The sequence below is a fragment of the Hordeum vulgare genome, chromosome 2H (genome assembly GCF_904849725.1).
Source record: "Hordeum vulgare subsp. vulgare chromosome 2H, MorexV3_pseudomolecules_assembly, whole genome shotgun sequence".
Taxonomy (NCBI): domain Eukaryota; kingdom Viridiplantae; phylum Streptophyta; class Magnoliopsida; order Poales; family Poaceae; genus Hordeum; species Hordeum vulgare.
The window spans coordinates 282,146,644-282,290,822 of NC_058519.1; positions in this window are offsets into that span (position 1 = coordinate 282,146,644).

The window sequence follows — 144,179 nt, forward strand, 5'->3', positions numbered from 1 at the left end:
CCACCGGACCTCTTCCGTCGATTCGCTCCCTCCGGCGCACCCCCGAGCCCTACAACAACACCATCGGAACCGCCGTGAGCTCGTCATCATTTCCCCTCTCACCCCACGCTCTTCTGCGCACCGTAGCCCCGTTCCCCACCAAGGCCGAGAGCTCCTCGCCGCCGGTCATGTCGTCGACGTCGCTGTGGTGTCTCTTCCACGCGCTCGAGCTAGGGATCGAGCTCCTGGAGCCGCCAGGAATGTGATGAGCCCATCAGCTGCCCTCCCCGTGCCCTGGAGCCATCACCCGTGGAAGGCCGAGCTTCGGCCGCCGCTTCGGCTCGTCGCCGGCGCCTCTCCCGGCGACCCTAGCTTCTCCTGATGCCCCTGCCAGATCGGCTGCTTCGCCAGCGTCCCGTAGCTACAAACCGCGCTCGATTTGGTGCCGTGTAGCGCCGTTTAGGTCGTCTCCGGTGAGCCCTCCGCCGCGGGCTTGGTCGCCGGCGACCACCCTCCGGTGGGCGTCGACGTGGCCGACCATTAGGGCGTAATTATCCTTCCCTCAGTCACTGCCAGAGGGCCCCATGCCTGGTCAAACCCCAATTAGGGGCTGGTCAGCGCGGGGTTAGCCCCTGCGTCACTGACCAGTGGACCCCACTGGTCAGATTTGACCTGGCCCAGGCGCAGTTGACCTGCTGACGTCAGTAGTGATGCAATATTAGTATTTCTGTTTATAAAATAAATCCAGGAAATTGCTAAAACTTAAAAAAATCATAGAAATTAATCTGTAACTCCAATGAAAATAATTTATATATGAAAAAGTATCAGAAAAATTCAAGGAATCTGAATATGCTATTTTCAATCATGTTTGAAAAAGTTACAGAACCCAAACATGTAGATTAATGAATAAGTCAATTCTTATAATTACTTTATAAATGGAATTTGGAAAATATTCAAATTTCATTATGAATGACATGATCACACACTGTCCTAATTACAAATCAGTACCTTAACATGACATCTCATGCATGTTAACATCAAGTTGATCTGAGCATCAAGTCGAATCAATTAAATCGGTATCCGAGAATACCTCGTTTGAATTGATATTTGAGTGTGATTCAAATCAATTACAAACCTAATACATTTTGATTATATTAGTTAACACCTTGCATTCTCATGCCATGCCCATGCATCATATTGTGTGCATATGATTGTTATTGATTGTTGCCATTCTTTTCGGTAGGCTCCGCACCCCCGGATTCCACCGAATATCCGTCTGATGGATATTGTCCCTCCTCTGAGCAACAAGGCAAGCAACCATTTTGATCATCCCGATAAATCCTATATTCCTGCTCCTGCACTTATTTATTGCATTAGGATCAAATGCTTCAACTGCTTTTGCCACGTTAGTTGAACCCACTTCCTTTGCATGACCTATCCTTGTCACAGTAAATAGCCGAACCTTGCAACCTAGCATACCTGGTAGTTGCTTGAGCCATGATGTGCCTTATCCTGCTATGCATGCTATGCTTAGAGTTGTGTATGGTCTGTCATCTGGGAGATGAACAGAATGTGAGAATGCGTTCGGTAAGCAAAGGTTGTGTGTTGAGTCTGATTTGGTAAAGGTACCGGTGAAAGGCCGTGTAGGAGTACATGGCGGGTTGTTTCATTGGAACCGTCCTTAGGAACTGAGTTCCGTGTATGTAATCCAAGACTAGTTACTACCACATGCTGGGCCCTGAAATATGACCCCGCTCGGCCTATTAATCGCTTAGTACTCGGTCCAGGAGTTGCAAGTAGTTTCTGGTGTTTATAGTCATGCTGGAGGCCGTGCATGGTGCTGACCTGAGAGGTGGGCCGTGATGCGGTAGGCAGTGGCACGGTGTACCAAGTGGCACCCGGATGGTGGGCTTGGGAACCCTGCGCACATCGTTTGAGGCCGTGGCGGAAACCTCGGCCGGACTTCCGTACGGGTTACTCTCAGATAGGCGATAAACCTGGACTAGGTACTAGTGTGGTTAACGGTCGTGGCCGACTCCCCCGCTGGGCTTCCGCTTGAAGGTTGCCGAGGTGCATGACGTGCACATGGCGATAAGTGGCGAGAGCGTGTGTGACGAAGTACACCCCTGCAGGGTTATGATCTATTCGAATAGCCGCGTCTGCGGATATGGACTACTTGGAGACGTATGTTGTTCATAGATAACTTCAATGGCTACTCATAAAATTATCAAGATAAGCGTGAGTGTCGTGGACGGCATTTCCATATGGAGACGGAATGATTCCACGATAGTGTATTGTTGTGGTGTTAGTGGACTCGTGTGCGAGAAATCAAGTTGTCAAAATTATTTAAAAATGCAAGTTGTCTAGCCACGAGTCAAATGCTGGCTTTCCGCATGAAACCCCACAATACCCTTTTGATACCTTGCATGTGTAGTTAGTTATCCTAAAGTCTTGCTGAGTACCTTCGTACTCATGTTTGCTTAATAAATGTTGCAGAGGTTGCTAATGACCCTAATGGAGGGTTCTTCGTAGACATCGACGACGACGAGTAGCTGGTGTCCCAGCTACGATCTGGCCCTACGTTGGATCTATAGTATAGTCAGGCCATGTGCCTTCTAGTTGCCGTGTCTGTACTCAGTCAGTTTAAACTCTTCCGCTGGCTTGTAACTGAATGACTGCTATTATGGGTCGTGAGACCCTTAATGTGTAATATTATGTGTGTGGCTCTTCTGAGCCTACTAAATAAAGCTTGTATGTTTATGGTTATGTTGTGATGCCATCGATGTATCTATACATATCGGTATGCCATGCGTACGTGTGTCGTACCTGATATGTATGGGGTTCGATTACCTAGTCGTGAACTTTAGTAGCACTCCTTACAAGGAAATGCCCCTTTGTGATCCAACGAGCCTTGGTAGTTCGCTACTGCTCCGGACACATTGGTTGACCGGCATGTGTCCTTCTTAGCTGCTGTGTCTGTCCCCTTTGGGGAAATGTCACGCGATGTAATGGAGTCCTTGTAGCTTGCTACGACTCGTCTACATTCGCTGTTGACCGACACCGGCTTTGTTGGGTCATGTATGCGTGTCCTTGTGCGGTACTGCCACTTTGGTTTATGACTAGACATGTCGATCCGGGTTCTTTGACATTGGAATGCTAGTGACACTATTGCATACGTGAGTCAAAAGACGCAAACGGTCCCGGCTAAGGTAAGCCTGTAGTCGTGGAGTTAACCGTGCGTGAGACCGCAAAGGGATGCGATGTGTTACGGGCTGGATTCCTATGGCTTAGGATCGGGGTCCCGACAAAAAGTTCCTCTATGAAGGACCTAGGAGAAGCTGCTTACATTCTAGGCATTAAGATCTATAGGGATAGATCAAAACGCGTGATAGGACTTTCACAAAGCACATACCTTGATAAAGTTTTGAAGAAGTTCAAAATGGATCAGTCCAAGAAAGGGTTCTTGCCAGTATTGCAAGGTATAAAATTGAGTAAGACTCAGTGCCCAGCAACTGCGGAAGATAGAGAACAAATGAATTCCGTCCCCTACGCTTCAGCCGTAGGTTCTATCATTTATGCAATGTTGTGCACTAGACCAGATGTCAGCTTGGCCATAAGTATGGTAGGCAGGTTTCAGAGTAATCCAGGAGTGGATCACTGGACGGCGGTCAAGAATATTCTGAAGTACCTGAAAAGGACTAAGGAAATGTTTCTCGTGTATGGAGGTGACAAAGAGCTCGCTGTAAAAGGTTACGTCGACGCAAGTTTTGACACCGATCCGGATGACTCTAAGTCACAAACCGGATACATATTTATTCTTAATGGGGGTGTGGTAAGCTGGTGTAGTTCCAAGCAGAGCGTCGTAGCAGATTCTACATGTGAAGCGGAGTCATGGTTGCCTCGGAGGCCGCAAAGGAGGGTGTCTGGATGAAGCAGTTCATGACATATCTTGGAGTTGTGCCAAGCGCACTAGATCCATTGACTCTATTATGTGACAACACTGGTGCCATTGCCTTAGCAAAGGAACCAAGGTTTCACAAGAAGATCAGACACATCAAACGATGCTTCAACCTCATCCGCGACTACGTCGAAGGAGAGGACGTGAATATTTGCAAAGTGCACACAAATCTGAATGTAGCAGACCCGCTGACTAAACCTCTTCCACGGGCAAAACATGATCAACACCAGAACTGTATGAGTGTTCGATTTATTACAATGTAAATCGCATGATGATGTGAGGACTAGATTATTGACTTTAGTGCAAGTGGGAGACTTTTGGAAATATGCCCTAGAGGCAATGATAAATAGTTATTATTATATTTCCTATTTAAAGATAATCGTTTATTATTCATGCTATAATTGTATTGAATGAAAACATAAATACATGTGTGGATACATAGACAAAACAATGCCCCTAGCAAGCCTCTAGTTGGCTAGCCAGTTGATCAAGGATAGTCAAGGTTTTCTGGCTATGTGCAAAGTGTTGTTGCTTGATAACTGGATCCCATCATTAGGAGAATCATGTGATGGACTAGACCCAAACTATGAACATAGCATATTGATCATGTCGTTTTATTGCTATAGTTTTCTGCGTGTCAAGTATTTGTTCCTATGACCATGAGATCATATAACTCACTGGCACCAGAGGAATGCCTTGTGTGTATCAAACGTCACAACGTAACTGGGTGACTATAAAGGTGCTCTACAGGTATCTCCGAAGGTGTCCTTTGAGTTAGTATGGATCAAGACTGGGATTTGTCACTCCGTGTGACGGAGAGGTATCTCGGGGCCCACTCGGTAATACAACGTCACACACAAGCCTTGCAAGCAATCTCACTAAGTGTAATTAATGGGATCTTGTATTACAGAATGAGTAAAGAGACTTGCCGATAACGAGATTGAAATAGGTATGCGGATACCGACGATCGTATCTCGGGCAAGTAACATACCGAAGGACAAAGGGAATGACATACGGGATTATATGAATCCTTGACACTGAGGTTCAACCGATAAGATCTTCGAAGAATTTGTAGGGTCCAATATGGGCATCCAGGTCCCGCTATTGGATATTGACCGAGGAGTACCTCGGGGCATGTCTACATAGTTCTCGAACCCGCAGGGTCTACACACTTAAGGTTCGGCGATGTTTTAGTATAGTTGAGTTATATGTGTGGTTACCGAATGTTGTTCGGAGTCCCGGATGAGATCACAGATGTCACGAGGGTTTCCGGAATGGTCCGGAGACGAAGATTGATATATAGGATGACTTCATTTTGTTACCGGAAAGTGTTTTCGGGCATTACCGGGAATGTACCGGGAGTGACGAATGGGTTCCGGAAGTTCACCGGGAGGGGGGTAACCCTCCCGGGGGAAGCCCAAAGGACTTATGGGTGGCGCACCATCCCTTAGTGGGCTGGTGGGACAGCCCAATAAGGCCTATGCGCCATAAGAGAAGAACCAAAAAAAAGGTGGGAAGGAAGAGAAGGACTACACTTTCCAATCCTAGTTGGACTAGGATTGGAGTAGGACTCCTCCTCCTCCTCTTGGCCGGCGCACCTTGGGGGCTTGGCCCTCAAGGAAAGTCCCCTCCCCCTCCGTCCTATATATAGTGGTGATTTAGGGCTAATTTGAGACAACTTTGCCACGTGCAACTGAGATCTAGACACCATAGTTTTACCTCTAGATCGTATTCTGCGGAGCTCGGGCGGAGCCCTGCAAGAGTAGATCCTTCACCACCACCGGAGCGCGGTCATGCTGCCGGATAATTCATCTACTTCTCCGTCTTGCTTGCTGGATCAAGAAGGCCGAGATCATCGTCGAGCTGTACGTGTGCTGAACGCGGAGGTGTCGTCCGTTCGGCACTAGATCGAAGCGGATCGTGGGACGGATCGCGGGACGGTTCGCGGGGCAGATCGAGGGACGTGAGGATGTTCCACTACATCAACCACATTTCTTAACGCTTCCTGCTGTGCGATCTACAAGGGTACGTAGATCCAAATCTCCTCTCGTAGATGGACATCACCATGATAGGTCTTCGTGCGCGTAGGAATTTTTTTGTTTCCCATGCGACGTTCTCCAACACAAGGATGGCAGAGGAGGTTATAACTTTATAGGTAGGCAATGCGGAGGGCAACTGTGTACAAGATCGTGGCGTATTCAATTTCTACCATATATTCTTGTATGGGGGATCTTTTCCCTTTTCCAACAATTTCACACCTCTTAATAAATTAGATCCTTGTATGGTGTGGATTTTTTTTCTTTTTCCATCGATTGCACACCTGTTAATAAATTAGAAAGATGTCAAAAATCTGAACATACTATAGTACTAAATTTTCATAATTAAATAAGGAACTTCTCATTAATTACATACATACTAACATATATCTACTACTAAAGTAGTAACGGTGAAATATTTCATAATTTTTCTGTCCAGTTATTTCTCACTAATAATTAATACCCTCGTTAACATATCCAGTTATTTCTCTCTGCATTTTTTCCTGCTTATCTCTTCTTGTATGCTTTCACCTAATTGTATAAATGGATAATGAAGTCAGTTATGTCCAACATGTTATACCCTTCTATTTATTTTATCTGGATGTTACAATCTAAAATGAGATGGTTGAGTGTCATAACTCCCTCTTGTTGTATAGTAATACACTGCTGATTTAGAATCAAAATATTTTGCATTCCAGTTTTAGGAGCTCAGTGAATCATGCTTAGCCGTTCTAGGTCAACAAAATATCAGTACCCCTTGTAATAGTCAACCCAGGTCTTGATTACATTACACTTACACACCGATGTTTAGGCAATTTTTCTGTTATTCCTTCGGTGGCAGTAACATCTTACTGAGCAATGTGCATTCTGGGATTCATTTACAAGGACATCTTCCAGAGGTCACAGTTGAAAACCTTCTCAGCAATCCTTCATTTGGTGCGTGATCCCTTGCATTTGAGCACTCCACATCTCCTATTTTTCATCATAGGTTTACAACCACCTCCATTCGCATGATTTCTGACTTGTTGTTACATGGGCAGCGACTTCATGTGCACCTACTTATCACAGTAACTCTTTCAGGCAACTTCATGATGATGTCGTCAAGATTCGATGAAGCTGATTAGGCATTATCGGAGGTTGCTAGTGGTTTGTTGCCTAATCTCATGGTGAGCTGCAAAATATTGAGAAAACTGCTTATATATATTTATCTGTGTGCTGCAGTCGTAATGATGCATTTGTGTGGTTCTTTCTGCAGTATTTGGCATATATTTTTTCAATGGTATAAATTGGGTGGAAGATGAAAATGCTATGGACAATGTCGTTGTTTCAGGTAATTGTATGTTACAACGAGCAATTTTTATGATGTGGTCTATTATTAAATAAAATGTATTAGTTACATCAAGCAAGGTGTGCTCTAATTCAATTTCTACGATGTGGTGTACTGTTTTAAATAATCCTAAGTTGAGATGTACCCTATTCTTTTAAAATGCTGCCATCGCTTGGAGGCAGCTTCTCGCTTGGCTTACTTTTGTTTAAATTACCAGTATTTTCTTTCTCCTTTGCTGCCATTAATGAATATTTCTTTTCAATACAAGTGTGGACATTTCTAAAACATCTCAGTAACTATAATTAACTTACATGAAAATTACTAAAAGAAGTGATTTTAAAAAAAAATATGTCTCCGACATACTTTGTAGATTGTATGATTTTTGCAGTATGTGCATGTATTAACACGGTTTGTAAATATATGACCATGTTCCAATTTCATGTGCACCTACTTATCACATTAACTCTTTCAAGCAACTTCATGATGATGTCGTCAAGATTCGATGAAGTTGATCAGGCATTATCGGAGGTCGCTACTGGTTTGTTGCCTAATCTCATGGTGAGCTGCAAAATATTGAGAAAACTGCTTATATATAACTATCTGTGTGCTGCAGCCGTAATGATGCATTTGTGTGGTTCTTTCTGCAGTATTTGGCATATATTTTTTCAATGGTATAAATTGTCTCGAAGATGAAAATGCTATGGACAACGTCGTTGTTTCAGGTAATTGTATGTTACAACGAGCAAATTTTAGGGTGTGGTCTATTATTAAATAAAATGTATTAGTTACATCAAGCAAGTTGTGCTCTAATTCAATTTCTACGACGTGGTCTACTGTTTTAAATAATCCTAAGTTGAGATGTACCCTATTCTTTTAAAATGCTGCCATCGCTTGGAGGCAGCTTCTCGCTTGGCTTACTTTTGTTTAAATTACTAGTATTTTCTTTCTCATTTGCTGCCATTAATGAATATTTCTTTTCAATACATGTGTGGACATTTATAAAACATCTCAGTAACTAGAATTAACTTACGTGAAAATTACTAAAAGAAGTGATTTTTTTAAATAAGTCTCCGACATACTTTGTAGATTGTATGACTTTTGAAGTATGTGCATGTATTAACACGATTTGTAAATATATGACCATGTTCCAATTGCATGAATTTTTTTCAAGCATGGACACTTTTCAAAATTAAACATTAAAGCTTGAATATCAGGTCAACTTTATGTAGTCAAGAATAAAACACATTTTCACTTAATTTTGTTGTTCCATTCATGTCAACGTAATAGTGGATCATCACGTAGTAGGGAATATCAGGATCATGATAGACAATTTGGATCATGTGCAAACTTCTGAAGATACTTGAAGATTAAAGGCCATGGAAGGTACATGACTTATGACCATCATAACTTTAAGTTAAATATTCCCTAGCTTGTATGCGGTGATTACCGACAAAGTAAACCTTGTATCATGTACCAGGTTGTGTACGGATGGAGTTATATGATACGAGGAAGTATAGGATGCGAGCCACGATACGAGTGTGTGTACACCGACAACTGACTGCACTTGTAGAATCATGTGAACCTGAAATGTTCAACTACAAAATTAATCCGGTTCACCTGTACTACCAAACAAGTCTCGTATACACAAAGCTAACACAAAGCTTATAGATAACACAAAGCTAGTGGATGCAAATACCAATAATTTATAAAATAACATACATAGACCAAGACTTGATATTTAGAGTTCTAAATATATTATTTAAACCAAATAAATAGATACTCAAATATATAATCTAATTATTCGTATTGCCGAATAGATAATTCTGAAGTAGACACCTAAAAAAGGTGTATTAGCAATTTATTTGCGACATCTTTATATGCACCAGTCCATATTCAGTCGGTTATGACCCTCAAGGCTGCTCTAATTTCATCTGGGATGTTTCCAGATCCTTCATTATGTTTGATCGTCAGCATCTGGACCATGAGTTGCTTCTTGAGCTGTATTGAATCCTATAAAAGATGCAAAAAACAACATGTAATAAATGGCTCGAAAATAAATTGCACACTAAACATAGTTATTATGTACTTAGGTTTGTTTTACACCTCATCGACGACGCTGTACCAGTCTGGTGGGCCATCTCTTGTAGCACTTGAAAAGCGGAGTCTTTGCTGTTACATGAAAACAACATATATTAAAAGCTGTATAATTGTGCTTATATACTGCAAGTGATCAATTTAGTATATTACCGCCTGGCGGTACAAGATATTGTTGGGGAACGTCGCATGGGAAACAAAAAATTTCCTACGCGCACGAAGACCTATCATGGTGATGTCCATCTACGAGAGGGGATGAGTGATCTACGTACCCTTGTAGACCGTACAGCAGAAGCGTTAGAGAACGCGGTTGATGTAGTGGAACGTCCTCACGTCCCTCGATCCGCCCCGCGAACAATCCCGCGATCAGTCCCACGATCTAGTACCGAACGGACGACACCTCCGCGTTCAGCACACGTACAGCTCGACGATGATCTCGGCCTTCTTGATCCAGCAAGAGAGACGGAGAGGTAGAAGAGTTCTCCGGCAGCGTGACGGCGCTCCGGAGGTTGGTGATGACCTTGTCTCAGCAGGGCTCCGCCCGAGCTCCGCAGAAACGCGATCTAGAGGAAAAACCGTGGAGGTATGTGGTCGGGCTCCCGTGGAAAAGTCGTCTCAAATCAGCCCTAAAACCTCCATATATATAGGTGGGAGGGAGGGGGCCTTGCCTTGGGGTCCAAGGACCCTCAAGGGGGTCGGCCGAGCCAAGGGGGAGGACTCTCCCCCCCCCCCAAACCGAGTTGGACAAGGTTTGGTGGGAGGGAGTCCCCCTCCCTTCCCACCTCCTCCCTTTTTTTTTATTTCTCTCTTGATTTTCTTCTCCTTGGAGCATAGGGCACTTGTGGGCTGTCCCACCAGCCCACTAAGGGCTGGTGTGTCTCCCCCAAGGCCTATGGGCTTCCCCGGGGTGGGTTGCCCCCCCGGTGAACTCCCGGAACCCATTCGTCATTCCCGGTACATTCCCGGTAACTCCGAAAACCTTCCGGTAATCAAATGAGGTCATCCTATATATCAATCTTCGTTTCCGGACCATTCCGGAAACCCTCGTGACGTCCGTGATCTCATCCGGGACTCCGAACAACATTCGGTAACCAACCATATAACTCAAATACACATAAAACAACGTCGAACCTTAAGTGTGCAGACCCTGCGGGTTCGAGAACTATGTAGACATGACCCGAGAGACTCCTCGGTCAATATCCAATAGCGGGACCTGGATGCCCATATTGGATCCTACATATTCTACGAAGATCTTATCGTTTGAACCTTAGTGCCAAGGATTCGTATAATCCCGTATGTCATTCCCTTTGTCCTTCGGTATGTTACTTGCCCGAGATTCGATCGTCAGTATCCGCATACCTATTTCAATCTCGTTTACCGGCAAGTCTCTTTACTCGCTCCGTAATACAAGATCCCGCAACTTACACTAAGTTACATTGCTTGCAAGGCTTGTGTGTGATGTTGTATTACCGAGTGGGCCCCGAGATACCTCTCCGTCACACGGAGTGACAAATCCCAGTCTTGATCCATACTAACTCAACTAACACCTTCGGAGATACCTGTAGAGCATCTTTATAGTCACCCAGTTACGTTGCGATGTTTGATACACACAAAGCATTCCTCCGGTGTCAGTGAGTTGTATGATCTCATGGTCATAGGAATAAATACTTGACACGCAGAAAACAGTAGCAACAAAATGACACGATCAACATGCTACGTCTATTAGTTTGGGTCTAGTCCATCACGTGATTCTCCTAATGACGTGATCCAGTTATCAAGCAACAACACCTTGTTCATAATCAGAAGACACTGACTATCTTTGATCAACTGGCTAGCCAACTAGAGGCTTGCTAGGGATGGTGTTTTGTCTATGTATCCACACATGTAAATGAGTCTTCATTCAATACAATTATAGCATGGATAATAAACTATTATCTTGATACAGGAATTATAATAATAACTATATTTATTATTGCCTCTAGGGCATAATTCCAACAGTCTCCCACTTGCACTAGAGTCAATAATCTAGCCCTCACATCACCATGTGAAGTACATTGTCACAAATCTAACACCCATACAGTTCTGGTGTCGATCATGTTTTGGCCGTGGAAGAGGTTTAGTCAGCGGGTCTGCTACATTCAGATCCGTGTGCACTTTGCATATATTTACGTCCTCTTCCTCGATGTAGTCGCGGATGAGGTTGAAGCGTCGTTTGATGTGTCTGGTCTGCTTGTGAAACCGTGGTTCCTTTGCTAAGGCAATGGCACCCGTGTTGTCACAGAACAAGGTTATTGGATCCAGTGCACTTGGCACCACTCCAAGATCCGTCATGAACTGCTTCATCCAGACACCCTCCTTAGCCGCCTCCGAGGCAGCCATGTACTCCGCTTCACATGTAGAATCTGCTACGACGCTTTGCTTGGAACTGCACCAGCTTACTGCACCCCCATTAAGAATGAATACGTATCCGGTTTGCGACTTAGAGTCGTCCGGATCTGTGTCAAAGCTTGCATCGACGTAACCTTTTACGGCGAGCTCTTCGTCACCTCCATATACGAGAAACATCTTCTTAGTCCTTTTCAGGTACTTCAGGATATTCTTGACCGCTGTCCAGTGATCCACTCCTGGATTACTCTGGAACCTACCTGCCATACTTATGGCCAGGCTAACATCCGGTCTAGTGCACAACATCGCATACATGATAGAACCTATGGCTGAAGCATAGGGGACGGAGCGCATATGCTCTCTATCTTCATCAGTTGCTGGGCACTGAGTCTTACTCAATCTCGTACCTTGTAAAAGTGGCAAGAACCCTTTCTTGGACTGTTCCATTTTGAACCTCTTCAAAACTTTATCAAGTTATGTGCTTTGTGAAAGTCCTATCAGGCGTTTTGATCTATCCCTATAGATCTTAATGCCTAGAATGTAAGCAGCTTCTCCTAGGTCCTTCATAGAGAAACTTTTATTCAAGTAACCTTTTATGCTCTCCAAAAACTCTACGTTGTTTCCAATCAGTAATATGTCATCCACATATAATATTAGAAACGCCACAGAGCTCCCACTCACTTTCTTGTAAATACAAGATTCTCCAACCACTTGTATAAACCCAAATGCCTTGATCACCTCATCAAAGCGTTTGTTCCAACTCCGAGATGCTTGCACCAGTCCATAAATGGATCGCTGGAGCTTGCACACCTTGTTAGCATTCTTAGGATCGACAAAACCTTCGGGTTGCATAATATACAACTCTTCCTTAAGGAAACCGTTAAGGAACGCCGTTTTGACATCCATCTGCCAGATTTCATAATCGAAAAATGCAGCTATTGCTAACATGATTCTGACAGACTTAAGCATCGCCACGGGTGAGAAAGTCTCATCGTAGTCAATTCCTGGAACTTGTGAAAAACCCTTTGCCACAAGTCGAGCTTTATAAACGGTCACATTACCGTCAGCGTCCGTCTTCTTCTTAAAGATCCATTTGTTCTGAATAGCCTTGCGGCCCTCAGGTAGTATCTCCAAAGTCCACACTTTGTTCTCATACATGGATCCTATCTCAGATTTCATGGCTTCTAGCCATTTGTTGGAATCTGGGCCCACCATTGCTTCTTCATAACTTGCAGGTTCATTGTTGTCTAACAACATGATTGATAAGACGGGATTACCGTACCACTCTGGAGCAGCACGTGATCTCGTCGACCTGCGTGGTTCAACAGAAACTTGAACTGGAGTTTCATGATCATCATCATTAACTTCCTCCTCAACCGGCGTCGCAACGACAGAGGTTTCCCCTTGCCCTGCGCCACCATCCAGAGGGATGAGAGGTTCGACAACCTCGTCAAGTTCTATCTTCCTCCCACTCAATTCTCTCGAGAGAAACTCCTTCTCGAGAAAAGCTCCGTTCTTAGCAACAAACACTTTGCCCTCGGATTTGAGATAGAAGGTGTACCCAACTGTCTCTTTTGGGTAACCTATGAAGACGCACTTTTCCGCTTTGGGTTCCAGCTTTTCAGGCTGAAGCTTTTTGACATAAGCATCACATCCCCAAACTTTAAGAAACGACAACTTTGGCCTCTTGCCATACCATAGTTCGTATGGTGTCGTCTCAACGGATTTTGATGGTGCCCTATTTAAAGTGAATGCAGCTGTTTCTAATGCATAACCCCAAAATGATAACGGCAAATTAGTAAGAGACATCATAGATCGCACCATTTCTAACAAAGTATGATTACGACATTCGGACACACCATTACGCTGTGGTGTTCCAGGCGGTGTTAACTGCGAAACAATTCCACATTGTCTTAAGTGAGCACCAAACTCGAAACTCAGATATTCACCCCCACGATCAGACCGTAGGAACTTGATCTTCTTGTTACGATGATTTTCCACTTCACTCTGAAATTGCTTGAACTTTTCAAATGTTTCAGACTTGTGCTTCATCAAGTAGACATAACCATATCTACTTAAATCGTCAGTGAAGGTGAGAAAATAACGATATCTGCCGCGTGCCTCCACGCTCATTGGACCACACACATCGGTATGTATGATTTCCAATAAGTCACTTGCACGCTCCATTGTTCCGGAGAACGGAGTCTTAGTCATCTTGCCCATGAGGCATGGTTCGCACGTGTCAAGTGAATCAAAGTCAAGTGACTCCAAAAGTCCATCAGCATGGAGTTTCTTCATGCGCTTTACACCAATATGACCCAAGCGGCAGTGCCACAAAAATATGGCGCTATCATTGTTTACTCTAACTCTTTTGGTCTCAATGTTATGTATATGCATATCGCTATCAAGATTCAATATGAACAATCCTCTCACATTCGGTGCATGACCATAAAAGATGTTACTCATAGAAATAGAACAACAATTATTCTCAGACTTAAAAGAGTAATCGTCTCGCAATAAACAAGATCCAGATATAATGTTCATGCTCAACACAGGCACTAAATAACAATGATTTAAGTTCATCACTAATCCCGATGGTAGCTGAAGTGACACTGTGCCGACGGCGATTGCATCAACCTTGGAACCATTTCCTACGCGCATCGTCACTTCATCTTTCGCCAGCCTTCGTCTATTCCGCAGTTCCTGTTTTGAGTTGCAAATATGAGCAACAGAACCGGTATCGAATACCCAGGCACTACTACGAGAGCCGGTTAAGTACACATCAATAACATGTATATCAAATATACCTGATTTTTCTTTGCCCGCCTTCTTATCTGCCAGATACTTGGGGCAATTGCGCTTCCAGTGACCCATACCCTTGCAATAGAAGCACTTCGTTTCAGGCTTAGGTCCAGCCTTGGGTTTCTTCGGCGGATTGGCAACAGGCTTGCCGCTCTTCTTCGAATTGCCCTTCTTGCCTTTTCCGTTTCTCTTGAAACTAGTGGTCTTATTAACCATCAACACTTGATGCTCTTTACGGAGTTCAGACTCTGCGACTTTCAACATCGCAAACAACTCGCCGGGAGACTTGTTCATCCCTTGCATGTTGTAGTTCAACACAAAGCCTTTGTAGCTTGGCGGCAGTGATTGAAGGATTCTGTCAGTGATAGCTTCTTGCGGGAGTTCAATCCCCAGCTCAGCTAGACGGTTTGAGTACCCAGACATTTTGAGCACATGTTCACTGACAGACGAGTTTTCCTCCATCTTGCAAGCATAGAATTTATCGGAGGTCTCATACCTCTCGATCCGGGCGTTCTTCTGAAAGATAAACTCCAACTCCTGGAACATCTCAAATGCTCCATGATGCTCAAAGCGACGTTGAAGTCCCGGTTCTAAGCCATACAAGACTGCACATTGAACTATTGAGTAGTCCTCCTTACGTGCTAACCAAGCGTTCTTAACATCCTGATCAGCCGTAGCGGGTGGTTCATCTCCTAGCGCAGCATTAAGGACATAATCCTTCTTCCCAGCTTGTAAGATTAGCTTAAGATTACGAGCCCAGTCTACAAAGTTGCTTCCATCATCTTTCAACTTAGCTTTCTCTAGGAACGTATTAAAATTCAGGATGACTGTCGCGTGAGCCATGATGTACAACACAAATATATTCAAAGTGGACTTAGACTATGTTCAAGATAATTAGAGTTCAACTTAATCAAATTATTTGCTAAACTCCCACTCAAAAAGTACATCTCTCTAGTCATTTGAGTGGTTCATGATCCACTTACACTATCCCAAGTCCGATCATCACGTGAGTTGAGTATAGTTTCAGTGGTAAGCATCCCTATGCTAATCATATCAACTATATGATTCATGATCGACCTTTCGGTCTCATGTGTTCCGAGGCCATGTCTGCACATGCTAGGCTCGTCAAGCTTAACCCGAGTGTTCCGCGTGCGCAACTGTTTTGCACCCGTTGTATGTGAACGTTGAGTCTATCACACCCGATCATCACGTGGTGTCTCGAAACGACGAACTGTAGCAACGGTGCATAGTCGGGAGAACACAATTTCGTCTTGAAATTTTAGTGAGAGATCACCTCATAATGCTACCGTCGTTCTAAGCAAAATAAGGTGCATAAAAGGATTAACATCACATGCAATTCATAAGTGACACGATATGGCCATCATCACGTGCTTCTTGATCTCCATCACCAAAGCACCGGCACGATCTTCTTGTCACCGGCGCCACACCATGATCATCCATCAACGTGTCGCCATCGGGGTTGTCGTGCTACTTATGCTATTACTACTAAAGCTACATCCTAGCAAAATAGTAAACGCATCTGCAAGCACAAACGTTAGTATAAAGACAACCCTATGGCTCCTGCCGGTTGCCGTACCATCGACGTGCAAGTCGATATTTCTATTACAACATGATCATCTCATACATCCAATATATCACATCACATCGTTGGCCATATCACATCACAATCATACCCTGCAAAAACAAGTTAGACGTCCTCTAATTTTGTTGTTGCATGTTTTACGTGGTGACCAAGGGTATCTAGTAGGATCGCATCTTACTTACACAAACACCACAACGGAGATATATGAGTTGCTATTTTAACCTCATCCAAGGACCTCCTCGGTCAAATCCGATTCAACTAAAGTTGGAGAAACCGACACTTGCCAGTCATCTTTGAGCAAAGGGGGGGTACTCGTAACGATGAAACCAGTCTCTCGTAAGCGTACGAGTAATGTCGGTCCAAGCCGCTTCAATCCAACAATACCGCGGAATCAAGAAAAGACTAAGGAGGGCAGCAAAACGCACATCACCGCCCACAAAAACTTTTGTGTTCTACTCGAGAAGACATCTACGCATGAACCTAGCTCATGATGCCACTGTTGGGGAACGTCGCATGGGAAACAAAAATTTTCCTACGCGCACGAAGACCTATCATGGTGATGTCCATCTACGAGAGGGGATGAGTGATCTACGTACCCTTGTAGACCGTACAGCAGAAGCGTTAGAGAACGTGGTTGATGTAGTGGAACGTCCTCACGTCCCTCGATCCGCCCCGCGAACAATCCCGCGATCAGTCCCACGATCTAGTACCGAACGGACGGCACCTCCGCGTTCAGCACACGTACAGCTCGACGATGATCTCGGCCTTCTTGATCCAGCAAGAGAGACGGAGAGGTAGAAGAGTTCTCCGGCAGCGTGACGTCGCTCCGGAGGTTGGTGATGACCTTGTCTCAGCAGGGCTCCGCCCGAGCTCCGCAGAAACGCGATCTAGAGGAAAAACCGTGGAGGTATGTGGTCGGGCTCCCGTGGAAAAGTCGTCTCAAATCAGCCCTAAAACCTCCATATATATAGGTGGGAGGGAGGGGGCCTTGCCTTGGGGTCCAAGGACCCTCAAGGGGGTCGGCCGAGCCAAAGGGGAGGACTCTCCCCCCCCCCCAAACCGAGTTGGACTAGGTTTGGTGGGAGGGAGTCCCCCTCCCTTCCCACCTCCTCCCTTTTTTTTCTTTCTCTCTTGATTTTCTTCTCCTTGGCGCATAGGGCACTTGTGGGCTGTCCCACCAGCCCACTAAGGGCTGGTGTGTCTCCCCCAAGGCCTATGGGCTTCCCCGGGGTGGGTTGCCCCCCCGGTGAACTCCCGGAACCCATTCGTCATTCCTGGTACATTCCCGGTAACTCCGAAAACCTTCCGGTAATCAAATGAGGTCATCCTATATATCAATCTTCGTTTCCGGACCATTCTGGAAACCCTCGTGACGTCCGTGATCTCATCCGGGACTCCGAACAACATTCGGTAACCAACCATATAACTCAAATACACATAAAACAACGTCGAACCTTAAGTGTGCAGACCATGCGGGTTCGAGAACTATGTAGACATGACCCGAGAGACTCCTCGGTCAATATCCAATAGCGGGACCTGGATGCCCATATTGGATCCTACATATTCTACGAAGATCTTATCGTTTGAACCTCAGTGCCAAGGATTCGTATAATCCCGTATGTCATTCCCTTTGTCCTTCGGTATGTTACTTGCCCGAGATTCGATCGTCAGTATCCGCATACCTATTTCAATCTCGTTTACTGGCAAGTCTCTTTACTCGTTCCGTAATACAAGATCCCGCAACTTACACTAAGTTACATTGCTTGCAAGGCTTGTGTGTGATGTTGTATTACCGAGTGGGCCCCGAGATACCTCTCCGTCACACGGAGTGACAAATCCCAGTCTTGATCCATACTAACTCAACTAACACCTTCGGAGATACCTGTAGAGCATCTTTATAGTCACCCAGTTACGTTGCGACGTTTGATACACACAAAGCATTCCTCCGGTGTCAGTGAGTTATATGATCTTATGGTCATAGGAATAAATACTTGACACGCAGAAAACAGTAGCAACAAAATGACACGATCAACATGCTACCTCTATTAGTTTGGGTCTAGTCCATCACGTGATTCTCCTAATGACGTGATCCAGTTATCAAGCAACAACACCTTGTTCATAATCAGAAGACACTGACTATCTTTGATCAACTGGCTAGCCAACTAGAGGCTTGCTAGGTTTGGTGTTTTGTCTATGTATCCACACATGTAAATGAGCCTTCATTCAATACAATTATAGCATGGATAATAAACTATTATCTTGATACAGGAATTATAATAATAACTATATTTATTATTGCCTCTAGGGCATAATTCCAACAGATATGCCGTCAGCAGGCCATTCCATGAGTTGGGTATTCCAATCAGGAATCCTCAAATGGAACACATTGTTGAATTCTTCCTTCAATATTGTGATTTCCTTCATCAACTCATTGTTATGAAAATTAATTCCACCACTATAGATGTCGATGGCTGGATCAAAATGGACAAACCTCCCACACTCCATATTGACTACAAGTAGTGCGTAGGAGGAATCCACACAAGTAAATTGTAGTAGGTACTGCGGAAGATGCAGAAGATAGACACATGTTAACTACTAGTATAATAATAAAATTAAATTTTAAGCTAGGAATTACCAACAGTCTCTTACAATTGTAGAGTTGAACACATCATATTTAGGTAATGGCTCCACAACAACATTGTCAATCAGAACCGTTGTGCGGGGTCCTTGCTCCGTCGAAGAGTGTCTCACGGCCCGTGCATGATAATGGAACCGCAAGTCCAAAAAATGTTTCTTTCCAAACATTCTGGTGCCTGTAGTGGTCTCCACTTGAGCGCTCGCGAGTTTACGAACTCCGAGATTGAAGCAATCAGGATGAATTTGTCCAGAAAGACAAATTGTTTCCTTGATCACACGTAGGCTGATCTCGATAGGGTATGGACGTGCGCTTCTTATCCATATTATGCTACCAAAAATAAGCAGAACAACTATCAGTAAAAAAACATCCACATATCTCTGTATAACCAATAGGGGATTGTAACAAGCTTGTTTTGAAAATATAGCTTTATCCAAACAATATGACAATAGTGAAGAAATAAAGACAATTGATTAAAACGCAAAGATAAGTGAACAAGTTACTTTCATTGAAAATCTGCTAAATAATGTGTGATAATCTGGTAGCTGTTTTTTTAATGTAACAATCTATTAGCTGTCTAAAAATAACATGGCCACATGTATCACAAATAAAAAAGTGTACAGTTCTATATTAGGATACCCAACTAAATTCAAACAATGTTAGCCAATCTGAGAAAATAAACATTAGGAAATAATTTGGTGGTCAAACAAACATTACACTGTTTTATGCCATAGTTAGCTTAATGATAATAACCTGGAAATCGAAAATTTCTATGTTTGTAATGCCAAAGTTAGCTTAATGATAATAACATGAAAATACCAGAATTATATATTGGCAACACAAAAACAGTTAGTTGGACACATCTAATGATAATAAATGGCTTTTTTAAAGTTAATTCTTTTATCTGGTTGTTACACACATAAGCACATACTTATGGGTAAGAGCTGTGAGCTGGACACATCTAAAATATCGTGGTTCAATAAAACAATTGAAAGATTAAACTGACAAATCATCACGTATATTTGGTGTGTTGTGTACGAGAGTAATACAGCATGGTCTACAACAAAACGCGGAGAAAAGACAACTTACTCTAATGCCTCATCTTCTTGGGCGACTGTGATCCATTGAAATATGTAGTCGACGGCATCTTCTATGGCATGCAAGTTGTGTGCAACCGCTAGAAATAAAGGCACTGCCTCGTGTGGGTGGAGCATAACATCCATTGGTGCATGGACAGCCTCCTGGGGTGCCGGCATACCCTCCATTGGTGATTGGATATTTGTGAGTGTAGAGATGGGTGTTGAAATATGATCCGAACGGAGTTTATATGAAGGGTTGTGATCCCGATTGACACCTATTTTTTCGACATTTATTTGCCTTCCAAATAATAGACCAACTATTGATTGACAAGATTTTCAATTCTAGAGGCATTAAGTATGTGTACGGTAATTTATATTCTTCCTGATATAGATGTTGGGCCAACAATTAATGAAATACCATGCAAGTTTTCTTTCCTTTTAATCATCAATCAACTTGATAAAATGGCTATTGCGATAATGCTTTGGTAGTTTTGGAAGTTAGTATTGTCTTCCAAATAATGAATGCGTTATAACTAAAAATAAAGTTTGATTCCTAGTATAAAAGATTTTCAACAACGGGCGGATTGGATAATAATCTAATTAATTAATCTTCCACCTGGTTTATATATAACCGCTAATTAAATAATATATGCATTTTATGGTTGCCCAGAATTTTGTGTATCATGCATTGATATAGTATGTGTATCAGGCATTCATATATACTCCCAAAAGGGTTTTACGGAAAGTTGATTGAGAAGATTGCATACCCAGAACACCTACCACAGACATATTTATTTTATTGAATATCAGACATTTATATTGCATAAGATAAGACATGCCGACACTTGGCAACGAGTGTTGCACACACAATTTTGATCCACTTTTTACATCAAACATGAAACATGGTAGTGAGTAAACGAAGATGATTCTAGCGTCCATTGTTCCTAGCCATGACAATATTTTTGACGTAGGCACGTGTTTCGTCAAGTGTCAAGAGACTTGCTTCATGGATATCTACGAATATAAACAGGTGTCAGTGATAATGACATAGTATTGTACAAGAAAACATAAAGCCAAAAAATTCAAAAATAGTACGCAACACCTGCCTTGTAGATGATGATCCTCATAAAAAATGTTAGGAGAATATATGAACGTACTCTCCCGCATAGTTTGCAAGCATTGACGCCTCCGATTAAATTGTATGTAAGTAATAGCAAATTTTTCGAACTGATTTTCGGTGTGTCGCAAATGGTAAAGCTGACGACCAACGTGCTCATCATATATGCGTAGGAAAATTATCTGACGTCTATAGACAAAAAATATTAGTTTATTATTGCAACAATAAACTCAAATAAACATATGTAAATCTCAAATTATAAACGACGCTCACCGATAGTTCATGAGGCCTATTTCGAGGAAAGGGACATGTCGGTAGTATATTGGATCCCATAGAGTTTGTATCTTACCAACATAGGCAACAATAGAAATCACATTTGCGAAGAGTTAATAAGTATGAGACCCTAATTTGTATACAAAAATATGCAAGAACAAAGCTAAAAATAATGCACCAGTTATGCGCTTGTGTTGTAGTGAGTAGATGGCACCAAATTGTGGAAAACACGATGGACAAATTGTAGTTGATATCCTGTGCGCCGACATCATAACCTCAGTCCTACTATCTAGTGTCATGATAAACTCCATGGCTAGATACGAGAAATGTCCATCAGCCATTTCCGTGGGGTTGAATCCTACATGGGTGAATTCATAACACATGCCGGTTTGAAGAATGGTGTTGAAGCGGACTACTTGGTTGTTGTACGCAATGGATTTCATTTTTGTACCCTAACATTTTTTATGAATCATCAACATAATCAGGAAATAAAACCGTTTATCAGATGTGTACAACATAATAGATGCTACGAAATAGTGATGAGTAATGCCTTACGTCCTGATCTAGTAGTATGCATTGAAGGTATATGTTTTCCATGGAATTCTCTTTGATTGGGGACATCCATTGAACCCTAGAATGAATGGTCTAACAATGTCACATCCCTGGATCCCTAACTAGGTTAAGCATTGTGCTCATGTTTACATTCATTGCATTCAAGAACTTGATACAATTTCAAAGCAAGTGGTGAAACAAAACCCGAAAAACCCGAACCACTTCTAATTCAAGGAAAATTCAAATCTAGTTAAAATCAATGAACCCAAAATGGCCTCAAGAAAAGTTCAACTTTTCTAATAATTCTTGAAAACAAATTATCAGGGAAGAAAACTATTTTCTAAACACATTTTGCATTTTATTTAAATTCAAAAAGCTACTGAATTCAAGTTTAAATTTGAATTCAAATAATTTCAAGTTTCAAAAATGTCGCAAACCTTAGGAGTAGTTGGGAATATTCCAACTATCACTCAGGGCTTTTCAAACTAATTTTTCAATAGCTTTTTGAAGCCAAAACAAATAGCAAATAAAACCAGCAAGTAAATTAGTAAACAGAAATAGCAGGAAATAAAAAAAATCCTAAGCTACGCTCACCTGTGAGGCCCAGCCCACCAGGGGCACGGGCGTCTTCTTCCTCCTGCCTTCTGGCAGAGGAGTGAACGCCCACGGCGGCTTCTCCACCTCCTGTTTCGCCGTGGCACGCTCCAGTGCCCCCAGGACAGCGCGACAACGGGGATGACTACCCCGAGCACGTCCCTATCCATCCCCGCTATCCATTCCTCCCCCTCCTCTCGGTTCCTTCCCTCTCCTCCTGCCGCCATAGACAGAAGCTCGAGCTCGAGCTGTCCGAGCCTCTGGCCACAGGATAGTCCCTCCGAGTGCTCCTTTCTCTCCGCCTTGTCGAGCTAGCCGTGTACGCCGAAGCATTCAACCTCCCAGAGCTCTACTGCACCACATCGCCGTCGTCTTCAACCTCCGGCCGCCGGCAAGCTTCTGTTGATTCGACGTCCACAGCACCTCCCCGAGCCGTCTGAGCTTCCCATCGCCTCCACCATGAGTTTGCGCGTGTTTCCCCTCTTCTTCCCCTCTTTTTCCTGCACGCTAGCTAGTAGACCGATGAGCCCGAGCTCCGGCTGCCACCTCAGCTCGTCACCGACATGCTCCGGCCACCCTCAGCCCCTCCTAATGCCCGTAGAGGATGAGGCCGAGCCTGGGGATCCTCCCAGTGCTCTCGACACTCGATCCCGAGCACCACAGCAATCTCTGGCGTCTCTCCGGCGAGGATCCACCGCGGATCTGGTCGCGGCCGGTCAGTCTCCGGCAGGGGATGACCTGGCCGCACTAATCCACAAGTTTAAGCGATAAGCACACGCTCACAGTGGACCCCAGTCTCGAGTCAAACTCTCTTAGAGGCTGGTCAGCGCGGGATTAGCCCTGTGACGCTGACCAGTGGCCCCCACCTGTCAGGTTTGACCTGACCAGGTCGGCCGACAGCTGACGCCATGCTCACGTGGGCCTGACGCAATAAATAGCTTTTCTGATTTAAAAGAATTCCAGAAAATGCCCAAAACTTCTAAAAATCATAGAAAATAATCTGTAACTCCAATGGAAATAATTTATATATGAAAAAGTATCAGAAAAATCCAAGGAATCTGATTTTGATATTTTCAAATATGTTTGAAAATGTTAACATCACCAAACAGATTAAATAATGAGTAAGATAACCATATTAAGTGATATAGATTTGGAAATTTGAAATCCATTTGAATTCCATTTCAAACACTATGAGCAAACAATGATCAAGAACAATCAGCACCTCAAAATACCATCATCATGCATGCTAATACAAGATTACCTGAGCATCAGGTCGAATCAATTAAATGGGAATCTAAAAAATACCTTGTTAGAAGTGATATTTGAATCTTGATTCAAATCAGCTTCAAACTTAATAAATGATAGCTACATTAGCCTATCACCCTTCATCTCCATGCCATGATCATGCATCATCTTGTTGCATATGATTGATACTGATTGATGTCAGTTTTACCGGTAGGCCCCGCTCCTTCGGATTCCACCGAATATCCGAGTGACGGATATTGTCCATCTGCTGAGCAACAAGGCAAGCAACCATTTTGATCATCCCGATAAATCCCATGTTCTCGCTCCTGCATTTACTTGTTGCATTAGGATCAAATGCTTCAAATGCTTTTGCCATGTCAGTTGAACCCACTTCCTTTGCATGACCTGTCTTTGTCACAGTAAATAGCTGAACCTTGCAACCTAGCATACCTGGTAGATGCTTGAGCCATGATGTGCCTTATCCTGCTATGCATGCTATGCTTAGAGTTGTGTATGGTCTGTCATCTGAGTGATGAACAGAATTGTGAGAATGTGTTCAGTAAGTAAAGGTTGTGTGTTGAACCTGATTTGGTAAAGGTACCAGTGAAAGGCTATGTAGGAGTACATGGCAGGTTGTTTCATTGGAACCATCCTTAGGAACTGAGTTCCGTGTATGTAATCCAAGACTAGATACTACCACACGTTGGGATACTTAATTGACCCTCTCGACTTATTAATCGCTTAGTACTCAGTCCAGGAGTTACAAGTAGTTTCTGGTGTTTATACTCATGCTGGAGGCCGTGCATAGTGCTGACCTGAGAGGTGGGCTGTGATGCGGTAGGCAGTGGCACGGTGTACCAAGTGGCACCCGGATGGTGGGCTTGGGAACCCTGCGCACATCGTTTGGGGCCGTGGCGGAAACCTCGGCCGGACTTCCGTGCGGGTTACCCTCAGATAGGCGATGGACCTGGACTAAGTATTAGCGTGGTTAACGGTCGTGGCCGACTCCCTCGCTGGGCTTCCGCCTGAAGGTTGCCGAGGTGCATGACGTGCACATGGCGATAAGTGGCGAGAGCGTGTGTGAAGAAGTACACCCCTGCAGGGTTATGATCGATTCGAATAGCCGCGTCCGCGGATATGGACTACGTGGAGGCATATGTTGTTCATAGATAACTTTTATGGCTACTCATAAAATTGTCAAGATAAGCGTGAGTGTCGTGGATGGCATTTCCGTATGGAGATGGAATGATCCCACGATGGAGTATTGTTGTGGTGTTAGTGGACTCGTGTGCGAGAAATCAAGTTGTCAAAATTATTTAAAAACGCAAGTTGTCTAGCCACGAGTCAAATGCTGGCTTTCCGCATGAAACCCCACAACTCCTTATTGATACATTGCATGAGTAGATAGTTATCCTAAAGTCTTGCTGAGTACCTCTGTACTCACGTTTGCTTAATAATTTGTTGTAGAGGTTGTTAATGACCCTAATGGAGGGTTCTACCTAGACATCGACGACGACGAGTAGCTGGTATCCCAGCTATGATTTGGCCCTAGGGTGGGTCTGTAGATAGTCAGGCCATGTGCCTTTGTCTTTCCATCTGTCTGTACTCAGACAACTTTACTCTTCCGCTGGCTTGTAAGAATTGTGTGTATGACTTGTGATGATGGGTCATGAGACCCCTACTTGTAATATTATGTGTGTGGCTCTTCCGAGCCTTCTAAATAAAGTTTGTATGTTTATGGTTATGTTGTGATGCCATCGATGTATCTATACATATCGGTATGCCATGCGTACGTGTGTTGTACTTGATATGTATGGGGTTCGATTACCTAGCCGTAGACTTTAGCAGCATTCCTTACAGGGAAATGCCCCTTTGTGATCCAACGAGCCATGGTAGTTCGCTACTGCTCCGGACACATTGGTTGACCGGCATGTGTCCTTCTTAGCTGCTGTGTCTGTCCCGTTGGGGAAACGTCACGCGATGTAATGGAGTCCTTGTAGCTTGCTACGACTCGTCTACATTCGCTGGTGACCGACACCTGCTTTGCTGGGTCATGTATGCGTGTCCCTGTGCGGAACTGCCGCTTTGGTTTATGACTAGACATGTCGATCCGGGTTCTTTGTCATTGGATTGCTAGCGACTCAATTGCATACGCGAGTCAAAAGGCGCAAACGGTCCCGGCTAAGGTAAGGCTGCAGCCGTGGGGATAACCGTGTGTGAGACCGCAAAGAGATGCGATGTGTTACAGGCTGGATTCCTATGGCTTAGGATCGGGGTCCCGACAAACAATTCTGGTATATATGCTCCATCTGGATGCGACAAAATGTCAAGTTTCTGTGTATGGAATAAAAATCATAAATGAGAAAAAAAATTACAGCGGTGATAGCAAACTGCCATACAAGCTGATTCATTTTATAACGCGTGTCAATTGGAGGGATGACAGGAAACGGTGACGACGCCATCACTCTCTTTGAGGTCGTCAACCTATATGAGATTACCATAATTATGGAGGGGAGGGTGTGAAAGAGGAGATGATCCTGTATACAAAGATGGAGACTTATATATACAGTGGTGATGTGCATTTTTGGAAGCTAACATGGTTGCGGGAAAAATATGAATAGATGGAAGTAGCAGATTGTATGAATCAAAATACTAATGCATGCGTTGATTTGTTATAGGACTTTCTAGTTGTACATCAATGAATGATTTGAATATATGGAAGCAACAGATTGTATCATTAAGTAAATGATTTAATTAATATCATTTCCTAATCTCATGATAAAATATCTCTGGGCCATCCAGAATAACATGTGGTAAATATTCAACAGAATGTATCACTTATTGCTTGTTTTATATTGAATACAATATATATCTTTCCTACTGTAGAAGATCTGTGTTTTATGGTAAATGACAATAAAAAACTTATAAGGTAACAGACAATAAAAAACTTATAAATAGTTATAGCAGACACTTAAAATTTAAAAACAATTAAATATTTATTTATATTCACCTAGAGTTTGTGTTTTATGGTGTTGAAGCAGACAATCGAACAACTAAATATTTATAAATAGTTATATCATACACTTAAAAACTGTAGGACCACCTCAGCTGGCAGGAACCAGCCAACCATAACACGAGAACGAGAGAATTTCGGCATGCTCCTTCCTAGATGTGAGATAGCCTGGGAGTCCAAAACTGAGTAGTTTGCTCCATGTTCACATTCAGTAATAGCACCAAAACATGATGCACGCGCACGGAGTTTGCTGCCTATTTCTGTCATGGCATCCAACAGGAATGTACAAACTGAACAACCATAACTTACATACCAACTACAGGTGAATATATTCACATCTAGGGAAGAGGGGAATCTCGCTCACCACATTAGCAAAGATGTGGGATGTTGGCCTGCTCCTCCACCTCCTATCCTCTGGCAGCTCTAACTCCACCTACAGAGACAAGGGCAGGGGGTATAGACTTTGAACTAAATATAGGGAAGTTGTGCTTTCCTTTGTCTGTCTGGTATAGAAATAACAACATTGACCTGACCAAGATTCATGTGGTTTTAGAAAACAAAAAGCTGTAATATTATATTATAACAACCACTAAAACCATGAGAAAATCCGATTAAGGATGAATTAGTACCCATTACCTAAGTTACAAACAGAACATATCTAGGAAGTAGATGTAGCAAATGGATCGATAACCATGCTGCATAATGGTCAAGATTCTACAAACATAAACGTTTTGCAATTAACTATTGTGATATTTTTAGAAAAGGAACTATTGTGATATATGAACAAGATTATGTGTTTGGTTCAAAATCGATAGCACATTATGAATAGTATGCACTCGTAACTGAAGTTGTTCAATTGGAAACTATTTCATAGAAGCAAATACCAAGACCATCTATTAAATTCATTGAAAGTTGCTACAACCAAAGTACATCAGGGCCAAACCGAGGTAATGTGAGGAAACAATAAGAGACAATTGATAAATGAGCCAAAGAAAATCATATCAAAAATGTTATTTTATGTTAGCACCTGACCTTGACTACATGTCTGTGTTGGTTTCGAAGTTCGGGTCTCTGGGATGAATCTGCATATGCACTTTTCATTGTGCGGGTGTGCACTGGCATGGCAACAAAGAAAGAACAAAACACATCAACCTATCCATCCATACAACAGGAACCAAAGGCACCCTAAACACTGATGTTGAAGGCAACTACCATGCACGGAGGGAGAGGAAGAGAAGAGGGTTAGTTGCAGTACTGACCATGTTTGGATGTAGCACGTCCATGAAGAGGGAGATCTCATAGATGGATGAAAAAATGAAGTTTTTTTACTACAGATATAAGGATGGAAAACTGAAGTTTTTTACTAAATAAAATATGAATCAGATTACGGAGATACTGAAATAATACTTCAGTATGACATTTGATATATACTCCCTTCATCAACGACACAACACGGTGCAAGATCATTTTGATGTGCATGCTTGGGTTCGTTACATGATGTCCATTAACGGAAAATTGACATATACGCAGCCTAAGTTATTAGTTTTTTGTGAGAATTTTTCTATAAGAAAATAACAAATAGTGTTGGCTCTATTTGACAGGTCCTCCCCTTGGATTCATTACAGAGAAGACATTTACGGGTGAACGTATATGCATGGATTCTATATTGATGTTACTATTCCACACAGGTCTCTCCTTCTCCCTCTCCCTAGTACATTGGCGCTGTTCCGCTTTGTCTGGAGCATTTTTTGAATTATATGCTTAACAAAAACTATTTTATCACATTTGATAACTTCTTAGTCATGAAAGTTAGTGCAGCAGCATATGCATTAAATAATTACTGAAATAATTTTTCGTGAAGTCTAAATGCAACGACTTCCTGGTGAAAATAAATAGGAAAGTAGAAATAAAGAAATATCACACAAAGATTAAACATTCAGAAATGTTACCGGGTGGGTTGATGTAATGTCAGCATTTTCTCAGTAGAGTAACAACATTTCTATCAGTTTCAGGTAGTATTATTGTACAAGACATCAACAAAGTGGTCTTTCTAATTATATGGCATGCAATACAGTGTTTACATACAAACGCATCATCAAAACAAATTAGTACACGTTAGTTTAAGAGCATCATAAAGGGAATATTATATAAGTGAGGTGGGAATGTTAGTGAGAATTGCACATATGTGAAATGTCAAAAATTATATAACATATAAATGCACACAATATCCCCCAACTAATGTGACAAATGCCACAATATTATTCAGCAACACTATGAATGCATGAATGTAAATTCCAGAATATGTTTCACAACGACTAAAAACATGATAAACACTTTCATATGATGATACCCAAGCAATATACTTAAGTTCGATAAGTGAAGACTTCAGCTTGTAAGGACTTCCTTGTAGACGATGTTCTTCATCGACCTTAGTAAGGATTGCGTGGGTCTTTTTCGCTTCTTTGATTTATTGGTCTGTTTCTTGCCCTTCTCCTTCTCCTTCTCCTTTTCAATTAAAATCTTTATGTTTTTCTTCGCGGTGGCTCGAGACAACGTGACATAGAGTTGACCATGCGAGAACACCGGATTAGGTAGGTACACGCCGACAATCGGGATGGTCTGTCCTTGAGCCTTGTTATTTGTCATAGCAAAGCTAAGCCTTAAAGGAAATTGCTTCCTCTTGAACTTGAATGGAAACATGTCGTTGTCACACGGGCATAGGGGTATCCGAGGAAGGAATACTCTCCTACCCGCATGTTGTCCAATCACGATTTCTGCGTCAATGGCATTCCTCTCGAAACCTCAAACAACAAGCCTCGTGCCATTACATAGTCCATTAGCCGGATCAATGTTCCTCAAAAGTATGACGGGGCAGTTCAACTTCAGTTTGAGTGCACGCGGAGGCAGACCGTTGGGTGTCATTCCGTTTAGGAACTCGGGAGCATAGTAGCCATATGGGCCGTCCTCTGCGCTATCAAAGCTATGGTATATTACTTCTTCTCCCTTAAATCGCTCTATCATGCATATGTTTATCTTGTCAACATTGTCGTTTGTGGTGGAGAGGATTGCACGAGAAGTCATGTAATTGGGATCAGACATGTTGTCCTCTAGACCAGGAAACACATGGTCAATCAACTGCTCAATGTCATTCATCTTGCCTCTAGAGGGCACACATATTTCTTCGGGGAGTTGTATATTGACTTGATCGTTAGATTCCTCGGTGCCATTGCCTACCCTAAGCAAATAATCCGCAAACCATGTGTCATTATGAGCCCTCATGTTGGTAACGAGCCTTAGCTGGCGCATAACCTTCCAGAGATGAGAACTTCGAAGGGTTGCATCGATTATCTGACTGTGTGACCCCCTCCTGACGACACGCAACACCTTCCTAAAGTCCCCACCGAAAACAATTGTCTTTCCTTCAAAGGGTCGGTCACGTCTTCCCATGATGTCGCGCAGGCTGTTGTCAAGTGCCTCAACCGCCTGTCGCTTAGTCATGGTGGCCTCATCCCACAGTATCAACGAGGCCATCCTTAGTAGCTTTGCAGTCCCACTCTGCTTGGCAAAGCTGCATGAGGCACCATCATCACAGCTCAATGGGATCTTGAACCTCGAGCGGGCAGTCCTTCCTCCAGGCATGATAGAAGCGGCGACGCCACACGTCGCGGTAGCGATGGCAATGTTTTCCTCGCTCCGAACCTTGGCGAGTAGCACCCTGTACAGAAAGGTCTTACTTGTACCTCTTGGGCCATCAACAAAAAATACACCTCCACCACTGCGGTCAACTGCTGCTAGTATCTCGTCGTATGCAACCCTCTGCTCCAAGTTTAGTGACGAAGCTAATTTTGTGTCGTTCATGTCAAACTCGAGAGTGGACTCCTCAATCACCTCTCTTGCCTCTCCCCCGATCGGGTAAAAATCATCGTCGATGCACGGAAGAGCGAAATGTATAATGTCTTTCCCCATGGACTGCAACATACCCCTAATGTCAAGCAACACCATCTGCTCCACCTCATTCATAGACTTGTGTGATCGATGATAGTCATCAGGCATAGGCTCAAGGTGCCTATCCCATAGACCGCGCACATCGCCTGGCTCACAATGCACCAAGATTGTTGCAAAAGGCCTCCTGAGCGAACATGGCATTGCCCACTACTCCGCCTCAGTAAGACAATCGTCAAGCGTGTTGTGTGCCTCACTGAGTCCCAACCTCTCTACAGCCTCTCAAAAGCTACCACATATACTGCCATCCACAGTGAGCATGTCTTCGAAAGATGTCTTGCCCGCGACATGGTTTAGTAGTACACGCATATGGTATCGCTCACCCTCGGCCGGATTGACAGACACAATCCGGCCTATTTGAGAACGTTCCACCCGTGGCTTCCAATACTTTGTTCTCTGCCATGTGAAGCTCCCAAGCAAATCCTTGTATAATATATGCCTAGCCCACGGGTGGTCTTGGTTAGCCTTGAAATACTCCGTCAACATGGATTTTGAAGCATTCTCGGATGCGACGACATTGGTCAAATCAGCTTGCTCATTGAATGCCACCCTATGCATATTCGGTAGATGAAGATGCAACTGTAGGACAGACGGGGAGTTCCCCCACAAGGGAAAGCCAAATATTCTCCACATGGCCTCCGGAGGAGTAACCCACCTCGCGTCGACGTATCTTTTGATCTCACCAATATTTCCATCGGGGTCGGGCTAGTCCATGCTGAAAGAAGCCCTATCATGGCCCTTGTATATGTACTTGTAAAGGTATTTGACGGCCTTTATGCTCAAGCAGACCTCAACGTTGATGTGGAAATTGAACATCCTGAAAAGGTAAGGGTTATAAGGCACAATCCACCTGTTGTCCAACATTTTACCCCGGACCTTAGCACTTTGACCGTCGTCTCTACGCCGATAAATTGGGTATGAGTCCTTGCCCTGTGCCGTGTTTTCATTGAACGCCCGAGGGTATCTGCACTTGCACTCGTTCTGTTGCATGCACACGTTATTGGGGTTGAGAGCACCACATGGACCATGCATCATATGTTTGACAACCAAGGCATAGAGTTCTGGATACTTATGCTTGTCCGGAAGCTCAGCAGAAATGACTCGGTCGTACTGCTCCGGAACGACAAGCTTATATGATGAATCCATGATCAACAAAAAATGTGCATGGGGGAGGCCTCTCTTTTGGAACTCGACTACGTATATGTACGCAAAAACAACACCCATAATATGTTTCTTGAACATCAACTCTTTCATAGCCTCTAGCTTGCCATAAAACACGCGAGCCACAATGTTAGGTCGATCTTTTGCTGTTTGACCAGGAAGCAGCTCGTTCGATATCTCTTCCCAGTTAGGGTTGCATGTCATGGTCAAGAAGATGTCAGGCTTCCCGTATGTATGGAAAATTGACATGGCATCCATATGCCTCCGTTTCATGTCATGGTCGCTACCAGGGTACGTTCCAGGAAGCACTATCGTTACTCCAACAAGGCTTGATTGTGTCTCACGAGAAGTGATAGCATCAACAACTCCTTTATAAAGGTCGGCAGGATCTTCGTTTGGTTCTTTCTGTACCATCTCAACCTACAACTCTCTATCTTGATGTACATGTCGACCCCCCATTGCTGGAGCAATCATGCTCCACAAAGTATGGGATTGAATATAGTTGATCGTGTCTGTAGCGTGTAATAGTAGTAGTCTCTCACAGACACGCATAATCTGCGATTCCCCTCTGAAACAAGGAATGTAGCAACTGTACTTAGTATCCATATGAGCCTTATATTAATTTGAGAATGACATAATAAAGAAAAGGTCTACATGCATCCTCCTCATCATCATGCCCCCTTCTTGGTTGTTGTACAAACTACCAAGGGACATTACGTTTAAGCAGTTTTGGATGCTAGCCGAGCTCCCCCTAGGGTAGAATAGAGGATAAGACAACGGGTCATACGAGCCATCAGTCACACTTATACTGTGCCTCTGATTGTCATTAGCGCAAAGTGTAATCCTACGATCAAACCTTTTCTCTAGGTCGGCGCGCTCGACCCAGATTGCAGCTACCTCTGATGATACTGGTCTATTATATCTCCGTTTGTCAAGCCTCTGGTCGGTGTTGAGGTCTATCCTGTAATCATCAAGGTGATCCTTGTGTGCACCCAAACTCCTAAACTGTTGGGAGGACGGGTTTCCACAGAGTATGTCCACTAACTCCTTGATGACATTCTGGTCCAATTGCTTGGTGGCAGCCTTGCGATGGGTCAGGTTTGGGTCGTTGTCATAGAAGTACAACTGGAGATGTTCTGGACGTGAACTTGGCCCGAAGGAATGCACATTGTGGTAGATGGTGCCGTGCGCCCGGAAAGTGTAAACACCAGACTTCATGTTTGTGTAGTTATCATCGAGGCTAACGCCAAGGGTTGTGAATGCTAAGTGTCCGTTAAAAAATCGTATGTTCTCCCGAAAGTGTCTAGAGTCCGCGTCCTTGCTGGACCAAAGCCTCATCAGCTCGGGGATGGGATCCGGTTCCTTGAGCACGATCTGCCCATCGCGACAACAGAAGCCGTCGGTCTCGGACTCAAACTTCATGGCCTTGCAGTGGTCGCATTTCGCGGCATGCTTCAGGATGTGTGTGCTATCTGGGAGGTTTGAGTAGACAAAGTCGAACGGATCAATGTCGATACACTCAGCACTAGACATGTTTGTGGCTTCATCTCCATCCATGCTATCAACTTCGGATCCTGCTTGCATTTATTCGAACACGACATTCAGAAAATCATAAACAACTACTCCAAATAATTCAATAGTCAAACAATCTCGTAATTCACCATTGACCATACCTTGCCGGCCAAATAGATAATACTCATCATCCATGAAGGCGGGTGTTATTGGAGCATCATTCACGATGCCGCTTAGGAATGCCCCCGTATCTTTTGCGACATCGTACATACATTAAGAAAAAGAGTATAAAACACTTATTTTTTCCAAAGATTGTGACAATAACCAGTTATTACCATCGGTTTCGACGGTGCAAGCCGGCATGGTCATTGAAGGAGCGCAAACAGCTCCAGCCAGAAGATCTGGCCGCATCATCGCAATAGATTCTATGGAAGGGGTGTTTTTCCTGATATGATAATTTCCCTTTCTCTTTGCACTTGACTCCAACTTCTCTTCAGCAGACATACTTTTTTTGTGATGCATGCGTGTCTCTCGTTGCTTTCGAGCTTGCTGTTCAATATTGATTGTGTCCTCTTCCTGTTTCTTCTGTTTAGCAGCTCGGCTCCTTGCGTTATTCTGCTCCTTTTGCTCGACTGTTACTTTAGAATTGCGATCTTTATCGTAATTCCTCTTGGCTAGGGCTTTGTCATGAATGCCGTCATTTAGGGTTTTTGAAGGAGTCAAAGGTTGATCATTTGGCGACAATGATGCAATGCTGGAGCTAGTGTGGTTTGCTGATTCAACATCATAGGTGTTATTCAATACATGCTCTGGTGTAATGGGGGAATGATGAATATGTCTAGCTAGATCTTTCTCGTGAATGACATCAGATGTGAGTGTGTTTGAAGGACGTAATGTTGCATCATGAACTGATAAGGATGTATAGCTGGAGCTGGTTGGGTTTGCTGGTTCAACAAATAGTTGGTCATCAATCTTCGAAATTTCATTTTACAAAAATAATGAAGACAATAAAATTTAGTAAAACTACGCTAAACAAATTCTCATGAAACATGTAGCATGGTATAACATTAACTGATATCGTAAGGGGTGTCAGGTTTTCAAAATTAAGTAGTGTAGTTGAAGAAGGTGATGCTTCATCATAAAGTTAGATGACACATTCATCAATTAATTACTTAACATAACTGGAGCGAGTGCCATTTAACAAAAAAATTGGGACGGAGGAAGTAAAATACATGTTAGCAGCGTATATATGTAAGATAGAACAAACTTACTTGATATCGCAAGGGGAGTAAGTTTTTCCTCTAGGATAAGCATTTCTCTTTTATTCCGATAAGAAGCCCGTCTCTTTGCGTTTATGTGCTCCCTTTGTTCGTCAGTCAATTTTTTTTGCGTCCAATTGGAGGATTTTGCTTTGTTTCTTTGGTGTTATTGAAGACAACTCCTCGTGTCATGTTAGTTGGGTTGGCTATGTCATCAAGATAATATTCCATCATACTCAAACGATGAAACGACAGTGTCCACATACAATGCTAACTCATTATGATGAATCATGAAATTAGATAACAACGATACCTAATATCATTAGGGGATCCACATTTTCATCATGATTTAGTGACATTGATGAAGACATGTTTGCATCATAAGAAGCTTGCATCTTTGCGTTTAGAAGCTTCTTTTTTTGTTACTCAATATCTCGTTGCATCGAATTGGAAGTGTCTGCCTTGTTTGTTTGGTGTTATTCATGTCAGGTCCTGTTGTCATGGTAAAACAGAACGCAGGTAGTACTATCGTAAATATGAAACATAAAATTTGTTTGTCAAACATAAGAAAACACAAAGCTTGTTTCCAATAAATGTACATCATATCGCATTGCAAGGTTGACGAACATTTGTGATATCATCGAGAGGGTGCTGTGTATGCTTAAACATATCATGCTCCCGTTCAACTTTATCGTCAGGTTTAACAAAAGATAGTTTGTTGTCATTAAAAAGACCTGTTACACGAGAGTTAGCATCAACAGTTGGATTTTCATCTGTTATAAGCAAATATCTCTTTTTCCGATAAGGAGGCCGCCTTTTTACGATATTCCGAATCTTATCACAAACTTACTTGTCTCATATGGGCGGTCGGTTTTTCATTTGGGATAAGCATATCTCTTTTCTTCCGATAAGAAGCCCGCCTCCTTGCATTTATTTGCTCCCTTTGTTCATCAATCAAAATGTTTTTGCATCCAACTGGAGGTATTTGCATTGTTTCTTTGGATTTATTCAAGACATCTCCTGTCTTCATGAGAGAAGGGTTGGCTGTTTGAACAAGAATGTGTCAACATACATGCAAATACAGTATACAAGTACAATGCATAATCATCATATTCAAGTGCAAACATACAAGAGTATGATGATTGAAAAAACATTTAACAATGATACCTGATATCATAAGGGGAGGCACATTTTCATCATGTTTGACTGTAATTGATAATGACAACGCTGCATCGTCATGTGATAACGATGTAACACTGTAGCCAGTTGTGTGGTCTGGTTAAACATCATTATTAAACCTATTCAGAAATTCGTGACACCGTGCAATTCGTTACGTTAATCATAAACATATCACGAACTTACTTGTCATCGTATGGGAATTAAGTTTTTCATCTGGAATAAGCATATCTCTTTCTTCCGATAAGAAGCCTGCCTCCTTGCGTTAATTTGCTCCCTTTGTTCATTAGTCAATTTTTTTTGCGTACAATTGGAGGTACTTGCCTTGTTTCTTTGGTGTTCTTCACGACAACTCCTTGTGTCATGTTAGATGGGGTGGATATTTCACCAACAAATACTCAATCAAACTTAAGGATACAGTATTCAAAATACAATGCCTAATCATCATATTCAAGTACAACGCTACGTCATTATGATGAACCATAAAACAGTTAACAACGATACCTGATATCGTAAGGGGAGGCACATTTTCATCATGATGGAGTGTAGTTGATAGTGACACCTCTGCATCGTCATGTGAGAATGATGTAACACCGTAGCTAGTTGGGTTGGCTGGTTAAACATCATTATAAAAACCTATTCACAAATTTGTGATGTCGTGTAAATCAATACGATATTCAGAAAACATAACACAAACTTACTTGTCATCGTAAGGGGAGTAAGTATTTCATCTGGGACCTTAATATCTCTTTTCTTACGATAAGCAGACTGCCTCCTTGCGTTTCTATTCTCCCTTTGTTTGTCAGTCAAATTCGTTATGTGTTCAACTGGAGGCATTTGCCTCGTTTCTTTGGGGTTATTAAAGACAACCCCTCGTGTCATGTTAGTTGGGGTGGCTTTTATTCAAAAACAACAAATACTCAATCATTCTCAAAAAAGCCAGTATTAAAAAAATGCCGACTCATGATGAAAAATAAAATAGACAAACAACGATACCTGATATCGGGAGGGGAGGCACGTTTTCATCATGATAAAATATAGCTGGTGAACACAAGGTTGCAACATATGAAGTTTGCATGTTTGCGTTCATGTGCTCCACTTTTTTGTCACACAATAATTCATTGCATCCAATTGAACATGTTTTTCTTTTTAAATTCATCATACCTATCATGAATGATCAGCTCAAACGACATACCATTGTTAATTGTGAAAGAAGTATATCTTGGAATAATAGATCATTGCGTCTCGTGTTCCACATGAACATGTACGTGGTGCAATATTTGCATTGTCTTCATCAATATTTGCCCCATCTATATTCCCTGCATAATAAAGTCAAGTTGCATATGGTGTTTGCCATAAGTAGGTTAAATGGATACCTCAACACATACATGTTCCAATATAGCAATTGTTGTCATATTTGTCAGCTACGGCTATGACATTTGCATTGCCTTCATCAATACTTGGCCCATCTATATTGCATGCATCATAAAATTGTGTTGCGTAAGGTGTTTGTCATGAATAGGTTAACTCGATAGCTCATCACATACCAGTTACAATTTTGCAATTGTTGTCATCACTGTCAGCTACTGCTATGCCATTTGCATTGTCTTCATCAATATTTGCCCCATCTATATTGCCTACATCAGACAATATCGTTGGGTGAATGTTTGACATGAATAGCTTAACTCGATAGTGGATCATATACCTGTAAGTACATCTAAACCTTTTGCATCTTGAGTAGCCTTGCTTTTTGAATTACCCATTCCTACAATGAGTGAATTTGTCCTCAGCATGGCCTCATCAGGAATTCTCAGAGATAAAACATGGTAATGCTTTTGATATTTAGTAGCAATGCAGAGATACGGGTATGCATTTCATTTACTACAGTTACATATTCTTCAACAAAACATTTATATGGGTAGCAATGCTTTCAGACTTATAATATTAATGGAAGTGTACCAAAGGGTTTATAATTGAACTAAAACTATGCGTAGTAAAATAACGAAGTACTCAATGTGAACCGACCTAAAACTATAAACTTTTAGGTATAGCGGTTCATGGAGGAGAGAGTGAAGCTTTGGGAAGAGTTCTTGAATAATCCCGAAAGAATGATGCTAATAGTCTAAAAAATGATGTTCAACCAATATTGACATGTCAATGGTTTCACAGTTTTAATTCAACTGATATGGAGGGACTAATTGAGATTTCTTTCAGCAAAAAATGGGAAATCCATACTGTTAGAAGGTAAATAAGGTACACACGTGTTTTTCTTCTTTTGAAAAAGGGTCATATCCAGCAAAAGAGCATCTCTTTGGTCTTCATTATTAAGGTCCATCTCTCTGATTGTATTTTCTCAATACAAACTTATAGCTTGTCATACACATCAAAGCATCCTCGTATCAAGATGTAGTGCATATTCAGCCTGAGGTGCTGTTTTTTATATTTCTAACTGAATTGCAAATGGACTCGATCTCTCTAAAAGCATCCTTATACGCGGACTTTTATTTTTCTCTAGGTTATGAGGTCTCATTGTGCTTGGAAATAAAGAATTGCGGTACGTAGGAGTTGCTGCCTGTTGGACTGCTACACGCCCTAGAATTAGCATGCTTGGAATTTGAAAGGAAATCAAATTTAAATGAAATCACATATTCATGTTTTCTTCTCAGTCTCAAACTTAAATAATATTGGCGAGATGTGGGGAGATGTGTGATGCTTATGGTTCTACACAATTTTAGGATGTTAGCTACAATAAACACCTTGGCTTTTAACAAATGAGATTGTCAAACATGCCCTCTCACCTACAGATGTGAGGTCACCGTTTATTTTCATTTCATTGGTTCTACACACATTGGTTTGTTCAATTTTCTATCTATATGGGTATATGCATGAAGTTTTGTGCAGTTAACTACTCTTACTGTGTGGTTTGCAGGACAAGCCCGAGCATCTTTCAGAAGGCCATCTTCCTGATGCCACCTTAGGTGGACGAACTATATTGAAAATAGTATCTCTACACGAAAATAACAAATCATGATCAGTCAGTTTTTTCATGCTCAGTAAGTTTTTTCCTTAATTTCTTTATCTCCTTGAAAAGCAAATGCTAATAAATTGATCAGCTGCATGCGTGTGCACTTCCATCAAGAACAAGAAGAAAGGGAGGCTAAATAACATTACCAGATGATCTAAGTAGATCCGGAACCATGTACAGGTTCAGACTAAGATGTATTTATGTAGATCCAGAAACATGCACAGGTTCAGACTCAGATGTATTTATGTAGATCCAGAACCATGAACGCGTGGATTGAGATTGTAGTGAGATTAACATAGAGAATACCTTAAAGATCCGCGATGTGCGATGATGTATGCGGCTGTATTGAAGATCAGCGACGACGGCGATCAAGTACACCGATGAGGACGGCGGGCATCCTTTACGCGGTCGATGACGACGCAACAGACCGCCGCCGTTGACGACGGCGGCGGTCTGAGGGAGCCCCCGACGATAACGGCGGCGGCGTAGGGTAACGATGCGCGGCGGGGCTGTTATGCGATCGTGGGAAACCTAATGACGATTGACGGTGTTATGACGGGTTTTTTTTGCCCGCAAGTGAATTAGCTGTTTTTTGGGGTAGGCGTGGGATAGAGCAGCTCACGTCATGGTCTTTTTTGGTAGCGTGCGGAGACGAAAATTAACTAGAGCGGTGGGAGGGTGGACGAAAAAAGACCATGTGCGTTTTTTTGGCGTAGGCGTGGGATAGAGCAGCTCACGTATTGGTCTTTTTTGATAGCGTGCGGACACGAAAATTAACCAGAGTGGTAGGAGGGTGGACGAAAATAGACCAGTTAGCGCCGGCTACCAACTGCTCCTTTAGGAGTAGAGATAAATACACTAAAATTCTACATGTCTAATTTATTTATTAATAAAGTAGACATCATCAACTCTGGCACAACATCAATTCAAGTTTATAAAATATCGCAACAAGGACATATGCAAAGCAAATTATTTTATACGCACATTACCAACAAACAAGCAACAAATTCTAATTATACAAATGGATCACATATTCATGACATCTTCTTCTATTAAAGATCACATAATTAATTTAGTCGTAGCGTATCCGCCTTATGACAATTGTTCTGACGATGTCCTCCAACACTACAATTCTTGCACGTCGCGGGCTTCCGTAGTTGTTTTGGTACATCGCTGCGATCATGGCAAGTTATCCGCTTGTGACCTTATCATCGACATATGCTGCAAAATCTGATCCATTTACTCAACCCTTCGTATCGTGCCTCCTTCGTACTTGTTGTAGGCCTCCCCATGTGCATGTGCTTAGCTGGATGAAGTAACCCTACAAGCATATTCCTATACTCATTTGCCGAACTATTCCGTCGTCCACAACATCAACATGTGGTGTTACTGCTGCACCCACTACATCGCCTTCTCACTGAAACTGACCACAACGCCTTGTGACTGAAACTGATTTAAAACATCTCCATTTTCAGCCAATCTCTCCTTCAGTGCCAATCTCTCATCTCTGTGAATGGCTTTATCTCAGTTGCCCAATGCTTGAACAATTTATTAGTTGTTCATATGCTTCTACAATACTATCTCCCATTCACACAAGCTCCATTGCATGCATATACATATTAAAATGCCTGAAACTAAACAGGTTCTCTTGAGCATGGTCCCTCTGGTACTGGGTCAGATGAGCTGGGAGGATATCACGTGCATCTCGGGTCCATCTTTTAAGTATATGCTTCTTAGAGATTTTAGTAACGTCGTGTAAAGTTCAGAACCTGCATAAAAATAGTGAACAATCATCAAATGATTTAAAGCAGGCATTTTCATTCACATTTTCTATAACGAATATTGTTGGGGATATTACTTGCTGGGTGACCCGCCATATTGGGCCGGGTCAGGTTCAAGGCGACTCAAGACCCAAGAACACAGAAGGCGTGAGGTGTTCTACGTCCTTAGGGCTGGTTCAGCCCATGAACCCTGAGGGAGACTCAAGATCCAAGAAAAAGGAAGACTCACCGGAGGGTTTCCTTTCGAGACACGGCGGGTTAGAGATATATCGGGTTATGATTCATTATGTGACCCGGACTCCCGTAAACCTAGGGCCTCGACCTATATATAAAGGCGAGTCTCTAGGGTAGAAAGATTAAGTTACGATCCATCGAGAGCTAGGTCAGGCGAGTTATGCACCCTTGTAATCGATTCCTACATCAAATATACACAAAGCAGGACGTAGGCTTTTACCTCCATCGGAGGTGCCCAACCTGGGTAAACTCGAGTCTCGCTTCCGCTCAACCCCTTTGAGTCGCCACCAAGATGCGATGGCTTCATCACTAAGTCCTTTCACGGGGACATCTGCCATGACAAAACCACGACAGTTGGCGCCCATCGTAGGGCTAGCGCACGGTGGAATTGAGTTCTCAAAGGGAGCCCTTCCATGGTTTGGGAGCTACGTGGTCGGCCTCATGACTAAGAGCCGCCGGGGAAAGTACTACATCGACAACTCTCGGTAGGGGCTTGACGCCGATTCAACCGAGTTTGGATATAGGGTCCCCTTCGGCAAGATTCATGTCTTCATTGGCATGTTTGGGGCTCCCGTACCTGAGCCGGACATCTTCATCGACATCGTCGAGCCGGCCCGATGCGCCCATCTTGCCAAACGCCAGGTCAGGACACACCACGCCTTTGTTGGTTTTACGCAGGGGATCGACCTGCCGGATGAGCCGGTGATCCAGGAGAACACCCGTGTCAACTCAGACGATGAGTCGTCCGTCGACGACACAGATTCGATCTACCCTCTCCACGAAGGGCGGCTTGGGGGATTGCCTCAGGCGGCAATCTCCGAGGATGTCGAAGGACCCCATTGTGAGGTTGCCATCTACATGGCAGGAGCAGCGGCAGCTCAGCCGATCGCAGCTGGCAACAACGAAGCCAACGGATCAGGAAAGACTCCGGCTCAAGCCATGTCGGATTTGGTAGCCGAGATGGCTAAACTCAAGGCAGTTACCGTGACGGCAGAGAACTAGGAAGAGGTCAACGCCGAGTTAGCGAAGCTGATGGAGGAGATGGCCAAGATTCAACGCGAGATTGAAGTCGAGGCTGCCAGGATGGCGACCCAACGGGCCCAGATCGCCGCGGAGACACATCGGCTAAGTGTTCAGGGATGGCGGCTTGAACGGCAACAACGCGCTTCCGATGCGATTCACCACAGGAGGCATCGCAACCGTCTGCTAGTCGATCTGAATCCAACTCGACTCTTCGACATCCCACATACACCTGGGATGGAACCTAACTAGCCATGGCAAGTTACTCAGCATGTCGACCCGGCTCACCCCCGCCCAACCCACACGCGCCTCAGCCGGTGCCGGCTCAGCCGCCACGCTTCCAGACGCCGCGGGGTCACTTTTCTAAACCCGTTGACAACGTATTGGCGACGACCCGCAACCTAGAGTCTCTTCCCATCCACGGAAACTCTCTGGCTGAGGTGGATGCAAGGAACGCCAACGAGATGTTGAAAACGGCGGTGGTCCAACAGGCGCAATATTCGTATAGTCGTGAGTGGCTGCACTCGGTGCCTCAGGCAAGTCATACCAGGAGCCGTCATGATGACCCGCCCGCAGTGTTCAGCAGTGAACGGCGTCGACCTCCGCAAATCAACCTGCCCGGGCTGCCAGATACCCGGGCTCAGGACCTCGTGGATGCAACACGAGGCACCCGCCTGACGGAGATGGCGACCACGGCAGGTCAAGGCTATCCGGCTTATGTGCTGCCTTCCCCTGCGCAGGCCGAGTCAGGAGGAAGGACCATAGGAATCCCCTGTCTGGCACCCGCCCCCCGCAACGAGCGTATGCCCAAAGATTTTAAAGGTCCGCGCAAGGTTCCCAATTACACGCCGTTTCTCGAACCAGGGGCGTGGATTGAAAGTTACGAGCTTGCGATGGATATGATTGGTGTTAACGAGGTGGTGTGTGCCAAGTACTTCACAATGATGTTTGAAGGGATGACACGCACATGGCTGAAGAACTTGCTGCCCAATTCCATCAACACATGAGCCGAGTTGAAGGTGCGTTTTGTCAAAAACTTCTGGGGAACTTGCAAGCGCCCGATGACTATTGTCGACTTACACCACTTCATCTAGCGCCGAGAGGAGTCGGCCCATCATTGGACGCGACGGGTTGCAGAGGTAATCCATTCATCGGATGGTATTTCGGTGGCTCAGGCCGTGTTGATCTTGGAGAAAAACTGTCACTACTAGCCCTTGGTGTTGAAGCTTGGGTGACTCAAGCGTAAAGTGGAGGATATGGGAGAGATAATGGACACCCTCACTAGGTACGCCGAGTCCGACGACACCAAAGATCCCGGGGAAGATGATGATAAAATCAGCAGTGCCAGGAGAGGGGAGTCATCCAAAGGCCACTCCTAGTCCCAGGGGCGAAATAACTACAACCCCCGGGGCCAAGGGAAGAAAGGGCAGCAGGAAGACGCCACTGAATTCCTCGGCAATACTAACACTGGGACCGGGAACTAGCGTCCGAAGAAAATGGGTTTCAGTGGAAATAAAACCACACAACTATCACGAGATGCTCAAGGGCCCCTGCCCACAACATACCACAGCGGAAGGTCCATCCACTCATTCTTGGGAAGACTGCTATGTGATGCAGGAGTTCTGCGCCGAGGCTCTCAAGGGCAACCAAGGAGGAGATAGTGGTGGACACCCGGACCAATTCGGGCCGGGCGGCTCACACATGAGTCCGTTTGACGGTTTCCCCAACCGTGGTCCTTAGGGCGGGTCACATTCCAATGCTGGGCAATATTCGGTCCAGAATAGCCAGCAATATAATGCACAGGGCGGTTTTCAGCAGCAGCTTCACCAGGGCGGCTCTCAGCAGCAGAATGACAACGACAGTTTCCAGAACAACCCCAAGCAGTTGAACAGTGGGCAGTATCATGTGTTTACCACCAGTACTTGCAAAAGGGACAAGAAGGTCAAATACAGAACCCTTAGCGTCACTGAGCCGACGCTCCCCAGGTATCTCAATTGGTCAGAGCAGCCTATTATCTGGAGCAGGGAGGATCACCCGCCCTGGGTTGAAAACCCTAGCAACTTAGCATTAGTTATGGCGCCACAGGTAGGGGGCTATACCCTCTCCAAAGTCCTCATGGATGGAGGCAACAACATCAACATCTTATACTACGACACTTTCCGAAGAATGAATTTCTCCGGAAGCGACTTGATGCCTTCCTCTACGGTCTTCCATGGCATCGTCCTGGGTAAGTCGGTGTATCCTGTTGGGCGGATTAAACTCAATGTGGATTTTGGCACCGAGTCTAATTACAAGAGCGAGTCTCTCATGTTTGAGGTGGTCAAGATCAAAAGCCCTTATCACGCGATTTTTGGTCGGCCGACTTACACCCGTTTCATGGCCCGCCCATGTTATGTCTACCTCAAGCTCAAGATGCCAGGCCCTAAAGGAACCATCACGATCAGTGGAGATCGGAAGATAGCTCAAGAGTGCGAAGAGGGAGATGCCACTTATGCTGAGTCGGCCTGCGCACCTGAGGAACTCAAGTTTCATCAAGCCAATGTTGACCCAACGGACATGACCCCACTCAAGAAGCCAACAATTGACTCAGAGTAGCCCACTACAGGAATCAGCTTCTTTGCCGTCAGCCATCACAGACGGCAAAGACTAAATCCCGGACGGCAAAGAGAATACCAAGACGGCAAAGAATCTCACGGCCGGCAAAAATTTCTGCGTCAGCCTACGACGGCAAAGAATCTCACGGCCGGCAAAATTTCTGCGTCAGCCTACGACGGCATCGTACCTTCTTTGCCGTCTGTCCCCCCAAAGCGGACGGCAAAGCTCTTTGCCGTCAGCTTTCCATAGGAGCGGTCGGCAAAGTGCTCGAGACGGTAGCCGACAGGCGTTGCCTCCGTTAGGGGTTAACGTAGGCTTTGCCGTCTGCCTCCCCCTTATTCTTTGCCGTCTGCCTCCCCCTTATTCTATGCCGTCTGCCTTCCCCTTATTCTTTGCCGTCTGCCTCCTCCTCCTCCCCCCTCCACTCTTTGTCGTCTGCCTCCTCCTCCCCCCTCCTCTATGCCCTCTTCTTTGCCTTCTGCCCACCCTGGAAGCAGACGGCAAAGAGCCTATATAGACACCCCAGGATGCACAGCTGGGTGCCATGTGGCACCTTTGCCATCTGCCAGCTGATGGCACAAGTCTTTGCCATCAGCTGGCAGACGGGAAAGAGCCCATATAGTACCTGTTTTTTTGTTTCATATTATTTCACAGCATATATATATATATATATATATATATATATATATATATATATATATATTTGACAACACATTTATATAATTCACCACACATATATGATATATAGTTCACCACACATATACTTGCCAACACATATATATAATTCACCACACATATATGATATACATATAAATCAATGTACATCCCCATATATCGAAAGAACCAACATACAAAGTATTGCACTATTTATCCATATATACATATACATATAGTTCGACATTGTTCACCAACTCAAATGAAAACTAGATGATATACATATAAAGTTCATTCATCCACATTGTTCAACTCCATGAATGCCAGCTTCCATGCATGTAGTATATCCAATCTGCAAAAATGTGAATAAGAAAGTCAGAAGAAGAAAAAAAATATGATGTTTTTGAGCTAATTATGTCATTTTAGCGGAAAACAAGCTAAGAATATAATATTCATGAGCTAACCAAGGTTCTTATGTTAATTTAGCTTATTATGGCATTTTGTAGCTAAATAGGTTAATTATGTCATTGTTGGGGAAATTAAAGCAAGGATAATATGAAAGAGGAGAAGAAAGAGGAGGAGGAGGAGAAGAAGAATAAATCAAGAAGGAGGAGAAGGAGGAGAAGGAGGAGGAGGATAAGGACTAGAAGGTCCTTGGCCTTCTCCTCCTCCTCCTTCTCCTTCTCCTTCTTCTCTTCTTCTTCTTTCTTTTCATTTTTCCTATTTCTTCTCCTCTTCTCCTCTTGTTGGAGCTAAATTACCTAATTATGTCTTTTTGGAGCTATATGGGCTAATTATCCCATTTTAGAGGAAAACAAGCTAAGAATATAATATTCATGAGCTAACCAAGGTTCTTATGCCATTTTGAGCTTATTATGGCATTTTGGAGCTAAATGGGCTAATTATGTCATTGTTGGGGAAATTAAAGCAAGGATAATATGAAAGAGGAGAAGAAAGAGGAGGAGGAGGACAAGAAGAAGAAATCAAGAAGAAGGAGGAGAAGGACTAGAAGGTCCTTGGCCTTCTCCTCCTCCTCCTCCTCCTTCTCCTTCTTCTCTTCTTCTTCTTCTTCTTCTTCTTCTTCTTCTTCTTCTTTCTTTTCATTTTTCCTATTTCTTCTCCTCTTCTCCTCTAGTTGGAGCTAAATTACCTAATTATGTCTTTTTGGAGATAAATGGGTTAATTATCCCATTTTAGAGGAAAACAAGCTAAGTATATAAGATTCATGAGCTAACCAAGGTTCTTATTCCATTTTGAGGTTATTATGGTATTTTGGAGCTAAATGGGCTAATTATGTCATTGTTGGGGAAATTAAAGCAAGGATAATATGAAAGAGGAGAAGAAAGAGGAGGAGGAGGAGAAGAAGAAGAAATCAAGAAGAAGGAGGAGAAGGAGGAGAAGGAGGAGGAGGAGAAGGACTAGAAGTTCCTTAGCCTTCTCCTTCTCCTCCCCCTCCTCCTCCTTGTCCTTCTTCTCTTCTTCTTCTTCTTCTTCTTATTTCTTTTCATTTTTCCTCTTTCTTCTCCTCTTCTCCTCTTGTTGGAGCTAAATTACCTAATTATGTCTTTTTGGAGCTAAATGGGTTAATTATCCCATTTTAGAGAAAAACAAGCTAAGTATATAATATTCATGAGCTAACCAAGGTTCTTATGCCATTTTGAGGTTATTATGGTATTTTGGAGCTAAATGGGCTAATTATGTCATTGTTGGGGAAATTAAAGCAAGGATAATATGAAAGAGGAGAAGAAAGAGGAGGAGGAGGAGGAGGAGAAGAAGAAATCAAGAAGAAGGAGGAGAAGGAGGAGGAGGAGAAGGACTAGAAGGTCCTTGGCCTTCTCCTCCTTCTCCTCCTACTCCTTCTCCTTCTTCTCATCATCATCTTCTTCTTCTTCTTCTTTCTTTTCATTTTTCCTATTTCTTCTCCTCTTCTCCTCTTGTTGGAGCTAAATTACCTAATTATGTCTTTTTGGAGCTAAATGGGCTAATTGTCCCATTTTAGAGGAAAACAAGCTAAGTATATAATATTCATGAGCTAACGAAGGTTCTTATGCCATTTTGAGCTTATTGTGGTATTTTGGAGCTAAATGGGCCAATTATGTCATTGTTGGGGAAATTAAATCAAGGATAATATGAAAGAGGAGAAGAAAGAGGAGGAGGAGGAGAAGAAGAAAAAATCAAGAAGAAGGAGGAGAAGGAAGAGTAGGAGAAGAAATAGGAAAAATGAAAAGAAAGAAGAAGAAGAAGAAGAAGAGAAGAGAAGAAGCAGAAGGAGGAGGAGGAGGAGGAGAAGGCCAATGACCTTCTAGTCCTTCTCCTCCTCCTCCTTCTCCTCCTTCTCCTCCTTCTTCTTGATTTCTTCTTCTTCTTCTTCTTCTTTTCATTTTTCGTATTTCTTCTCGTCTTCTCCTCTTGTTGGAGCTAAATTACCTAATTAGGTCTTTTTGGAGCTAAATGGGTTAATTATCCCATTTTTAGAGGAAAACAAGCTAAGTATATAATATTCATGAGATAACCAAGGTTCTTATGCCATTTTGAGGTTATTATGGCATTTTGGAGCTAAATGGGCTAATTATGTCATTGTTGGGGAAATTAAAGCAAGGATAATATGAAAGAGGAGAAGAAAGAGGAGGAGGAGAAGAAGAAGAAGAAATCAGGAAGAAGGAGGAGAAGGAGGAGGAGGAGAAGGACTAGAAGGTCCTTGGCCTTCTCCTCCTCCTCCTCCTCCTTCTCCTTCTTCTCTTCTTCTTCTTCTTCTTCTTCTTGTTCTTCTTTCTTTTCATTTTTCCTATTTCTTCTCCTCTTCTCCTCTTGTTGGAGCTAAATTACCTAATTATGTCGTTTTGGAGCTAAATGGGTTAATTATCCCATTTTAGAGGAAAACAAGCTAAGTATATAATATTCATGAGCTAACCAAGGTTCTTATGCCATTTTGAGGTTATTACGGTATTCTGGAGCTAAATGGGCTAATTATGTCATTGTTGGGGAAATTAAAGCAAGGATAATAAGAAAGAGGAGAAGAAACATGAGGAGGAGGAGAAGAAGAAGAAATCAAGAAGGGGGAGAAGGAGGAGAAGGAGGAGGAGGAGAAGGACTAGAAGGTCCTTGGCCTTCTCCTCCTCCTCCTCTTCCTTCTCCTTCTTCTCTTCTTCTTCTTCTTCTTCTTCTTTCTTTTTATTTTTCCTATTTCTTCTCCTCTTCTCCTCTTGTTGGAGCTAAATTACCTAATTATGTCTTTTTGAAGCTAAATGGGCTAATTATCCCATTTTAGAGGAAAACAAGCTAAGTATATAATATTCATGTGCTAGCCAAGGTTCTTATGTCATTTTGAGCTTATTATGGCATTTTTGAGCTAAATGGGCTAATTATGTCATTTTTGGGGAAATTAAAGCAAGGATAATATGAAAGAGGAGAAGAAAGAGGAGGAGGAGGAGAACAAGAAGAAATCAAGAAGAAGGAGGAGAATGAGGAGAAGGAGGAGGAGGAGAAGGAATAGAAGGTCCGTGGCCTTCTCCTCCTTCTCCTTGTGCTCTTCTTCTTCTTCTTCTTTCTTTTCATTTGTCCTATTTCTTCTCCTCTTCTTGGAGCTAAATTACTTAATTATGTCTTTTTGGAGCTAAACGGGCTAATTATCGCATTTTAGAGGAAAACAAGCTAAGTATATAATATTCATGAGCTAACCAAGGTTCTTATGCCATTTTGAGCTTATTATGGCATTTTGGAGCTAAATGGGCTAATTATGTCATTGTTGGGGAAATTAAAGAAAGGATAATATGAAAGAGGAGAAGAAATAGGAGGAGGAGGAGAAGAAGAAGAAATCAAGAAGAAGGAGGAGAAGGAGGAGAAGGAGGAGAAGGAGAAGGACTAGAAGGTCCTTGGACTTCTCCTCCTTCTCCTCCTCCTCCTCCTTCTTCTTCTCCTTCTTTTCTTCTTCTTCTTCTTCTTTCTTTTCATTTTTCCTATTTCTTCTCCTCTTCTCCTCGTCTTGGAGCTAAATTAGCTAACTATGTCTTTTTGGAGCTAAATGGGCTAATTATCTCATTTGAGAGGAAAACAAGCTAAGTATATAATATTAATGAGCTAACCAAGGTTCTTATGCCATTTTGAGGTTATTATGGCATTTTGGAGCTAAATGGGCTAATTATGTCTCTTTGGAGCTAAATGGGCTAACTATGTCATTGTTGGGGAAATTAAGGCAAGGAGAATATGAAAGAGGAGAAGAGAAACTTACCGTAGTGGTCATCAAGGAGGAGAAACACCTTGAGAAGGGTCATGCGATGCCGCTCAAGAGTTATTGTGCAGAATAGATATTTTGCAATGTCCAGTGAGAATGATGACACTCCATTATTAATACTAGTTTATAATGAAACTCACCGTGCCAATCGAAGAGAAGACGAGCATCGGCGGAGGGACTTTACCGCTCTTCTCGCACAGACCCTGAAGAGTGGGTCGTATTAGTTAGTAATGAAACAGACATTACACACATGATTTGGCTAATGTGTAAAAGAACTTACCACAAAAAGCTCGTATAGGGCCCGTTGACCCGCCTCATTCCGGGACCTCTCCTCCTAAATCAATCGTGCCGTGGTCTGGTCCCTCTCATCAAGAGCAGCCTGACTTACCAATCTCTCTTTCTCAAGAGCAGCCTCAAGAGCAACCTGGCTTGCCAATCTCTCTTTCTCAAGAGCAGCCTGGTTTGCCAATCTCTCTTTCTGAAGAGCAGCCTGAAACACCATTCCTCGTTACCACAGTAATGATCTACGGTGACACAAATAATGAAATGGATGAAAGTGTTCTTAGTCCATACAACTAACCTCGATGGCAAGTTCGACTGGCCGTGGACGACGCATTATCTGAGGACAGCTGCTCGACTGGCGCGCCTTGATCTCCGGGAGAGTGAGTGGACAACATATTATCCCATCTCCAATGGCTATCGAGCCATGGGGCCTCCTGCCACCAGATATCATCACCAGCTCTGGATCCAAAGGTTCCTGGCTAGGGTTAAAGTCATCCCCTTTCGTAGCCTTCCCCGCGTCCTTGTATGCCACGAGCTTCTGGTGGGATGATATGTTGGTGAAGTTATTGGGATCATCTAGGTCAGACTCAGAGAATGCCTTCGCCTTCTTGTACGAGGCAGTATGGGCCATGCCATAAAGGTCGTACAAGTGTGGCATCTCCGTCTTATTGTGATGCGCCTAAAAGAGAGGAACAAAATATTAGCATCAAGAATGAATTGCATGAATCATGAAGCAAATCACATACCCAGTTTTGTCCAAACTGAAGTAAGTTGGCGCTGCCTTGATGGTGTGGCACACCAACCATTTGGCTACGCCGATCCTTCGCATTCTCGTGGACGGCTCGCCAGCTGCCTGTGCACCACTCATCAACCAACGCCTCCCAACAATCCATCTTATCCGCACACCATCTCGAGGGCACCTGTAAGTTATTAGAAAGAATTTTCAGCGCTACGCCTATGAATGAAATAAAGAAAACTACGTAGAAGGACTTAAGAATAGGTAATTACCTTCATGTATCCTTCTTCAGAAACTTTCCGCGGCAATCCTTCTTCCGCTTCTTAATACCACGCGTGGCATAGTAATCTCGAATAGCCTGCGGCCGAGCCTCGTGGCGCAAGTTCTGTAGTAACCGCCTACACTCGGCCTCGAGAACCCTGGCCGCCTCCTCCTCATATCAATCCTCACACCTATAGAAGGCCTGCAATCAAACGTGAAAACACGATTAGTACAATAATTAGCTATATTGTTAATTTTAGATTCTGTAAAAGGATAATTGACCCAAAAGCTCTTGATCACCATCTCGGCCCTCGTGTGGCACAAGACACCATCTATAATCTCCTCCGGCGGGGCCTGCGCTGCCTGGTAGTGCTCCCAGGAAAATCCTAGTGTAGGAACCTGACCCTCACCAGGCAACGTGACAAACCCCGGGAAATTTGTCCAACAAAGCACACCAAGGACAGAGTTCGGCCTGCGGACTCCAAGAGGGTGTACCCATCCCCTGCAGTATGATAAGGTCAACGCATTAGATATTTGAACAAACTTGAAGGCAAAAGCTAAAAAAAGAGTAAATGTACTTACCTATCTCCTTCAGGTTTAATCACCGGCCTCTGCTCGTGGGTAGCCGGCGCGACTAGGAGACGTGTACTACCACGCTTGTACACAGTGGCCCCGCCCACCTGCACATCGCCCTCACTATCCGTAAGCTCATCCCCGCCATCCCGGCCCCCTGAGCCACCCAGACCCTCGGTCCAATCCGGCAACTTGGTACGATCCGGCCAGGTCTCCCATCCGGGCCTCTCCATGTCGGGTGAAGCCTCCGGAACCGTAGTCTCCTCCGGCTGCTCCTGGGCCGAATGCACCTCGACCCGAGGCTGCTCCTGGACCGGAGTCTCATGGGACGAATGCCCGTCAACAAGAGGCTCCTGGAACGGAGTCCCCGTAGCCTCCTCCGCAAATGGGTCGACCATAGTAGTCCTATGCTCGGGTGAATGAGCTGGTGGTGGTGGCGAGGACGGCTCAACAGTCCTCCTGGATCTTCCGCGGCCACCACCTCTCCCTGTACCCTTCCCCTTCTTCCCTACCCGACCAACACCTCTCCCAGTGGGCAATGCCGCCGACGAAGAAGAATCCACGGGTGGTGTCGATAGACTGTCTGCCAAGGCTCTACGGAGAGATAGGGGTGGAAGGGAAGTACCACCCCTCGTGCGGGGCGCCTGGGAAGAACCCGTCGAGCGATCTGGACCAACGCCCACCATCTTTCCACACGTGGTGACCTGCCATGATAAAGATTAAAAGAAATTAGTACAACATAAAAAAATTGAATAACTGACATGAATAATAATATGTACATGAATAATAAAGATTAAAATATATATAATTTAAGTTGTGAATCTTACAAACTAATTATCATCATCAATAAATGCATCATCATCATCACTATCACACATGTCTTCATGAATGACGTGCTCGTCGGGTTCAACGGCGTGAAGTTGTGAAGGGCCTTCCTTTAATCGTTGAAGCATTGACAGGTCATCCGCATCAGTAACCTCTACGAGTTCCAGGTCTTCTGGTTTCGGCTCAGGGCTGGAGTCAGATTAATTGTCGCTGTCTACTTCCATGTTCTTGGGTGAAGCACGGCGGTTCTTGAAATGTTTCTTGGAAAGACGTGTTTCTTGGAAGAATTCTCCATCATATGTGTCTGGGTTAATGTGAGGTTCATAATCCTGTTCATTTGGGAGAGGTGGTCTGACATGTGGCGGCACTTCATAAACAACATACCAACCTTCCAGATTCTTATCCGTTTGGCATGCCCACGGTAGATAGAAAACTTGGGTCGCCTGTTGAGCCGTAATATAGACATCGGGAACATCTAAATGGGTGTTTGGATTGATTTCGACTAGTCCTATATGTTCATGAGTCCTTCTAGTCTTCTTCGGCTGGAACCAATAACATTTGAAGACTACGATGTTTGGTGGGTTTTCACCATAGAATTGAAGTTCATAAATTGCTTCAACTCTTCCATAATACTCGATAACACCTTCGCCGATAGCAGAGACACCACAATTTGTAGATTTCCGGTGGGGCATAGATAGCTCTTTGCCAAAGGTACGGAAGAGATACCCGTTGATGTTGTATTTCTCAAATGAACGGACCTTATAGTCAAAACCATTAGCGACTTGTCTCAATTCGGCGTCCATAGACTCTGAATTAGCCTACAAGTTTAATACGAAACGATTGTTTCATTAGCCGCAAGTTAGACCAAGAATGAAATGGTCCATTATTGATAATTACCGTTTGTTTGAACCAAGAGATGAAACCGGGATAGCCATCTCCTGTCTTTGACAGAAGCTCATACTCTTCGACGGAATCGTTTTCGATCACCGCTCCATCTGAGAATTTGGCGACGTAACGGCTGTTTGATATATCTGGGAATAAGAGCAGTTCAAATGCTTTAGAAGTTACGGGAAAATGTGTCGAGAACTCACTCGATGTACGGCCGCACTTCTGTTAGGTTGTTGAAGATATACAACGAAATGTTCCGCCTTTCTTCGACATCCAACATTATTGGTTTCGAAGCACCGGCTAGTGCGAGCTTCCCTTTGAATAGGCTGAGGTTGGACCCACCTTTTTAGTGCCTGCATCATTGTGCCGAGGCTTCGGATTATGCAAATGATGATTTTTGGCTTCGTAGTGTGCTGTCACAAAGTTTGCCACCTCCTCAGTAATGAATGCCTCAGCCATCGATGCTTCAATTCTAAGCTTATTTTTACATTTAGCTCGAAGGGTCTTTTGCATCCTCTCAGTTGCATAGCACTAACGATCTTGCACGGGCCCACCCAATCTTGCCTCGGTCGGTAGATGTAAAATCAAATGCTGCATTGGATTAAAGAAGCCCGGTGGAAAGATCTTCTCCAACTTGCACAACAACTCCGGTGCAAACTCCTCCATGTATTCTACCACGCCAGGCGACAATTCTTTCGCACAAAGAACACAGAAGAAATAGCTCAGCTCTGCGAGTACTAGACATTTAGCCTCAGGAATAAAGCCACGTAAAATCGCCGACATTACCCGCTCTAGCCATATGTGCCAGTCATGACTCTTGAGACCAAAGATTTTTAATTTTTCAAGACTCGCTCCCCTCTTTAGATTCGCTGCATACCCATCGGGGAACATTAAGTGCATTTTGACCCACAAGATAATTTCCCTCATAGCTGGCCTTCCAAGATTGAACCAGGCCTTTGGCTTCGACCACTTCTGCTTTCCTTTGCCTTCTCGCACGTTTTGTAACGGTCTATGACATAGCGTCTCTTGATCGACTCTAGCCTTAATATTATCCTTTGCCTTCCCATCTATGTTGAACAATGTACCAAAAATAGCCTCTCCAATATTCTTTTCAGTGTTCATCATGTCGATATTGTGTGGAAGAAGGAGGTCTTTGAAGTAAGGCAGATCCCAGAAGCATGGCTTGTGAGTCCAGGCGTGTTGTGAATTATACCCCTTGAAATACCCTGGACGCTCTGGATCAGGCTTGAGGGCGTTTAACTGATCCAGGATCTGTTGTCCTGTGAACGCAGGTGGTGCCAAGTTTTTGACAACTTTACCTTTGGTAAAGTTCTTCTTGTCTTTTCTGAACTGATGGTCAGGATCCAGGAACTGTCTATGCAAGTCAAAGCAAGAATACTTCCGACCCTCTTGCAACCAATGAAACTAAAGAGCTTCCTTGCATTGGGGGCACGAGAACCTTCCATGCACGCACCATCCAGAGAATAGCGCATACGCTTGCAAGTCATGCATAGAGTACACGTACCACACATGCATTTTGAAGTTTTCTTTTCTAGCGGCATCGTATGTCTTGACCCCATTATCCCAAGCTTCTTCCAATTCATCCTTAAGCGGTTGTAGGTACACATTCATATTATTCCCCGGATAATTGGGCCCTGGAATTATCAACGTCAGAAATATGTTCTTTCTTTGCATAATCTGCCGGGGGGGGGAGATTGAGTGGAATGACAAATACAGGCCAACAATTGTATTGGGTTGACGTCATGCCGAAGGTATTAAAACCATCCGTGGCGGCGCAAACTCGAGGATTCCTTGGATCTGCCGCTTTATCCTGATGCAATCCATCGAAATGTTTCCACGCTTCCCCATCCGATGTGTGTACCATCATCTTATTCCCATCCGCATCTAGTTTGGTTCTTTTGCCCAATTTGTGCCATGTCATCTATCTGGCTGTCTCTTCGACCATGAAAATACGTTGAAGTCTTGGTACGATTGGCATATACCGAAGCACACTAACTGTGATTTGGTCTTCCTCTTCTCACCCATACCGTTGTCTACCACAAGATACCTTCAAGACTCGCAATTGGGACAATAGTCCAAGTGTGCATACTCCTTCCTAAATAGGACACATCCTTTCTCACATGCATCTATCTTCTCATAGGGCATCTTAAGTACACGAAGTATTTTGTCCGACTGGTACAGGTTTGCAGGCATGACATGGCCTTTGGGTAGGAGGCGTCCAAATAGTGTCATCATCGCGTCGTAGCATTCTCTTCCCAAGTTGAACTCAGCCTTCAGAGCCATTACTTGTGCAATTGCATCCAGCTGACAGAGCTCAGTGTACTCATGGAGAGGACGTTTTGAAGACTCCAACATTTCATAAAAGGCCTTTGCAGATTCCTCCATCTCATCTTCCGAATCCCGAGCATCATCAAACTCTTGCACCATGTCTTCGATCCCGGTACCATGCTCGTTCGTGCGACGACGGACCACCTCAGCTCTTGTGCGTTGTATAGACTCACCATGAAATGTCCACACCGTATAATTAGGCTTAAAACCCCTCCTCTGCAGGTGTTTAATCATTAAAGCCTCTGTCGTCCTTTTATAGTTGTCGCATCCAGGACAGGGGCAATAGTTTCTTTCCTGGCCATTTGCGAATGCGGCTTTCACAAATTCCTTTGTTTTTACAAACCATTCTTTCGTCATCTCTTTCTGACTAGGGTGACCGGTATACATCCACGCACGATCACTCATCTTGCGTAGCTACTAAAGACAGAGTAAATATATTTATATATAATTTAGCATTTATATTCATCGGTTAATCAGGTTCGCCATTTTTATTACGTCCAGGCAACCTACACGCTAATAGGTAAAGACAGGTCCTAATCCCACCCGAGTATGTGTAGATTGGGTTCATTTTCCCATGCTTTGCTCTGGGTGCAACGCAAAATTTCGGCAGCACCTCTCCGCTGTTCTCCTGATACACGTCTTCGCAATAAACATAGAGGATGTGCATCCGGAGAACAACAGGGAGGCACTGACGAAATTCCGCATCGGATCCAGAGCATAGCATACGGGAAAACGAACCCAATCTAGACATACTCGGGCTGTCCATGGATAATGTTGGACAATTCGAAAGGATGGCGGTTATAAATATGCAAAGACATGCATATTTATAGATGTCGCCCTTTCGAACGGGAGACACATACTGGTCATGCATACTCATGATTGAAGAAACCTATATATAGCTAGCAAGTTTCATCGGCATGAAGATTGGGACATAGCAAATTAAGGGGGTAGGAGGAGAAGTCATTTGTGCTCACCAACAAACGTAGGGGCGGAGCTCGTCCAACGCACGTGGAGGTCGTCGAACAATTGCACATTGAAATTCACCCGATCAACACAAATATGATGTTTTCATAAGATAATCAAAAAATATGTGACCTAACTCTTATTTTCTTTTTTCCTCTTATTCTTATTCTTCTTCTTCTTCTTCTTCTTCTTATTTTCTTTTTTCTTTTTTCCTCTTATTCTTCTTCTCCTTCTTCTTCTTTTCTTCTATTCTTCTTCTTCTTCTTCTTCTTCTTCTTCTTCTTCTTCTTATTTTATTTTTTATTTTTTCCTCTTATTCTTCTTCTCCTTCTTCTTATTTTCTTCTTCTCTTCGTCTTCTTCTTCTTCTTATTATTGTTATTATTATTATTATTATTCTTCTTCTTCTTCTTATTTTCTTTTTTCTTTTTCCCTCTTATTCTTCTTCTCCTTCTTCTTGTTTTCTTCTTCTCTTCTTCTTCTTCTTCTTCTTCTTCTTCTTATTTTCTTTTTTCCTCTTATTCTTCTCTTCCTCTCCTATTTTTCTTCTTCTTCTTCTTCCTCTTCTTCTTCCTTCTCCTTCCCTTCCTTTTCCTTTTTCTTCTTTTCCTTCTTCTTCTTATTCTTTTCTTCTCTTCTTCTTCTTCTTCTTCTTCTTCTTATTTTCTTTTTTCTTTTTTCCTCTTATTCTTCTTCTCCTTCTTCTTCTTTTCTTCTCTTCTTCTTCTTCTTCTTCTTCTTCTTCTTCTTCTTCTTCTTCTTCTTCTTCTTCTTCTTATTTCCTTTTTTCCTCTTATTCTTCTTCTCCTTCTTCCTGTTTTCTTCTTCTCTTATTCTTATTCTTATTCTTCTTCTTCTTCTTCTTCTTATTTTCTTTTTTCCTCTTATTCTTCTCTTCCTCTCCTATTTTTCTTCTTCTTGTTCTTCTTCTTTCTTCTCCTTCCCTTCCTTTTCCTTCTTCTTATTTTCCTTCTTCTTCTTATTTTTTTCTTCTCCTTTCTCCTTCTTGTTCTCCTTTCTCCTTCTTGTTCTTCTCCTTTCTCCTTCTTCTTCTTCTCCTTTCTCCATCTTCTTCTTTTCCTTTTCGCCTTTACTAAACAGGAAACTAACCTAACTAAACCTAAACTAAAACTGAACCTAAACTACACTAAAACTAAGCCAAAACCTCACTAAAACATATAACCAATTAAAAAAAACTATTAAAAAAAAGAAGAAAAAAACTAACCGAAGGAGGGCCGTAGGGGGAGAGGGCCGCAGGGGGAGGAGAGGTCGCAGGGGGAGGAGGGCAGCAGGGGGAGGAGGGGCACGATGAGGGGCGCGAGGAGGGCGACGGCGGTGGGGTGGGGCGTTGGGTTGGGGGTGGCATCGGCGGCGCCGGCGGTGGGGCAGGGAGGCCGGAGGAGGGCGCGACGGCGGTGGTGGTGTCAGGGGTGAGAGAGAGGGGTCTCGGGGTGGAGGAGGGGGCGCAGGGCGGCGGTGGAGGAGGGTGCAGGGCGGCCGGGGAGGAGGAGGGGCGTAGGGCCGCGGTGGAGGAGGATGCAGGGCGGCCGGGGTGGAGGAGGGGGCGCAGGGCAGCGGTGGAGGAGGGTGCAGGGCGGCTCGGGAGGAGGAGGGCGCAGGGCGGCGCAGGGAGGCCGGAGGAGGGCGCGGCGGCGGTTGTGGTTTCGGGGGTGAGAGGGTGTCGGGGTGGCCGTTAGGGGGAGAGAGAGGCACGTGGGGGTGGGGCTAACGGCCGTTAGGGGGGCACCCTCTTTGCCGTCTGCCTCCTGACGGCACAGAGGAGAAAGCTGACGGCAAATAAAGAGGCCGTTAGGGGGGAGAGAGGGGCTGCGGGGTGGGCCGCTCACCCTCTTTGCCGTGAGCTGGCAGACGGCAAAGAGCTGGCTGATGGCAAATAGTACCTTTGGCATCAGCTGCTCTTTGCCGTGTGGTTTCTGGTAGCTGATGGCAAAGAGGGTCTTTGCCATCAGCCAACAGACGGCAAAGAAGCAGCAGATGGCAAATAACTGTTTTCCAGTAGTGGCCCCTTAAGTTTAAGCCGACATATGACACTAAGCTGGTGGATTTCATGCCCGGTGACTCTTCTAAGAAATTCACCATTGGGACGAGTCTGGATCCTAAATAGGAAAGCGCGCTGATCGAATTCACCCGTGAGAATCTGGACATCTTTGCATGGAACCTTCTGACATGTCGGGTGTACCGAGAGAATTCGCTGAGCACCATCTTAACATAGATCCCAAGATGAAGCCTCTTGGGCAATATCTTCGCTGGTTTAACGAGGAAAGGCGTAAAGCAATCGGAGAATAGGTAGCCCGGCTCTTGGCTGCTGGTTTCATTGTGGAGGTTTTTCACCCAGAGTCGTTGGCCAATCCGGTTTTGGTCCTTAAGAAGAATGGCACTTTTCGCATGTGCATTGACTACACTGACCTCAACAAAGCCTGCCCAAAAGACCCCTTTGCACTCCCGCGTATCGATCAAATCATTGACTCTACGGTGGGTTGCGAGCGGCTGTGTTTTTTAGATGCATACTCAGGTTATCACCAGATCAAGATGGCTTTGGAGGATCAGGAGAAGACGTCCTTCATAACTCCCTTTGTCGCTTTTTGCTATGTCTCTATGCCGTTTGGGCTCAAGAGTACGGGGGCGACTTATCAACGCTATATCCAGAATTGCCTACACAACCAAATTGGGCGCAACGTTGATGCCTATGTTGATGACATAGTGGTGAAATCCCAGAAGAAAGAGTCACTCCTGGAGGATCTAAAGGAAACGTTTGACAATTTGCGCGTGTATCAGATGAAGCTTAACCTGGCCAAGTGTGTCTTCGGTGTCCCTGAGGGGAAGTTATTGGGCTTCTTGGTGCCAGAGCGAGGCATGGAGGCTAACATGAACAAAATTAAGGCGATTACCTCACTTGGCAAGCCGGACAATATCAATCAGGTCCAGCCTATGGGGGTCGCATCGCTGGTCTGAGCCGTTTCGTAAGTCGCCTTGGGGAGAAGGCCATCCCTCTTTATCAGCTGCTCGAGAAAACAGACCGTTTTGTGTGTATGGACGCGGCTAACAAAGCCTTTGAGGCCTTGAAAAAGTAATTGGCTGAGCCGCCCATTTTAGCCGCTCCCACTGACAAAGAGCCTATGCTCCTGTACATTGCTGCTAACTCTAAAGCAGTAAGCGTGGCAGTGGTGGTCGAACGCAAAGAAGAAGGAAAGGCATATCCGGTCCAAAGGCCAGTATAATTTGTTAGCGAGGTCTTAACCCTCTCCAAACAACGTTATCCACACTGGCAGAAGCTGGTTTTCGGGATCTTCATGGCAAGTCGGAAGCTGAAGCAGTACTTCCAGGAGCACCCGATCACGGTGGTCAGTTCCGCGCCACTTGGCGACATCATACAAAACGTTGAAGCGACCGGGAGAATTGCTAAGTCATCTATTGAGCTTGGTCCTCATCACGTGAAATATACGCCCCGTACGGCCATCAAGTCTCAGGCCTTAGTGGATTTCATCAATGACTGGACCGAGTTGTAGATCCCAGAAGACAGACCTGATCACACGTATTGGACGATCAGCTTGGATGGGTCTAGGCAGCTGGAAGGCTCGGGGGCTGGCGTAGTACTAACTTCGCCATAGTGCGACAAGTTCTGTTACGTCCTCCGGCTCATGTTTGCATGTACTAACAATGCAGCAGAGTACGAAGCTTTGCTCCATGGGCTTAGGATCGCCAAAAAGATGAACCTCTGCCAAGTTAGATGCCTGGGCGACTCGGCTCTGGTGGCACAACAAGTCTCCGGAATGTGGGACTCCAGGGATCCTGTGATGGTGGCCTATAGACATGCTGTATCAGTCGTGGCGGGTCACTTTCATGGTTATCAAGTTGATCATATCGATCAGTGGCTCAACGAAGAAGTTGATGCTCTTTCACGACTCGGATCACAATGTAAGCCGGTTCCTCCCAATGTCTTTTTGGATGTTTTGCATAACCCATCGGTGAAATTTCCTTCTGAAGAGGGTATAGCGGTCCGTGACCCGGAGTCTCAACTTGTGGCGGCTCTTCACGCCAGTCCAAATTGGGCGGTCCCATACATGTCGTATTTGGCATGAGGAGAGTTACGTGTTGATGAGTTGATGGCTCGCCAAATTATCCGGCGATGCAAGTCCATGGTTATACATAAGGGCGAGTTGCACAAACGAAATACTTCTGGAATTTTTCAAAGATGCGTCTTGTCCGAAGAAGGATGTGCGATCCTTAATGAGATCCACGCTGGCGATTGTGGCCATCACGCCGGGTCACGCTCTTTGGTATCCAAAGATTTTAGGCATGGATTCTACTCGTTAACGGCTCACGCAGATGCTGAGGACATAGTGCGCAGATGCGACGGGTGTCAACAATTTGGGCGTAAGATGCATGTGCCGGCTCAAGAGTTGCGGATGAACACAATTACATGGCCTTTTGCGGTCTGAGGGCTCGACATGGTTGGCCCCTTCAGGATGTCTTCCAACAAGAAGACTCACCTACTAGTGGCGGTTGACAAATTTACCAAGTGGGTTGAAGCACAGCCGGTTAGCAGTTGCGATGCAGATACGACCGTCAAATTCCTCAAAAAGTTGATTTTTCGCTCCGGGTATCCTCATAGTATCATGACTGATAATGGTACTAATTTATCCAAAGGTTCCATGCAAGAATTTTGTGAAAAAGAGCACATCGGGATTGATGTCTCAGCGGTTGCGCATCGCCAGTCCAATGGACAGGCAGAATGGGCGAATCAAGAAATCTTGCGTGGGATCAAACCCCGACTCATGGTTCCTCTCGAACGCACCCCGGGTTGTTGGGTCGAAGAGCTCCCTTCCATGCTGTGGAGCATACAGACTACCCCCAATAGATCCACTGGTTACACACCCTTTTTCTTGGTCTACGGAGATGAAGCGGTTTTACCAAGTGACATCAGACACGACTCACCGCGAGTCGCCGCTTATGTGGAGGAGCACAATGATCAAGCGCGTCAAGATTCGTTGGACGCTCTAGAAGAGGAGCGTGACTTAGCAGCAGCACAATCGGCGATCTACCAACAAGACTTGCGACGCTATCATAGCCGCGGAGTCAGAAGCTGGGTTTTTTAGGAGGGCGACTTAGTGCTCCGTTTGATTCAAGATCATACTGGTATGCATAAGTTACCCCCCCCCCCCCCCGTGGGAAGGGCCGTATGTCGTCAGCAAAAGTCTTCATAATGGTTCTTCTACCTGGTGGATCTTCGTCCAGATAGGCCAACAACAGAGGTTGAAACAACCCAGCCTTGGAATATTGCCCACTTGCGGCCTTATTACACTTAGAGCCACTGGCTCCTTATCATTGTACTCCCTCTTTATATATATAGCAATCAAAACGGCGCCCACGAACTTCGCGTCTCTGCCGTTTCAGCTTCTTGAGAGCATGAGTCTTTATTGTATCACAAGCCGTCCAAGCATGGACACTATCAGTATCAAAGAGCATAAGTCGCCATGCTGCACTTATTTCAAAACTGGATACTCATAAGCCAAAGAGGATCAAAGTTGCCATGTTGCACGGTTCAAACATGGGTTCCTTATATGGTTTTGAGAGTCAAGCCGACTTACTTGGGGGCTACTAGTTCCCAAGTCGTTTTGCAGTAAGAGCGGAAATGCTTCTGCAATCCTATGTCCGACTTTTCCTAATCATAGGTCACTTGGGGGCTTCTACTCACCGAGTTCAGCCTGAATACCCTCTTGGCTAGCGAAAAATTAACACATTACAATGGTTATACTGGACTGTGTGTTTGGCGACTTGCCCTATGGTCCCATGTACTCTTGGCGAGTCAATCCACTTCTGGACCCTGAACTTGCCTTGGTTAAAACATGAAGGGTGCCTGCGGGAGCCGACATATGGAAAATAGATAAACCATGGGTTCACTGAACCTGCTTCACCAAAGCTTGACTCGCGCCCGATCAGCCGGTCTAAACAACTAAGGCTGTTGCAAAAGCCTCTCTGGGGTAGCACTAGAGCGTTGCAAGCTCGCCCTACGCTGTCGTGAGGCATTGAGCCAGCAACCTTTATGACTACAAAGTATCTTTGTGGCATAGTTAGAGTTTTCAAAAAACTCATCCTAAACAGACATGTCTCATTGAGCTGGCTCATTATTTCTTCTCTGACAACAGGAGGAGTAATTATTCGTCAAAAGACGCCTAGTAAGGCGACTCATATTAACAAAAGGGTGAGACTTCAGAGTCCATAAAGGTACAGGTGCAGCAAAGTATTGTTTTCATCTCTAATCTATTACATGGCTCAGAAGGCCATCAAATGTTACATAACCCGACATTGGATATTCTGAATTGATCTTCATGGGCCGTCCTCAAGTGATACCTGGTTCAAGCCACCTCCGGATTATCCCGCGTCGAGCTTTCGCAGTCTTGGATCTATAAGTTTCCCATTTTCCAATTACAATTGGTTAAGGCATGGAACTCAGCCTCGTCAGTCAAGGTGGTGGACGGGTCAGCATCAGAGTCAAAAGGCTGCTTACGACGCTGTGGAGTCAGAACTGTGATTTCATACAAGGGAGAAGTAACACGCTTATTTTTCTCATCATAAGCCGCTTGATACTTGGTTAAGTCCAGGCTGGCTGCCAGTTGAGTCGCCGCGAAGCGAGATTCCTTCACACAACGATGGTAATTCTCTTCGGTAAATTCCGACCCGTCATCTTTGTACTCTGGAAATCCCCCAATTATTTCCTCCGGCTTCAGTTCTCGAGCATAAGCCAAGCACCGACTCAGGGTGCTCAGTACTCCTTTCCGGGCGGCTGATCACTTTAGTTCTTCAATCTGGGGTGGCAGCATGGACAAGCATGCCCTCATATATTTGATTGACTTTATGGGCTCTATGTCACCCATAATGGCCTTCATAGTCATCACGCCGCGAGTGTGCAATTGCTCTGTCAATATATTGCTTTCAGTTTCAATACGCAATCATCATGAAGATTGGCGGCTCGAGGTCGTGTAGCAAGGATACAGGATCATAAGTCGCCGAAATGTCTTACAACACGACTTTGGAAGTAAGGATAGTGGCGGATACTTACCAAACACAGTGTTGGCCATTTTTGAGATATGAAGTTTTAAACCGGATAGTTCCTGCACGGCGACCTTCATCTGCTCCTCGGCTTGCTAAACTCTTTTCAGCAAGGCGGCTCGCTTAGTTTCGGCCTTGTCTTCAAGCTCCTTGTGCTCCGCCTTCATCTTCTCAATATCAACCAACACAAGGTGGAGTTTCTCTTCAGACTTAGCTCGAGCATCTTGCTGCTCCGCTAGACTTTGCCTCAGGCCGGACACAGTTGAGTCGGCTTGATTCAACGATTCCTGTGAACTCCATATGGTTATAACAAGTTTCATGCACATTGCAAGCAATATCCCTGACACTTGGGGGCTAATGACACTCCATATGGGTTCAATTTTTCCGTGGTCATACCTTAAAGCAAGACCCGACTCATCTTTAAAAAGATGACCCGACCCTTGGGGGCTACAGGTGATGTCTACTACGCAACCTTCTCCTTGTAGACGTTGTTGGGCCTCCAAGCACAGAGGTTTGTAGGACAGTAGCAATTTTCCCTCAAGTGGGTGACCTAAGGTTTATCAATCCGCGGGAGGCGTAGGATGAAGATGGTCTCTCTCAAGCAACCCCGCAACCAAATAACAAACCGTCTCTTGTGTCCCCAACACACCCAATACAATGGTAAGTTGTATAGGTGCACTAGTTCGGCGAAGAGATGGTGAAACAAGTGCAATAAGGATGGTAGATATAGGTTTTTGTAATCTGAAATTACAATAACTGCAAGGTAACTAGTAACAAAAGTGAGCACGAACGGTATTGCAATGCGTGGAAACAAGGCCTAGGGTTCATACTTTCACTAGTGAAGTTCTCTCAACAATGATAACATAATTGGATCATATAACTAGCCCTCAACATGCAATAAACAGTCACTCCAAAGTCACTAATAGCGGAGAACAAATGAAGAGATTATTGTCGGGTACAAAAACCGCAAGTTGATCACACCAGATAGACACGTGCAAGACATACATCAAGTGTTCTCAAAGACTCAATCCGATAAGATAACTCCAAAGGGGAAACTCAATTCATTACAAGAAGGAGAGGGGGGAGAACATCATAAGATCCAACTATAGTAGCAAAGCCCATGGTACATCGAGATCAAGACATCTCAAGAACACGAGAGAGAAAGATCAAACACATAGCTACTGGTACATACCCTCAGCCCTGAGGGAGAACTACTCCCTCCTCGTCATGGAGATCGTGGGATGATGAAGATGGCCACTGGAGATGGATTCCTCCTCCGGCAGGGTGCCAGAACGGGCTCCATATTGGTTTTTGGTGGCTACAGAGGCTTGCGGCGGTGGAACTCCCGATCTAGGTTTCTTTCTGGAGGTTTATGAATTTATAGGAATTTATGGCGGTGGAATTGCATCAGTTGGGCCTACGAGGAGCTCACAAGCCTGCGCGCCACCACCGGGGGGGGGGGGGGGGTTGGTGGCGGAGTGAGGGCTTGTGACTCCCTCCTGGCCCATCTGGCCTTCTCCCGACGTTTCGGGGGTCTCTTTTGGTCCAAAAAAAATCATCGTAAAGTTTCATTCCATTTGGACTCCGTCTGAAAATGGGCCAAAAACACGGAAAAAACAGAAACTGGCACTTGGCACTGAGTTAATAGGTTAGTCCCAAAAAAGATATAAAATAGCATATTCATGCATATAAAACATCCAAAGTTGAGAAGATAATAGCATGGAACCATCAAAAATTATAGATACGTTGGAGTAGTATCAAGCATCCGCATGCTTAACTCCTGCTCGTCCTCGAGTAGGGAAGTGATAAAGAATGAATTTTTGATGTTGCATGCTACTTAGCATAGTTGTCCTTTGTAACTTCTCTCACGTGACATGAATGTTCAGATCCATTAGATTCAAAACAATAGTTTGCTATAGACGTGGAAACAATAATAATTCAAGCAAACTAGCAAGGTAATCACGAACTTTCAAAATAACAAGGCCAAAAGAAAGTTATCCCTACAAAAGCATATAGTCTGGCTATGCTCTATCATCATTGCACAACGAATTTAAATCATGCACAACCCCGGTATTGGCCAAGTAATTGTTTCATACCTTTACTTTCTCAAACCTTTCCAACTCTCACGCAATACATGAGCGTGAGCCATGGTTTTAGCACTATAAGTGGTGTGGAGTGTGGTGGAGGTTGCAAGACAAAAAGGAGAAGATGGTCACATTAACTAGGCATATCAATGAGCTGTGGAGATACTCATCAATAGATATCAATGTGAATGAGTAGGGATTGCCATACAAATGATGCACTAGAGCTAAGAGTATGTGAAAGCTCTTAAAGAAAACTAGTGGGTGTGCATCCAACTTGCTTGCTCACGAAGACCTAAGGCAATTTTGAGGAAGCCTATCATTGGAATATACAAGCCAAGTTATATAATGAAAATTTCCCAGTAGCTATATGGTGGTGACAAAACGGGAGACTCTCAATCATGAAAATCATGGTGCTTAATATGCACAAGTGTGGAAAAGTGGTAGAATTGTCCCTTCTCTCTTTTTCTCTCTTTTTTTATATTTTTTTTGGTGGGCTCTTTGGCCTCTTTTTTTTTCGTGGGCATCTTTGGCCTCTTTTATTTCCTCACATGGGACAATGCTCCATCAATGATGATCATCACACTTTCAAATCAAAACTTAGAGCAATGATGACTCTATCTGAAATGCCTTCGGTAGTGTACCGTGACAATGATCTAGCATGGCATAGACATTAATGGAAACATCATGCTAGCTATCTTACGATCATGCAATGGCAATGTAGACGTGGTGGCACATGTCATGGTGGTAGTTGCATGGCAATATATCTCGGAATGACTTTGAAAAAGCCATAATAGGTAGGTGTGTTGGCTGTTTTGAGGGAGGCTAATGGTGGGTTTTGTGCACCGGTGAAAGTTGCACGACACTAAGAAGATAGTGATGGTGGAAGGTGAAAATGCATCTAAACCATGGACTCAACATTAGTCATGAAGAACTCATATACTTGTTGCAAAAGTTTTATTAGTAATCGAAACAAAGCATTCAACGCATACACCTAGGGGAAGGGTTGGTAGGTATAAACCATCGCGCGATCCCGACCGCCACACAAAGGATGACAATCAAAAGACTAATCATGCTCAGACTTCATCACATAGCGGTTCACCATACGTGCATGCTACGGGAATCACTAACTTCAACACAAGTATTTCTAGATCCACAACACCTTACTAGCATAACTTCAATATTACCATAACCATATCTCAAAACTAATTGAGAGGAATCAAACTTCTCTAACTATTCAATGCACATGAATGTGAAAGTTTTCGTATCCCTTTGGATAACTACCCCTTTTGAGACTACTTTCGAAGCATAGATCAACTACCAAGCCACGCACCGCTGTGCTCTAAAAGATATAAGTGAAGCACATAGAGCAAAATTATCTAGCTCAAAAGATATAAGTGAAGCACATGTGAGCTGAATTGTCTACCAAAGGATATAAGTGAAGCTCGAAAAAATCACGGTGAGTGCATGTCTCTCTCTCTAGGTGTGCAGCATGGATGATTGTGACACAACAAAAAAATAACTAAAAGACTCCTACGATACAAGACGCTCCAAGCAAAAACACATAACATGTGGTGAATAAAAATATAGCCCCAAGTAACGTTACCGATGGATTGAAGACGAAAGAGGGGATGCCTTCCCAGGGCATCCCCAAGATTAGGATTTTACAACATCCTTGAATCTCTTGGTGTGCCTTGGGAATACCCAAGCTTGAGCTCTTGCCACTCTTTATCTCTTTGTCCATAAGAACTTCACCCAAAACTTGAAAACTTCACAACACGAAACTTAAACAAAAACTCGTGATAACATTAGTATGAGAAAGCAAACCACCACTTCCTTAGGTACTGTAGAAAACTTAAATTCTACTTATATTGATGTTGGGTTACTGTATTTACAATCTTCCATGGCTAATACCCTCCGATACTATCCATAGTTTCATCAAAATAAGCAACCAACTCAACAAAAACATAATCTGTTAACAGCAGACCAGTCTGTAGCAATCTGTATATTTTGTATACTTCTGGTACTTCACAAAATCTGAAACATTACGAAAATATGAAGAAATTGCATAGCAATCAAAAGCAAAAATAATCAACTCAAAATCTCTTACAGAATAAAAATTAAAATTCTTTTCGTGAGCAGAAAGTTTATGTCTTTTTCCAGCATGACCAAACGATCATCCCCAAGACTAATCATAACGGTTTTGCTTGGCACAAACGCAAAAAGAAACACAAAAACCACAATCATAACAGAATTATGATGGTGAGGAGAAAAAAACAGGAAGAAAAAAGCAAAGAAAAATTTATTCATTGGGTTGCCTCCCAACAAGCGCTTTCGTTTAACGCCCTTAGCTAGGCATTGATTTCAATGATGCTCATATAAAAGGTAAGGATTGAAACACAACGAGAGCATCATGGAGCAAATGGATAGCACATTTAAGTCTAACCCACTTCCTATGAATAGGGATTTTGTGATCAAACAATTTATTGGAGCAAGAATCAACTAGCATAGGAAGGCAAAACAAGCATAACTTCAAAAATTTCAACATATGGAGAGGAAGCTTGATACTATTGCAATAAGTAGAAGCATATGATCCTCTCTCATAGTAATTTTCAGTAGCATCATGAATGAATTCAACAATATAACCAGAACCTAAATCATTCTTTTCATGATCTACAAGCATAGAAATTTTACTATTCTCCACATAAGGAAATCTATTCTCTAGAATAGTAGTGGGAGTATCGTAGAAGACTTGAGAACTACAAATTGTGTCCACAATGAAAAAGCAAGGTTTAGCAAAGGGGTTATCGAGAGTATGGCAAGTATTATCATCCCTCTTCTTCAAAGCATAATTATCCTCACAATAATCATCATAGATAGGGGGCATGCTTTCATCAAAATAATTTTGATCATTCAAAGTGGAAGAACTAAAAAGATCATCTTCATCAAATATAGCATCCCCAAGCTTGTGGCTTTGCATATAATTAGCATCATGGGTATTCAAAGAATTAATGCTAAGGACATTGCAATCATGCTCATCGTTCACATATTCTATGCCAAGCATTCTATGTAATTCTTCTTTCAGCACTTGAGCACAATTTTCCTTCCCATCATGCTCACGAAAGACGTTGAAAAGATGGAGCATATGAGGCATCCTCAATTCCATTTTTTTTGTAATTTTCTAGCGAAATAACAAGAAAAAAAAGATTCAATTGCAAGATCTAAAGATATACCTTCAAGCGCTAACCTCCCCGGCAACGGCGCCAGAAAAGAGCTTCGTTGACGGGATGTTAGTGCCGCTTACCTATCCTCCCCGGCAACGGCGCCAGAAAAGAGCTTGATGTCTACTACGCAACCTTCTCCTTGTAGATGTTGTTGGGCCTCCAAGCGCAGAGGTTTGTAGGACAGTAGCAATTTTCCCTCAAGTGGGTGACCTATGGTTTATCAATCCGCAGGAGGCGTAGGATGAAGATGGTTTCTCTCAAGCAACCCTGCAACCAAATAACAAAGAGTCTCTTGTGTCCCCAACAAACCCAATACAATGGTAAGTTGTATAGGTGCACTAGTTCGGCGAAGAGATGGTGAAACAAGTGCAATAAGGATGGTAGATATAAGTTTTTGTAATCCGAAATTACAAAAACAGCAAGGTAACTAGTAAAAAAAGTGAGCATGAACGGTATTGCAATGCGTGGAAACAAGGCCTAGGGTTCATACTTTCACTAGTGAAGTTCTCTCAACAATGATAACATAATTGGATCATATAACTAGCCCTCAACATGCAACAAAGAGTCACTCCAAAGTCACTAATAGCGGAGAACAAACGAAGAGATTATTGTCGGGTACGAGACCACCACAAAGTTATTCTTTCTAATCGATCTATTCAAGAGTCCGTAGTAAAATAACACGAAGCTATTCTTTCCGTTCGATCCATCATAGAGTTCGTACTAGAATAACACCTTAAGATACATATCAACCAAGACCCTAATGTCACCTAGATACTCCGTTGTCACCTCAAGTATCCGTGGGTATGATTATACGATATGCATCACATAATCTCAGAATCATCTATTCAACCAACACATAGAACTTCAAAGAGTGCCCCAAAGTTTCTACCAGAGAGTCAAAACGTGTGCCAACCCCTGTGCATAGGTTCCCAATGTCACAAACCCGCAAGTTGATCACCAAAACATACATCAAGTACTCACATGAATCTACGTGTGCCAACCCATATGCATAGGTTCCCAATTGTCACAAACCAGCAAGTTGATCACACCAGATAGACACGTGCAAGACATACATCAAGTGTTCTCAAAGACTCAATCCGATAAGATAACTCCAAAGGGGAAACTCAATTCATTACAAGAAGGAGAGGGGGAAGAACATCATAAGATCCAACTATAGTAGCAAAGCCCATGGTACATCGAGATCAAGACATCTCAAGAACACGAGAGAGAGAGATCAAACACATAGCTACTGATACATACCCTCAGCCCCGAGGGAGAACTACTCCCTCCTCGTCATGGAGATCGCGGGATGATGAAAATGGCCACTGGAGATGGATTCCTCCTCCGGCAGGGTGCCAGAACGGGCTCCAGATTGATTTTTCGTGGCTACAGAGGCTTGCGGCGGCGGAACTCCCGATCTAGGTTTCTTTCTGGAGGTTTATGAATTTATAGGATTTATGGCCGTGGAATTGCGTCAGTTGGGCCTACGAGGAGGTCACAAGCCTACGCGCCACCACCAGGGGGGGGGGGTGTGGTGGCGGAGTGAGGGCTTGTGACTCCCTCGTGGCCCATCTGGCCTTCTCCCAAAGCTTCGGGGGTCTCTTTTGGTCCAAAAAAACCATCGTAAAGTTTCATTCCATTTGGACTCCGTCTGAAAATGGGCCAAAAACACGGAAAAAACAGAAACTGGCACTTGGCACTGAGTTAATAGGTTAGTCCCAAAAAGATATAAAATAGCATATTCATGCATATAAAACATCCAAAGTTGACAAGATAATAGCATGGAACCATCAAAAATTATAGATACGTTGGAGACGTATCAACAGGTTGAAGCTTTCTTCAAATATATGCTAAAAACCCGGTTCATGTTTAAAAACATGACCCGACCCTTGGGGGCTATAGGTTGAATCTTTCTTCAAATATATGCTGAAGACCCGTCTCATCTTTAAAAAAGATGACCCGGCCCTTGGCGGCTACAGGTTGAAGCTTTTTCAAATATATGCTAAAGACCCGACTCATCTTTAAAAATATGACCCGACCCTTGGGGGCTACAGGATTGAAACTTTCTTCAAAATGGAACCTAAAGACCCGGCTCATCTTCAAGAAGATGACCCAGCCCTTGGGGTTTACGGGTTGAAATTTTTTACAAAGCCCGACTCGCCACAGACGACTCGCTCTTTGGAGGGCTAATGGGAGTACATGTAAAGGAGGATAACAGGTATCATACCTCATGTTTTCTTCTCATCATATTAACCAAGCTTTTCTCCATTTCATGACTCGTCTCCAGGCGACTCACAAAGCCAGAATATTGTTCATCAAACTCCAGCTTCTCAAAGTTGGGAGGCTTCAATTTGGTCATGCCCTTCTCTACAAGGATTGGGTCATCTTTGGGCGCATGCTTGGTCAATACTGCAGAGGCGGGTTTGGAATAACCTGTTCCAATGATGGAAACTGGATCTGGATCAGGCATCACGTCTTCAGCTGCTTTTTGAGGACTTGGCAGATTGGGGTTTTCAGCTGTTTCCTTCCGAGGGCTTGGAAGCTCATCCCGGATATCGGGGAAATCATCAACATCTCCGGCATGAGTCTTAGCCGGCTCATCTTGAGCTTCTGGGATGGAAGCACTCATTCCAAATATCTCAGCCGCCTTGGGAGTGGATGATGACTCACTGGTTTTTCTCTTCTTCGCTTGAGCCCTACAAAATATGGTAATTATGTTAAAATAGAAACATTGGTGCCCAAAGAACATGTTGGCGAAGGAACTTACCCCCGAAGGCGGATTAAAGGAGGAAGAGTCGAAGCAGCTGAATCACCAGATGAAGGAGGCGAAACCTGTTGGTTATAAAGATTCCAAAGATTGTGTAAATCATAAGAGAATCGGCTGCATAAGAAAGGACATCTAGTGCAACACATACCTCGCTTTGTCGTTTGTGACCGACAGTTTTTTTAGGCAACCCGGACAAAATATCACCAGAATGGCTTCGAGTTTGACGTTTTGGTGTAAAACTCGCCTTCTTCAAAAGGAAATTGGGATCCACATGAGCATCCGGGTGAGACAAGGGAACTTTCCTACAGACTCACCTTGCCGGCCTGGGAGAGGAAGAATTTGAGTCAGAATAAATGGAAGTTACCTCGACGTATTCATCTTGGATCTCCATGTCATTATCCTATAAACAGAAAACGGCAAAAGCGTAAGTATGGAAAGAGGTAGAATGAAAAGACAAAAAGCATTTACCTCTGAGTGCTCCTTTCCGGCATGAGACTCACCCACAACAGATGATTCTTTGGTGGCGGCTTTGCCTTTGGCTTTCTTCTTATTTGAGGCGTCTTTCGTTGCCGTCTTCTTGGCAACGGTTTTAGATATTCGTTTCCAGAAAGGCGAGTTCTTCTGTAAAACATAGTTGGAGGCCGAGTCAGAAAACAAGCTCAAAATTATAAAGAGAAAAAGACACGCGAGTCAAGTTAGTTTACCTCTGGAGTAGGGTTTGAGACACAGAATGGTCTTAAGCCAATCTTGGCACAATTCTCGATTGGCTTGCCACATTGTTTCTTCACGATATTAACAATATCCTCCTCCGCAAGCAAGACGTTGGAGAAGCATTGTGGATGCGTTAATCTGCCATCGTATTCGCACATTAAACTGCCCCGACGGCTCAGAGGCATGATCCACCATTCCACCCAACAGCGGATCAGGTCAACATCGGTGAGGCCATTGGCGGCCAGGGCCTTGAATTTTGCGAAAACAGGGGCGAGTGAAGCTTCTTCTTCATCAGTCAGCTTCTCAGGCAGCTCAAACACCATGGGTTGACGTTCATGCCTAAAGCTTGGTAGAGGATTCTCGGTGGCTGGAGCAGTGTCGCGACAGTAAAACCAAGTCTTCCCCCAACCCTTGGGGTGACTAGGCAGAGCGGCAGCCGGGAACCCACATTCTCAGCGTCTCTGAATATTTACCCCACCAAGTTCTAGACAGGGGCCATCGGCGAATTTGGTTTGGCGGTTCAGATAGAAAAACTTCCTAAACAGGAGGATGGTAGGCTCTATCTGCAGTAGGCCTCGCAGAACACTTGGAACTAAGATAGGTTAGTGATCGAGTTCAGACCTAAGTGTTGGGACGGAGATTGAAGAAATGAAGTGCATCTCTGAATAATTTTGAGTCGGGCGGTGTGAAGCCCCACTCAATGTGGTCAGTAAAGACCATCACCTCCCCATCGGCGGGTTGTGGACGTTGTTCTCCTAAGGCAGCTCGCCAACCGAGTATTTCTTTTGGAGCTAGGGTTCCCACTTTGACGAAATCTCCAAGGACTTCGTCACTGACCTCAGATGGCAACCAATTGCACTTGGAAATGTGACCCATGGCCGCAGAGGTACAAAGGAAGATATCTGCATAAAGGCGATTGGCTGGTCGTAGGGACCTGAGGAAATATTAACTCGCCAAACGAGTGTTTGGGGAAGCATCTAAACAGAAATGGTGACTCGCCGCAGCCTGGAAGGCATTTAAACAAAAACTATGACTCGCCGCAGCTTGGGAAGCATCTAGACGGAAATCTTGATTCGCCACAGCCTCAGAGGCGTCTAGACAACAATTATGACTCACCGCGGCCTGAGGATGAATTGCTTTTCAATTTTTCCTTAGTCAATTTCCTGGATATGAGGCAAACATGTTCCCCACACGGTGCTATCAAATATGGATCTACGGGTGCCCTAAACAAAAGAAATATAATAATATACTCCGCGGGTCCTAAGAACACTAAGGATGCAGAAGCACGGCGGAATCCATGAGGGGATCTTATGAAGCCATGGAAAATAGCGATAGATCTACTGTAATTACCAAACAAATCTACTACGGTTTTTACTAAGCTACGTATTAAAAATGGTACCTACGAGGATTAATGGCGCAAGCTACGGAGGATTGAAGAACTACAGCTCCACCCTAGGAACTAAGATGATGGGTAAACTAGATCTAAAGAAGGAGAGGGGATTTACCTGGTAAATGCAGACATTGGCGGAGGCGGTCTTGTTGAAGATCAACACCGAGAGCCAAGCCCGAACGATCCAGGAGCGGAAGATCTGAAGTGGGAGCACTGTGGCAGCGGAGCACATGCAGCACCAGCTCGAGGAAGAAGGGGGTGACAGTGTAGGCGAAAGAAAGGGACCCCCTCCCCTGCGGCTATTTAAAGACCCCACGTTGAAGCTGGAACGACAGTCACGGGGATCGAGGAGATACATTAAAAATCGGCAATAATGGTGCCTGGATTTTCGGGGTGACAAGATAAAATCAAAAAAGATCCGTGGGGATAACGTCACCAGATCCCTGAAATGACGGGGTAGGTGATGTCACCTATGAGTAATTTGGGATCTGGATGAAGCACGGAGATTGGCGGCTTTTCACTTTTTAAGCAAAAGGGCCAAGTCAGAAATCCCGTATGAGTCACCATAGTCAGGTGTAAAGATTTATTGGCGTGAATAAATTCAAGACAATATGGGGCCTAATGCTGGGGATATTACTCGCTTGGTGACCCGCCATATTGGGCCGGGTCTGGTTTAAGGCGACTCAAGACCCAAGAACACAGAAAGCGTGAGGTGTTCTATGTCCTTAGGGCCGGTTCAGCCCATGAGCCCTGAGGGCAACTCAAGACCCAAGAAATGGAAGACTCGCTGGGGGGTTTCCTTTCTTGAGAGACACGGTGGGTTAGAGATATATCGGGTCGCGTTTCATTATGTGACCCGGACTCCTCTAAACCTAGGGCCTCGACCTATATATAAAGGCGAGTCTCTAGGGTAGAAAGACTAAGTTATAGTCCATCGAGAGCTGGGTCACGCGAGTTACGCATCCTTGTAATCGATTCCTCCATCAAATATACACAAAGCAGGACGTAGGCTTTTACCTCCATCGGTGGGTCCAAACCTAGGTAAACCCGAGTCTCGCTTCCGGTCAACCCCTTTGAGTCGCCACCAAGGTGCGATGGCTCCATCACTAAGTCCTTTCATGAGGACATCTGCCGTGAAAAAACCACGACAAATATATTCACACGAGACTACCTTTAAAACATGGCTGCACAACAGCCCCATGTGCGCAAAATGACCACATTCACAATCAAATTCCTCTCCCCCATCTACCACTATGACTTTGTGTGAAGTTCTACACCACTTCTCCCAGCGATCCGCCTCAATATGTATTGATACATATGTTTTCCCTTTCTCAATTTCATCCACCTTGTATGCACCACACTCACATAATGTCCACCACGCGTTCCGGTTGCCATGTTTGCTCGGTGGAGCACAGTCAAGTCATTTACAGTACAACAGAAAAGTCTTTGCACATGTGGTACGTGTCTTACAATTTTGTCCGTTTCTCTTCATATTTTCTTCGGATTCTCTGCCCAATAGCAATCACATGTACTTTCCTATTTTTCATGTGATTATAGGCACACATTTCTTGATCTACGAACCTGGCGACTGCATGCCAAAATGCCTTTCTCTGAATTACTACTTTTTAATGTGCGAGAGATGTCCCTAAAGAATAGGTGGAATTGTATCCTAGATTTTTTTCATAGGAGGATTATCCACTTATTTCTCGTGCTCCTCTTGGGAATCGTGGTCTTCACTTCTTTTTCTACCAGGGCATATTCACCACAATGAGGGAACCTTTCGTACCATTTGGTGGAGTGTGTCGTCGAAGAGCGAACATGTGAATTGGGCATCCAGGAGGTATGTAACTCTTTGACATGTGGTTTGCATTTCCACTCCGCTGCATACTTGTCATTTTAGCACACAATACACCTTTGAATAAGGTTTCACCCACTTGTGCTGGATCTCATACAATTGCGTAATGTATGTGTGGTTCTTCAGGTTGTACTTATCTACGAGATATTTTCAGGCATCTTCGAATTCGTGTGGTCATCATATGGTCATACTTCTCTACAAGATATTTTCAGGTCATCTATGGTCATCATATGGTTAACAACCTCGTGAAACTCAGGGCAGAAGGCACTCTTCTTTGAGTACAAAGGACCCAAAGACTCTTTTTCCTTCTTTAATACGTCCGATTTGCACCATCGATGAGCCATGTTCGACATTATATTTTGTATTGCTACTTCCATCGCTCGATTTCGATATGAAAATCAAACATATTACATAACTATTTGTTCTGTAATGATTTAGTTTACATAGTTTTCATGTGATACAATTATAACTCATATCATCTTGCCTCTAGTATTGTTTTTGGTGCAGTTCCACCCATTATCCTAATGAATTCTGCAAAAAAACACTAAAATGTTCCAACCTTCTCATCACGAACCCGCACACCAGTTAGGATAATGCTCTGGGAATTATTGTTAACAACTAGAAAAAACCCAAATTGCATGTCGTATAGATTGGCCTTGTCGGTTGTATCAAATGTTACAACATCTTCGTTGGTGTACTGCAATCTGCTATTGCGAGTTGCCCATATTAGCGCGCTGATCCTCCCTTTCTTGTTATCTTGGACTTGACAACTTAATTGTGGACCCATTGCGAAAAGTTCTCGAAACAACTCCATTGTTTTTCTGAAGTCGTCTTCTGGTTGTTCACGACTAATGTTACCACATAGATTACATAGTGCTCTTTTTGTGAAGGGTACATTCTCCACCCTACAAGAGAAGCTACCAATTATGTTGTAGATCTTCACAAGGTTCACATTGTTTTGCCGCAATTGCTTTACAAGATCATTGTTCTACACATCGGTACACTCGTCTGACAGCTAGTTATTGTTTGTCCATAGGCGACAGATACTGACTTCATGTGCTCATCACAATGCTCCGTTATGTAGCACCCGTTGTCCTTTGAACGTAATAATATTATCACGATAAGGCATTAACACCTATGTGATCAAGTATTTTTTATATTGGCCTCCCCTGTAAAGAGGTTGATTAGCAAGCTTTCAGTTAATCATAGGATAAAACATACATGACCAAGTCAAAAAATTGGAAATCTGAATGCACTGTCATACCGCACAATTGTAGACTATCTCTTCCATTCATTTTGTCCGGTTTACATTCAACCCAATCTTCCTGTATCTGATACTGAACCATTTCTTCCATGGTTATAAATTGTAGAAATCATAAGCCTCACCAAGTGTGTCAAATCTTGTTCCTATCTTTGGCAGGATGACATTGTCACCAGGCACTTCAGCAAATCGTCGAACAATTTTTTCGAGTGCTGAAATTCTATCAGCACTAGGGGCTCTACTGTAACAACCCGAGACCGACGCTCTAGAAGATTTCTGCTTATTCCGTTGTCGCAGTGTTATTATTTTATTTGTTGCATTCATCATCGCAACATGCTCAGCATCTGCATTGCATTGGCACTCCGTTGTCGTCAGTTTTCAAAACTTGCATTCGTTATTAGTTACCGGTTCCCTCCTTTATTGTCGATGACCGTTTCGAGACCAACCACACACGCACGCGTCCGCGACATCATTTAAAATATTGTTTTTTAGAAGCGTATATAAAATATTCTCAGATTGAGTTGAAACTTGGCGTGTGGTATTATTTTAATGTACGTAGGCTGCCTGCCAAATTTCGTCGAGATCAGAGTTCATTTAATACCCGAACTGTCGACCGTAGCGGCACCATCATCGGTGTATCGTCGGACGTTTTTCGGTGTCTAAATATCTAGTTGCAGGGCCACAAACCCCTCACTCTTCTTACACCACCACCACTCTACACAAATACTAAGCCCACCTAGCCTAAGCTCGCAACCGGAGCCGTCCGATTCCCCCAGGCTGAAGCTGGAACGACAGTCACGGAGATCGAGGAGATACATTAAAAATCGGCAATGATGGTGCCTGGATTTTCAGGGTGACAAGACAAAATCGAAAAAGATCCGTTGGGATAACGTCACCAGATCTTTGAAATGACGTGGTAGGTGATGTCACCTATGAGTAATCTGGGATCTGGATGAAGCAGGGAGATTGGCGGCTTTTCACTTTTTAAGCAAAAGGGCCAAGTCAGAAATCCCGTATGAGTCACCATAGTCAGGAGTAAAGATTTATTGGCGTGAATAAATTCGAGACAATATGGGGCCTAATGCTGGGGATATTACTCGCTGGGTGACCCGCCATATTGGGCCGGGTCAGGTTTAAGGTGACTCAAGACCCAAGAACACAGAAGGCGTGAGGTGTTCTATGTCCTTAGGGCTGGTTCAGCCCATGAGCCCTGAGGGCGACTCAAGACCCAAGAAAAGGAAGACTCGCTGGGGGGTTTCCTTTCTTGAGAGACACGGTGGGTTAAAGATATATCGGGTTGCGATTCATTATGTGACCCGGACTCCTGTAAACCTAGGGCCTCGACCTATATATAAAGGCGAGTCTCTAGGGTAGAAAGATTAAGTTATAGTCCATCGAGAGCTAGGTCAGGCGAGTTATGCACCCTTGTAATCGATTTCTCCATCAAATATACACAAAGTAGGACGTAGGCTTTTGCCTCCATCGGAGGGTCCGAACCTGGGTAAACCCGAGTCTCGCTTCCGCTCAACCCCTTTGAGTCGCTACCAAGGTGCGATGGCTCCATCACTAAGTCCTTTCATGAGGACATCTGCCGTGACAAAACCACGACAAATATATTCACACGAGTCTACCTTTAAAACATGGCTGCACAACAGCCCCATGTGCGCAAAATGACCACATTCACAAAAAAATTCCTCTCCCCCATCTACCACTATGACTTTGTGTGAAGTTCTACACCAATTCTCCGTGCGATCCGCCTCAATATGTATTGATACATATGTTTTCCCTTTCTCAATTTCCTCCACCTTGTATGCACCACACTCACATAATGTCCACCATGCGTTCCGGTTGCCATGTTTTCTCGGTGGAGCACAGTCAAGTCATTTACAGTACAACAGAAGAGTCTTTGCACATGTCGTACCTGTCTTACAATTTTGTCCGTTTCTCTTCATATTTTCTTCGGATTCTCTGCCCAATAGCAATCACATGTACTTTCATGGTTTTCATGTGATCATAGGCACTCATCTCTTGATCTACGAACCTGGCGACTGCATGCCAAAATGCCTTTCTCCGAATTACTACTTTTTAATGTGCGAGAGATGTCCCTAAAGAATAGGTGGAATTGTATCCTAGATTTTTTTCATAGGAGGATTATCCTCTTATTTCTCGTGCTACTCTTGGGAATCGTGGTCTTCACTTCTTTTTCTACCGGGGCATATTCACCACAATGAGGGAACCTTTCGTACCATTTGGTGGAGTGTGTCGTCGAAGAGCGAACATGTGAATTGGGCATCCAGGAGGTATGTAACTATTTGACAAGTGGTTTGCATTTCCACTCCACTGCATACTTGTCATTTTAGCACCCAATACAACTTTGAATAAGGTTTCACCCACTTGTGCCGGATCTCATACAATTGCGTCATGTATGTATGGTTCTTCAGGTTGTACTTCTCTACGAGATATTTTGAGGCATCTTCGAATTCGTGTGGTCATCATATGGTCATACTTCTCTACAAGATATTTTCAGGTCGTCTATGGTCATCATATGGTTAACAACCTCGTGAAACTCAGGGCGGAAGTCACTCTTCTTTGAGTACAAAGGACCCAAAGACTCTTTTGCCTTCTTCAACACGTCCGACTTGCACCATCAATGAGCCATGTTCGGCATTATATTTTGTATTGCTACTTCCATCGCTCGATTTCGATATGAAAATCAAACATATTACATAACTATTTGTTCTGTAATGATTTAGTTTACATAGTTTTCATGTGGTACAATTATAACTCATATCATCTTGCCTGTAGTATTGTTTTTGGTGCTGTTCCACCCATTATCCTAATGAATTCTGCTAAAAAACACTCAAATGTTCCGACCTTCTCATCACGAACCCGCACACCAGTTAGGATAATGCTCTGGGAATTATTGTTAACAACTAGAAAAAACCCAAGATGCATGTCGTATAGATTGGCCCTGTCGGTTGTATCAAATGTTACAACATCTTCGATGGTGTACTGCAATCTGCTGTTGCGAGTGGCCCATATTAGCGTGCCGATCCTCCCTTGCTTGTTAGCTTGGACTTGATAGCTTAATTGTGGATCCATTGCGAAAAGTTCTTAAAACAACTCCATTGTTTTTCTGAAGTCGTCTTCTGGTTGTTCACGACTAATGTTACCACATAGATTACATAGTGCTCTTTTTGTGAAGGGTACATTCTCCACCCTACAAGAGAAGCTACCAATTATGTTGTAGATCTACACAAGGTTTACATTGTTTTGCCGCAATTGCTTTACAAGATCATTGTTCTACACATCGGTACGCTCGTCTGATGGCTAGTGTATTGTTTGTCCATAGGCGACAGATACTGACTGCATGTGCTCATCACAATGCTCCGTTATGTAGCACCCGTTGTCCTTTGAACGTAACAATCTTATCACGATAAGGCATTAACACCTATGTGATCAAGTATTTTTTTATATTGGCCTCCCTTGTAAAGAGGTTGATTAGCAAGCTTTCAGTTAATCGTAGGATAAAACATACATGACCAAGTCAAACAATTTGAAATCTGAATGCACTGTCATACCATACAATTGTAGACTATCTCTTGCATTCATTTTGTCCGGTTTACATTCAACCCAATATTCCTGTATCTGATACGGAACCATTTCTTCCATGGTTATAAATTGTAGAAATCATAAGCCTCACCAAGTGTGTCAAATCTTGTTCCTATCTTTGGCACGATGACATTGTCACCAGGCACTTCAGCAAATCGTCGAACAATTTTTTCCAGTGCTGTAATTCTATCAGCACTAGGGGTTGTGCTGCAACAACCTGAGACCGACGCTCCAGAAGATTTCCCGCTTATTCCGTTGTTGCAGTGTTATTATTTTATTTGTTGCATTCATCATCGCATCATGCTTAGCATCTGCATTGCATTGGCACTCCGTTGCCGCCAGTTTTCAAAACTTGCATTCGTTATTAGTTACCGGTTCTCTCCGTTATTGTCGATGACCGTTTCGAGACCAACCACACACGCACGCGCCCACGACATCATTTAAAATATTGTTTTTTAGAAGCGTATATAAAATATTCTCGGATGGAGTTGAAACTTGGCATGTGGTATTATTTTAATGTACGTAGGCTCCCTGCCAAATTTCGTCGCGATCGGAGTTTGTTTGATACCCGAACGGTCGACCGTAGCGGCACCATCATCGGTGTATCGTCGAACGTTTTTTGGTGTTTAAATATCTTGTTGCCGGGCCAAAAACCCCTCTCTCTTCTTAGACCACCACTACTCTACACAACTACTAAGCCCACCTAGCCTAAGCTCGCAATCGTGCAGTCGAAATCGGATGAAAACCCCCTAACCTAGCCCCATTTGCTATATATAGACCCCTAACTCACCTAACCCTATCCCCCCTCGATTTTCGTGCCGAGCCAACCCTCAGCCACAAGCTAGCCAAACCCTCTTCCACCTCCTCTCTCCTCAGCCCCAGGCCCGCCCGGGCCCGGATAAAGCCCACCCGAGCCCATCCTGGGCTCGAACCAGGAATCGCCGCCGCTCCGAGCTCCAGATCGGGAGAGAGCTCCCGATCCAGTGCACCTCTGTCCGCTGCTGGTGTCTCGCCGTTCACCGGAGCCCCCACCCGCTGGAGAAGCCGCTGCCGACGACCAGGTTCACCGCCCCGACCTCCCTCTCTTCCCTCTACTCCTCCCCTCGCTCTCACCCCGTTCTCTCCCCTATTCTTTAGAGAACCCCCGGGTAGCCATGGCCATTGAGCTACGCCGACCCGCTCCTTCCGCCACCGGGAACGCCCTACCTCTGGCCGAGCCCAGCTGTCGGATACCCCGTTGCCGGATCCCTGTGCCGCCCGGCAGTTTCACCGGTCGCCGGCTGCCTAGTGCAGTCGCTAGCCGCCGCGCTACTCGCCCTGATCCGATCTAGATCAGGCGGACCCCCCTCCCCCCCGCTCTCCTCCCTGATGCCTACATGGGCCGGCGTCGCCCCTCCAGGCCCAGCTCGGCCTCCACCACCTCATGGACCAGGGTGAGCGCCCCTTGCCTCTATCCCTCGCTCGTGCGCGACCTAGCTACCGAACGCATAGGCCTGTTTAGTTTCGACCCGTTGTCTTTTTTTACTTTGCGATCTTAGCTAATTTCGTAGGGATTTTCTAAATTATAGATTAGAAACATATTTTAAAACACCGATAACTTTTAAATCGTGCATCGGATCGAGGCATGTTATATATGTAAAACTTGTAGAATCTCGTGTAGAATCGCAATATCATGTTTTTCCATTTGCTTAAAATGTTTAGCGTGCTATTCTATGTTAGCTTGCATATCAGCCATATTTTGCATCGCGCATAATCATTTTAGCCTGTATCCAAAGTAGCCAAACCCGATATGAAAAATGTTGATGTTGTTTGCAACCCCTTGCCATGCATATTAGAGATATATACCTTGCTGTTTTCAAGTGGTTGGCATAGATAATTCGCTAAGTTTGTTTATGTCCTATTTCTCGCATATATGTTGCGGCATTAGTTTTATTTAAAAACTCACATATTATATATGTTTTCGGGGTAGAAAAATTCGTGTAATTTATCTGTGCATTTAGTTTCGTCTTTTGAGAAGTTAGCGTGCATGATATTTTGCCATGATGCCCTTTTGTTTATTTTGTGTGACTAAATCCATGCATGATATGAATTAGTTTTGAACATGATTTATGCCTTTGGACATGTATGCTAGATCCTGGTCATTTTGGTTGCTATAGAAATACATGTTTAGGTGTTGTTTGCTTGCTTCCAACCTGCTAGAAAATAGTGCTGTTTTGAGATGCTGAAATATTCCAAGTCTCGGATGTGTAATATTTTGTTGCCATTTCTTGTTTTGCTTGTAATTGTTGAACCGTTGTTCCGTTTGGAACGTGTCATATATGAAACTTACTTAGAATCTTTTGTAGTTTCATTATATCTTGCTGCCTTCTTGGTTTGGAGTGCTTGTGGCTGTCATTCACATACATCTTGCATTCATGCATAATATCTTGCGGTTATCATATATTTTGAACCGTAGCTCCGTTGGACATGAGCTATATATATGTAAATCGACTAGAATGACGTGTAGAATCACGTGAACCACTTTATTTTGCCGTTTAACGAACATAAAATATGTTTAGGTCATATCTGGACATATTTTGAAGTTAACACATGGGGTCGGTTCGGAGATGCTATATGACGTTTCCAGTCTCATTTAAAATGCCTAGATAGGTAGTTTATTTTTGCTCCCCCTTGCCATGTTTAAACAACATTTAGTATTGCCGAGTACCTAAACGGGAGTGAACTAAATAATTCATATGTGGAGTTTTGCCAATATGCAATTCGTTGCATATTGAGCTTCACTTAATGTGTAGTGTTTGATTGTTGTGAATTGCCGTGCCGTGCCATGCATAATTGAACCGGACATGCGTCATATGTGTTGTGCATCTTGTCTTGAATACGTGGTGGTGTTACCATGTGTTGATTGCTGTTCCAAGTTGTTTCTTCTTGATAGTGTTCCGAACCGCTTTGGAGTGTGAGGATCCGTTCAACTATGACGGTTCGTCTGCTTCACTGTTTCGTTCTTCTTCCAAGCGGGATCACATGCAAGATGATCATTTCCATAGATACCATTACTATCAATGCCATGCAAGTTGTGTCATTTTTTCGCTATGTCTTGTTGCCTACCACCTGTTTAATTTGCATCCCAACATTGCCATGAAAAGCTCTAACATGCCCACAACCCAGCAAACCACTGTTTGGCTATGTTATCGCTTGCTCAACCCTCTTATAGCTTTGCTAGTTGCAGGTGCAGTTGCTTCCATATGAGAACATGGGTTCCTTGTTATATCACCATATTACTGTTAATTAATTTAATGCACCTATATACTTGGTGAAAGGTGGAAGGCTTGGCCTTCTATCCTGGTGTTTTGTTACACCTTTGCCTCCTGAGTTTCGGCTGCCGGTGTTATGTTCCATAAATGAGCGCTCCTAACATGCTTGGGGTTGTTATGGGGACCCCCTAGATTGTCGTTTTGGGATAAAACTCGTGTGGCAACGCCCAACATTGGTACTATATTTTCCCAACATAATAATTCTGAAAAACATAGGGCGTCATGAACCCGAGGAGTAATTCAACATAATACAGGGGCAGTGTTGCTGGTGTTGGTCCAAAACAGAGCCACTTGCGAGGCCACTGGGGCAACTCGGGGGATTTCTATCCGACCATCGTATGTATTGCCTATCCGTCGTGTCCTGAGAACAAGATACGCGGCTCCTATCGGGATCGTCAACACGCCGTGCGACCTTGCTGGACTTATTTTACCTTTCTCGATTGTCTCGTCCATGGGATTCCGAGGATACTTTCGGCTATGTCGAGGTTGAGGTTTTCCAGTAGGAACCCGAGGTGATCATGGGCTTTCCCTGACCGAGGTCATTCCGACGCAGTGTGTGGTAGTTTGTGATGGACTAGTTGGAGCACCCCTTCAAGGTTAAATCTTTCGGAAAGTTGTCCCTTGGTTATGTGGCAAAGCTGGAAACTTTGTTTAACATCCGGTTCTAGATAACTTGAAGTAAACTTAATTAAAGACTTGCCAACTGAGTGCGTAAGCGTGACTGTCTCTTCTCGTGAGTTTTGTATTCAGAAGAGGACACAATGGGGTTATGTTTGTCGTAAGTAGGTACTCAGGATCATTCATTTGATCATGAGTAGTTCACGTCCGCTATGCATAGATCATCCCCCTCTTTTGTTCTTGTACTCGTAAGTTAGCCACCTGAAATAAATGCTTAGTCGCTTGCTGCAGCCCCACCACTTAAACATACCTCACCCATTAAGCTTTTCCTAGTCTTGATACCTTTGGAAATGATATTGCTGAGTCGCCTGTGGCTCACAATTATTACAACACCAGTTGTAGATACACGTAAAGAGTTACTTTGACGTGAGCGCGATGATTGTGCTTTTGGAGTTTATTCTTCTTCTTCTTCATTGATCTAGGATGGGTTCCAGGCCGGCAGCCTGGGATAGCAAGGATGGATCTCATTCTTTTATCGTTTGTTTTCGTCTGTAGTCGGACCCTGCTCTTCTTCATGATGACTGTATCTTGTTGTATTGATGTGAACTTGAAGTAGCTTGTGGCGAATGTAAGCCAACTCCTTATACTCATCTTTTCCGTACATGTACTTGTAACGATATCCATTCTTGCAAAACGACGAGATGCGATTCTATCCCTGTCGAGGCCCTCGCATCAAAATAAGTATAGGATCGCATTTTGGGCGTTACATCTCCCTAGTGTGACCGCGCTAACTCGGACCTTGCATTTCGTGTGCAAGTATGTCAAAGTAATTAGTTACTTATAAAAGTTTATTAAAACACATACAAGGATTGAAATGACATAATAAACACGATACAACCCACCATGAAATTATTTTTACCTAGTACTATGGTGCATCAACATTGTTCACACTTACTTATGTTTAGTCAAGATCCAAATTGGACAAACAAATTCTTGTGTTTCCACTTGTTACAGTAACATGGCTCCTACGCATGACACATAATTTTACAGGGAGTTCATAACAACAATAGATGTAATGCAAGTCAACCAAAACACAACCAGAATGCATTTGTTATAATGTAAATTGTCATTTAGGTGCCCAACACACTGTTTGTTTCCACACAAGGTTAGCTTCACTCATTAAATTTCTTATGTTTGCATCCACCCATGTGTTTTTGGGCCAACCAAGTCGATGAAGTGCTCTGAAGCTTGAGGTTCCTCTGCACTGCGTGCCTTGGAACAACGCCTTTAGCACAAATTTGATCGTCAGCATTGATGCAGTTATGTCCGGCTACTCAATCATCGGTGGCGTCCTCACACGGTAATGAAGAGGTCCATGTTGTTCTTGTTCTCATTCACCTCTTCAGGGAATTGTTTCTATTTCCAATGATAGTACCTAGACAAACTAGAACTCTTTGAATGTACAGAATCAAATGCGTGGTGAATTAGTAGCAGTTGCAAGAAAATTCGTACCTAATTATTGGCCGCATCAAGAACTCCTTCTTGCCTCAGCCCCCAGTTGCTTTGTCGTAATAGTTTTCCCCGCAGGTTCAAGACTTTCCACAATGGAGGAACCTAGGTCTCGAAGTAGGAGATAGATGCTCCTAACGACCCCCTTGTGCTTTTACTGCAACACCTACCGCCTTTACCGGGAAGCACCAGATCTGATCCAGGGATCAGGATGCCATCGACATGTCGAGCCACGACTCTGCCTCGATCCGTCCATGGTGTCCAAACATCCATGCAATTTAGGACCCACAAGTCAAGTGATATGGCATTGTATAACTGGATCTATCTATGCGAGTCGAGCCGTAAACCTTACACAACATTCAATTCTATGTATCACAAAGCTACACTGGACGTGTGAGATACCAAACTCCTATGAGATCGTGATCACGTACTCCATGTCCAATGTTCTACAATATATATGAAGAAAACAAACCACTCTTTTATCTCAAAAAGAACAATCTTGTATAAATCTTATATAGTGCGTGATACGGGGCACACCTGCGATGGTCGATCATTTCACACTTGGAGGGGGAAAGAGAGGGAAAATAAAGAAAAACACAAGAACTAAAGAACAATCGTCAAATCACACATCCAGTAGATCCACATAAATACATGGGGATACATGATCTAAGGTCAACAAAAGGACACACGTAACGATAGTCTTCCCTATGAGAGGGGCCTTGCATCCACGAGGTGATCTTCCCTAGATAGGGGTCTTCGCATCACTATGGATCTTCTCACATGGAGTACATCTCCATGAGAGGAGGGTAATAGATGGAGCTAAGCTCAACAAGGGGTTGTCAAAACAATAGCTAACCCAAAAACAAAGGTCGGGTAAGAGTATTTATAGTCTAGGTTGAAAATAGAGGCCGAAGGGGTACATGCACACTCGGGCCCGAGTGACTGCGCACAGGCAGGCCAAAAGTTTGGTTTAGGCCGGAACTTACGGGCGCCGAAAGTTCTGGGCAGGCTCCGGACTGGTTCCGGGCTTTACCGATAGTTGACGCAGTTCGTGGCGCCACAGACAAACAGGGGCCGGATGCTCCGGGGGTAGGAAGTTTCGGGCCGGTTCTGGGTGGGTTCCAGGCTGGACAGAAAGTTATCGAAGCCCACGGTTGCCAAGCAGCACATGGGTTGGAAGTTCCGATCTCCACAAGTTCCGGGCTATGTAAGACTTGCCCTTCCTTTTGTCTTCTTGCTCGTTCTTCTTCGAGTCCATTTCCATAGTGTCTTGGAGACCTTTATCGTGGTACCTAAGCATGCACAAAGTTTCCAGTTGAGGTAGCACCCACGTTCCATTTATATCAAAGGAATAGTCATTAATGAGAGATGTCACCTGGGTCTCAATGGCATGTGCGCGGGCTCTTTTCATGGGATCACTTGTATCTTGAGGTGTATTCATGGGGATGATCATGAGATGCTCCATATCATCTCCCCCCTTGGGAAAGATCCGTCCTCGGATCAAGTTCGCCATCACCATGGAAAGGAGATAGGTCCTTGACGTTGAATGTGTCGCTCATATTGTACTTGTCGCATGGAATGTTGATCTTGTAGATATTATTGTTGTAGAGTGCCAACACCTTGAAAGGTCCATCTGCTCGGGGTAGCCATACAAGGTCACCGGTTTTAAACACCATAGGTTGCTTGTTGGCGTTTCGCTTGTTGGTGACGCATTCCACTTGACATTTAATCGCACACCTTGTATCTTCATGCAATTTCTTGATATAGCCTTGTAACGCAAAGATTCATCCTATCCTTATTTTGGCACGAGGGCCTCGACAGGGATAGAAGTGCATCTCTTCGTTTTCCAAGAATGGATATTGTTATAAGTACATGTACATAAGAGATGAGTATATGGAAATGGCTTACACTCGCCACAAGCTACATCAATACAATAACATATTCAATCACCATGTAGAAGAGCAGGGTCCGACTACGGACGAAAACAAACGATAAAAGGATGACGCCCATCCTTGCTATCCCAGGTTGTCGGCCTAGAACCCATTCTAGATTGATGATGAAGAAGAAGAAGAGGGAACTCCAAATGAAACAATCATCGCGCTCACGTCAAGTATCACTTTATCTACACCTGCAACTATTCTTGTAGTAATTTGTGAGCCACAAGGACTCAGAAATCTCATTTCCAAAGGTATCAAGACTAGCAAATCTTAATGGGTGAGGTATGGTTAAGTGGTGAGGCTGCAACACGCAACTAAGCATTTATTTGAGTGGAACTTACGAGTACGGGAATAAGAGGGGGATGATCTATGCATAAATGGACGTTAACTAATAATTATCAAATGAATGATCCTGAACACCTACTTACGTCAGACATAACCCCACCGTGTCCTCTTCCAGATACAGAACTCATGAGAAGAGACATTCACGGTTATGCACACTATTGGCATATTTTAATTAAGTTTACTTCAAGTTATCTAGTATCGGATGTTAAACAAAGTTTCCAAGTTTGCCACATAACCGCGGGCATGACTTTCCGGAGGAGTTAACCGTGCAGGGGTGCTCCAACTAGTCCATCACAAACTACCACATGTCGCGTTAGAAACCTTGACTACGGAAAACCCGTGATCTCCTCGGATTCCTATAGAAAACTGCAACCTCGAGATAGCCCGAAAGTATCCTCAGAATCCCTTGCACAAGACGCTCGATAAACGTAAAACAAATCCAGCAAGGCCGCCCGGCGTGTCGACGATCCTGATAGGAGCAACGGATCTTGTTCTCAGGACACGACCGATGAGTGACGCGTGCAGTGGCCTAATATAAATCTCCCATGTTTCCCCGGGTTGGCCCCGCATAGTGCTCTATTTAGGATCAGCACCATTAGCTCCATGTATTATGTTGAATTACTCCTAGGGTAGCGCTAACTCCCTATGTGTCAAATTAATATCAGTATTATTATGTTGGGAGAATAAAGTACCAATGTTGGGACTTCACAGACGAGTTTATGGAACATAACACCGGTAGTCGAAACAAAGGCGGCAAAGATGGAACAAAACACCAGGCTAGAGGGCCAAGCCTTCCATCTTTTACTAAGTATATAGGTGCATTAAGTTAGATAGTATTAATATGGTGATATAACAAGGAACCCATGTTTTCACATGGAAGCAACTGCACCTACAACTAGGAACATTATAAGAGGGCTGAGCGAGCGGTAACATAGCCAAACATTGGTTTGTTGGGTTGTGGAAAGGTTAGAGGCTTTTCATGGAAATGTCAAGAGGCTTATTAAATAGGTGGTAGGCAGCAAGACATAGCGAAGAAACGAAACAACTAGCATCTCAATGATAGTAATGGTATCTAGAAAAATGGTCATCTTGCCTGGGATCCCGCTTGGAAGAAAAACGAATCCTTGAAGAATACGAACCGACGTAGTCGAACAGATACTCACACTCCGAAAAGGTTCGGAAATCTATCAAGAAAAAACAATCCGGAACAACAATCAACACATGATGACACCATACATATGTTTGACATGATTCACAACACATATGATGCATGTACGGTTTAATTATGCATGACACGACAAAGCATAACAATTTATTACTACACATTAAATGAAGCTTAATATGCAACGAGTTACATATTGACGAAACTCCACATTTTAATTATTTAGTTCACTCCCTTTTAGGTACACACAATATTAAATATTGTTAAACATGGCAAGAGGTGAAGCGTAAATGAACTACCTATCTAGGCATATTAAATGAGGGCGGAAACATCATATGTCATCTCCGAAATGACCCCACATGTTAATTTCGCAATCTGTCCAGTTCCGATCTAAACTTATTTTATATTTATTAAACAACAAAATAAAGTGGAGCATGTGATTCTACATGTTATTCTAGTTGATTTACGTATATCGATCATTTAAAACGAAGCTATGGTTTAAAAGATATGAGCAACGCAAAATTACATGCCATGAATGCAAATGCATGCAAACGACAGCCACAACATGTTAAACATGTATGCAACAAGATATTATGAGGCTACATGATATTCTACACAAGATTTAATGAGGCCGAAACAACAAATAACAATTCCAGAAATTCCACACATGTAATTTTGAATTTGCTACAGGTCTGCCTAAAACACAATTTTAGAGTTGTTAAACAGGAATATAAATGCTACCATATTATTCTACACATTTTTCTACCCAAGTTACATATATGGAACATTTTAATCGGAGCTATAGTTAATTAATTATGAGACAAACCGTTTTAGCATGGCATAATGCAAATTAAATTGAACACAAGTTAATTATTTTAAACAGGTTTGAGAGTACGATATTGGGAATTTACAAGAAATTCTAAGCTTTTTTCACGTTGAAATAATTTTAATCCGGTGCATGGTTTTTAGCTACAAATAAATTCATTTTAATGTGGCATCTATGCAAAATTAATTAAACAGCTAATTTAAATATTTTGAACATACATAAAAGTGGCATATTATTAATCTACCCAAAAGTCTAGGCATTTTACATATCTCATTTATTTTCATCCGATGCACGGTTAATTAATTATAAGCAATTCAAAATAATGCCTTTTCTAAAATCAGATATGTCCTCGTTAAATGATTAAACTGGTGGAACTGAAAAAAAATGACTACACCGAAACTAGCATGGGCCTAAACAGCAGATCGAGCACAACATAATATACAATGTGCTCGGCGAAGAATAGGGAAAAGTGGGGGCTTCTTCTTGCGGGTCTGGCCCAGGTCGGTGAGGGGAGGCGCCTAGGCCCGAGGCGCTACTTGGGCCGGCCTGGTGCGGGGGAGGTGCAGGCTGGGCCGGGGCAACGGGGTGGCCCATTCGAGGCTGCGAAGGCCCAGCTGGAACCTCTGTCCCGATCCGATCGGGATCGAGGCAGGGGCACTGGCGCAATGACCACGACATCGGGACGACGAGGAAGGCGGCCGAAAGCGGGATTCGGGAAGCGGATCGGGTGTGGTTCGCCTTATCTGGCCAACCGGTGGCTGCAAGGCGGGCGAGGCAGTGGAGGAACTCCGTGGCGGCGGCGCAGGGAGAAGGTAGTGGGGCGGCGGCTCGGATGTCCACGCAGGCGGCATCGTCACTCGGGGGTGGGGCTGGAGGGAGGCGGCGGCGCGATGCTGCTCCAACAAGTGGCCAAACGATGGCAGCATGTGTGGCTTTCGGTTGCAGGCGGCAGCGAGGAGCGGGTGATGCTTGGGTGGAGGCTGGGAGTCGTGCGGGGAGCGGGGTTGCTCGGGCGGCGGCGGCGCGACCCGGGCTCGGGGAGGGCTGGATCTGGGCCTGGATGGGCTTGGCGGTTGATGTGGGAGGAGAGGAGGTGGGTGGAGGCTGGGGATTGGTGGGCGCGGAAAATGAGGTCGGGGGTTAGGATTGCCCAAATTAGGCAGCGGGTCTCTCTTATAGAGGGAGGAGGTCTAGAGTTAGGGTTTTTACTCCGTTTCGGCCCGTAAGATTGCAATCAGACAACTCCGAAAGGTGGGGCTTAGGTTAGGTGGGCTAGCTGGGTGATGGCTGTGTAGGTGTTGTTGGCTGAGATGAGAGAGGGAATAAGGCTCGTGCCATGATTTTTTTACAAACCAAAAACGTCCAACAATAAACCAATGACCGCACTGCTATGGTCGAGTGTTCGGTTATCAAACAACCTTCGACTGTGATAAAATTTGGCAGACGGTCTGCCTACACTATATCAAGGCCGCACGCCAACTTTTGGCACAATCCGAGAATGTTTTTCATGCACCTTTTAAAACAGTTTTTAAAGATGCCGCGGGCGTGTTCGTGTGTGCTTGGTCTCCAAACAGTCAACGGCAAGAATGGGAAGAACCAGCAACTAATAACGGAAGCAAGTTTGAAAATATGACGGACACAGAGTGCTGATGCAATGCAGATGATGCGCATGGTGCGATCATGAATGCGACAAACAAACAAACCACACAACGACAAGGGAATAAAAGGGGAATCTTTTGGAGCATCGGTTTAGGGCTGTTACAACTTTCCCTTGTACTTGCATCCATGTCGACTCGCTCTTGAAGTGGTAGTGGAAGGATGTCCAATGGGGACAAAGGGTTGAAGCCGTAGACCACTTCAAAAGGAGACTTGCCGTTGTGAAGTGTCTTGCACAGTTGTAGGCGTACTCGGCGATGGGGATTCAATCTTCCCTTTCTTTAAGATTCTTCTTGATCAACACACGTAGGTGAGTTGGTAGTGTCCGGTTCATCACCTCTATTTGGCCATCGGTTTGTGGATGATAGTCCGAAGAGAATAGGAGCTTGATTCCGAGCTTGGCGCATAGAGTCTTCCAAAAGTAGCTAAGGAACTTGACATTGCGGTCTGAAACAATGGTCTTCGGGCTGCCATGTAGTCTCAAGATGCCCCTACAAAAGAGATTCGCAACATGTGAAGCGTCGTCTATCTTGTGACATGGAATGAAGTGATCCATCTTGGCAAAATGGTCCACAATAACAAACATGGAATCATGACCATTCTTTTTTCAAGGAAAACCAAGCACAAAGTCCATGCTTATATGTTCCCACGGTTGGAAAGGGATAGGAATAGGCATGTAAAGACCATGAGATTGTACTTTTGACTTAGCTTTGCGGCATGTAGAGCATCGATTGGTGAAGCATGCCACATCACGAAACACCTTTGGCCAAAAGAACTTGTTGAAGATTGTGGAATATGTCTTGTCGTGTCCAAAGTGACCCATTAGTCCTTCATCGTGAGCTTCTTGCAAAAGCAACAAACGAAGAGAAGATTCGGGAATGCATAATTCGTTAGCACGCATAAGAGAGCCATCATTCATGTAATATTTTTCCCAACAAGGTTTACCATGGCATTTAGCATATGGGATCGCAAATAAAGTGTCATGCCCATATAAATGTTTGATATGCTCAAATCCAATCACATTCGATTCAAGTTGCGTAATGATCATGCATTTGTGGGAGAGCGCATCGACTACTACATTCTCTTTACCGTGAATGTATTTGATAACATAAGGAAAAGACTCAATCAATTCAATCCATTTAGCATGCCGCTTGTCAACTTTGTTTGACCCTTAAGGTATTTCAACGTTTCATGGTTGGTATGAATGACAAATTCATGAGGTCGTAAATAATGTTCCCAAACATGCAAGGCACTCACTAAAGCATACAATTCTTTGTCATATATGGGACAGTTGAGTTGGGTGCGTGGAAGTTTTTCACGAAAATAAGCAATTGGGCATTTGTCTTGCATGAGCACTCCAGTTATGCCATTACCACTAGCGTCACAATGCACTTCAAATGTTTTATCAAAGTTGGGTAAGGCAAGCAATGATGCGTGAGTAAGCAAGTTTTTAAGCTCATGAAAAGCGGTGGCTTGCGATGGTCCCCAAACAAAGGGTGCATTTTTCTTTCTCAAAGCATGTAGAGGAGATGCAATGGTGCTAAAATCCTTAACAAAGCGACGGTAAAAGACGGCTAGGCCGAGGAAACTACACACTTCTTGCAAATTCGTGGGTGTGGGCCAAGTTTTAATAGCATCAATTTTAGTGTCATCAACTTGCACACCCTTAGAAGATACTACAAATCCAAGAAAAACAATCTTGTCAACACCAAAAGTGCATTTCCTATGTTTGCATAAAGTTGTTCATTTCTAAGAACTTGTAATACTTCCCAAACATGTCTAGCATGCTCCTCTAGAGTGTTGCTAAAAATAAGAATGTTATCAAAGTAGACCACAACACAATCACCAATGAGATGGTGTAAGACATAATGCATGACATGCATGAAAGTGCTTGGTGCTTTGGATAAACCCATAGGCATCACTAACCATTCATATAGACCAAATTTAGTTTTAAACGGCGTTTTCCACTCATCACCTTCTTGTATGCGTATTTGATAGTACCCACATTTTGAATCAATTTTCGAAAATATAGTGGTCCGCTAAGTTCATCTAGCATATCATCAAGGCGAGGTATATGCTGTCTATAATGAACGATGATAGCATTTATGGGGCGACAACCCAAACACATGTGCATACTACCATCTTTCTTAGGAACGAGAATTACCGGTATTGCACAAGGACTTAGGCTCTCACATACATGCCCATTATCTAGGAGTTTTTGGACTTGCCTTTGTATCTCCTTAGTTTTGTCGGGGTTGATGCGATAAGGTGCCTTGTGAGGAAGCGGTGCTCCTGGTATGAGGTCGATACGATGTTTGATCACTCGTTTTGGTAGTATTCCGAGAGATAGCTCGTCGGTAAAGACGTCTTGGAAGTCCTGCAATAGACGAGACAACGCAACATGTAGATGTTGTGAAGCATTATCCCTTACGACCTCATCTTTGCACACAAGTACAAAGTGAAGAACGAATGATGGGCTCTCACTCACATCCCTCAAGTCTCTTTTGGTGGCTAAAAGAACTAGGTCTCTCTTGTCTCTCATCATGGAGTCACTCCATTTTGGATTGTGTTACTCAATCTCTTTTAGGTGGGTCTCTCTCTCACTTTTATCTCCATGATGGGATATATTTTGTTTGTCGGTGATGACTTGACTTAGAGTCATTGATCGAAGCACATATTCCTTGCCCTTCATCTTGTATCTATATTGATTTGTCCGGCCATTGTGAATGATGCCACGGTCGAATTGCCAAGGTCTTCCAAGGAGGAGATGGAAAATGGACATGGGAACCACATCACACTCTAATGTATCTTCATATGCGCCAATCTTGAAGGATACTTGTATGATGTGTTCGACTTGGAGTGTGACAGAGTCACTAAGACATTGTACCTTGTAGGGGCATGGATGGTTCTGCTTGATGAGTTGTAGCTTGGATCAAAGTTCCTCACTTGGAAAATTGTGGCAACTTCCGCCGTCGATGATGACCTTGACGGGTTTTCCTTGAATACCCGCCTTGGTGTAGAAAATGTGGCAACGTTGGTCCTCGTGTTGTTGTTGTTGAAGAGTCAACACCTTTTAAACAACGAGAGCGGTGCTCAAATCATTGTCGTAAAATATTTGCGCATCTTCATCGTGATTGACTTGTCGGTGCATGGCCACATGATTAAATGCATCCATCTCGTGTTTTCTCATAGAATCATAGGTTCTGTCGTCTTGGAGGATCATCGCGCATCTTGTGGGACACTCGTAAGTCTTGTGGCCACGGCCTTGGCACGTGAAGCACTTTATGGAGCTTGTTTTAGCAGTGGCATCCGGTGTTCGAGTAGTGTATGAAGCTCGTCTCTTGTAGTTGCTTGTTGTAGGATTCTGGCTTGACGAAGTCATCTTGTCCTTGTAGCTTGACTTGTCACCAGTTGTTGTAGATGGCTTTGTAGTCGAAGGCGTCCTAGTTGTAGAAGTTTGTGCACTTGACCCGTAGGTCTTGCAAGAGAACCTAGAGTACTTGTAGTCATCTTGCACTTGGCGTTTCGCTTTTCATGCTTTATGCACTAGCCCAGGTAAGTTGGCCTAGGGTTGAAAATTTGCAATTTTCTTGACTTGGTAGTTTAGACCGTCCAAGAGACACGCCATTGTATGCTCCTCATCTTCCTTGACATTGGCTCGGATCATGGCCATTTCCATATCTTGATAATATTCTCCTACCAACTTAGTGCCTTGTTTTAGTAGTTGCACCTTCTTGAAGAGATCATGATTATAGTGAGTAGGCACAAAGCGAGCTCTCATGATATCCTTCATTTAGGCCCATGTGGTGATTGGGGGATCACCTTTTTCCCTTCTTCTCTCAATCACTTGTTCCCACGAAATGAGAACATAATCTTGGAACTCAAGTGAGGCCATGGCAATCTTCTTCTCTTCATCAAAGTTTTGAAGACGGAAGATCTAGTCAACTTTGAGTGACCATTAAAGTAAATCTTCGGGATCATTGCTTCCAGAGAACGTAGGCATGGTGAACTTGAGATTGCCGAGGTGATGATCTTCATAGTTGTTGTTTTGGAAGAGGGTCTTCAATGTCGTTGTCGACTTAACATTGTTGTTCTTACCTTGGAGCTTGGTCATCCATTGAATCCTCATGATGTGCTTGAGGTTGTTGGCAAGGTACACTTGCGTGGTGTTGTAGCTCTTGGTGATCCTCTTGGTGCGCGGCTTCGTCTTGACATTCACAACGGAGTGCTTCTTATTCTTCAGATGCTTGGCAATTGCGTTCTTTCATAGCGCGTGTTGCTTTACGGAGATCACATTGAGCTTCAAACACTTGTTCTTCACGTCGTTGTTTGTCTTCATAGCGTTGTTGAATCCATGCATGCTCCAAAATTTCTTGTTATTGCCGATGGCGTCGATCACCCTCGTGAAGTCGATCTTGTGATACGTTGCCATGGAAAGGATTGTCCGAATCTTGGTTGAGGTGACAGTCGCCACGTTGACAATGTCAATCTCGTGGAGTACTTGCACCGAAATAGTACTCATCGGAGTGGCAAGTTGAGTGGCGCCGCTGTGATGAAGTAGAGGTGGAAGATGCGTGGTTCACCATCAATGCACGAACCTCATCCATGTGGTTTGATAGCATGTCGTCGAGGTAGTCTTGTGCGTGCACCTCAGATCACGCAAGTCGGTGGCGAGTTGTTCGATGCATTTGTTCATAGTGTCTTGTGCTTGGCGCATTTCTCTTTGGGCGCCGTAGAAGTGTAGTTTGGTGATGTAGTTGTTCTCGTCATTGTCTTGCTTCTCCAAGGCCAGGTTTGACATTGTAGTCCTATCCATATCACTCAAGTCAGTATAAGTGGAAGAGTGAGAAGACAATATCAATTAGTGATCCAAAAGTCAAAAATGAATCCTGATCACTCAACGTGCAATTATGGAAATTGTAGAATTGGTGTCAAGTATTGTCCTTCTCACACCTACACAAATAAAGCTTATGGAGGAGCTTGAATAGGATAGTGGCACATAATTCAAGCAATTCGAAGATTAAATTCAATAATGTTGAAAGAAATTCACAAATTCACAAGTAAGACAAAGTAGATCAATAGCAACGAGTGTACATGGAAACATACACACGGATATAAAAGTAGGGTCGTGCAACCAAAAGAGGAGCACAAAATGTGGTATTCCACGAAAATGCTCGCGTTTCACAACACTAGAGAGACGCTAGCATGATTGCTCAAATAGACATGATACGAACTTGTGCACAACCTATAAGAAACAAAATGTGCCGTTTTCCTATTCCCAACTTTTGCTATATGTACGAGGCACAATGTCTCTCGCTCAAGTGATCCAAGGTGATCAAGTATGCTATGATATGATATCAATGTGATGCAATTTGGAATGCTATTCCTCCTTGCACTTGCTTAAAAGCTTTGCTTTTTTTTCTTTTGGCGTTGATGCTTTGTATGGTCACTATGTGGGACGTGCACACCAAGATAACAATTACATATGCAGATACTATTGAAACACAAAAGATACTAGTATCACACCACAATATGATACTTATGGTGTTTGCATGCAATTGAAGCTATGCGGCGTATGTATCACTAATGTTCACAAGTAGCGTGACCCACAATACTGGATGGCTAGTCTCGATAGGAAAGTTACAAAAATAGGCTTGGGGTAACAATGCAGTGGCAATGGTATATGCCAAGAGTGTCATCGCGGTTACCGTCCTTACTTACGGTGAGATGTCAATGAAGAGTTTGTCAGCGATGAACCGGGGCGATGATCGGTGATGTTGATGTAGAACCACTCCTAGTTAGACAAAACACCTTAGGAAGTGGTAGGGCTCGCGACTCAAAATCTCAAATGCAAATGGGTTGCAAAAGAAATTGTCGGTGGTTGCGGAAGCGAGAACGTTCTGCGTAGGCCGGAAGGTCCGGGTTGGCCGGAGGTTCAGGTGGTCGGAAGATCCGGGGTGGCTGGAAGGTCCGAGTGCAACTAGAAGTTCCTGGGGCGGGAAACTGGGGATGAACCCTAATTTCTAGATTTGAGATTTGGGCAAAAAAACTGGCAGAAAAACCCAAATTCTGCGGTGAAAAAGAAAAAAATGGTGAAAGTTGGCTGGATGGAAAGCTTGATCCAATATAACACGAGGCACACCCGCGGTGGTCTATCTTTTCACACTTGGAGGGTGAAAGAGAGGGAAAATCAAGAAAAAAACAAGAACTCAAGAGCAATCCTCAGATCACACATCCACTAGATCCACATAAACACATGGGGATACATGATCCAAGGTTAACGAAAGGATACACATAACGATAATCTTCCCTACAAGAGGGGCCTTGCATCCATGAGGGGATCTTCCCTAGATAGGGGCCTTGGCATCACTATGGATCTTCTCACATGGAGGACATCTCCATGGGAGGATGATAGTAGGTGGATCTAAGCTCAACAAGAGGTTGTCAAAACATTAGCTACCCCTAAAGTGAAGGTAGGGTAGGAGTATTTATAGTCTAGGTTGAAAATAGAGGCCGAAGGGGTACATGGGCACTCGGGCCCGACTGAATGCATGCATGTCATACGTCACAAACGTATCTATAATTTTTGATGGTTTGATGCTGTTATCTTGTCAACTTTGGATGCTTTATGTACCTTTTATATCTTTTTTGGGACTAACTTATTAATTCAGTGCCAAGTGCCAGTTCCTGTTTTTTCTGTGTTTTTGACTCTTTTCAGATCTGATTTTGGAACAGAGTCCAAACGGAATAAAATCCCTGAAATAAATTTTTCAAAAACGGAAGAAGATGAGGGGACTTGAGGGCCAAGGCAGGAGAGCCACAGGGGCCCACAAGCCCTGTAGCCGCCACTAGGGGGGCGGCGGCTACCAGGCTTATGGCCTCCCTGGCGCCCCCTGACCTAGCTCCTTCACCTATATATTCCCTAAAATCCAGAAAAAATAGGGGAATCCACGAAAACACTTTTCCGCCGCCGCGAGCTTCCGTTTCCACGAGATCTCATCTGGAGACCCTTCCCGGTGCCCTGCCGGAGGGGACTTTGGAGTTGGAGGACTTCTACATCAACATCATCGCCCCTCCAATGACTCGTGAGTAGTTCACTTCAGACCTACGGGTCCGTAGTTAGTAGCTAGATGGCTTCTTCTTTCTCTTGGATCTTCAATACAAAGTTCTCCATGATCTTCATGGATATCTATCCAATGTAATCCTCTTTGGCGCTGTGTTTGTCGAAATCCAATGAATTGTGGATTTGTGATCAGATTATCTATGAATTATATTTGAGTCTTTGCTGATTTCTTATATGCATGATTTGATATCCTTGTAAGTCTCTCCGAGTCTTAGGTTTTGTTTGGCCAACTAGATCTATGATGCTTGCAATGGGAGAAGTGCTTGGTTTTGGGTTCATACCGTATGGTGACCTTTCCCACTGACAGAAGGGGCAGCAAGGCACGCATCATGTTGTTGCCATCAAGGGTAACAAGATGGGCTTTTATCATAGAAATGGGATTGTCCATCTACATCATGTCATCTTGCTTAAGGCGTTATTCTGTTCTCATGAACTTAATACACTAGATGCATGCTGGATAGCGGTTGAAGTGTGGAGTAATAATAAGAGATGCAGAAAGTATCGGTCTACTTGTTTTGGACGTGATGCCTATAGATATAATCATTGCCTTAGATAACGTCACGACTTTGCCTGGTTCTATCAATTGCTCGACAGTAATTCGTTCACCCACCATCTACTTGCTTCCATGAGAGAAGCCACTAGTGAACACTACGGCCCCCGGGTCTATTCACAACTATCGTTTCCACTTTTGCTTTTACTTTGCTTTGTTTTTTTGCTTTCAGTCTCACTTGGAAAACAATCTATAAGGGATTGACAACCCCTTCATAGCGTTGGGTGCAAGCTCTTTGTGTTTGTGCAGGTACTTGTGACAATCCTTCACTGGATCGATACCTTGGTTCTCAAAACTGAGGGAAATACTTACCGCCGCTGTGCTACATCACCCTTTCCGCTTCGAGGGAACACCAACGCAAGGCTCCAAGGCCACGGGGGAATCCTTTGCACATTTGCCAAGGAAGTCCATAAAGGCGTAGCCATAGCAGAAGGATTCCTGGTGCCGTTGCTGAGGAGTATCAAGACAAGAATAGTCTCCCGTCAACACGCTTCTTTCTAGCGCCGTTGGAAAGTCTTTTGTTGGAGTAGCAGAAGTATTTCTGGCGTCGTTGCCGGGGAAGGAGAGATCTATCCAAGTAGGTGTCACAAACTCATCTCTTGCATTTACCTTTTTTGCTAGTCGCCTCTCGTTTTCCTCTCCCCCACTTAACATTTGCCGTTTTCATTAGCCTTTCTCCTTTGCCGTTTTCTTTTGCCTTTTGCCTTTTTGTCGTTTTCCTTTGTCGGTTTTCTTGCTTGCTTGTGTGCTTGTTTGTTTGTTGAAGTCATCATGGCTGAAAACACCAAACTTTGCGACTTCTCGAGTACCAATAATAATGATTTTATTAGTACTCCGATTGCTCCCGCCACTAGTGCGGAATCGTATGAAATCAACGCATCTTTGGTGAATCTTGTTATGAAAGAGCAATTCTCTGGCCTTCCTAGTGAAGATGCCGCATCCCATCTCAATACATTCATTGAGCTTTGCGATATGCAAAAGAAAAGAGATGTGGATAATGACGTGATTAAGTTGAAGCTTTTTCCTTTCTCGTTGCGAGATCGTGCAAAAACTTGGTTTTATTCTTTGCCTAAAAATAGTATTAATTCTTGGGATAAGTGCAAAGATGCTTACATATCCAAGTATTTTCCACCGGCTCAGATTATCTCCCTACGTAACGATATCATGAATTTCAAGCAACTTGATCATGAACACTTCATGATGAGTGGGAACCTACTATCAAAATGAAGTTAATGAAGTTAATGATTAGAAATTAATGATTAGAAATTTTCCCGCTCATGGCTTGAGTTTGTGGATGATTATACTAATCTTTTATGCTGGCTTGAATTTTGCTTCTCACAATATCTTGGACTCCGCCTCAGGTGGAACGTTCATGGAAATCACGTTAGGAGACGCTACAAAACTCCTAGACAATATCATGACCAACTACTCTCAATGGCACACTGAAAGGTCACCTGCTAGCAAAAAGGTACACGCTATAGAAGAAATTAACTCGCTTAGTGCTAAGATGGACGAGTTGATGAATTTGGTTGCCAGTAGAAATGCTCCTTTAGATCCTAGTGACATGCCACTATCTTCCTTGATTGAGAGTGGCAACGCTAGTTTGGACGTTAATTTTGTTGGTAGGAACAATTTTGGCAACAACAATGCTTTTAGAGGAAACTATGTTCCTAGGCCTTTTCCTAGTAACTCCTCTAACAATTATGGCAATTCCTTCAACAACACTTATGGAAATCACAACAAATTACCCTCTGATTTAGAGAGTAATATCAAAGAGTTCATCAACTCTCAAAAGATTTTCAATGCGTCCATAGAGGAAAAACTACTCAAAATAGACGATTTGGCTAAGAGCGTTGATATGATGTCTTGTGATATTGATGCTTTGAAAGTTAGATATGCTCCTCCCAAGGTCAACTTGGATGAAACTTTAAAATCTACGCGTGTCTCCATGAATGAGAGCAAAGAAAGAACCGCCCAAATTCGCACTAGGCATGAATGGTTTAAAAGGGTGCGTTCTAGTGATGTAAATCACGAAGATCTTAAAGTGCTTGGTGTGACTCCTCTTGAATCTTTGTTTTCGCATGTCAAACCTATTTATGAAGGGGCTGGATATGAATCCACTTTGGTTGAAAAACGCCCCAATGATTCGGAGTCCACCTATCTTGATGATAAAGGTGTGGAGAGTGGAGTAGAAGAAATCAAAATTTTGGGTAGTAATGAAACTCCCACTTTGGATTTCAAGGAATTCAATTATGATAGTTGCTCTTTGTTTGAATGCATTTCCTTGAAGCAATCCATTGCAAACTCTCCACATGCTTATAGCCAAAGCAAAGCCTTTACCGCTCATATCGTAGATGCTATGATGAAATCTCTTGAAGAGAAGCTCGAATTAGAAGTCTCTATACCTAGAAAACTTCATGATGAGTGGGAACCTACTATCAAAATGAAGATAAAAACTATGAATGCAATGCTTTGTGTGATTTGGGTGCTAGTGTTTCCGCGATTCCAAAGTATTTATGTGATATTCTTGGTTTTCATGAGATTGAAGAGTGTTCTCTTAATTTGCATCTTGTGGATTCTACTGTCAAGAAACCCATGGGAAGGATCGATGATGTTCTTATTGTTACAAATAAGAACTATGTACCCATGGATTTCATTGTACTTGACATAGATTGCAATCCTTCATGTCCCATTATTCTTGGTAGACCTTTCCTAAGGACTATTGGTGCTATCATCGATATGAAGGAAGGGAATATTAGATTTCAATTTCATCTAAAGAAGGGCATGGAGCACTTTCCTAGAAAGAAAATAAGATTGCCTTGTGAATCTATGATGAGGGCTACTTATGGTTTGAGCACCAAAGATGACTATACGTGATTCCATCACCTTTTGCCTAGCTAAGGGCGTTAAACAATAGCTCTTGTTGGGAGGCAACCCAACGAATCTATCCTTTTTCTTTCTGTTTTGTGTTTTCCACACTTTCATAATTCTCTTATGATTGTGTTTTTTGTGTTTCTTTTTGCGCTGGTGCCAAGCAAAACCGTTATGCTTAGTCTTGGGGATGATCGTTTGGTCATGCTGGAAAAGACAGGAACTTTCTGTTTTTTTTCTGTAAGAGCTTTTGAGTTTATTCTTTTTGACGCTGATTGCTACGAAAATGCTTCAGAATGTCGTAAGTGTTCAGAATTTTTGAAGTACCAGAAGTATACGAAGTATACAGATTGCTACAGACTGGTCTGCTGTTAACAGATTCTGTTTTTGTTGTGTTGGTTGCTTATTTTGATGAAACTATGGATAGTATCGGGGGGTATTAGCCATGGAATATTGAAAATACAGTAACCCAAAATCAACATAAGTACAATTTAAGTTTGCTACAGTACCTAAGGAAGTGGTGGTTTGCTTTCTTATACTAATGTTTTCACGAGTTTCTGTTTAAGTTTCGTGTTGTGAAGTTTTGAAGTTTTGGGTGAAGTTCTTATGGACAAAAAGATAAAGAGTGGCAAGAACTCAAGCTTGGGGATGCCCAAGGCACCCCAAGAGGATTCAAGGATGCCGTAAAAGCCTAAGCTTGGGGATGCCCCAGGAAGGCATCCCCTCTTTCGTCTTCAATCCATCGGTAACATTACTTGGGGCTATATTTTTATTCACCACATGTTATGTGTTTTTGCTTGGAGCGTTTTGTATCGTAGGAGTCTTTTATTTTTGTTGTGTGACAATCTTCCTTGCTTCGCACCTATAGAGAGAGAGACATGCGCTCACTGTGATTTTGTCGAGCTTCACTTATATCCTTTGATAGACAATTCAGCTCACATGTGCTTCACTTATATCTTTTGAGCTAGTTGATTTTGCTCTTTGTGCTTCACTTATATCTTTTAGAGCTCGGAAGCGCGTGGCTTGGTAGTTGATCTATGCTATGAAAGTAGTCTCAAAAAGGGGTAGTTATCCAAAGGGATATGAAAACTTCCATCTCTATGTGCATTGAATAGTTAGAGAAGTTTGATTCATCTCAATTAGTTTTGAGTTGTGGTTGTGGTAATATTGAAGTTATGCTAGTAAGGTGTTGTGGATCTAGAAATACTTGTGTTGAAGTTAGTGATTCCCGTAGCATGCACGTATGGTGAACCGCTATGTGAAGTCTGAGCATGATTAGTCTATTGATTGTCATCCTTTGTGTGGCGGTCGGGATCGCGCGATGGTTTATACCTACCAACCCTTCCCCTAGGAGTATGCGTTGAATGCTTTGTTTCGATTACTACTAAAACTTTTGCAACAAGTATATTAGTTCTTCATGACTAATGTTGAGTCCATGGTTTAGATGCACTTTCACCTTCCACCATCACTATCTTCTTAGTACCGTGCAACTTTCGCCGGTGCACAAAACCCACCATTAGCCTCCCTCAAAACAGCCACCATACCTACCTACTATGGCTTTTTCAAAGTCATTCCGAGATATATTGCCATGCAACTTCCACCATGACATGTGCCACCACGTCTACATTGCCATTGCATGATCGTAAGATAGCTAGCATGATGTTTCCATTAATGTCTATGCCATGCTAGATCATTGTCACGGTACACTACCGAAGGCATTCCATATAGAGTCATCATTGTTCTAAGTTTTGAGTTGTAACTGTGATGATCATCATTGTTGGAGCATTGTCCCATGTGAGGAAATAAAAGAGGCCAGCGAAGCCCATATACTAAAAGAGGCCAAGATGTCCACCAAAAAAAGAGGCCAAAGAGCCCACCAAAAAAATGAGAGAAAAAGACAGAAGGGACAATGCTACTATCCTTCCACACTTGTGTTTATTAAGCACCATGATCTTCATTATTGAGAGTCTCTCGTTTTGTCACCACCATATAGCTAGTGGGAATTTTTCATTATATAACTTGGCTTGTATATTCCAATGATGGGCCTCCTCAAAATTCACTTAGGTCTTCGTGAGCAAGCCAGTTGGATGCACACCCACTAGTTTTCTTTAAGAGTTTTCACATACTCTTAGCTCTAGTGCATCATTTGTATGGCAATCCCTACTCATTCACGTTGATATCTATTGATGAGCATCTCCATACCTCATTGATATGCCTAGTCAATGTGACTATCTTCTCCTTGTTTGCCTTGCAACCTCCACCACACTCCATTGCACTTATAGTGCTAAAACCATGGCCCACGCTCATGTATTGCGTGAAAGTTAAAAAGATTTGAGAAAGTAAAAGTGTGAAAACAATTAATTGGCCAATATCGGGGTTGTGCATGATTTAAATTCGTTGTGCAAGGATTATAGAGCATAGCCAGACTATATGATTTTGTAGGGATAACTTTCGTTTGGCCTTGTTATTTCGAAAGTTCATGATTACCTTGCTAGTTTGCTTGAAGTATTATTGTTTCCACGTCAATAGCAAACTATTGTTTTGAATCTAATGGATCTAAACATTCACGTCACATAAGAGGAGTTACAAAGGACATCTATGCTAGGTAGCATGAAATCATCAAGAAATCATTCTTTATCACTTCCCTACTCGAGGACGAGCATGAGTTAAGATTGGGGATGCTTGATACGTCTCAAATGTATCTATAATTTTTATGGTTTCATGCTGTCATCTTGTCAACTTTGGATGTTTTATGTACCTCTTATATCTTTTTTGGGACTAACTTATTAATTCAGTGCCAAGTGCCAGTTCCTGTTTTTTCTGTGTTTTTGACTCTTTTCAGATCTGATTTTGGAACGGAGTCCAAACGGAATAAAATCTATGAAATAAATTTTTCCAGAACGGAAGAAGATTAGGGGACTTGAGGGCCAAGGCAGGAGAGCCACAAGGGGCCCACAAGCCCTGTAGCCGCCACCAGGGGGGCGACTACTAGGCTTGTGGCCTCCCTGGCGCCCCCCGGACCTAGCTCCTTCGCCTATATATTCCCTAAAATCCAGAAAAAATAGGGGAATCCACGAAAACACTTTTCCGTCGCCGCAAGCTTCCGTTTCCGCGAGATCTCATGTGGAGACCCTTCCCGGTGCCCTGCCGGAGGGGACTTTGGAGTTGGAGGGCTTCTACATCAACATCATCGCCCCTCCAATGACTCGTGAGTAGTTCACTTCAGACCTACGGGTCCGTAGTTATTAGCTAGATGACTTCTTCTCTCTCATGGATCTTCAATACAAAGTTCTCCATGAGCTTCATGGAGATCTATCCAATGTAATCCTCTTTGGCGGTGTGTTTGTCGAGATCCGATGAATTGTGGATTTGTGATCAGATTATCTATGAATTATATTCGAGTCTTTGCTGATTTCTTTTATGCATGATTTGATATCCTTGTAGGTCTCTCCGAGTCTTGGGTTTTGGTTGGCCAACTAGATCTATGATCCTTGCAATGGGAGAAGTGCTTGGTTTTGGGTTCATACCGTGTGGTGACCTTTGTGAGTGACATAAGGGACAACAAGGCACGCATCATGTTGTTGCCATCAAGGGTAACAAGATGGGCTTTTATCATAGATATGAGATTGTCCATCTACATCATGTCATCTTGCTTAAGGCGTTACTCTGTTCTCATGAGCTTAATACACTAGATGCATGCTGGATAGTGGTCGATGTGCGGAGTAATAGTAGTAGATGCAGAAAGTATCGGTCTACTTGTTTTGGACGTGATGCCTATAGATATAATCATTGCCTTAGATAACGTCACGACTTTGCGCGGTTCTATCAATTGCTTGACAGTAATTCGTTCACCCACCGTCTACTTGCTTTCATGAGAGAATCCACTACTGAACACTACGGCCCCCGGGTCTATTCTCAATTATCGTTTCCACTTTCGCTTTTACTTTTCTTTGTTTCTTTTTGCTTTAAATTCTCACTTGGCAAACAATCTATAAGGGATTGACAACCCCTTCATAGCGTTGGGTGCAAGCTCTTTGTGTTTGTGCAGGTACTTGTGACAATCCTTCACTGGATCGATACCTTGGTTCTCCAAACTGAGGGAAATACTCACCGCCGCTGTGCTACATCACCTTCTCTGCTTCGAGGGAACACCAACGCAAGGCTCCAAGGCCACGGGGGAATCCTTTGCATATTTGCCAAGGAAGTCCCTAAAGGCGTAGCCGTAGCAGAAGGATTCCTGGTGCCGTTGCTGAGGAGTCTCAAGACAAGAATAGTCTCCCGTCAACACGCTTGTTTCTGACGTCGTTGGAAGGTCTTTTGTTGCAGTAGCAGCAGGCAGGCGAGCAGTTCCGGGCAGGCTCTAGGCTGGTTCTAGGCTTTCCCGAGTGTTGACGTAGTTCGTGGCGTCGGGGATGATCAGGGGCCGAACATTTCGGGCAGGCCGGATGTTCCGAGGGCCGGAAGTTTCGGGCCCGTTCTGGGCGGGTTTCGGGTTAGACAGAAAGTTGTTGAAGCCCGCTGTTGCTGACCAACACATGGGCCAGAAGTTTCGTCAGGCCGAAAGTTCCGGTCTCCGAAAGTTTCGGGCTCCAGAAGACTTTCCCTTCCTTTGGTATTCTCTCTTGTTCGTCTTCGAGTCCATTTTCATAGTGTCTTGGATACCTTGATCCTTGTACCTAAGGATGCACAAAGTTTCCGCTTGAGGTAGCACCCAAGTTCCATTTGTGTCGAAGGAATAGTCATTAACATGAGTTGTCACCTGGGTTCCCCGAACCGCCCCTTCACGCGGCCTTTGGCTCGCATTTCTCCTTGGAGCGTTGTGACGCCAGAAAGATGCGCTCGGGGGCTCCGCCAGCAACACTCTTGCAAAAGAGATAAGAAAGCGTTACGCCCCAGCGTGCCTCTTTCCTCCAGAGTGGCCAAAGGACACCGGCGAAAACATCGTCGGCAAGAAGGCCGCGGGAGGCAACGTCAGCTTGCCGACGGTATGGATACTCCCCCCCGGCAACACCTTCAGACGCTGCGCCTAGGAATGCCGCAACGCGTGAGATAAGTACGGAATCAAACTCCTTACCAGACTCTTGGTAGACTAGTTGTATCCTTTTGAAGTATCAACCGTTGTATGAGAACCCCGCGCAGATGGACCTTGCTAGGATCAGTGCACTCTGACTCCGTTTTGAGCCTGTTCAACGACTTGAGCGGCCATAGAGTGCCCTTATCTCGTTTCGAACTCGCTCATCATTTCGGACGACTACGTAGCACCTTATTTCGCCTCGAGCCACCCTCGACGATTTAAATGGTTGCACTCAGTGTGGTAAGGAGTCTTGCCGGTGACGACCTCCTCTGTTGTGTTTTCTCAGGATCCGCTCCTCTAAGGGCTCACGGCAGGATAAGTCAACCAGCAAGCTTCCGGAAAGTGCAAGGAAATAATCATACAAAATGAGAGTCGAATAATGGATGCAACTATTCGTTTATTTGTCTGGATACATTTGATACCACTTTCAAAGCATTGTTGTCCTAACCTAAAGACTCTTTCTGTTAACGAGGGACGACATAGGCGAAGGGAGTGAAGTTCAAGAAGACAAAAAAAGCGGCACTGCCCGCTACACAACCTAGGCTGGTTCCTCCCGGACGAGCACTGCGCAGAGGAGAAAGAGGCCAGCAGCGAAGGAAGAGCCGAACTCCAGAAGCTGTCGAGAAGACGAGGCAGCGTCGGTTCTTCCGGCACGCAGACCTTAGCCTACGAGAAGGCGGGGACGCTGGAGTAGCACTCCGCCTCCCTTAGACATGACCCCGGCGTCCTCGGCCCCTCGAGCCTCTCCCGCCATGGTCGACGGGGCTGCCGCTGGCTGCGGCCCCTGAAGTTGTGGCATGATCCGAACGGGATCCCCTTGCCTCCCTGGTGGCCAACGGAGGCCGGCCCCGTCCCCTAACCATGGTTAGGGGCGGGCGCCACTGGCAAAGCTGAAGGAAACACGAGAAGGCAAGGTGATAGGCGCGGAGGGCTTCGAGAGTGAGATGGATGGGCAAAACCTCTGCGCAAACACCCTAATTTATAGGGAAAAGCTCGGAGGCCCACCCTCCTCGCTCCAGAAGCCACCGCCCCTCTTGCGCAATCGCCCTCAAGTCATGAGCGGAACAGGGAACCGCCCCGCTGCACCAATGCATGCAGGGGCGGGCCCATCCACGCCCACGACTTTTAAGGCCATGATCACCAATTGCCTGACCGCCGCTGCGCATGTCCTACACGTGGCAGAGGCATTCTCACGGGGTAAAGAGGGCACCACACGCATGCCGCACACCCTCCCACTTCACGCGTTCAATGCACGACGTGGGGAAAGAAAGCCTCTAACGGCTCGATTCCGATAAGCCTGGTGCCCGCGAGTCCGCACACCGCTTTGGTTCTGGCCCAACAACGCCTCGCATGCGCGTGTGGTCCAGGCCCGAGGGCTCCTGTCGGTTCACTAAAGACTGGGGTCTCTAGTGCCCCAGACTTGTCCGCGGACACCGGCAGCCCCTCCGCAGTGCAAGGCGCGTCGCTGGGGCGAAAGCAAGACTCATAAACCACCAAGCGCAGATTGCAAGTTCCGGCAAGCACTCGCTTGTTGGGATGGATGAAGAGATCCCGACAGGAGTTCCCTGCCGGGGAGATAGACAATGCCACGGTGAGACCCTCCCGCCAAGGAAGAATGACTGAGCCCCGACAAGACACCCTTGCCGGGAAGGCTGACGAGGCCTCGATAGGCCATGACCTCCCTGCCAAGAGGAACAGGAAGAGCCCCGGCAAGGTAACCCTGCCGGGAAGAAAGAGAAAGGCTCGAGGAGAGGCGCGGGCCCAGGGCGCCCTCGCGACCTGCGAATGCCTCCACCGACGAGCACACCATCGACGATGCATGTGGCACGCGTCCGCCCGCACGCTAGCGCAACTCCCCGGAGTTGCCACGTGTGGGTACGTGTCCACCCCCCCCCCCCCCCCCCCGACGAGGTCAGGGAAGTCTGTTGAAGCATTTATTGTACCTCTGACAAGGAAGTAACACTGTAACTGTCGGTCGGCGCTGTTTCAGCCGTGAACCCACCGTTCGCCTACCGAGCCACTGTGGTGACCCCTTTGCCTATAAAAGGAGGCCCGATGCTCAGTAGTAGATTTTTTTTGGCAAATCGAAAGGCTGTAAAAAGGGACAGATCTACAGTAACCCAAAACGAATAACTAAACGCATGCAGGAGTAGGGTTTTACGCACCACGCGGCCCGAACCTGGGTAAAAATATCTTGCCGGCGCCTGAATGTTGGTTCTGCTCTTGCAGCGACCCCTCTCCCCGCCAAACCAGCAAAAAGGGGACCGTTGAGGCCCCCAAAGGTGTCGATCCTTCACCGACATCTTTGGCGAGCCAGGTAGGGGGATTGCCGGAAGCACGCCAGCGACAGCGCCACCCTGATCCAACGAGCCGCTCATCGGCTCCATGAATCCCATTTCGCCGTTGCATCTTCCATGACTGGGAGGAAGCAGTGGCTGCTCTGCCAGCACAAGAGCTCATAGCGCCTCCATAGGTGCTATGCGAGCGCGGGTGGAAGGAGTGGAAGCCCCGAGCTCCGCATCGCCCGGCCGACACACCTCCTTGGAACGCCGCACTGCTATCGAGGGCGTGACAGGGCGCTTCGGCCATGCCTCCAATGCTTACTCCGACCTACGCACCTCTCCGGAGCGCTCCATGGTCGTCAAGGATGCGTCCGAGGCCCCGAACCTCCCCTTCACGCACCCTCCGGCTCACATTTCTCCTTGGAGCACTATGACGCCAGGAAGATGCGCTTGGGGGCTCCGCCAGCAACACTCTTGCAAAAGAGATAAGTAAGCGTTACGCCCCAGCGTGCCTCTTTTCTCCAGAGTGGCGAAAGGCCACCGGTGAAAACCTCGTCGGCAAGAAGGCCGTTGGAGGCAACGTTAGCTTGCCGGGGGTATGGATACTCCCCCGGCAGCACCTTTAGACGCTGCGGCTAGGAATGCCGCGACGCGTGAGATAAGTACAAAATCAAACTCCTTACCACACTCTTGGTAGACTAGTTGTATCCTTTTGAAGTATCGACTTTTGTATGAGAACCCCACGCGCAGATGGACCTAGCTAGGATCAGTGCACTCCGACTCCGTTTTGAGCCTGTTCAATGACTTGAGCGGCCATAGAGTGCCCTTATTTCGTTTCGAACTTACTCAACGTTTCAGATGGCTACGTAGCACCTTATTTCGCCTCGAGCCGCGCTCGACGATTTAAATGGTTGCACTGAGTGCGGCAAGGAGTCTTGCCGGCAACGACCTCCTCTGTTGAGTTTTCTGAGGATCCGCTCCTCTAAGGGCTCCCAACAGGATAAGTCAAGCCGGCAAGCTTCCGGGAAGTGCAAGGAAATAATCATACAAAATTAGAGTCGAATAAAGGATGCAACTATTCATTCATTTGTCTCGATACATCTGATACCACTTACAAAGCATTGTTGTCCTAACCTGAAGACTCTATCTTTTAACGAGGGACGACATAGGCGAAGGGAGTGAAGTTCAAGAAAACAAAAAAAAGCGGCAGGGCCTGCCGTGCAACCCAGGCTGGTTCCTCCTGGACCAGCACTGTGCAGAGGAGAACGGGGCTAGGAGGCAAGGCGGAGCCGAACTCCAGAAGCTGCCGAGAAGACGAGGCAGCGTTGGTTCTTCCGGCATGCAGACCTCAGCCCAGGAGAAGGCGGGGACGCTGGAGTACCAATCTGCCTCCCTCTGCCACGACCACGGCGTCCTCGGCCCCTCGATCCTCTCCCGTCACGATCGACGGGGCTGCTGCTGGCTGCTGCCCCTGAAGCTGTGGCATGATCCGAACGGGATCCCCTTACTGCCCTGGCGGCCGACGGAGGTCGGCCCCGTCCCCTAACCATGGTTAGGGGCCGGCGCCACCAGCAAAGCGGAAAGAAACAAGAGAAGGCAAGGCGACAGGTGTTGAAGGCTTCGAGAATGAGAAGGATGGGCAAAACCTCCGCACAAACACCCTAATTTATAGTGAAAAGCTCGGAGGCCCACCCTCCTTGCTCCAGAATCCACTGCCCCTCTAGCCCAATCACCCTCAAGTCACGAGCGGAACAGAGAACCGCCCTGCTGCACCAATGCATGCAGGGGCGGGCCCATCCACGCTCGCGACTTTTAAGGCCACGATCGCCACTTGTCCGACCGCCGCAGCGCATTCTATGTGCGACGTGGGGAATGAAAGCTTGTGATGGCTCGATTCCGATAAGCCCGGTTCTCGCGAGTCCACGCATCGCTTTGGGCCTGGCCCAACAACGCCTCACATGCGTGTGTGGCCCAGGCCCGGGGCTCCTGTTGGTGCACTAAATACTGGGGTCTCCAGTGCCCCAGACTTGTGCGCGGACACCGGAAGCCCCTCCGCAGCGGCAAGGCGCGTCGCTGGGGCTTAGGGCGAAAGCGAGACTCAGAAACCACCAAGCATAGATTGCAAGCCCCGGCAAGCACTCGCTTGTTAGGAAGGATGAAGAGACCCCGGAAGGAGTTCCCTGCCGGGGAGATAGAGAATGCCACGACGAGACCCTCTGGCCAAGGAAGAAAGATTGAGCCCCTGCAAGCCACCCTTGCGGGGAAGGCTGACGAGGCCTCGACAGGCCATCCCCTCCCTGCCGAGAGGAACACGAAGAGCTCCAACAAGGTAAACCTACCGGGAAGAAAGAGAAAGGCTCGAGGAGAGGTGCGGGCCCAAGGCGTCCTCGCAACATGCGAACGCCTCCTCCGACGAGCACGCCACCGACGATGCATGCGCCACGCGTCCTCCCGCACGCCAGCGCAACGCCCCGGATTTGCCACGTGTGGGTACGTGTCCAACCCCCCTGACGAGGTGAGGGAAGTCTGTCGAAGCAATGATTGCACCTCTTAGAAGGCAGTAACACTGTAACCGTCGATCGGTGTTGTTTCACCTATGAACCCACCGTTCACGCACTGATCCACTGTGGTGACCCCTTTGCCTATAAAAGGAGGCCCGAGGCTCAGTAGTAGGGGCTTTTTGGCAAATCAAAAGGCTGTAAAAGGGACAGGTCTATAGTAACCCAAAACGAATAACTAAATGCATGCAGGAGTAGGGTTTTACGCACCACGCGACCTGAACCTGGGTAAAAAGATCTTGCCGGCCCCTAACTGTTGGTTCTGCTCTTGCCGCGACCCCTCTCCCTGCCAAACCAGCAAAAAGGGGACCGTTGAGGCCCCCAAAGGTGTCGATCCTTCACCTACAATTGGGAATATGTTGGCATAGGACAATGTGAATGGGATCACGGGGAGGCGGAGGGGATATGCAAGGCGGCGTCCCTAGATGAAGTGACAGGTCGTGAGGGTAGGGGGAGGGCTTGTGTGAGGGTGTGGTAAAGCCACCTTTAGCGGTGGAGAGTGGGCAGTATCCAATGTTAACTAGCCTGGATCCATTTATAGAGGTACATGATTATTGTGTGAAGTTACCGATGTTGGAAACGTAGTAGAAAAATTCGGCTTATGATCTAGATCCCATGATCGCTATGAAGATGCATACAGGGTTTGATCGTATAATTACCAACTTTGAGTTGCAACATAAGAATAGTTGTTGTAGATCATTCTTGAAGTCTCTCAAACCATCCCACGAACTTCCCTTTAACAAAGATCGAAAGCACAATCTCTCCATGGATTGTAAGAGAATGGGCTTCATATGATCTGATAGCTCTTTGGCACCCGGAGCTTCATATGCCTCGTACTTCTTGGTGCGTATGGGCACCCAGCGGTCTCCCTAAAATTCAACCGTTTAGACTGTCCTGGCTTCCCCAAATCCAGACCATGTGTGGGGGGAAATGTCATTGCACGAACTACGTGCCATGTGTTGTCTATAACACGCGGGCGCAACACAAAACCCCCACCCCATGACGCTTTCTTCCCTTTTCCTTCCGCCCCCTTCTGGCTCGGTTTGTCGTTGTACCGGGACATTTCTCGTTGGAGCCCTCTGCTTTAAAACCGTATGACCACCTCAACTCCGCTCCTTTTTTATTAAACATAGTAAATAAGAAAAACATAGCCACTCTTTGGCTCCCTTTTTACATAAGTAGTCATGTTTTGCTCTCCCACACAACTAATCTATCATTGAGCGTTTGTTGCATCTCATCCTCCCATCTATCAAACAATGCCATCACCATCTAAATATTTGGCTTCACACGAAACTCTATATATCATGTTGTAACATCATAAAATGAGTAAGAAAACACTTAGAAACATGTTGATACTAATGATAATATAATATGTGATTCTTGTACATCCTCTCAAGCGGAACGCTCATGCGTTGCCATAGAAAAATACTAGAGAAATGCATACAACAAAGTGTTTCACCTTAATATTCATAAGTATAATGCAAGAGAGGGTGATATGCCCCAATAGCAACATGTGTCATTAGTTAGTCAATGTGTGAAGTGTGATACTCTTGTCGTTCTTATTTATGTCTTGGGTATCGCAGGTCGATGTCGTCGCTTCCTCCTTCTACGTGCATCACCTATGTTTATCCTCCTGTATTTACTCTTTTATGTTCATCACATCTCTTTCACCTCATTGTGTCTCCCCCATCATTACCTTATAAGGTGACTCGGGCTTGTCTACTAGTTTTCTTACTTTCCGCAAAGTCCTTAATGTGTATTCTCATATATTCATAGTAAAATTAAGGGATAGCATAGGAATGACGAAAAACACATAGTCATTTTTTTAAAAAAATGAAATACCTAGTAATTCTAACTTATGATTGCTGAGTAAAATAAGAAACCATAGATAGTTGCATGAGACCAAGAAAATATCAGGTACATATGATTTATTAACTATTTTAAGATTTTCCTATATGAAACATATCGGTGTCTCACCCAAAACTTGAAAACTTCAATCACACAAAACTTAACGAAACTTCGTGAGAAGGTTTAGTGTAATAAATAATGATCATTCACTTAGGTACTGTCAAGACAAGATTCATAATTGTCACCACATTATACCTATTTTATTCTACTATTCCCATAATTATATCACTGAATATAAGCTATGGGAACACCAGAACAAGCAAACTATGCATGCAAAACAGAATCTATTAAAAACAGAACATTCTGTGAAGATCTGTAGTGTAACCATACTTATGTGTCTCAAAACATTCTAAAATATTAGGAAAATATAGGAAATTTGTATATAAATCAGGTGTAAAAAATTCAGATCAAAAGCACGTTCCAGTGAAGTTACAAAATTCCTGGACTGAGAGCAAATGTTTCTGTTTTTGCACATAATCAAGTCAACTATCATCCACACTATCCCAAAGGCTTTACTTGGCACTTTATTGAAATAAAAGGCATAAAACATGATTACTACAGTAGCTTAATCATGTGAACACCAAAAAACAGAAAGTAAAAGTGTTGGGTTGTTTCCTAACAAGCGCTTTTCTTTAAAGCCTTTTAGCTAGGCATGATGATTTCAATGATGCTCACATAGGAATAATAATTATAACATGCAAAAGAGCATCATGAATCTCATGACAAGCAGATTTAAATCTAACCCACTTCCTATGCATAGGGATTTTGTGAACAAACAATTCATGGGAGCAAGAATCAACTAGCATAGGAAGGCAAAACATGCATAACTTCAAAACTTTGAACACATAGAGAGAAAACATGATATTATTGCAATTCCTACAAGCTTATGTTCCTCCCTCATAATAATTTTTAGTAGCATCATGAAGGAATTTCACATTATAACCATCATTTAAAGCATTCTTTCCATGATCTACAAGCATAGAAATTTTACTACTCTCCACACAAGAAAATTTATTCTCATGACTAGAATTGAATACTACAAATGGGTTCCACATTAAAAGAGTAATATTTACTAAAAGGATATTCATAATTATGACAAGTATCATAATAGTAATCATCACTCTTTTTCATCGCATTTGTATCATCACAATAGTCATCATAAGTAGGAGGCATGCAACCATTAAAACAAATTTGATCATTCAAAGTAGGGGGAATAAAAAGATCATCTTCATTAAGCATAGCATCCCCAAGCTTGGGAAAACATTAATTGCAGCAAATAAATTCTCAAACATGTCATTTTCGTCAAACATAGCATCCCAAAGCTTGTGGATTTGTATATCATAAACATAATCACTCTCATTATTAATAATATGAATAGCACCAATAGTATAACAATTATTATCATCATCCTCCAAGTTGATGCCATAAATATTTTCAAGATTAAAAGAAGTATCATTATCTTCCCATTTATAATTATCACAACAAGCAATAGGAATAGCAAAATCATCCTCAAGTGTATCATCTTCCACAACTATTTTCTTTTCATTCTCATGAGGCCTATCAATAATGGGAGCAGCATTATTATGGAGAGATACCTCTTTACCTTTGCTTTTCCTTCCTTTCTTCTTCTTCAACGCATTATGTGTGGGTTTATTTGATTCTTCCAAGCTTCTTTTTGAAGAGGTTGGTTGAATAAAAAGGTCCTCCTCATTACCTGATTCATCATAAGAAAAAATAGGAGGATATTGGGAAACCTCTTCCCATTTATTAGTATTCTCTTCATCTTCTATTTGTTTTATTGTCTTTAAGTAATTGGTAATATAAGGATTCTCAATGCAATTTACCACGCAAAACATATAGATTTTATTTTGATCAAAATCAATCATTTTCTTGAGATCCCAAACTGGAACATCCTTAGTTTTATGTTTCATTTCTTCATACCCCAAAAATAGACTAAGTTCATTATGATGCTCAAGGGTAATGAGGTTATCACAATTTTTGGACACAATTCGATCATGAAATAATCCACATTGCAAATTAAAATGACCACTTTGATTGCAAAGTTTATAAGGACGGCGATAAATATTAAGTCTTTCAACACAAACATATAGGCTCTCTTGCAACCATTTAGTTTCTAAATACTTATGCCTCTTACAAAATCTATGTTCCCTTTTAGGCATGTCTTCACAAAATCTATGCACTCCACAAAAATTGACATGCTTATAAGAAATCGTTTTATCATCACTAGTGCAATCATCATTAGTACTATGGATATTCAAAGAATTCATACTAACAACATTGCAATCATGCTCATCACTCAAGGATTTAGTGTCAAACATTTTAATAACTTCTTCTTCGAACACTTGAGCACAATTTGCCTTTCCAACATTTTCACGAAAGACATTGAAAAGATGAAGCATATGAGGCAACCTCAATTTCATTTTTTGTAGTTTTGTTTTATAAAACCAAACTAGTGAAGAACAATAAACTAAATTATTTAATTGCAAGATCTAAAGATATACCTTCAAGCACTCACCTCCCCGGCAATGGCCCCAGAAAAGAGCTTGATGTCTACTACACAACCTTCTACTTGTAGACTCGTGTTGGGGATCCAAGCGTAGAGTTTTGTAGGACAATAGCAAGTTTCCCTAAAGTGGATGACCTAAGGTTTATCAATTCGTGGGAGGCGTAGGATGAAGATGGTCACTTCCAAGCAACCCTGCAATCAAATAACAAAGAGTCTCTTGTCTCCCCAACACACCCAATACAATGGTAAATTGTATAGGTGCACTAGTTCGGCAAAGAGATGGTGATACGAGTGTAATATGGATGATATATATAGGTTTTTGTAATCTGAAAATATAAAAACAGAAAGGTAACAAATAGTAAACAACAAGCAAAACTTTGTATAAATGCTTGGAAACAAGGCCTAGTGTCCATATTTTCACTAGTGGAAGTTCTCCCAACAATACTAACATAGTTGAATCATATATAAATCCCTCACGTGCGACAAAGAGTTCACTACAAAGTCACAAATAGCGGAGAACAAACGAAGAAATTATTTTAGGGTACGAAACCACCTCAAAGTTATCTTTTCCGATCAATCTTATGAGCTATCCCTATAAGTTTCATGAATAGCCCTATAGTTCGTACTAAAATAACACCTTAAGATACACATCAACCAAAACCCTAATGTCACCTAGATACTCCAATGTCACCACAAGTACCCATGGGCTTGATTATACGATATGCATCACACAATTTCAGATTCATCGTGTTCAATCCAACACAAAGAACTTCAAAGAGTGCCCCAAAGTTTCTACCGGAGGGTCAAGACGACAACATGTGCCAACCCCTATGCATATATTCCCAAGGTCACGTAACCCGCAAGTTAACGACCAAAATATACATCAAGTGGATCAATAGAACACCCCATTGTCACCATGGATATCCCATCACAAGACATACATCAAGTGTTCTCAAATCCTTATAGACTCAATCCGATAAGAAAACTTCAAAGGGAAAACTCAATTCATCACAAGAATAGAGAGAAGGGAAAACTCCATATGATTCATCTATATTAATAAAGCTCGCGATACATCAAGATCGTGCCATCTCAAGAACTCGAGAGAGAGAGAGAGATCAAACACATAGTTTTGTAGGTAGTCTAGAAAACAGTTTTGTCCTAACTAACATCCGTGCTAGCCAAGGACTTCCTACAGTCAGGATGGCTCTGATACCAGCTTTGTGGGGACCTCGACATACGAGTCGAGATTGCCTAATGAACGTGCTCAGTGATCCCAGAGATCAATGCTCACCGCACACACAAAAACTTAATAACAAGAGTCTTACATCCATACATCTCGTTTGATACAAATAATGACCATTGCGGTTAAGTCTTACATACATAGACCTTGAAGGTTAACACTCCAATCTGGAGCAATCACGGAATTATTGGTCGAAAGCGTGAATCCATGCCATCAGCCTTAACCTACAGGCATTCTGACTCGGAAGCGTCCTAGCTTGGAGGGACGTCACCAAATTACTCTTCGCCATATCCTGTTCTCTCATACCTGGTCAATGAAATAACCAGTGGCAAGCCAATGAGTACTTTGAATGTACTCGCAAACAGCCCATGATATGGATATGCAGTTGGTACGATAATAAAGTAATATGCAACCTTTGCGGAAAGCGGGTTTTGATTGTAAATAAGCATGATCAAATACTTGTATGGACATGCATAATAACTAGATGGTATTCATAATAACATGTCACGGATATCAACATATCTACTGAGGGTTGAACACCACCGGTTCGCCCTATATGCCAAGTCACCGAACTTGTCATATCATCTTTCTCACATAACGCATTTAAACACACACACACACACTTGGTTTATGCGGAAATGACTAGACATAGTTTAAGCAGGATTACCCAACTGTCCTTGACCGTGGACATGGCTATTCGAATTGTTTTACACTCTCAGAGGTTGTACGCTATACCCACGAGATCCGGAAACTTCCGTGTCATCCACGCCTTGCGGTATATAACATACCCGAGGTAAGTACCCGATCATTGCCTTTCCGCTGACGACACTAGACAAAGAGTCCACTCTATTGGTACCCAGCCCACATGATGTGCGTCTTACGAGCACCGACTCTAGACTGTATCTTCCATGCGGGGACCAACCGTGTGCCCGAAACACGTAAAAATGGCATAGTCGACCTACCTGGTACGTCCCCGCCACTAGAGTGACCACATATAAATCCCGCCACTAGTAATGTGGCCTCTTTGCTAGCACCGACCAAAGTAGTCAACAAAGCCCCGTCCCATAAAGGGGTATTGTGGTCGCACATGTAAGGTTGGGATAGCCAACACATTATAAATCTAATCCCATTTCCGAAACCGCCCACACAAAACATTTCTCGGTGCACCACTTCTTTCGCAAGTGGTCACCCAACTCAACATCATCACCCTCGGGCATTAGTGGCATCCGACGGGGTTTTTGTAAAACCTTTGATATCAACTTTGTGTTACCATCATTATGCACATGCTCTTACTATACGTAGCACTACTGTCTACTTGTCAATATATTATCAGCATGACCCTCATAGATGGTAAGGTCATGCTCAATGCAAGTGTTGTGGAGGCGCCGTTGGTAACACCATGCTGGGTGCACCGAATAACCTTAATTGTATGCATCGGAATAAAGTATTCAACTTGGCATGAATGAAAATGTTTTCTCAGACATGATCAAAGGGTTGCTTGCCTTTGCTCACATAAATCCTCGTGGTCTTCGAGGTCTTTAGGTCCACCTCCGAGTACTCCGTCAACTATCGTCGGAAACAATCACAGTAAGCCACACAACAATCAGAAAGAAAAGTGCTATATAAATAGAATTTTTATTTTTCTTGGTCCTCTCTCGTCATAAGAAAAATACATGAAGCTTTCTCTAGGAGATTTGGACCATCAGGGATTTTTGAATGGACGAAAGGAGGAATAGGTGATCCTTTAAGAAGCCTGCACAAAATATTCTGCTAAAAATGAGTGGAGGCACATGATTTGGAGTTGATATGAATTATCTATGGATTTTATAACATGGAATAAATAGAAAAAATGAGATATTTATTTAATGCAACAGAAACATGCCAGAAAAAAATGTTGACCAAGGTCAAAATGAGAGATAGCTACACGGAGTCACTCTCCAATAATTGACCAGTGGACCTGGCAAGGTTATTAGAGGTAAAAGGTAACTATAGAGAGCTGTGGTAAAAGTTTATGCTCAAGGGAAATAGTGGAAGGGGCCAACGTAGCAATTTTGGTGAGTGCACACAAGGTGTTTGATGGATGTTAAGGCTACCAGATGAATTCCAATCAATATGAAACTTGACAGGATCTCATAATAGATAAAAATAAGCGTGGACACCAAATTTCGGATTTGGTGGAGAAAGTTTCCAATGTAGACTTGGAAACCCATGAAATGGGCATAAATGACCTTGTGCTTAAAAAACTATTCAAATCAATTCCCACAAATCCAATATTATTTGAGCATTAAAGCATGCCCAAAAAGTTTGGGATCAATTGGAAAAACTTTATAATGTAAAGTTTCCCAAAGTCAGAAATCAACAAAGAGGGTTTTGAGGGGCTTGGGACAAGTTCTTCGATTCTCCTTGATGCACCACTCGGTGTGGATGCATTATTGGAGTATCAGAACATGTCCACCAAATTTCAGCACAATTGGAGACACTTGGCAATGTAGAGTTTCTCAAATTTGGATCTGGACAAATAGGGTTTTAGAATAATTAGAGAAATCAAATCAACTTGGATTGAGATGAAACTTGGCAAGATCATCACATATATCATATTTTAAATGCTAGAATTTTACAGGAATTTATTGAGAATATTTCTTATAGAAATATTCAAAATCTTGAAATAGGCAGGAAGGTTTTTGCCCAATATTTTGAACATGACCATGTGTTGAAACTCATATCTATGGAATATATATGTCCACTGAGTTTCCCTAAATTTTCTAAAATATATTAAAAGCAATAAAATAACTTTCCTTCATAAGAGGTCATTTCTGGCCTCACAGGAAGGCATTTAAATAAAATAGTAAAATAACTTTTAAAATAATATTATTGTGGTTTTGGGAAGAAATTTTGATAATGGGTTTTAAATAAAACATTTGGTGAAAAATAACTTCGCTAATTTGAGGACTTGTAGTACAAATCGCAACTGAGGGGTTTTGAAAGCTTAAATCAAGCAACTGCGTTTTGGTGAAATTAATATTTGGTAAAAATAGTTTTTGGTCCTACACACATGCCATGATCATTAGACAAGGGTTTGGGTCAAGGATCTGAGTTTGGAGAGTAGCAGGAGCATTGGATTCAAACACAAGCATTTGGCAAGCAAGCAAACATCACATCAAGCATCACAAGCATTCACAAAAAAATTCATTGGTCCTAATTTTTTACAAAAGTTAATTCAGTCAGGGGAGTTAAACACAGGGTGTTACAGACCTTAACCCCTTAAGAAAATCTCGTCCCCAAGATTTCTAGGTTAGTTGTTGGAGAGATACAAAATCTTAAGCTGGAGGCCATCTTCACATCCCCATGTGGTTGTTGTGTGTCTTGAGGTGCTTGATGATACAACTTCGAGTGCTCCGCTCGTCCTTGCCTGATCGTGAGTGGGGTTCTGGTAGTAAGTTAGGCTAGACTGAGGATCGATGGCTTGGTGAACTAAGTTCGGGCAAGGTTCTCGCTTGCAAGTGCATTCCAAAGTCGGAATACGTGGCAAGATAATGTGTCTGGGTTCTGGTCCTGGGGCTGCTCATGCCGGTTATTGACATCTAGATGTCTCGTGATAGAACATAAGGGTCAAGGACTATGCGTAGCTCCACGCTAACGGGGGAGTCCTTGACTTCCTTAAGGTAGGCAAGCTATGGTCGCAGGTGGTCTTCGAAGGCTTCTCCTGAAAGGGTTTGGGTTGGGTCTCGCCCATGAGTCTAAGCTCGGAGACTTAGTGTTCAGAACGGGTTCTACCATATGGAAGGTTTGCGAGGGGTTCTGGATGAGCTGGCTACCCAAGAGTATAGGCCTATCATCATGTATCTAAGGTGTTGGAATCAGCAGGAGGGTGAATCACCTTTAGCAGGTTTTCACCATGATCCAATAAGGACACCCGTCCTTGATTTGGACCAAGAAGAGGCTCTCTGATTTCTCTCATTGTCCAAAGGCTTCATCGACTTGAATCATCGAGGCTTCTTGACATCGTTGATGTAGTCGACGCAGGATCGGTGGTTGACTTCTACTGCTTTTTCTTCATTGCCGTGGTTTCCCAACCATGGCGGTTCTTCGTCTTACCTTGGGTAGGATAGACTTCCGCTGTCTTGAGGTCGCTTCGAGAAACCCATCCTCTTGACATAACATCTTATTCCCGAGAGACATAGCCATCCGGTTCCTAGGGCCCGTCCAAACAGGACTAAAGTTTTCCTCCTCTTGTTGGGTGGATGGGTAGGTCATCCATGAGGATAACAACATCCTTCCCCAAGCATCACATAAGTAAAGTGCTCATGAGACGGTGAGGAGAGCGACAACTCACTATGGGTGGTCACTCGCCAAGAGGTTTGTGGTCCAACACGATCTAGTTTCTTCATGCCCATGTTTATTATAGACATGATGGGTGGTCGTCGGGCGGAGTACTCGCCATATCCCAACGACTTAGAGCCGTTTCCTATGGTCATAATCTGATCACCTTATGACTCGGTGAAGGTTTGGGGTTTCAAGGAACTTAGGATGTGAGTGAACATCTATCATCTTATCGCTAAGCACATTCCTTAGATGCCAATAGTTTGACCTCTCATTCTAGACAAAAATCACCTATTTCATCAAAGATACCATCTCACATAAGTCAACTCCACACCACTTATGCTAGTCAACACGAGGGTTGAGGGGAGGACTAAACCCAAACACCACAAGTATGATATAGCATACGTTGCACATGCGTTCCTATGCAAGAACCTCTGGGAGGCATACAAGCTCCCAAGCTTGAATTAAGACACCACAAATCCAAATGTCCAGCTAGATCATCCAATGGACAGGGTAGTGCATTTCTATATTGAGGAAACACGTGGTATACCAATCCAAGATCTTGTTTCCTTTCTACGAATCCGATCAAGTGGTCCCTCAATCCGGTCGATCATCACTGGACCCATCACTCTTACAAATCCAATATTGACGGAGTTCTACATGATGACTTAGAGTCCTCATGACCCACATATTATTGCCATAACTACATCATAGCGTATCCACCAAATTTCAATATCATGGCCAACTAATCTCCGAAGCCAGCATATATAGGTTCGTAAATCAATTCGACGACTCCAAGTACCCGTACTTATTATCCACCGAGAAACATGGTATCGTGATAGGGATCGTTGGGCTAAATCCAAGTTACTCCGAACCATGTGGCCTCATACATCATTAATTACTCCATTAAGCTTACCCACTTAAATCCGAAACTCAAATCCAACAAGGTCTCTTACTTGCTACTCCAAGTCATTATGGTAAAATCATCAAACCATGTGAACTACTTGAGAAAGTCAATTATACCACCAAGCATTTTTGCTCGTGATCAACATTTCTCTACTGAATCCAAACTTACTCTAAGAATATGTAGGTTATGCTACTTTATCAACTTGTTCCACCAAGTTCACCTACCTTTGTAAGGGCCTTACGATCCACCAAGATAGTCTAGCTATATCCTCAAGATACATACCATCACCACGACATGCATTGCCTACAAATCATATATCTCGGAACGATCCTTCTTACGGCATCGGGATTTTGGTGCTAGCTTAAGATTGAAGGATACTTGTTCAACATGATCATTTGTTCCATAAAGAACCCCGTGCTAAGCGGGGGTTTATCGGGGCTCGACTGGTGTTCTGGCAAATCCGTGTATTAGACACATGACTAGAAATTGGAGTTGGAGAGCTTGTGAGGGTTAGGTTGGTCTAGGGAGGGTTTTCCAATCTTGAGGGAAAGTAGCACTTCTACACATCACGTCTGGTGGAGCACGTCATAGTTAGCGTCTTTAGTGTCAGTCGTCTGTCAAAGTGGATCCCTGGTGCATCTTGTCTTGCTGGTCTTCAGTTGTCCAGAAAGGTGGGAGAGAGAGACAAAGTAGCATAGAGGGAGTGCCAAAGGGGTGCTATGGTGCTGGTGAAAGCAAACAAGTGCCTAAAGTCAATTCAAACATCAAGATAAGACAAGTGATATAATCGCGTGCTTGTTGCCTAGAGCAAAAGCGCGACTTATATCAAGGCAGAAACAACAAAGCCAAACAACACACAACATGGTTACATAAGAACCATTTCATGGACTCGACTTCGTGTAGGGGATTCACAACTCATCCTACCCTAGGGGTCCTCGGACTCGGCAGTCGTGCTTGCTTCGTGCTCTAGAGAGGTGTCCGCTCAACCTTTTCTATCTTCTTACGGTGTTGCCATGCGTCTTGTTGTTGTTTGCCGAAATGACCCGGGTTGGGCTGAAAAGAGTTCTTGATGACTTCTCGTCTGGTGAGCTGCCAACGAGGGTGGTTCTTCATGGCTGTCGTTGACATGGTCTTCTGTTGTATTTATAATCTTGCCACTGTCTTCTTGCCTTCCAAGATGTCGAGAGTTTAAAGTGGACGACCTTTATGCAATGACATCAGCAAGGCATGATAGAGTTCCCACCCGTCAGTCATGTTGATCACGATATCGACACCTAGGGTGGGGGATGAAGAGAACCGCTTTCCTGCTCACTAGGGTGAGGTGGACCAAATGGCGAGGTTCTCATCCACCCGTGGTGGTCGACACAACCTTCATATTGATAGGGTCACTCTATTAGCGATGGAGATCATGGCCTTGGATATATTACGTCCTGATCATCGTAGGTGAAGGTGGCATTACCCCGGAACAGTGTCGAGGGCGTCGCCATCTTCTGGGTCTCGATGTCCTTGTCCCTCATGGAGGTGATTCTGTTGGTGTCGTCTGGTCGTAGCGTTGTCATCTTTGTCCTTCAGTACATGGGTGGTCGCTTGGAAAGGTTTTTTCCTTCCAAGTTACCCACGAGGGTTTTAGTAACCCCCTGGTCAGGTATAAGGGTTCTAGCGGCCATTTGCAAGTTTTCAAAAGCAGACGAGGAGCGTCAAGAGAATATGGTTGAACGTGTTAAGGCAATAACCTTTGCTTCTTTTGAAAATTTAGGAGAGGTGAGAAAGGTACATGTTTTGTAGGTACTTTTGAAAGGTTTGGAAAATAGTTTTGTCCTAACTAACGTTCGTGCTAGATAAGGGCTTCCTAAAGTGACGATGGATCTGATACCAGCTCTATGGGGACCCCGACTTACGAGTCGAGATCACCTAATGAACGTGCTCAGTGATCCTAGAGATCAATGCTCACCGAACCACAAAAACTGAATAACAAGAGTCTTACATCTATACATCTTGTTTGATACAAACAATGACCATTGCGGTCAAGTCTTACATATATAGGACCTTGAAGGTCAACACCCCAAACTGGACCAATAGAGGAATTATTGGTTGAAAGCGTCAACCCATGCCATCGGCCTTAACCTACAGGCATTCTAACTGGGAAGCGTCCTAGCTTGCAGGGACGTAACTAAATTACTCTTCATCATATCCTTTTCTCTCATACGTGGTCAATGAAATAACCAGTGGCAAGCCAATGAGTACCTTGAATGTACTCGCAAACAACCCATGATATGAATATGCAGTTGGTACGATAATAAACTAACACGCAGCCTTTATGGAAAGCAGGTTTTGATTGTAAATAAGCATGATCAAATACTTGTATGGACATGCATCATAACTGGATGGTATTCATAATAACTTGTCACAGATATCAACATATATGCTCGGGGTTGAACACCACCGGTTCACCCTAATGCCAAGTCATCAAACTTGTCATATCATCTTTCTCAGATAACAACTTTAAACACACACACACACACACACAGTTGGTTTATGCGACTCGACGTAGTTTAAGCAGGATTACCCAACTGTCCTTGACCATGGACACGACTATTCGGATAGTTTTACACTCTGCAGAGGTTGTACGCTGTACCCACGAGATCCAGGAAACTTCTGTGTCATCCACGACTCGCGGTATATTACATACCCGAGGTAAGTACCCGATCATTGCCTTTCCCCTCACGACACTAGACAAAGAGTCCACTCGATTGGTACCCATCCCACATGATGTACGTCTTACGAGCACTGAATCTACACCGTATCATCCATGCGGGGACCAACGGTGTGCCTAGAACACATAAAACAGCATAGTCGACCTACCTAATACGACCCCGTCACGAGAGTGACCACATATCACTCCCACCACTAGTAATGTGGCCTATTTGCTAGCACCGACCAAAGTAGTCAACAAAGCCCCGTCGCATAAAGGGTATCATGGTTGCACATGTAAGGTTGGGACGGTCAACACATCATAAATGTAATCCCATTTCCGAAACCACTCACACAAAACATTTCCCGGTGAACCACTTCTTTCACAAGTGGTCACCCAAATCAACATCATCACCCTCGGGCATTAGTGGCACCCGACGGGGTTTTCGTAAAACCTTTGATATCAACTTTGTGTGACCATCTTATGCACTTGCTCTTACTATGCGTAGCACTATTGACTACTTGTTAATATATTATCAACATGACCCTCATAGATGGTAAGGTCATGCTCAATGCAAGTGATCTGGAGGAGCCATGGGTAACACCATGCTGGGTGGACTGAATAACCTTAACTATATGCATTGGAATAAAGTATTCAATTTGGCATGCATGAAAACATTTTCTCAGACATGATCAAAGGGTTGCTTGCCTTTGCTCACATAAATCCTCATGGTCTTCGAGGTCTTGCGGTCCAACTCCGAGTACTCTGTCTACTCTGTCAACTATCATCGGAAACAATCAGAGTAAGCCACACAACAAGCAGAAATAGAAGTGCTATATAAATAGGACTTTTATTTTTCTTGGACCTCTCTCGTCATAAGAAAAATACCTGAAGCTTTCTCTAGGAGATTTGGACCATCAGGGATTTTTGAATGGACGAAAGGAGGAATAGGTGATCCTCTAAGAAGCCCGCACAAAACATTATGCGGAAAATGAGTGAAGGCACTCATTTGACAAAGCATGATTTTAGAAACATTTAGGAAGTTGTTTCACTAGATTTGGAGTTGATATGAATTCCCTATGGATTTTATAACATGGAATAAATAGCAAAAATGAGCTATTTATTTAATGCAACAGAAACACGCCAGATAAAAATGTTGACCAATTCTTCAAAAATAGAGCATGGCATTAAAAGACTCTAGGAATTTTAATCACTCCATTTGGAGTTGATTTGAATCCGCTAGGATTTATGTAAGGTGGAGAGAAGCATTCAAATCTGCATTTGAATATTAAGACTACATGAAGGTTTTTTGGAAAAATGTGCAATGCACCTATTTGGATGGATCTGGATTTTAGAATTCTATAGAAACTTGAATCATCTGATTTGCAACTAGGATGAATTATTTAGGGATTTGTGAAGTTTCTGATAAATAAAAAGGAAAAGACTACACCAGAGGGCCATAGTCGCGCTGGGCGCTGGATAGAGCTTGGGCCGGCCCAGCTTGCCCTGACTAGAAGTGGAGCCGATGACACATGAGGCGGCTTTTGGATTAATGTCTTCCCTGCGGGGAGACGGCTAGGAGGGGTGCCCGTCTCCACTTATGACTGGGCCCGACCAGCTGGGTCGCTGGAGCCCAGGCCACGCCACGTAGGCCTTCTTCCTCCTCCGCTTAAACGGAGATGGTGCACGGAGGTGGAGCGGAGCGGCGCCGAAGCTTGCCCCAGCGGCGCTCGCCTCCTCCGGCGATACCCCAGCCATCCTCGAGCGTAGGGGAGTGCGGTGTCTCCATTCCTGCACCATACGAATGCCGGGACCCATTGGAACAACGCCAGAGACGACTAGCAGTTGGCGGCGATGGCGAACTTGGACAGGCCGACACAACCTGAGGGAGAGGAGATGTAGCTGATGGGGAGGAGAAATGCGACTCTGGAGGGACTCCGGTGTGGAAGAGAGGGGGAAGGGAGCAACCGTGGCCTCGGACTAGAGCTGTGGCCGATGGAGAAGATGCAAGTATGGGGATGGATGCAAGGCTCGGGAGGGAGAATGGGGAGGTCCGGAAGATTTCTAGGGAGAGGGGAAAGTGGATCAGAGGGCCAGGGTACTCGAGGAGAAGGGAAAATGAGGGGCGACGCGGAGGAGCTTGGGGGCACCTTGAATGCGCTCTGGCACTGGGGAGCACGAGTGCCACAGGCGTTTTGGAGGCGAGCTAGCATCAGGGAGGGGCGTGGACGGTCAAAGGCAAGCTTGTGGCACGCTGAGACATGCTGCAATGACCAGACATGGCGTGCAGGAAGAATACAAGGCGTAGAGCGTCGTTGTTGCACGACAGAGAGGTGGTCACCACCCCACTTAGTGTCCTGGGCCACCCCTTGGCCAGGCCAAGGTGTCCAACATACAAGGCATGCGTGCATGGAGCACTGCTGGAGTCTGGACCCAAGAGGTTCACGTTTGAATTGGTTTTGACTAAAGTTTAGTTTGCAGCAACAAACTTAAGCCGGAAATGAAGTTTCAGATGTGCTGCTCATTTTTCCAACATGATCATACTATCATTTGATTAGAAACGATGCATTAGCATGCTAGGGGATCACTGGAAAGAGGTGGGGGCTTTGGCTTAAGCAGAAGTATAGCAAGAGGGGGAAAATGGTGCTGCCAAGGTAAAAATGAGAGATAGCTACATGGAGTCACTCTCCAATACTATAGAGAGGTGTAGTAAAAGTTTAAGCTCAAGGGAAATAGTGGAAGGGGCCAACGTAGCAATTTTTGTGAGTGCATACAAGGTGTTTGATGGATGTTAGGGCTGACAGATGGATTCCAATCAATATGAAACTTGACAGAGTGTGTGCATTAAAGCATTCAAATCAATTCCCACAAATCGAATATTTGGTGTGGGGGGATTGTTTGAGCATTAAAGCATTCCCAAAAAGTTTAAACAGAGAGGGTTTTGAGGGGATTGGTACAAGTTCTTCAATTATCCTTGATGCACCACTTGGTGTGGATGCATTATTGGAGTATCAGAACATGTCCACCAAATTTCAGCACAATTGGAGACACATGGCAATGTAGAGTTGCTCAAATTTGGATCTAGATAGATAGGGTTTTAGAATAATTAGAGGAATCAAATCAACTTGGATTGAGATCAAACCTAGCAAGATCATCACATATATCATATGTGACATGCTAGAATTTTACACGAATTTATTGAGAATATTTCTTATATAAATATTCCAAAATCTTGAAATAGGCAGGAAGGGTTTTGAAGGGTTTTGACCAATATGTTGAACATGACCATGTGTTGAAACTCATATATATGGAATATATATGTCCATTGAGTTTCCCTAAATTTTCTCAAATATTTTGAAAGTAATAAAAATAACTTTCCTTCATAAGGGACCATTTCTGGCCTCACAGGAAGGCATTTAAATAAAATAGTAAAATAACTTCTAACATAATATTATTGTGGTTTTGGGAAGAAATTTTGATAATGGGTTTTAAATAAAACATTTGGTGAAAAATAACTTCCCTAATTTGAGGACTTGTAGTACAAATCCCAATTGAGGGGTTTTGAAAGCTTAAATCAAGGAAATGCTTTTTGGTGAAAATAATATTTGGTAAAAATAGTTTTTGGTCCTACACACATGACATGATCATTAGGCAAGGGTTTGGGTCAAGGAGCTCACTTTGGAGAGTAGCAGGAGCATTGGATTCAAACACAAGCATTACGCAAGCAAGCAAACATCACATCAAGCATCACAAGCATTCACAATTTTTTTAATTGGTCCTAATTTTTTAGATAAGTTAATTCAGTCAGGAGAGTTAAACACAGGGTGGTACAGGTTCAGCTGAACATAACCTAGTATATGCTAATCAATCTAAAATTAAAAAGGTACAGGAAAATCCTAAAAGAGAAAATAAAAAACTAGGTAAGTTGACGACACCAGTATATCCATAGAAGCACCAAAGACGAGTTGCGCTCCATGGGTTCTATTCAAGGAAATTATCTAATGGTTACGGAGGCAATACGTTCCTCCTGCAAGTACTTCATCAATTATGAAAGGACTGTCCCAGTTAAGTGCAAGTTTATTTTTCTTTTTCTCCAAGAGGTGTAGCACAGGCTCGCCAACATTATATGCTTTCTCCCAAACTTCCTTGCTATGGCAACGTCGAGCGTGTTGCTGATAAAAGGTCGAATGTGTCAGAGCTATATCGCGCGCTTCTTCTAGTGCGTCTAAGTTGTCCTGCCGATCTAGCTCGGCTCATTTTCTCATACATGCGCACTCCAGGTGCATCATGGATGATACCACAGGGGAGGACCGCTTCTGCCCCGAACACAATATAAAATGGTGCATATCCCGTTAATTGGTTCGGGGTAGTGCACAAACCCCACAGGATGAAGTCGAGCTCCTCTACCCAATGGAAATCAGATTCCTTCAGAGAACGGACTAGGAGAGATTTGATTCCGCTCATAATAAGACCGTTGGCCTGTTCAACCTTTCCATTGGTTTGTGGATGATATACGGAGGCGTAATCGAGCTTGTTGCCCAAGTTAGCACACTGGGCCTTCACTTCATGTGCTGTGAAATTGGGTCCATTGTCCATTACTATACTATGAGGGATACCATAATGGTGAACCCCACCAGATAAAAAATCGACCGGTCTGGAATCGGCAGAAGTTAGAGGTTTGGCTTCAATATAGTTGGTGAATTTATCAACCATAACTAGTAAGTATTTCTTTTTCTTGGTCCCCCATTTAAGTGGTCCGGCCATGTGCAACTCCCAGACCGCAAAAGGACAGTTGATCGATATCGTCTGAAGAGCCGTTATAGGCATGCGGCTTTAATTTCTAAAAAATTGACCACAAAAACAATGTTGAACGAGTGTATGAGCGTCTGCGCGAGCCGTGGGCCAAAAGAAGCCAGCCTAGAAAGCATTGCATCCCATGGCCTGGGCTGTTGCCTAATGGCCACCCATACCTTCATGTATTTAAGCCAAGATCTGTTGACCATCTTTTCTACTGGTGCTTTTCTTGTATTGATCCCCCTCATGGACCTTGTAGGCTTAGGATTGCCATATTATTCACCGTGCCTCATTTTGATCAACGTGGAGCTCTTGGCGGAGAAGATAGGCGATAAAAGGCTCGGTCCATGGTGTGATTACTGCCAGGACTTCGTGAGTCGAATGCGTTTCTTCAAGTGCTGAGCCACCAATGATTTGCTCATCTAGTTTCATTACATGAGGGGTGACCTATTCCTGACCACTGGCTCCAGCTTCTTTGTCTTCATCCTACCATACAAAGGATGGCCTGGAGAGCCATTGAAAAAAGGTATTCTTAGGAACAGGGTCGTGTCTGGGGCCCATACAAGCAAGGACATCAACAACTTGATTGATGTCTCTGGAGACAAGGTTGAATTTGAGGACTTCGAACCGTTCTGATATTTTGAGAACAACGTTCCTATATGCCGCTGTTTTTGAATTTTTAATGTCCAATTTGCTGTTGATTTGGGAGATAGCGAGGTTAGAGTTTCCCCATACATCAAGCCGTTGTACTCCCTTTGAAGTACCCATTCGAAGTCCATGCAACAGAGCCTCGTATTGGGTGCATTTTTTGAATCAGTGTACATGATCTGTAGCACATATTGGATGTTGACGTTAGTGAGGGATGTAAGTATAACGCCAGCTCCCAATGTGGGAGGTGTCTTGGAGCCCTCAAAGTACATCATCCAATGGGAATATGTACCATACTCTTTAGGGAGTTCACCCTCCGTCCATTCGGTGAGAAAAGCAGCCCACACGTGAGGTTTAATAGCTCAACATGGCTTGTACATGATTTCAAAAGGTAAGAGGTTAATGGCCTATTTGGCTATGCGGTCCGTGGCAGCCCCATTGTTGATTATACCAGTTAGGGTTACTTCGAATGCGACCGTGACCGAACACCCCTGAAAGTAGTGTCGGAGCTTGTGAGATGCCATAAAAGCTGTATATGCTATCTTCTAATAGTGGGGATACTCAGATTTGCGTGTGGTGAGTACTTCGAACGCATTGTAGACTAGCTTCCGCACCCGGAGCATGTGGACTTCCGCCTCCCATTCAACAACGAGGACTACGCTGACCACTTGGTTCGTGGCTGAGATGTACAACAACATTGGTTCCCCAGTAGTAGGTGTTGTCAGTATGGGGTTACTGTGTAACAATGTTTTAATTTCTTCCAGTGCGTCTGTAGCTTCATCGGTCCACTTGAAGTATTTGGTCCATTTGAGCAGCGTATAGAGAGGTAGTGCCTTCTCACCGGGGCAGGAGATGAAGCGGCTTAAAGCCGCCATGTAGCTTGCCAGTTTTTGCATGTGCTTCAACTCCGTTAGGATGGCTAGCTAGGATTGAGCTCAGATTTTTGCTGGATTGGCCTCTATTCCAATATGGGAAATGATGAATCCGAGAAGTTAACCCATGGGAACTCTGAATACACACTTATCTCGATTGAGCCGTGTGTCGCAGTCCCAGAGATTATTGAAGGTTGGTCATAGGTCATCCACTAGTTGGCTTATGTGCTTGGTTTTAATGACCACGACATCCATGTATGCCTTGACTATTTTGCTGATTTGCTTTTCTAGGCATGACCGAATCATGCACTGATATGTGGCGCCTGCATTTTTTATGCCGAGGGCATTGTATTGAAGCTGAATAGCCCATAGGGGGTGATGAAGGCAGTAGCGCCTTGCTCGGACTCCTTCATTTTGATTTGATGGTATACGGATTAGGCATCAAGGAATCAGAGTGAATCATGTTCGGCAGTGGCATCAATTATCTGGTCTATGCGAGGTAAGGGGAAGGGACCCTTAGGGCAAACCTTGTTTAGTTCATTGAAATTGACACACAACCGCCATGATTTATCATTTTTTGGTAGCATAACCAAATTTTCCAACCACTTAGGGTGTTTGATATCTCAAATGAATTTGGCTTCAAGTAATTTTGCTAGTTCGGTACCCATGGCTTGACGCTTGGGTTTCGAAAATCTATGTAATGCTTGTTTGACTAGTTTGATGCGTGTAGTTATTTCCAGACTATGCTCGGCTAGTCTTTGTGGGATTCCTGGCATATCTAAGGGGTGCGAGGTGAATATGTCCTAGTTTTCACACAAAAATGTGCACAATGCTTCCTCAACCGCGGGGTCCGGCTAGGCTCCAATGGACGCTTATTTGTTAGGCTCCATTGGATGCACCTGAAATTTGAGTATTTCGTCTGCTTGTTTAAAGGATGTGGACTTTGTCCTCTTGCTGAGGATCACGTCATCCTTATATACTTTCTAGTGGAGTGCGATTAATTGTTTGGCCGCAAGAGCTTCGGTTATGCCTCAAGGGAAAGCGATGCCATTTTGTTTTTGACCCTAAGAGCTCTATCTAGGTCACTTGATAGTATAATGACACCGTTGGTCCCTGACATCTTGAGCTTCATATACCCGTATTATGGTATGGCCTGAAATTTTGTGAAGGCCTCACGCCCCAAAAGAGCATGATAACCGCTGTGAAAGGGTATAATATGGAAGACAAGTTCTACAGACCTATAGTTCTCAGGGATACCGAATACCATGTCGAAAGAAACACATCCTTTACATTGCGCCTATCTTCCGGGGATGATCACTTGAAAGGTTGTGTGGCTTTGTTCGAAGCGAGATCTGTCAAACTGCATTTTATCCAAGGTATCCTTATAAATGAGGTTTAAGATGTTGCCGCCGTTCATCCGTACCCGTCGGAGCCTAAATCTGTCTATAATGGGGTTGAGAACCAAAGCGGCAGGTGTTCAACTGGAGAGGATTCTCGGCTGGTCTTCCTCTCGGAAATTTATGGGTCTACTTGTTCATGAGTTCGTCACTGCCACTTGGAATACATGATCGAGTTCCCGAAGAGCTATCTTCCTTCGATTGTTTGACGAGAACATCTCATAGATTGTTAAAACTTCGACGTTGTTATCCGACGGTGTTGGTAAACACTTGTTGGATGATGAGACCCGAAGGATAGCCTCTCCACTTTTTGCTACTTGCCTAACGACTGAGCAAGCTCAAAGGATCTGGGTCGAGCTAGTGTTCCGTAATGTGGAGTGTATGGGGCATGGACTCTCCAATAGCTTATCAAGGACAATTCTGGATCCATCGAGGGGTTTATTCTTTTTCTCAGCGGTATCGTGTTTGGCAGACTGACGTTGGGGCATTCACCTCCTCCAAGCTCCTCCAGTTTTGTCTATGTAGATTGGCTTTGTTTGCATTTGTTGAGTCTGCGAGGTGCTTTCCATTGTGCAATAATTGTGTATCAATGAAGATAGATCGGTGAAGCTATTGATTTGACTACAAGCATGGGCGTTTAAGATTCCTTCATCACGGCAATTATGCCGGAAGGTATCTATGATTTCTTGGACGTTGCAGTATGGTATCTGATTTTTTGCTAGGAGGAATCTATCCTAGAAGTGAGGGACTGCTCCCCTTGTTGTTGCTTGATGCACGATATGTCCCGTATATCAGACCTCTCTGAATTATTGAGAGAGTGTCGAGCATGGAAGGTGGGTGGGGAAAAGTTTTGCATCCCGCAAGGATGTGAACCCCTAGTTTATTTGGTTGTTTCTGATACTATTGGGGGGGGTCCTGTGTGCTGGGTTTGGGATCCGGATTCTCAGCTGGATATTGCTGCACGGAATCAAAGTCGCACTTAAAATTGAGTTTGGGGCAGAGCTCAAATTCTACATTACAGGGGCCATCCGTACTATTGTAGATCCGAACATAGACCATCCTAAGCTCTGGTGGTTGGGTAGGCGAACCTTCAGCCGGGTCCTCGAGGGTGGAAACCAAATCCATGATGAGTGGGACGTAAATTTCCTTGTCGTCGGGTTTAAGCCCGATCTGATTGTAGACCGATGGTTGGTCATTTATTACCCCCATTGCCAAGATCTGGCCGAGCATCTCATTTAGGGCCATGACGTCTATGGAGTCCATGTTTTTAGAGTACATGGGGTTAACCCGCAATGTCGTCGCTCCAAGGGTGCTTAAAGTTGCATTAGGGTCGTGCTCATCCGAAGATGATTTGGATATGTCGACTTGTTTGGGCTCTAGGGCCGGACCCAGGTTGGAGGAAGCCTCGAGTGCGTGGTCCACCATCCCCAACATCAAGGCGTCGGGGCTCGAGAGCTATTTAGGGGGAATCGAAAGTTTTGTCAGAGTAAGATCTCCCCGAGAGTCGGCGACGAACTCTAGGTTCCCAATCCTGATCTCCTGGTCAGGGTGAGGTTTCTGACCCAGCCAAGGCGGTCGGTCGATTCAGTAGGCTGCATGACGCTATCAAACACGAAGATCTGTCCGGGGACGAAAACGTCCGTGTTACACATGTCATCGCTGATGATTAGACAATCCATCGATGCCTTGGTGATCACACAATGGAAATCACAATAAAATCACCAATGTTGGTTTCAAAACCGGCGAATCTGGGGTAGGGGGTCGCGAACTGGGGATATTGGATCAACATGTAATAGGGGAGAACGCAGACGATATTTACCCAGGTTTGGGTCGTCTTGAAGGAGGTAAAACCCTACGTATTGCTCTTGTTTATATTGATAGTGGAGTATCGAATACATAATTGATATACCTTGAGATCGTATGTTGTGGTCTAAAACCCTAGGATTAATTATGTTAACGTGCCTTTTTGACAAAGCCCTCTAGTTTATATAGATACCAGGGGTACTAGGGTTACACAATGTTAGTTACACCAAGGAGAAAACACGCCGATTGTTATATTGCCTTGGAGCGCACACCAAGTCTTCGGAAGAGTCCATTCTAGATGCAAAGTCGTCTTGTAATTCGGTCTCTAATGATAATTATAGGACGACCCATGAGTCCGTCCAATGAAAAAACGTAAGCGGCCTAAGGACCCCTTAGTCTCGGACTGCCTCAATGCCTAAGGGGGTTTATATAGTGCAAGTGTGATAAATAGGGGTCCAAAGACCAAACACATAAGATTAAGATAAGATAGGCAATGTAGTCACTTACATGTTGCCTGAGGAAAAAGCACGACTTGCATCAAAACACAAACAGTAAAACAAGCAACAAGCAAGCATGTTTTGATATGATCAATTACACGGAGTCGAGAGCATGCGGGACATATGACTTATCCTACCCTAGGGGTTCTCAGACTAAAGTGGTGGAGTGCTCAGCATCGTACTCACGCTCCTCTATATCTTCGTCCTTTTCATCACTAGCACGGGTGTCCTCTCCGGTCGAGGGGGTCGGAGAACAAGGAGGTCCATCCTGGCGACGCTTTGCCAATAGGTCGGTGAAGAACGGATGATACTCCTTCGCACTCATGCGATGATGCTAAGATGTTCCCTGAGCGCGTGCTTCTCTACCTGGGGGTACCCCCCCCTCTGTAAGTGATAGCCAGTCATCCCTTGGGGGCTCCATCCTTCTTGATCCTACCTGGCTTCGTCTTCTCTTGTCAAAGTAGCTCACGGGTGTGGTGAAGTTCCTTGTGGAGCTTCACAGACTGCTTAATCATGTTGTAAACCAGACAGTCGGCAGAGAGGCTGAAGTAGGTGTGGAACCTTATTGGTGTTCCATTCGCCTTGGATGGGACCAACGTCCAACTCTCACCAATATCATCCTTCTTGAAAGGTAGGCGACGAGTAGCTGGCTCGTTAGTCATCTCTGGGATGATGTATTGATGGTGGATCAGTGCCTTCCGTGCGTGTGTCTCGACTCGGATCTGTCGGCGTTCCTGGAATGGGGGTACCTAGACCTGCGTGCGTGCGGCCCAGGGCTGGCCCACTTCATCGACCGGAAAACAATAGGCCCGGCACCACTCAAGGCAAGGCCCTCGCAAGGGCCAAGCCTTAAGAGGAGGGATAGCTTCAAGACCCGCAGGGGGCCTCCTGAGGACCCCTCTGAAGCGGCAGAGATTCCGAGGCAAGACCCAACCTGACGAGTAAAGGATGACGCGGGAAAGGACAATGAGCAGCGGACAGCAGGACGGAGCAGTTTCCCCTTTAGTGCAAAGGGGGCAAGGACGTGCGCGGGTGCCGAAGGCATCTCCCAAAGGTTTCAATTCTGGTGCAACAAGGCCATCGCCGCCAGCCGGCAGGATACACATCACCCCTGGACCCATCCCTGCTGTGCTGACAGCCACTTTTGCAGGCGAAGTGTCACACCCTGTTTTCACTATCACATTTTTCTGTAATTCAAAATCTGAGTTTATTAAAACTTTTTCAAAACTAATGTTGTGAGTGTCATGATTTTCATTGTATGCTTGTATGCTTGATTGTGTGATATAAAAAACCATATTTCTCCTAACCTAATTATTTTCAAAACCCTTTTTCTTATTTCTGGTTAATTCAAAACCCTCCTTTGGGTTGCACTACAAGTCCCTGATGGGAAGAAGTGCTCTTACGCAAAGTTGGTGATCTCGTTCTAGCACCATTTTAGTTGACTAAAACCATAAAGTAATTATTTTATGAATTATTTTCCTATTTTATTTGCATGTCCATTTCTGAGGCCAGAAATGATATTCCTATATGGAAAAAATACTTTTCTTCCTTAGAAAAATCTGAGAAAATTTGGAGATACTCAGAAGGACATATATTTTCCATACATAAGATTTTCAACCCCTATTCACATTATAATTATTTGAGTAAAACACTGAAAACCTTTTCTGTTTGTTTTGACCTTTCGAAATATTTCCAAAGGAAATATTCTCAATAAATTCCTAGAAAAATCAAGTGCTATCCCTAAGCTATTTTTGGTGCCCATATAAAGTTTCACCTTGATCGAAGGTGGTTAAGGTCACCAAATAATTGCAAAACCCATTCTGTATAGTATGAAGTTAGAGCAACTCTACATAGCAAAGTTTATCCAATGGAGCTGAAACTTTGCAGAAGTGCCTAATACCTCAAATGAGGACTCCATGTCAAAAATGGTATTTGTGGGACTTGATTTGCCCACACTCCCTTTGGAAGGAACATATCTGGTCATTTAGGGATGTTTTCAAGTTTACAAAGCTAAAGTTGTCCAATAGAGCTCAAACTTGGTATAGCCCCATGTTTTAGCACCTAACCAATCCTGTGAAGTTGCATGACAAGTGGTGGGGTGCAACCACCCCAAACCACCGTCGAGCACCTTCTGATAGTTGGGTACAACCCCTCCTAATCCCAGCTAAACCCAATCCCTTTCTCTCAAACTCATAGATTAGGTGGCTCACATTAGTGCCTAACTCTAGTCAAGTGGCCCCTCTCTGGTTAAAAGTAGATAAACCAAAATCTTCAATTTGAGCTTCAGCGCAAGGCTGACAACACCTGTTTCTGTGTCTTCCTTTGACCAACCGAGGATCCCACGGGACTCCAACGGCTAGGAATCTCCAAGTCAGTGCCCATGACACGCTAGACACGTCCAAGGCACCCCAGAGCGCGCCAGCATGCCATGGCATGCCAAAGATGCACTCTGGGCACGCTAGAGAGAGCAACCAAGGTGGGGACGACTCCCTCGGCCAGTCCAGCCTCCCTGCAGTGTGTCTCCTCTCCCTCGACGGCCTCTCTGCACCAGGTAGCCCTCAGGGGCCCTCCTTCCCCGCGCTAAGAGCCGGTGCGACGCGTGCCCGCGCGCACCAGAAGCGCCAGACGAGCACGGCCATGATAGCTCGCCTCTCCTCCCTCCCTCTCTCTCGAAGTGAGCCGTGTAGGTCCAAAACCGTGTCCTGAGACCGTGGTTTCGACCCCAGCCACTCTCTCCACCCCCATGCACGCCACAGTGGATCACCGGCGTTCCGAAGTCGGCTCACCGTCGCGGGCCTATAAATAGCCCCTCCCCTCACTCCAAAACCCCTCACTCCGCCTCACCGAACCCTCAATCTCCTCCCTAGCCACCCCCATTGAGCAAGCAGAGCCTCGGTGCTCGAGACCGACCGAGGCCCCCCGCCTCGGAGCTCCGGTCGATCTCCGGCTACACGTCGGCTCTCACGTCCATCTGCCCACCAAAACACTCCCATTGACCTCAGGAAGCTTTCCCCTCTCTTCCCCGAGCGAATCCGTGCCCGTAGATGCCAACTCCACCTTCACCCGAAACCCCTCCGCCGTGGCAACCTCGTCGTCGGTGAACCAGAGCCCCTCCGTAATAGACTCGACCACCAGTAGGTAGGCGACAATGAGTCGGACCCATTCTTGTCGTCGTTAGGGCCCGAGGACGTCAGTAGCCACGCCGGCGTGCTCCGCCTCCTCTCTGGCCAGAGGTAGGAGACGACCCCGACAGGTGTGCCCTACCTCTCGGTGGCCCATCTCTCTCTCCCTCGCTGCCCGCAGCCACTGACCGCACGGGCCTGCGCGTCAGGTTCAAACCTGACGGTGCGCACGCCTAGGCACGCTGTTTGGCTGGCCACTGGGCCGGCCCAGTCCCACGCCAAGCTAGGCCGGGGCTGTAGCCCTTTTTCTTTTTTTATTTAAAACTTGATTTTAAATGTTTCTTGTAAAAAGATTAACCAGTGAAAAAATATGATTCTTCCACTGTTTTTTTTAAATGTGTAGTATTTAACAGAACCCTTGGATGAATTTTTGCAACAACTATTCTGTTTTATAATAATAAAAAGGGTTAATTTGGAATAGTTTTGCTTTTGTTATACTGATTTTAAAAATATTCTTTCACTAAAACGAGAGACAAATATTTTTAAAATAACAGTATGGATTTACCAGAAATAAACAACATTTGAAGTGACTTCGTGATCTATTTTGGAGTGAGCCACTTATTGCCTTTTATTTATTACGACGATTGAAAACCCGTGTGACGAAGGAGTTGGACTTGAAGACCTAGAAGACCTCGTATACCTAGCTGACCAAGGCAAGCAACCCTTTGATCATGCCTTGAGCATATGTTATATCGCATGCTAGTGTAGCAAATATTCCCGTTGCATGTGATCATAAAAGATTCGGTAAATCATTGAAGTGATTTTACCGATGGCTCCTCTGTATTACTTGCATTTTGAGCATGATCCTACCACCTATGAGGGTAACACTAATATCATGTGGACAAGTAGAGCTAAGCATAAGTAGCATGAGCATAAATCAAAGGTTTATGAAAACCCGGTCGGGTGCCACTAATGCCCGAGGGTGATGATGAGTTAGGTGGCCACTTTTGGTGAAGTCGTGCATCGGGTATTTTGTGTGTTTATGGTTTTGGAAATGGGAATAGATTTATGACGGGTCGACCGTCCCAACCTTACATGTACGACCATATTACCCCTTTATGGGATGGGGCTTTGTTGATTATTCTGGTCGGTGCTAGCAAAGAGCCACATTACTAGTGGCGGAAGTGATGTGTGGTCACTCCCGTGACGGGGTCGTGCTAGGTAGGGTGACTATGCCGTTTTTACGTGTTCCAGGCACACCGTTGGTCCCCACATGGATGATACTGTACAGAGTCGGTGCTCGTAAGACGTACATCATGTGGGCTGGGTACCAATCAAGCAGACCTCTTTGTCTAGTATCGTCAAGGGAAAGGCATTGAGCGGTTACTTACCTCGGGTATGTTATATACCGTGAGTAGTGAATGACACGGAAGTTTCTCGGATCTCGTGGGTCGAGCGTACTACCTCTGCAGAGTGTAAAACTATTCGAATAGCCGTGTCCACGGTCAAGGACAGTTGGGTAATCCTGCTTAAACTACGTCCAGTCATTTCCGCATAAACCAAGTGTGTGTGAGTGTGGTGTTAATATGAAAGATTTTACATGACCAAGTTTGGTAACTTGGCATATAGGGGGAATTCGGAGTATTCAGCCCTTGATAGACATGTTGATATCTGTAACCTGTTCTTCAAATCAACATCTAGTTTATGATGCATATCCATGATCAAGTTTATTCTTAGATGCGATGCTATCCACCAAAGATGCATATTACTTGTTATCCTTTCAATTGCATTGTTCATATCATGGGCTGTTTGTGAGTACATTCAAAAGTACTCATTGGCTTGCCATTGGTTATATTGTTGCACAAACATGCAAGGACCGGAGTTTGGAGAAGAGTACGTCTTCGGAGACGGCCCTGCGAACTTGGACGCTTCCCAGTCAGAATGCCTGTTGGTGTAGGCTGATGGCATGGGCACCTGCTAAGCCCCAAGATTTCCACCGCTAGTTGTATCAGTGTGATTTGGCCTTATAGGCCCTACCTTGTGAACTTGGCCATTCGGTCACGTGATGTAAAAACTCGGTACTTGGATGTAAGGCTCTTATTATTTAGCATCTGTGTTCGGTGGGCATCGATCTCTAGGATCATTGAGCATGTTCATTTGGCAATCTTGACTCGTAAGTCGGGGTCCCGACACGAAGACCACCTTCGGGGCATGGGAGCATGTTCCCGTGTTCCCCTTCAAAGACTGGCCATTGTGGGATCCCTTCCCGCCATGGCGATAAGGGAAGAGGACCGGGGCCGCCACTATATATAGAGGATAGGTTACTTCGTAGATGGGGGCCGATCCAATCTCGTCCATTCCAATCCAATCCATTCATTCACACACCCACACAACACGAAGTTCACTAGCCTCCGGAGGCCCTCGAACATTGTACTAGTTCATCTGCCAACCTCAACGAGAGGCAACCCACCAAAGCAGGAGTAAGGTATTATACTTCTCAGCGGTCCGAACCTGGGTAAACTGCCGTGTTCTATGTCCTCCTCACCATCGAGTGAGTTCTTTGCCATCCACATCGAGTAGCAATCTAGGAGAGGTGAGCCAGAGCGAGATCTTCGTACACGCCCCTGAGTTCGAATCTTAAGGGTTTTGCGGAGCCCGAAATTCGACATTTGGCGTGCCAGGTAGGGAGCGTGTCAAGGTCTTCTCCGAATTTCATCTTCCCTAAGCCCCACTGCACCGATGGCCGACGCCCAACAAGCTTCTTCGAGCGTCATCGAGATGGCCTCCAACCATCATAACACAGCAGCCAAAAGCATGTGTACCAGCGTTATGGTACCAGGAGGCTCGTTCCACATCGTCAACATCATCTCCACCACCCCAACCACCAGTGCCGCCCAGGCGCAAGGCGGCTGGGAGGCGCCCCCGGCATCCACGACGCACCGCATCAACCTGGGGGGACCTTAGCGCGCATGACGTGCTGCAGATGGCGAGCAAGATGCTCCGCCAGCGACCAATGCAAGGGGGCTTTGTCGCTTGGGCAAACCACATCATGGAGCTGATCGCCATCACCCAGAAGGCCATCCGATCCCACTATTCTTCAGGGCCGCACGCGCCAGGCACCGTGGGCTCGCACCATCTACCGACCCTCGGGCCTGCAAGCGGTGGGGCCCCTCTGGTGTAGGACGGGGCCGAGAGAGACGCGTCACATGCTGCCCTCCTCCTCCTCCACATTCCAGTGGCCGGCCTCAAGGCGCAGCATATCGGCAACCACGAGAGGCGCGACGATAACGGCGGGACGTTCGATGCACACGCCGGCGCACATCACTAAGACTAGGTCGGCCCCGACAACCCGATGCGGCCAAGCAGGAGTGCTCCCTCAGGCGCAGCAGCAGCGGGCGGCGAAGGCACCAGCGCGGGCGAACCACGACGATGGACACACACCAGGACACCAAGGAAGGAGTCTGCACCGAGCAATGCCACGGCCACCCAATGGCAGCAACTGGAGCAAGCGACTTTGTGCCGAGGCCCATCACAGGAAGAAATCCGAGCAACGCGACCGGGGTGACCTCCCCCCACCGCCGAGAGGACCGCCAACATCGCGCTGCTGAACGACTTTGGAGGTCGATGGAACACTTACGCGGAGCCTTACGTACCATATTATGTAACACCACTGGACCCTCCCGACGAGGAAGAGCCTCATGAGTCGACCCCAAATGCCAGTCCCCCTTAGGAGTAAGGGATGCCCTGGGGGTCCCCCCTGAGCAGCACCCTAGGGCTCCCGATGGCGGAGCGCTGGGGCCAAGTGGCGTGTGCAGGGAGGCTCCCCCAAGCCACGGGGCACAACGCCAACCGCTGCCCCGGCAGAGGAACTACAAAGGACCTGATCCCCGGCCTCAGGAGGATGAGTCGGAGAAAGCAACGAGACACAAGTGGCTCAGCTGGCCCGAGGCAACTACGATGCTAGTGTGGGCGCCAAGGGCCGGGCCTCACGAGGCGCCCCTCAGGAGCGAAGAAGCTATATGAGGTAATTTTTTTGGTTCACTACTCTAGGGAGCGTCTGATGGCCGCAAGAACTTAAAGTGTTCAGGGCACGCCACTGCCCATCATATCATTTACGCGTGCTTCCGTAACTTCTATGCCATCCACTCAGTGATATGACATCTTGCCTTGCTTGCATCTTTGGGCGATCTACCCCGTGCTCAGGGGCTCCGGCCGGTGCACGTCGCCCCGTCCTGGGAACTGGGGAGGCCCCACGGCTCCCGAGGGCCACAATCAACAGGATGAAATGGGGGCTACTTGAGCGTCAAAATGGGCTCCTGAGCATTGAGCCTCAGGGGCTTACCGGTCATAAGGCCACCTGCCGCCCTTGATATCGTCCACGAACATTCGGTCGTCATTAGCACGGCTTGACCCCGTAGCTGAGATCGTGCATTCGGTCGCAAGCAACGGTGGTTGGGAAATGTGCAGGACCAGGTCTTGGCGACGCAGAGTTGCTCGAACGTCAAAGGGGGCTCCTGAGCATCGCGCCTCAGGAGCCTTACCGGTCACAAAACCACTTGACCACCTTGGTGTCGTCCAGCCACATTTGGTCGGTATCAGGGGGTATCGTGGCCTTGCCTCGTGAGGCGCCTCACGACGACAGGGAAATGTGAGGGACTGGGACCTACTGACGTAGAGCAGTAGAAAAGCCCTCAACCAGCCTCAGGAAAAGGAGGAAACATTGCGGAGCCGGAGCGCCTTCGCGTTCACCCTACAATCCCCACGGGACTTGCACCAACTCGCGGCACCTCTGCATCGTCCTTGAATCCTTCCGGAACCTTCTTCATCACGTGACACTCTCACGTAATAACGAGCTGAGGCTGTACACGCCCAGGGCCCCCAAGGACGCGGAAGGGGCCCGCCCCACGCCTAGTGGAAGACCTATGTTCTGAGCTGGGTACAAACGAAGGAAATCAACACAGTCCACCAATGACTTCCGGAATCAGGCGCCTATGCCTCGGTGGTAGGGACACTCGCGAGGCCAAAGCATCCTCGTTACCTCCCATATACACCCCCACCGTGACACTCTCACGTAATAACGGGCCGAGGCTCTATACGACCAGGGCCCCCCGAGGATGCGGGAAGGGGTCCACCCCATGCCTAGTGGAAGCCCTACGCTCCGTGATACGTCCATTTTGCATCATGCTTTCATGTTGATATTTATCGCTTTATGGGTTGTTATTACACTTCATGGTACAATACTTATGCCTTTTCTCTCTTATTTTGCAAGGTTTACATGAAGAGGGAGAATGCTGCCAGCTTGAATTCTGGCCTGAAAAAGGAGCAAGTTTGAGATACCTATTCTGCGCAACTCCAAAAGCCGTGAAAATCAACGAGGATTTATTTTGGAATTTATAAAAAATACTGGGCCTGAGAAGTACCAGAGGGGAGCCAGCAGGAG